Source organism: Salvelinus namaycush, unplaced genomic scaffold, assembly GCF_016432855.1.
Source record: "Salvelinus namaycush isolate Seneca unplaced genomic scaffold, SaNama_1.0 Scaffold363, whole genome shotgun sequence".
Classification (NCBI taxonomy): Eukaryota; Metazoa; Chordata; class Actinopteri; order Salmoniformes; family Salmonidae; genus Salvelinus; species Salvelinus namaycush.
Window position 1 is genome coordinate 4,403 of NW_024060597.1, and position 144,179 is coordinate 148,581.

General features: G+C 40.7%; 3 pseudogenes; all 3 read left to right on the forward strand.

Moving 5' to 3' along the window:
• Positions 1–4,585: 4,585 nt before the first annotated feature.
• LOC120040563 lies at positions 4,586–93,501 on the forward strand (annotated as a pseudogene).
• A 5,965-nt stretch (positions 93,502–99,466) lies between these two features.
• LOC120040564 lies at positions 99,467–110,950 on the forward strand (annotated as a pseudogene).
• Positions 110,951–119,968: 9,018 nt separating this feature from the next.
• The window catches only part of LOC120040565, a 90,164-nt pseudogene continuing 65,953 nt past the window's right edge, over positions 119,969–144,179 (forward strand).

Consider the following 144,179-nt stretch of genomic DNA (forward strand, 5'->3'; position numbering starts at 1 on the left):
TGAAAAAGAAGGGTCAACACTGCAAATATTGACTCTTTGCATCAACTTCATGTCATTGTCAATAAAAGCCTTTGACACTTATGAAATGCTTGTAATTATACTTCAGCATTCCATAGTAACATCTGACAAAAATATCTAAAGACACTGAAGCAGCAAACTTTGTGGAAATTAATATTTGTGTCATTCTCAAAACTTTTGGCCGCGACTGTAGGTCGCATTCTGTATCATAAAACTTTGAAAGTTATATATTTAGAACCTAGAACTGTTTCGTTTTTTGTGTTCTGACTTGTAAAACAGAATGAATAAATAAGTAATGTAAACATCAGTAATTACCAGTAAACTCCACAACATTTGATTTAAAATCACACCAAGATTGTTAAAACTGGCCTTAGGCTATTGAGGGATCTGATTAGGATTTACCCTCGTAGCAAGGCCGTTTTATCATGTGGAGGTTTCATTCGGGTCTCTATTTTAAAAAACACACTGTCTTTGGCAGGAGAAAGACCAGACTCGGAGGAACCAGAGCCACGGACATCCAAACCTGCAAGAAGACACCAGTACAGTACTTTTTATTGATTTTTGAAGACCCCCAGACAATTTAGAGAAAAAAATATGGTTTGACCATTAAGCAAAAACAAGCCTGTTTTGAGGCTGCATATATCTCAACATAGGAAGGTCACAGTCATAGCTCACACATGCTCTGTTCCAGTGTGACTAGACCTATTATTTGAGACCACTTTGGGAAAGTTTTGAGCTTTTTTCGATTTTTAACACCCCCAGACAATTTAGACAAATAGGCCATGATTTGAACATACAGTAAAAACAACCTTGGTTTGAGGCTGAACGTACAGCCAAAACAAGCCAGTTTTGAGGGTGCATAGATCCGTGATCATAGATCAGTGATGTATCACACATGCCCTCTTCCAGTGTGACTAGGTCTCTAATTTGAGACCATTTTTGTAAACATTTGAGCTTTTTTACCGTCCCACATATCCCAGAGAGGTTTTAAGTAATACCTTCATTACATGTACTTATTGTGCATTCACTGTCTTACAGAAAACAAAGAAGGATCCCTATTGTGTGCAGATTTTGCATGAAGAACCAGGAAAACATATCTATACATCTCAGCAGAGTGTGCATGAGGACAGAATCAAAACAAAAGATTGATCAGGAAGTTCGTAATTCCCGCGACTCCATGATAGAGCATCTTTGGCACGGCAGGATTATTGACTACAGAATACTCAGCTGTATTGTGACACAACAGGACGCACTCCAACCTCTGATTAAGAACCGTGAACAAATGGGTCATTTTGTTACGAACAAGCCAGAAGCCAAACAAATAACTGGGTAAGCTACTATTTTGCACTGATAAAATAATATATGTGCAAGTTACATGCTATTGGAACTCATTTGAACTGTTGTCCAATTATGTTTGATTGTAAAATAATATAAATGTTTTTGTTAATCTGTATGATATTTCAGCCAAGTGGAAGTGGCTCAAGTGTTGGCACCAACTACAGATCAAAATATAGATGAAGAATCAGACGTCAACATGGAAGATGACCAGTCGGCGTTGTACCAACCGTAAGTAAATACAAATAGAAATCATTTTCATTAACAAGTACTACGTATAAGTATATAAGCAAACATGGATGTATTTTATTTATTCTAATCTGCATACCAAATATTTTCCAGACCATTGAACCAGGTATGGGACACCAAACTGAGAAAGGGGATGCAAAGCAGTGGTTTATACCAAAAGCACCCTCTGGATTGTGATCTGCTGGCTGGATTTGGGAAATATCTCCGCGACGACAACAACATTCCCAATTTCAAACAGGAGGTATATACAGAGATTTGACTTTAATTTAACTGTTTACATATTTTAATGAGAATTAATAGATTTTAAAGTAGTTACTAACTATGTAATTAATATTATTTTCATGTACAGGTTGCAAATGTGTCAAGGTTTTTGTTTTACATGGACTCAAACAAACCATCGCTGGATTTTGTTAATAACTTGGAAAAAAGCAGATCATTTTTTACCAAGCTTGCAGACATTGGACAGAAGAAGCAAACCATTGCCAACTACATGAAGAATTTGAAGAGATTTATTCGCTACAACATGACACGCCTTATTCAGACAGACAGAGCCGTGTTTGAGCAATGCAAGCATTTCCTCCTATGCTTGAATGAACTGCCGAAGTCCATGAGCAAGCAGGTGTCTCAGGAAACTACTGGGAAAAGGTATATATTTCAAATTGATCCTCACAGAAATGTATTTTTTTTTGAATAAGTGTGTATTATCAACGTTCTTAAAATAATGTATGTATTATTGTTTTTCTGCAGATACACACAGATGGTGTCAGTTGCGAAGACACCAAAAGAATGTTGGGAAATTTTGAGGGTGGCGAAGAACGAATTTCTGTGTATCATTGGGAAGGCCATGAATGAAGAATCCTTGCTGGAAACTGAACAACTGCATGTTCTGTACTACCTTGAGTCTCTGCTCATGCTCAAACATCTCCAAAGGGCTGGAGTGATCAAACATTTGACCGTAAGTTAACTAATGTCATAAATTTGCTATAATGTTGAATTGTATTTGCTTCTTTGGCATGTGTTTTATTAACATGTCACTGTTCCAATTGCAGCTGAGCGAATGGCTCTCGAGGAGCGCGTGCAAGTTGCCAGATGGTGAGAATTGGACTGTCGTCGGTGTTAAGAAGCACGAAACAGCAACTCAGCAAGTTGCAACCATTTTGTTAGATGAGGAGGAACATGCAGTAAGTATATTTACTACAATCTGTTATTGTGAATGTGATTTAATACAAACCTGTTAAACACCTCTACCGACCCCCTCCCGGATCCGGGATCCTCCTCATCAGAAACGCTGACTAGCATAGCCTAGCCTAGCGCCACAGGGAATATCAAATAATATATTTTCATGAACTCACAAGTCCAATACAGCAAATGAAAGATAAACATCTTGCGAATCCAGCCAACATGTCCAATTTTTAAAATGTTTTACAGCGAAAACACAACATATATTTATGTTAGCTCACCACAATAGCCCAAAACACAACGGCAGTTTTTCACCGCAAAGATAGCTTTCACAAAACCCACAAATAGAGATAAAATGAATCACTAACCTTTGAACAACTTCATCAGATGACAGTCTTATGACATCATGTTATACAATACATTTATGTTTTGTTCGAAAATGTGCATATTTATAGCTACAAATCTGGGTTTTACATTGCAGCCATGGTCACAAATGGCACCAAAATGTCCAGAGAAATTTTAGACAGCCACGTAATCTAACAGAAAAACTCATCATAAACTTTGCTGAAAAATACAAGTTGCATATATGTTTAAAGATACACTGGTTCTTAATGCAACCGCTGTGTTAGATAAAAAAAAAAAAAAAAAACTTTAGTACAAAGCACAGCATGCAATAATCTGAGACAGCGCTCAGCCATTCTCCGCCACGTTGGAGTCCAAAGAGTCCACAAAAATACAAAATTACATCATATATATTCCCTTACCTTTGATGATCTTTCCTCAGAATGCAGTGCCAGGAATCCTAGTTCCACAATAAATCGTTGTTTTGTTTTAGAATGTCCATTTCTTCTGTCGAATTAGCAACTTTGGCTAGCATAGTGGAGCTCACGTGTCCATGAAGATTTTACGCATGAACGAAAAATTCAAAAAGTCATAATAATAGTCGAATAAACTGGTCAAACTCAGTTGAGAATCCATCTTTAGGATGTTTTTCAGAAATCAATCCAATAACGTCCCAGACGGAGCATTTCTTCGTGTCTACCTAACGCATTGCAGAAAACGACAAACCGAAGTGCGTAGCCAAGTACTACTAATATGGCTGACCTCTCACTCCAACGAGTCCCATCCGGTCCCAGAAAAGGCTAGAGACTTCATTCCACGTTCTACTGCCTGTTGACATCTAGTGGAAGGCGTATGAAGTGCATACAGATCCATAAATACAAGACAATTGAATAGGCAATGCCTTTCACAGAGACCCATTTCAGAACTTTCACTTCCTGTTTGGAAGTTTGCCTGCCAAATGAGTTCTGTTTTACTCACAGATATAATTCAAACAGTTTTAGAAACTTCAGTGTTTTCTATCCAATAGTAATAATAATATGCATATCATATAATCTAGGACAGAGTACGAGGCCGTTTAAATTGGGCACGATTTTATCCAGAAGTGAAACGGGTGCCCCCTATTTACATGTATTAATGTTGTCTATATTTTCAGTGGTTCGATGTGTACTACCGACATGTTCGACCAGCTTTTCTTAAAAACTCTGATGACATGCAAGAAGATGAGAGATTCTTCATTTCCACAACCGGGAAACCCATCTACAACCCATCCAATGACCTACAAAGGTTTCATGCCAAGTAAGTACACCACTGTTAAGGAGAACACTGTTTAATCATTCCACAATACTTTTTGGACAGTACAGTTTTCTGAAACCAAACTGTTTTTCTTGTTCTTTCATCAGATACAACTTGCCCAACATCACGAGCCAGGTAGCAAGAAAAGTTTTGAGAGACAAATACCAAAGCCAGCTTCACAGACCAAGAGATGTCCCTTGTTGCTGACTACTTGGCCCATACAACTGCTACAACTAAAAAGCATTACCGCTTGAAGACAACAGTCAATGCCTGCATGGAAATGAAGCTGATCTCCAAAGTTGCCATGTCCATTGAATCTGAGTAAGTATTTACACAAATTATATAAATTACACTTTACATTGTCTTGTAAATGCTGCTACATATAGATACAAATGTGTTATGTTCCCTTTTTCAAGTAGTGAGACTGCAGGCCCCTCCTGTGCAAGCACAAGGAGAAAAGGAGCATTGTCCAGCAGCAAAAAGTTGGATGAGGCACAGACCTTGAAACTCTTCTATGAACACTTCCCTGTCACAATTGATGGACAATCAATCAAGACGAAGGACAGACGACTGATTGCAGGAACGTATGAGAGATACTGCTATGACAAGTGGAGAAGCCAGCAAGAGAAAATGAGACGGGATTATGTGATCGGTATGAAGCAGCTAAAATACACTAAACTAAATACAATTTTGTTATATTATATATTACAAAAATGTACTTTATTTAGTCAGTAAATAAAGTACTACTTGATAAGGGCTTCTACTATTGAATAAATGAAATTATTAATAACACTTATTTTTTTGTTACAGCGCACTTCCCCAGAAGACAGCCCACTGCAAGTCAAGTAGAGAGATACATTGAAAGGCAGAACTGGGAGAAGAACAAAGTGAAAGTGGAGAATGTCCTTTGTTACTGGCAACCTTCAATTAACACTGACACACCAAAAGACAACAAGGCAATTAAGAAGCTGGTGAAGTCCCAGAAGTGGAAAGGACTGTACATTGCCACTGACCCTGATAAAGGAAAAAAGGTCATGACGACACGTCCATTTGCTAAAGGGGAAGTTGTCTGTGACTACCACGGTCTCCCACTCTCAGGGAAGCAGGGGAAAGAATTGTTGGAAGCAACAGATAATGACGAGATGGGGTTCCTTTACTTCTACAAGGAATCGTCAGGGAAAACGTACTGTATAGATGCAAAGACTGTGCCCTGCCCTTGCCACCCAGAGATGGACACAATTGGACGTAGGATAAATCACTCCAGAAAGAGAAGCAACATAAAGGGTCAGCTTCAGCAATTAGAAGAGGATGGCAACGTGTGGAACATCATCCTTTTCATTGCCCTACGAGACATTCAGGTGCAACAAGAACTGTTATTTGACTATGGGGTGTCAAGAAAATCTTTTGTTGGAGAAGGAGAAGATTTGGAATGGCTTGACAACTAGGTCCGTCAGCTTGAAATCTGATGGGTCTCAAAACAACCCCCCTTGGGTGGTGCTGTGGCGGAGATAAGAGAGTGACCTTTGGAAGTGATCTTCCCAGCCTGTCAACATTTTGTTTTCTTCTGTTGTTATACATATTGAAAGAGAATGTGCAATATTAAATAATAGATCATCACACACACACAAACATGGCTTCATCGTTGTTCACAGTTTATTCATAGTTTCTCACCATTTTTAATTATCGCATATGATCATAGTTGGCCATAGTTTCTAATCATAGTTTCTAAATGTACTTTCTAATTGTATATTCTAGTCTGAGAAGTTTTGGTACAATAATAAAGTCAAATGCAACCGAACAGGCCAGAAGCAATTGTTTGTCCCTGTAGTTTTGAATGTTTCCCTGTCAGAACATTGTTGAGAGGCTAAGAGAATGACCTTTGGAGGTGAACTTCCCAGGATGTCAACATTTCGTTATCTTCTGTTGCAGAGGGGAGGGGCAGTTCAGTGAGCTGGAGCCTTTGATTGCCCTGCCTCTGGGAGCCTGTCAGATATGTCCAAAATATCAGTAAGATATATCTGTAAAATATTTTGAGCTACAAACATACTTCTTCTATTTGGAGAGTTTTTTTTTTTTTTACCATTCAGGGATCTACTATCAAACAGTCAAGAAATCATTAAAAGATTAATGTTTACACTGCTCCACTGCTGTGACAAGTGGAGAAGCCAGCAAGAGGAAAGGAGATGATTTATGTGATTGGTAAGGTGCACCTAAAATACAGTAAACTGAATACAATTTTGTTGTATTAGGTATTACGAAAATGGGCCATGATTTGAACATACAGTAACATCTCCGCCACTCCGGATTCGGGGATCTGAACCCGACTCCCTTTCGGTTGGCCGGGGGCGACGGAGGCCATCGCCCCTCCCTTCCGAATGCCGTTCGCCCATCTCTTAGGACCGACTGACCCATGTTCAACTGCTGTTCACATGGAACCCTTCTCCACTTCGGCCTTCAAAGCTCTCGTTTGAATATTTGCTACTACCATCAAGATCTGCACCCGTGGCGGCTCCACCCGGGCCCGCACCCTAGTCTTCCGTTCTCACCGCAGCGGCCCTCCTCCTCATACATGTGACATTTAAAAAAAAAAAAAAATACTTTTTATTCTACAATAACCTTTACCCCCTCCTTTTGGGAATGTCTCCTCACTTCCAGTAGAATAGATTTCATAAAGATGTATCCAAAGGAGCAATAGAGTTGGAGAACATGCGCCCGTGTATTTTGTTCTCTTTGAGGTCCATTTTCTCCGAAACCTAAACCTAACCCGCCAGAGCCCTGTTCTCCTATTGAACAAACTGCTATCTTGAAATGTTGAAAAAGTTGTGTTCATAGGAAGCATGGGCTGTTTTCTCTCAAGACAAAAAAGTAGGCCCAAAAATGAGGCCTGACCTAAATTGAAAGTGATTTTGGGTAACAGCGGCCAATCCGTTGAGGCTAGAAACACAATTAAACCACAGGAATGTTTTTGAGGTCCTCCATATATTCTCTGACCATGTGAAATGAACCCTTAACAGTGAATAAATTCCAAAATGTACCTTACTTCTCTCAACTGCTAGGTCCATCTGCTTGAAATCTAATGGGACACAATACTATCCATTAACATGTTTGGTTCTACATATTAGAGTAAGAACTTGACGGACAAATATTCTCAGAACCCAACAAACCTCTCTTTTAAAAATTCAAAAACTGTAATTTCTGTAATATGTTTAGCCATGCAAGTTTGACTGAAAATGTCAGGTCCTCACGGGTGATTTGCCTTGCAAAATCACCTACAATGACAGCTCATCAGGCTTAAGGATTACCTTTACTGATTTAAGCTATGGACCTGGAGCCACAGGAAAGGCTTAAATTGTCCCTGTAATTTGAATGTTTCCCTGTCAGAAAATTGTTGATAGGCTAAGAGAATGACCTTTGGAGGAGATCTTCCCAGGATGTCAACATTTCGTTATCTTCTGTTGCAGAGGGGAGGGGCAGTTCAGTGAGCTGGAGCCTTTGATTGCCTTGCAGAGGGGAGCCTGTCAGATATGGTCAAAATATCTGTAAGATATATCTGTAAGATAATTTGTGATACAAACATACTTCTATTTGGAGAAGGTTTTTTTCCCATTCAGGGATCTACTATCAAACAGTCATGAAATCATAAATAAATGAATGTCTACACTAAAGTATGTGGATTTGATGGTTTCTAACCTTAAAGGGCCAAGAACCAAAGTACAAATGCCAATGAAGTCCCTGCTCAGCCCTGATCCTTTAATTTTTTTCAATTCTGGTTTCTTCTTAAGTTCCGGCCTTTCTAGGGAGTTTTTCCTAGCCACCATGCTTCTACACCTGCATTGCTTGCTGTTTGGGGTTTTAAGCTGGGTTTCTGTACAGCACTTTGAGAAATCAGCTGATGTGAGAAGGGCTTTATAAATAAATTTGATTTGAGTCAATGCCATGTCTGTTGTCTTTTGTCATAGAGAGAGAGAATCTATTTCATAAAGGTATCCATTAAGATAGGGAGAGAGTGTGTACATTCTAGGCCCAGAATGAAGCCTGACCTAAATTTAAGGTGCTTTTGGGTTACAGCAGCCAAACCGTGGAGGCTAGAAACACAATTCAACCACAGGAATGCTTGGGAGGTCCTCCTTATTTACTCAGACCATTTGAAATGAACCCTTAAAACAGTGAATCAATTCCTAAATGTGCCTTAGTTCTCTCCCCTTAGGAATACATTGCCTGCTGCTCGAAATTCAACTGGATGACTAAGTGGGTTAGGGTTACCCTAGAAAACTATCATCAATAACAACTAATCAGGCTACTATAAGGATTACTTGTGTTGTTTTTCAGCTTCCTGGAGCAACCGGAAGTGGTTAAGTAAACCCTAAAAGAGGTATTCAACCCTCTGAAAACAATCAGTTTTTAACATAAAGGCTTTAAACTCAGGATTATGTAAAAGGGTGTCCCAGTGAGGAAATGTGTTTAATTGTAGCTTCCTGTGACAACCGGAAGTGCCTTACATTGAGGTCATAGGTGCTGTTTTGAGGGGTTAAAAAGGTCACATCTTTCCAAAATGTCATATGTGTGATTAGGCAACCCTCATGAACTGATACATACAAGACTGGTAATAGGACTTCACTGCTACTTCCTATCTGGTAATAGGACTTCACTGCTATTTCATGGTTTTGATGTCTTCATATATTATTCTACAATGTATAAAATAGTGAAAATAAAGAAAAACCCTTGAATGAGTAGATGTGTCCAAACTTTTGACTGGTTCTGTATCCTTATGCTACTGTCACATAACATAATATAATGTCAGTGTCAGTATCCTTAGATGCTGTGGGAATATGTTATATTGTGTACATGTTCCCCTTGTAGATATTTCTTAACATCTCAGATACTAGTACATTAGTAGAACATAACAGTGTAATAGCGTAGTACTACAGTACGGACCTGTCTTGACGTTTGAAACTAAAAAGTTTATTGTCAGAACCAGCTTTTTGGACATGTGTAGTATATAAAATATCAGGGACTCCTTGATTCACCAAAGGTTCTTGTTCTCTACAGTTTAACATAAACTGTATTTACCTCCCCTCTAAAAACATACTTTTGGATTATAAACATGTCAATAAAAAAAGATGACTAAAGTATCTTGTCATGTCATATACATCGTAACCCAAGGGTGGTCAAATTGTTGTTCAAATGTTGCATATAAAATCTTTAGTTCCTAGGCATTGTTTTATATGTTATAATGTATAATAAACAACTATATTGTATACATTAACAATATTGTTTTGTCAAAATAAACTGCTACCTGCATCTGTATGCAGACGATACAGTTGTGTACTATATTGCCCACCCTGCTGATCAGTCTCTATCTGAACTACAGTATGCTGTCATTATTTTACAGAAAACCTTTGTTGACCTTACATTATTATTGAATCTGTGTAAAACTAAGTATATGTTGTTTTCTAGAGTGCACAAAAATGATTCTTATGATTGAAGTGTGTCACGTTGTATACAGATCGGAGACAGGCGCAGGAATACAAAATAGTTGTTTTTTTTCTACCCACAGATGCGTACGTCATAAAGATGACGGGGACGAAGCCCAAAGCAAACACGTATATTTTACACGAGGCTGTAACCCAAACAATGAGCGAGGTGTAAACCTCGAATAAATACCCGGGACGAGACCCATAGTAACAATACACGGGACGAGACCCATAATGACAATACACGGGACGAGACCCGTAATGACAATACACGGGACGAGACCCGTTACAACAATACACGGGACGAGACCCGTAATGACAATACACGGGACGAGACCCGTAATGACAATACACGGGACGAGACCCGTAATGACAATACACAGGACGAGACCCATAGTAACAATAAACGGGACGAGACCCGTTACGACAATACACGGGACGAGACCCATAGTAACAATACACGGGACGAGACCCGTAATGACAAAACACGGGACGAGACCCGTAATGACAATACACGGGACGAGACCCGTAGTGACAATACACGGGACGAGACCCGTAGTGACAAAACACGGGACGAGACCCGTTACGACAATACACGGGACGAGACCCATAGTAACAATACACGGGACGAGACCCGTAATGACAATACATGGGACGAGACCCGTTACAACAATACACGGGACGAGACCCGTAATGACAATACACGGGACGAGACCCGTTACAACAAGACCCGGTACAACAATACAAAAAAAACGAAGTATATGTTGTTTTCTAGATTGTACAAAAATAATTCTAATGATTGAAGTGTGTGTACCTTGTATGGTGTATCTGACTTTAACCTGTCTTTTAAAAACCGTATTGATGAGTTAGTTAAGATGCTGAGTTGGTGTTTTAGACTGGGTTTCTGTCTAGATGTTAAGCTGTCTTTAAAAAACCATATTGATGAGTTAGTTCATTAAGATGCTGAGTTGGGGTTTTAGGCTGGGTTTCTGTATAGACATTAAGCTGTCTTTTAAAAACATATTGATGAGTTAGTTAATTAAGATGCTGAGTATGAAAAGGGTCTTCTTCTATAGAAATAGGTCAGGCCTCTTGCTTAATAGTACAAAGCAGATCATTCAATCAATGTTCTTACTGGTCCTAGACTATGGTGACATCATCTATATGAATGCAGCTGCCACTTCATTAAAGCCATTAGATGCATTTGACCATAGTGCACTTTGTTTTATTATGGGTACAGGTTCAGTGCACATCCCTGTATTCTCCATCAGGAAGTAGGCTTGACCCTCTTTGTGGTCACGTAGGTCCATTCATTGCTCTCTTTGCATTTATAAAGCTCTTTGACAGTAACTCCCTCTGTAGCTAACATCTACAATAACCATTAGAGGTAAGAGTTGGTGTTATCATACACAGTTTCAGGGATGGCTAGCTCTGGGAATTCCTTTGGTCTGTACAGAGTTAGGTAAATCTGCTCTTAGCACCTTTCTTGTGGAATAATCTCCAAACTTCTCTAAACGTTTGTTTTGGTGCCTTTAGGTTAATTCAAACTTCTGAATGAGGACCTGTTACAACTTACTTACAAAACCTTTAACGGAGTTCATGAAAGCATTCAGTCATGGATGTATGTAAACATAATTACCAGGTATTGCTTGTTACAGAAGAATACTGTTGTACATTGAATAGCCATTCATCACTGTTACACCTCCTTGATGTGATGGTTTTCTATGTCTGTACATAGTGTGAATAGTGGTTTCCAAAAAGTTTTTTCCACCTAAACCAGAATGTTAAATGACCTTTATGATCTTTTGTACCACTATTACTTTGGGGTTCTAATCCCCCTCTGTTAAAATCCGCACTGTGAACACCACATCTGTAACATTCATGAACCTTCACTATCTTCATCCCTAAACTAGCAACAATAACTATTGTCTATTGTTATTCTCAATGACCTTCCTGGCCATATGAAAGTCTTGCTAAATACACCAGTTTTTGCACCAGTTTTTTATGTCTATGGTTATGCAAACATTTGTTTATTATATTATATTTTATCATTAAGAATAATATTGTTTTAATTCTATATGGGTCACGCCTTGCTTTGGTCAGGTGTTCTCTTATGGGTCAATAATTTTAATTCGAATATAGCAATGATGCTCTCTCCTCAACCACTTCCAGTGCCTTTGGAAAGTATTCAGACCCCTTGACGTTGTCCACATTTTGTTATGATAGTCTTATTCTAAAATGGATTAAATAAAACTATTTCCTCAGAAATCTACACACAATACCCCATAATGATAAAGCGATAAAAGACTTTTAGACATTTTAGAAAATGTATTAAAAACAAAAAACATACATCTTATTTACATAAGTTTTCAGACCCTTTGCTCTGATACTCGGAATTGAGCTCAGATGCATGTTTCCATTGATCATCCTTGAGATATTTCTACAACTTGATTGGAGTCCACCTGTGGTAAATTAAATTATTATTGGGTATTGTGTGTCGATTGATGAGGAAAAATGTTAAGTAATACATTTTAGAATAAGCTGTAATGTAACAAAATGTGGAAAAAGTCAAGGGGTCTGAATACTTTCCGAATACACTGTACAAACATCACATTGAATATTCACCTCACTTTCAAAAATCTCCATGAGGAGGAAAGGATTCCCAGATTATCTTTTAGATGTTCTGTCTTCAGGATGTTCTGGATTGATGGCTGTTGGAGAGGGGAGGGGCAGTTGAGTGAGCCTCTGCCTTTTATTGCCCTGCCTCTGGGAGCCTCTCAGCTTGTGACATGATGAGAGAGAGTGAGAGATGGCCTACCTGTAAGATATTTTGTGCTATAAACGTACTTCTATTTGAAGAGGTTTTTGACCATTCAAGGACCTAATCTTTCATTTATATTCTACGTTTAGTTTTTCAAGGTTTCTGATTGTCGCTGTTTTTCTGTTTTTCGCTTCCAAAATCACACTGTTAATAGAAAAACAACAACATTGGATGTTCTAAATCCACAACAATAATTAAACCACATCAGGAGACCACTTTTGAAGTCTGAGAAAAATATTTGAGATATCTGAGAAGATATTTTAATTTTTTGGGTGTAGATAACGACAACTTGCAGGCAGTAGGTTCAGAATAACTTTGGCAAAAATGAATATAAATTATACCACCAGATGAGCCTTGGTCAATTTAGCTAGGAATATGCCACCCTCTTCAATCTGTCACCTAATCCTGCCTAATGGGCAGGTCAGCCCTGGAGGAAAGTATTGGCTGTAAAGAAGGAGGAGAAAACATAACATCTGGTTATTTTTAAATGACTTCTTATGACATTGCTTGCCAGAATAAACATTGTAATGGGGATTTTTTTCCCAGTCTGCGTTACCCACTCCAGGCAGCAGACGGCGATGTGAGTCTTTCAGTTGATGGTTCTTGTGTGACGTATAATATAGTGGACGGGACGGGAGGCCTCTTCAACAGCGACAAAAGGCTTCTGATTCACCCACCGCGGTGGTTTGTAGCGAACATTAAACCGAACCATTTAAGATCTTTAGACCAATATTGTGTATATTAATCTTAGTGTTTAGAACAGGATTCTGTTTACGTATCTACATGTTCATTTAAACGCAATTTGCTTATTACATTAGCAAATCTGTTACATTGGTACTGCGCTAGGCTAATGTCCCTGAGCATTTTAAATTTGTATTTATTTCACCTTTATTTAACCAAGTAGACTAGTTGAGAACAGGTTCTCATTTACAACTGCGACCTGGCATGAGCTCACTAAACTAGACGGAGAAAGAAGCTCTGATGAAAGGAGAGGAAGAAGCTTTCAGAATGAAAGACGAGGAAGAGGAGGCTATCACATTGAAAGGAGAGAATGATATTACAGTGAAAGAGGAAGATGGGAGAGAGGTTGTCAAAGTGGAAGAGGAGGAGGTAGAAGCTTTCAGAATCAAAAAGGAGGAAGATGCCGTAACAATACAAGAAGAGAATGTAGTGAAAGAAGAGGAAGAACCCTTTAGAGTAAAAGAGGAAGAGGAGGCTATCTCAATAAAAGAGGAGGACGTCGTTTTGAGAGTGAAAAAGGAGGAGGCGACTGAAGATCCGATTACCACCAGTGAGTACTGACTTAAAAACAGGGGCACAAGCTATGCAGTTGTTGAACTAATGTGTGGTTTTAAAGGGACATTCTACTGAAGTTCTACACTTGACTATGTTGTTCAGTACTGTAGGAATTGTTTAAGGTGTAATCTGCCATTGATACATATATTTTTTGGGGACTTTTAAATGAGATGTATTTAATTATCCTTGTTGTCTGTATTAAAGTGCACTTCATCTAAAATAACAGGCTTTTAAAATGCAATATTGATGCATAATTTCCTACTTAAAATGTCAAAGGGACGTAAAAGGCACCCATTTAGTGGAACGACCCTTTTACATTTACAACACAAACAATATTCGACAAAATGATGATGAAAGTGGCCATTTTAGGCCCTTTTTATACATTATACATGCATGCCTCTTGTAAGACTCTGTGATTGTAATAGATGGTCATAAGTTTACAATCTGTTTGATGTTGTCATTCACACAGGAGAGAGACATGACTATTGTGGATCCTCTGGGGAGCCTCAACAACATCCTGATGCTGACGAGGCAGAGAAGAGTCTCTCCAGATCAGAACACCAGATGGTACAGCTTGGTCTGGTCTAGCATACAGCTTGCTCTATCTGGGTCTGGGCTGAGTTTCTGTAAAGCACTTCATGTCAACAGTGACATCAGCATCCATAATGATATGTGTCTGTCCCCTCTTTATGGTTACCAGGACAACGCTAGCCCTTCCTCCCTCCTGGAGTCCCCATGTCGTGCCTCTCCCGGTAGCACCTTACTGCTGGGTATGAAGAGGTTGTCTGTGCTGCTGGTGGACTGCAGGAAAACAACGGGTCTGAGTGGAACTGTGAGAGGAGGAGAAGAGAAGAAAGGATCAGATTTGACACATCAAAGTAAGTGCTGTAGTTTAGTTTGAACAAATACAATAGATCTGCCCACTGGTATCTGTTACCAGGACAACCAGCAGAGTTCTGTTAGTTGACAGGAAGATAGACTGGTGCATATGGATGTTATGAATATCATAACACTGAAAAAGGATTCTGTCAATGAAAAGAGAGAAACCAATAGACCATATTAAACCTTGATGAAAGTTAGCTTTGGAGAGAAAGTTTCAAGATGATCCGATGTAAGGTGCATGTTTTACAAACACTTTTTCTCAAAACATTATGGATGTTAAATTGTCTGTCCCAGTCTTTACAAGACTGTAGAACACACAAACTAAACTCCAGACACTTCAATGTGGTCTGTATTGCTTCATTAACATCTGATCTACACAACAAATATATTGTTTAAAACAAACTCTGTAAAGCCTTTTCTAAAAGCCATGAAATATGTATAAATGAAAAGCATTTTTTGTGAGACTTGGCCTCCGTCTCTGTAATGGCCAAAATTCATTTCATTTTCTACTTTATCAGGTCAAATGACGGCTGAACTCCAACATAGACTTTAAAGAACATTGTTTCATTTGAAATTACTAACTTTTTTGACATCAATGTGCTGCTAACAGTTTAGTTTCCTCCACTGTCCCTGTCCTCATACCGGGCTTAAACTGTTGATACCGCTTGCCATGTGGTACCGCTTTCCGTGTGGTACCGCTTGCCATGTGGTAAAAGAGAGAACAGTCTATGACTAGGGTGGCTGGAGTCTTTTGACAATTTTTGCATCATCTGTGGATCTGTTGAGGCGGTATGCAAATTGGAGTGGGTCTAAGTGTTACTGGGATAATGGTGTTGATGTGAGCCATGACCAGCCTTTCAAAGCACTTCATGGCTACAGACGTGAGTGCTACAGGTCGGTAGTAATTTAGGTAGGTTACCTTAGTGTTCTTGGACACAGGGACTATGGTGGTCTGCTTGAAACATGTTGGTATTACAGACTCGGTCAGGGCATGCTCGGAGTACACATCCGGGTAATCCGTCTGGCCCTGCGGCCTTGGGAATGTTGACCCGGAACAGCTGATGCTCTCATGCATGCTTCAGTGTTACTTGCCTCGAAGCGAGCATACAAGTAATTTAGCTCATCTGGTAGGTGTCACGGGGCAGCTCGCGGCTGTGCTTCTCTTTATAGTGTGTGATAGTTTGCCCTGCAAATATCCGACGAACCTCGGAGCCGGTGTAGTATGATACGATCATAGTCCTGTTTTGACTCTTTGCCTGTTTGATGGTTCGTCGGAGGGCATAGCGGGATTTCTTATAAGCTTCCAGATTAGAGTCCCGCTCTTTGAAACCCTTTAGCTCAGTGGGGATATTGCCTGTAATCCATAACTTCTGGTTGGGGTATGTACTAGAGGTCGACCGATTATGATTTTTCAACGCCGATACGGATTTATTGGAGGAACAAAAATAGCCAATACCGATTAATCGGCACATTTTTAGATATATATTTGTAATAATGACATTTACAACAATACCGAATGAACAATTTTATTTGAACTTAATATAATACATAAATAAAATCTATTTAGTCTCAAATAAATAATGAAACATGTTCAATTTGGTAGAAATATTGCAAATACACAGCGTTGGATTAAGAAAGTAAAAGTACAGTATGTGCCAAGTAAAAAAGCTAACGTCTAAGTTCCTTGCTCAGAACATGAGAACATATGAAAGCTGGTGGTTCCTTTTAACATGAGTCTTCAATATTCCCAGGTAAGAAGTTTGAGTTCGTAGTTATTATAGGAATTATGACGCGTCGACTATGTCCCTCTATACCATTTGTATTTCATATACCTTTGACTATTGGATGTTCTTATAGGCACTTTAGTATTGCCAGCCTAATCTCGGGAGTTGATAGGCTTGAAGTCATAAACAGCGCTGTGCTTCAAGCATTGCTAAGAGCTGCTGGCAATCGCAGGAAAGTGCTGTTTGAATGAATGCTTACGAGCATGCTGCTGCCTACCACTGCTCAGTCAGACTGCTCTGTCAAATATCAAATCATAGACTTAATTATAATAAACACACAGAAATACAAGCCTTAGGTCATTAATATGGTAAAATCCAGAAAGTTTAATTTAGAAAACAAAACGTTTATTCTTTCAGTGAAATACGGAACCGTTCCATATTTTATAAAACGGGTGGCATCCATAAGTCTAAATATTGCTGTTACATTGCACAACCTTCAATGTTATGTCATGATTACAGTTGAAGTCAGAAGTTTACATACACCTCAGCCAAATACATTTAAACTCAGTTTTTCACAATTTCTGACATTTAATCCTTGTTAAAATGCCCTGTCTTAGGTCAGTTAGGATCACCACTTTATTTTAAGAATGTGAAATGTCAGAATAATAGTAGAGAGAATGATATATTTCAGCTTTTATTTCTTTCATCACATTCCCAGTGTGTCAGAAGTTTACGTTTCGGGTAGCCTTCCACAAGCTTCCCACAATAAGTTGGGTGAATTATGGCCCATTCCTACTGACAGAGCAGGTGTAACTGAGTCAGATTTGTAGGCCTCCTTGCTCACACACGCTTTTTCAGTTCTGGCCACACATTTTCTATAGGATTGAGGTCAGGGCTTTGTGATGGCCAATCCAATACCTTGACTTTGTTGTCCTTAAGCCATTTTGACACAACTTTGGAAGTATGCTTGGGGTCATTGTCCATTTGGAAGACCCATTTGCGACCAAGCATTAACTTCCTGACTGATGTCTTGAGATGCTGCTTCAATATATCCACAATTTTCCTGCCTCATGATGCCATCTATTTTGTGAAGTGCACCAGTCCCTCCTGCAGCAAAGCACCCCCACAACATGATGCTGCCACCCCCGTGCTTCACGGTTGGGATGGTGTTCATCGGCTTGCAAGCTTCCCCCCTTTTTCTTCCAAACATAACGATGGTCATTATGGCCAAACAGTTATATTTTTGTTTCATCAGACCAGAGGACATTTCTCCATTTCTCCGACTTAATTATAATAAACACACAGAAATACAAGCCTTAGGTCATTAATATGGTAAAATCCAGAAAGTTTAATTTAGAAAACAAAACGTTTATTCTTTCAGTGAAATACGGAACCGTTCCATATTTTATAAAACGGGTGGCATCCATAAGTCTAAATATTGCTGTTACATTGCACAACCTTCAATGTTATGTCATGATTACAGTTGAAGTCAGAAGTTTACATACACCTCAGCCAAATACATTTAAACTCAGTTTTTCACAATTTCTGACATTTAATCCTTGTTAAAATGCCCTGTCTTAGGTCAGTTAGGATCACCACTTTATTTTAAGAATGTGAAATGTCAGAATAATAGTAGAGAGAATGATATATTTCAGCTTTTATTTCTTTCATCACATTCCCAGTGTGTCAGAAGTTTACGTTTCGGGTAGCCTTCCACAAGCTTCCCACAATAAGTTGGGTGAATTATGGCCCATTCCTACTGACAGAGCAGGTGTAACTGAGTCAGATTTGTAGGCCTCCTTGCTCACACACGCTTTTTCAGTTCTGGCCACACATTTTCTATAGGATTGAGGTCAGGGCTTTGTGATGGCCAATCCAATACCTTGACTTTGTTGTCCTTAAGCCATTTTGACACAACTTTGGAAGTATGCTTGGGGTCATTGTCCATTTGGAAGACCCATTTGCGACCAAGCATTAACTTCCTGACTGATGTCTTGAGATGCTGCTTCAATATATCCACAATTTTCCTGCCTCATGATGCCATCTATTTTGTGAAGTGCACCAGTCCCTCCTGCAGCAAAGCACCCCCACAACATGATGCTGCCACCCCCGTGCTTCACGGTTGGGATGGTGTTCATCGGCTTGCAAGCTTCCCCCCTTTTTCTTCCAAACATAACGATGGTCATTATGGCCAAACAGTTATATTTTTGTTTCATCAGACCAGAGGACATTTCTCCAAAAAGTATGATCTTTGTCCCCATGTGCAGTTGCAACCTGTAGTCTGGCTTTTTATGGCGGTTTTGGAGCAGGGGCTTCTTCCTTGCTGAGCGACCTTTCAGGCTATGTCAATATAGGACTCGTTTTACTGTGGATATAGGTAATTTTGTACCTGTTTCCTCCAGCATCTTCACAAGGTCCTTTGTTGTTCTGGGATTGATTTGAACTTTTCGCACCAAAGTACGTTCATCTCTAGGAGTCAGAACGCGTCTCCTTCCGTAGCTGTATTTATTATTTTTTTATTTTACCAGGTATGTTGACTGAGAACACATTCTCATTTACAGCAACAACCTGGGGAATAGTTACAGGGGAGAAGAGGGGGATGAATGAGCCAATATGACGGCTGCGTGGTCCCATTGTCAGAGCTTCTAGGAGTACTGGGTGGAGGAGTCAAGCGCAGAGAGCAGGTTAGTTCAGGACGTGGATTTTTATTCCTGTCGACAGTAACAACGGTCATGCCCAACACAACGGGCGCATGAAAATCCCAGTCCAAACACACAGGACTAAACTGTCCGGAAAATAGCTTCCACTTAAATACCAACACCAAATAACAGAAAACAAGCCCGCACAAAAGCCGGCGGGCCTACTGCCCTTAAATAGCCTACCCACAAAACTAAACTCAAAACAGGTGCACCCAATCAGCCCAAACTAACAGAAACAAAAAGAAGGGAATCGATGGCAGCTAGTAGGCCGGTGACGACGACCGCCGAGCGCCGCCCGAACAGGAAGAGGCACCATCTTCGGCGGGATTCGTGACACCCATGGTGTTTATACTTGCGTACTATTGTTTGTACAGATGAACGTGGTACCTTCAGGCGTTTGGAAATTGCTCCCAAGGATGAACCAGACTTGTGGAGGTCTACAATTATTTTTCAGAGATCTTGGCTGATTTCTTTTGATTTTCTCATGATGTCAAGCAAAGAGGGCACTGCGTTTGAAGGTAGGCCTTGAAATACATCCACAGGAACACCTCCAATTGACTAAAATTATGTCAATTAGCCTATCAGAAGCTTCTAAAGCCATGACATAATTTTCTGGAATTTTCCAAGCTGTTTAAAGGCACAGTCAACTTAGTGCATGTACATTTCTGACTCACTGGAATTGTGATACAGTGAAATAATCTGTCTATAAACAATTGTTGGAAAAATGACTTGTGTCATGCACAAAGTAGATGTCCTAACCGACTTGCCAAAACTATAGTTTGTGAACAAGAAATTTGTGGAGTGGTTGAAAAACAAGTTTTAATGACTCCAACCTAAGTTAATGTAAACTTCCGACTTCAACTCTGTCAAATTCTGGCAAATTAGTTTCCAGTTCACAACGAGCCCGGCGGCCCTAACTGTTCCATATACCCTGACTCTGCTTGCACTGAACACAAGAGAAGTAACACAATTTCCCTAGTTAATATTGCCTGCTAACATGAATTTCTTAACTAAATATGCAGCTTTAAAAAAATCTACTTCTGTGCATTGATTTTAAGAAAGGCGTTGATGTTTATAGTTGGATACATTTGTGCAAAGATTGTGCTTTTTTCAGCAATGCACTTTTTTTAATCATCACCTATTTGGCGAAGTTGAAGTAGGCTGTGATTCGATGATAAATTAACAGGCACAACATTGATTATATGCAACGCAGGACAAGCTAGTTAACCTAGTAATATCATTAACCATGTGTAGTTAACTAGTGATTATGTGTAGATTGATTGTTTTTATAAGATAAGTTTAATGATAGCTAGCAACTTACCTTGGCTCTGTGCAACACAAGGTCCTTTTGACGCTGCACTCGTGTAACGAAGTCAGCCTGCCACACAGTTTCCTCGTGGATTGCAATGTAATCGGCCATAGTCAGCGTCCAAAAAGGCCGATTACTGATTGTTATGAAAACTTGAAATCGGCCCTAATTAATCGGCCATGCTGATTAATCGGTCGATCTCTAGTATGTACGTACGGTCACTGTGGGGACGACGTCATCAATGCATTTATTGATGAAGCCAGTGACTGATGTGGTGTACTTCTCAAAGCCATCGGAAGAATCCCGGAACATATTCCAGTCTGTGCAAAATAGTCCTGTAGCTTCTGCTTCATCTGACCACTTTATTAGTGACCGAGTCACTGGTGCTTCCTGCTTTAGTTTTTGCTTTTAAGCAGGAATCAGGATAGAATTATGGTCAAATTTGACACAAGGAGGGCGAGGGAGAGCTTTGTATCAAATCAAATTTTATTTGTCACATACACATGGTTAGCAGATGTTAGTGCGAGTGTTGCGAAATGCTTGTGCTTCTAGTTCCGACAATGCAGTAATAACCAACGAGTAATCTAACAATTCCACAACTACTACCTTATACACACAAGTGTAAAGGGATAAAGAATATGTACATAAAGATATATGAATGAGTGATGGTACAGAACGGCATAGGCAAGATGCAGTAGATGGTATAGAGTACAGTATATACATATGAGATGAGTAATGTAGGGTATATAAACATAAAGTGGCATAGTTTAAAGTGGCTAGTGATACATGTATTACATAAAGATGGCAAGATGCAGTAGATGATATAGAGTACAGTATATACATATGAGATGAGTAATGTAGGGTATGTAAACATTATATTAAGTGGCATTGTTTAAAGTGGCTAATGATACATTTTTACATACATTTCCATCAATTCCCATTATTAAAGTGGCTGGAGTTGAGTCAGTATGTTGGCAGCAGCCACTAAATGTTAGTGGTGGCTGTTTAACAGTCTGATGGCCTTGAGATAGAAGCTGTTTTTCAGTCTCTCGGTCCCTGCTTTGATGCACCTGTACTGACCTCGCCTTCTGGATGATAGCGTGGTGAACAGGCAGTGGCCCGGGTGGTTGTTGTCCTCTATGATCTTCATGGCCTTCCTGTGACATCGGGTGGTGTAGGTGTCCTGGAGGGCAGGCAGTTTGACCCCGGTGATGCGTTGTACAGACCTCACTACCCTCTTGAGAGCCTTACGGTTGTGGGCGGAGCAGTTGCCGTACCAGGCGGTGATACAACCCGACAGGATGCTCTCGATTGTGCATCTGTAGAAGTTTGTGAGTGCTTTTGGTGACAAGCCGAATTTCTTCAGCCTCCTGAGGTTGAAGAGGCGCTGCTGTGCCTTCTTCACAACGCCGTCTGTGTGGGTGGACCAATTCAGTTTGTCCGTGAAGTGTACGCCGAGGAACTTAAAACTTACTACCCTCTCCACTACTGTCCCGTCGATGTGGATAGGGGGGTGCTCCCTCTGCTGTTTCCTGAAGTCCACAATCATCTCCTTTGTTTTGTTGACGTTGAGTGTGAGGTTATTTTCCTGACACCACACTCCGAGGGCCCTCACCTCCTCCCTGTAGGCCATCTCGTTGTTGTTGGTAATCAAGCCTACCACTGTAGTGTCGTCCGCAAACTTGGGTCTATGTGTGGAGTAAAGGTGGTCTAGAGTTTTCCTCTGGTTGCACATTTTACGCGCTGGTAGAAGTTAGGTGAAACAGATTTGAGTTTCCCTGCATTAAAGTCCCCGGCCACTAGGAGCGCCACATCTGAGTGTTTTCCTGTTTGCTTATGGCCATATTTTTATTGAACCTTTATTTAACTAGTCAGTTAAGAACAAATTCTATTTTACAATGACGGCCTGCATCAGACGACGCTGGGCCAATTCTGCGTCGCCCTATGGGACTCCCAACAATAGCTGTTTGTGATATGATGACTCGGTGAAACAGTTTTTAATGTCTCGTTGGTAGGATATATACGTAATCGTACTTCGTCTTTTAATATCAATTGATTGTACGTTGGCTAATAGGACCGATGGTAAAGGTAGATTACCCTCTTGGCGACGGATCCTTACAAGGCACCCGGACCTTCGTCCCTGATACCTCCGTTTCTTTCTCATGCGAATGACGAGGATGAGGGCCTTGTCCGGCTTCTGAAGTAAATCCTTCATTGAAGAAAAAGTATTTCTTCAGTACGGGGTGAGTAATCGCTGTCCTGATATCTAGAAGCTATTTTCGGTCATAAGACACAGTGGCAGAAACATTATGTACAAAATATATTACAAATAACACAAAACATACACAATAGCACAATTGGTTACGGGATCGTAAAAATGGCAGCCATCTCCTTCAGTGCCATTCTTCATATGATCTATTACATAATAAAGCACTTTTCAACCCATATGATCTATTACATAATAAAGCACTTTTCAACCCATATGATCTATTACATCATAAAGCACTTTTCAACCCATATGATCTATTACATCATAAAACACTACTCAACCCGTATGATCTATTACATCATAAAACACTACTCAACCCGTATGATCTATTACATCATAAAACACTACTCAACCCATATGATCTATTACATTATAAAACACTACTCAACCCATATGATCTATTACATCATAACACACTTTAACCCATATGATCTATTACATCATAAAACACTTTTCAACCCATATGATCTATTACATCATAAAACACTACTCAACCCATATGATCTATTACATCATAAAACACTTTTCAACCCGTATGATCTATTACATCATAAAACACTTTTCAACCCATATGATCTATTACATCATAAAACACTACTCAACCCGTATGGTCTATTACATCATAAAACACTACTCAACCCGTATGATCTATTACATCATAAAACACTACTCAACCCGTATGGTCTTACATCATAAAACACTACTCAACCCATATGATCTATTACATCATAAAACACTACTCAACCCGTATGATCTATTACATCATAAAACACTAAACCCATATGATCTATTACATCATAAAACACTTTTCAACCCATATGATCTATTACATCATAAAACACTACTCAACCCATATGATCTATTACATCATAAAACACTACTCAACCCGTATGATCTATTACATCATAAAACACTACTCAACCCACATGATCTATTATTTAGATGGTGATTTAGATGCACTATTGTAAAGTGGTTGTTCCACTGGATATCATAAGGTGAATGCACCAATTTGTAAGTCGCTCTGGATAAGAGCGTCTGCTAAATGACTTAAATGTAAATGTAAATGTATTACATCATAAAGCACTTTTCAACCCATATGATCTATTACATAATAAAGCACTTTTCAACCCATATGATCTATTACATAATAAGTCTAATAAAATGTATAGAAATATGATGATGTAAATTCATGACATGAATGAACAAGCCTTTTCATACTGTATAATATGGCTATATATAGACTGAACAAAACATAAACGCAACAATTTCAACGATTTACTGTTCATATATGTCAGTCAATGTCAATACATTCATTAGGCCCTGATCTGCGGACTTCACATGACTGGGCATAGGCCCACCCACTGGGGAGCCAGGCCCAGCCAATCAGAATTTGTTTTCCCCCTCAAAATGGCTTTATTACAGAGAGACGTTCTACTCGGTTCCATCAGCTGTCCAGGTGGCTGGTCTCAGTCTCCCGCAGGTGAAGAAGCCGGATGTGGAGGTCCTGGGCGGGCGTGGTTACACGTGATCTGCATTTGTGAAGCCGGTTGGACGTACTGCCAAATTCTCTAAAATGACGTTGGAGGCGGCTTATGGTAGAGGAATTTACAGTACCAGTCAAAAGTTTGGACATGCCTACTCATTCCAGGGTTTTTCTTTATTTGTACTATGTTCTACATTGTAGAATAATAGTGAAGACATCAACTATGAAATAACACATATGGAATCATGTAGTAAACAAAAAAGTGTTCAACAAATAAATATATTTTATATTTGAGATTCTTCAAATTAGCCACCCTTTGCTTCGATGACAGCTTTGCACACTCTTGGAATTCTCTCAACCAGCTTGATGAGGTAGGCTCGTAGAATGCATTTTAATTAACATGTGTGCCTTCTTAAAAGTTAATTTGTGGAATTTATTTGATTCTAAATGCATTTGTGCCAATCAGTTGTGTTGTGACAAGGTAGGGGTGGTATACAGAAGATAGCACTATTTGGTAAAAGACCAAGTCCATATTATGGAAAGAACAGCTCAATTAAGCAAAGAGAAAAGACAGTCCATCATTACTTGAAGGTCAGTCAATCCGGAAAAGTTCAAGAACTTTTTAAATGTTTCTTCAAGTACAGTCGCAAAAGAGCTATGATGAAACTTGCTCTCATGAGGACCACCACAGGAAAGGAAGACCCAGAGGAAAAGTTAATTACTCAAATTGCAGCCCAAATAACTGCTTCACAGAGTTCAAGTAACAGACACATCTCAACATCAACTGTTCAGAGGAGACTGCGTGAATCAGGCCTTCATTGTCAAATTGCTGCAAAGAAACAACTACTAAAGGACACCAATAATAAGAAGAGACTTGCTTGGGCCAAGAAACACAAGCAATGGACATTAGATCTGTCTTTTGGTCTGATGAGTCCAAATTTAAGATTTTCGGGTCCAACCGGCGTGTCTTTGTGAGACACAGAGTAGGTGAACGGATCATCTCCACATGTGTGGTTCCCACCGTGAAGCATGGAGAAGGTGGAGTGGGGGTACTTTGTTGGTGACACCGTCTGTGATTTATTTAGAATTCAAGGCACACTTAACCAGCATGGCTACCACAGCATTCTGCAGTGATACACCATCCCATCTGGTTTGGGCTTAGTGGGCCTATCATTTGTTTTTCAACAGGACAATGACCCAACACACCTCCAGGCTGTGTAAGGGCTATTTGACCAAGAAGGAGAGTGATGGAGTGCTGCATAAGATGACCTGGCCTCCACAATCACCCGATGCTCAGCATATGTGGGAACTCCTACAAGACTGTTGGAAAAGCATTCCAGGTGAAGCTGGTTGAGAGAATGCCAAGCTGTCATCAAGGCAAAGGGTGGCTACTTTGAAGAATCTAATATATATTTAGATTTGTTTAACACTTTTTTTGGTTACAACATGATTCCATATGTGTTTTTCATAGTATTGATGTCTTCACTATTAATCCACAATGTAGAAAATAGTAAAAATGAAGAAAAACCCTTGAATGAGTAAGTGAGTCCTAACTTTTGACTGGTACTGTACATTAAATTCCCTGGCAACAGCTCCAGTGGACATTCCTGCAGTCAGCCAATTGCCCGCTCCCTCTGAGACATCTGTGGCATCGTGTTGTGTGACAAAACTGCACATTTTAGAGTGGCCTTTTATTGTCCCCGGCACAAGTTGCACCTGTGTAATGATAATGCTGTTTAATCAGCTTCTTGATATGCCACACCTGTCAGGAGGATGGATTATTTTGGCAAAGGAGAAATGTTCACTAACAGGGATGCAAAATTTGTGCCCAATTCAAGAGAAATAAGCATTTTGTACGTATCAGTTTTAGAAACATATGATGTCATAGGTTATTCATCACATGAGAATGAACATGCCTTTTCAAACTCTATGATATGGCTGTATATAGACTTCCTATATATAGTAACTATCAGTTTTAGGAACATCTACCCCAAATATTTCACCTTATTTTTTACTTTACCCAAAATATGACATCAACGATAGTCAACATGTTGAAAACCTGTGAAGGTCTAAATAACAAATTGGTCCATTTAAACATCATGTGTCAAACCCTTTCAACAACGGGGAGATGTTACTGATGTGCTTTGTGCCTTCGACGTAAAAACTAGTTTTGGACTTCCACACAAAATTTCTTATTTACTTATTTTTCGTTTTAAGGGAGTGTGTAGGTCGCATTCTGTATCATACATATATGAAAGTTATATATTTAGAACCACCTGCTCGATTGGAATCCAGCGACGTCTGTGTCTTCAGTGTCCTAGAACTGTTTAGTTTTTTGTGTTCTGACTTGTAAAACAGAATGAATGAAATAAGTAATGTAAACATATTATCAGTAATTACCAGGAAGCTCTACAATATTTATTTTAAAAGCACACCAAGACTGTTAAAACTGGCATCAGGTTATTGAGGGATCTGGTTAGGATTTACCCTCGTAGCAAGGCCGTTTTATCATGTGGAGGTTTCATTCAGGTCTCTATTTAAATGAACACTCTGTCTTTAGCAGGAGAAAGACCAGACTCAGAAGAACCAGAGCCAGGGACGTCCAAACCAGCAAGAAGACACCAGTGTTCCCACTGTGGAAAGAGTTTTAACCAGAAAGGACACCTGAACCAACATGAGAGAATACACACAGGGGAGAAGCCTTACCACTGCTCCCAGTGTGGAAAGGGTTTTAACCAGAAAAGCTACCTGAAAAAACACGAGAGAATACACATAGAGGAGAAGCCTTACCACTGCTCCCAGTGTGGAAAGAGTTTTACCCACTTGTGTAATCTGAAAACACATGAGAGAATACACACGGGAGAAAAGCTGTACCGCTGCTCCCAGTGTGGAAGGAGTTTTACCCACTTACGTAACCTGAAAACACATGAGAGAATACACACAGGGCAGAAGCCTTACCATTGCTCCCAGTGTGGAAAGAATTTTACTGACTTAAATAACCTGAAAACACATGAGCAATTACACACAGGGGAGAAGCCTTACTGCTGCTCCCAGTGTGGAAAACGTTTTAACCAGAAAAGCTACCTGAAAAAACACGAGAGAATACACACTGGAGAAAAGCCTTACCACTGCTCCCAGTGTGGGAAGGGTTGTAACCAGTTAGGTGACCTGAAACGACATGAGAGAATACACACAGGAGAAAAGCTGTACTATTGCTCCCAGTGTGGAAAGGGTTGTAACCACTTAGGTGACCTGAAACGACATGAGAGAATACACACAGGAGAAAATCTGTACTATTGCTCCCAGTGTGGAAAGGGTTGTAACCACTTAGGTGACCTGAAACGACATGAGAGAATACACACAGGAGAAAAGCTGTACCACTGCTCCCAGTGTGGAAAGAGTTTTACCCACTTACGTAACCTGAAAACACATGAGATAATACATACAGGGGAGAAGCCTTACCACTGCTCCCAGTGTGGAAAGAGTTTTATCCACTTATGTAACCTGAAAACACACAAGCAATTACACACAGGGGAGAAGCCTTACCACTACTCCCAATGTGGAAAGAGTTTTAATCAGAAAAGCTACCTTAAAAAACATGAGAGATCACACACAGGAGACAAGCCTTACCACTGCTCCCAGTGTGGTAAGGGTTGTAACCAGTTAGGGGACCTGAAACAACATGAGAGAGTACACACAGGAGAAAAGCTGTACCACTGCTCCCAGTGTGGAAAGGATTTTACCCAGTTAGGGGTCCTGAAACGGCATGAGAGAATACACACAGGAGAGAAGCCTTACCACTGCTCCCAGTGTGGAAAGAGTTTTACCCAGTTAGGGGACCTGAAACGGCATGAGAGAATACACACAGGAGAAAAGCTGTACCACTGCTCCCAGTGTGGAAAGAGTTTTACCCAGTTTTTGAACTTGAAAACACATGAGAGAATACACACACAGGGGAGAAGCCTTACCACTCCTCCCAGTGTGGAAATCGTTTTAATCAGTTAGGTAACATGAGAACACATGAGAATAAACACACAGTAGATAAGGATGTAGGCTACTGAACAGTAGGAAACAGGACAGATTTTAGGCTGCTGAACAGTAGGATAAATATATGCCTCTGAACAGTGGGACATAGGAGAGGTGCAAGCCCTATACGTGGTGGGAGGCTGCAGAGACTCGGGAAATTCGTGTTAGGTATTGACTTTACAGTGTTTGCCCTACTGCATGTATTTTTATGTAAATAAACTGTTATCTCAGAATGATGTTGGGGATAATTAAGTACTGGTGCTATAATGTCTGGCGCCGCCTCCACTGGCCAATAGGGATGTGTGTCATAGTATCATAGGGTATCATAGGGATGGGTATCATAGGGTATCATGAGGATGTGTGTCATAGTATCATAGGGAATCATTGGGATGGGTATCATAGGGAATCATTGGGATGGGTATCATTGGGAATCATAGGGAACCATAGGGCTGTGTATCATAGTAGTGTGCTGAATAACTGATGAATAAGTAGTGGTCCTATAATGTAAACTCCCAACAGGAAATAAATTCTAATGTATAACTTCAAGATAATTTTCACTCTGGTTTCAATTACATTTTCATCCAAACTAACAAGCAAATACTTTATGAATTTATTGTTACAAATCAACTTGCAAGGTTCCACAGATCAAAAGATCAAAGCCTTGCAGATTGATGGCTGGGGTTCATCTGATGATAAGAGTCTGGGAAGATCAAAGCCTTGCAGATTGATGGCTGGGGTCCGTCTGATGATAAGAGTCTGGGAAGATCAAAGCCTTGCAGATTGATGGCCGGGGTCCATCCGATGATAAGAGTCTGGGAAGATCAAAGCCTTGCAGATTGATGGCTGGGGTCCATCCGATGATAAGAGTCTGGGAAGATCAAAGCCTTGCAGATTGATGGCTGGGGTCCATCCGATGATAAGAGTCTGGGAAGATCAAAGCCTTGCAGATTGATGGCTGGGGTCCATCCGATGATAAGAGTCTGGGAAGATCAAAGCCTTGCAGATTGATGGCTGGGGTCCATCCGATGATAAGAGTCTGGGAAGATCAAAGCCTTGCAGATTGATGGCTGGGGTCCATCCGATGATAAGAGTCTGGGAAAATCAAAGCCTTGCAGATTGATGGCTGGGGTCCATCTGATGATAAGAGTCTGGGAAGATCAAAGCCTTGCAGATTGGTGGCTGGGGTCCATCTGATGATAAGAGTCTGGGAAGATCAAAGCCTTGCAGATTGATGGCTGGGGTCCATCTGATGATAAGAGTCTGGGAAGATCAAAACCTTGCAGATTGATGGCTGGGGTCCGTCTGATGATAAGAGTCTGGGAAGATCAAAACCTTGCAGATTGATGGCTGGGGTCCGTCTGATGATAAGAGTCTTGGAAGATCCAATAGCCGTATTTGCCAAATTTGTTAGAAGTAGTGTAAGATAGTAGTTAATAGCGTAAGAATTTGAGTTGTGTAATTTTGCCAAATCAAAATGTATTGGGGGTATGTGAGACAATGAAGATGTACCATAGTTGTTTATTATATTGTGATTGTCTTGTATATACATATATATATTAGGGTTTGATTGTTTATATATTAAGGGTATGTGAGACAAGGAAGACGCACCATAGTTGTTTATTAGGAAAGGAAATTGTATTAATTATCGGATGTTGTGAAACAAACAACAATTGTGTCTGTCATTGTCTGTTGTCATTACAATCGCCGCCTAACCCTGTTGTATTCCCCCTCCCCCTGTTGAAAAGGACCACCATGTAAATATCTGTTAAGCATTATTGTGTTATCCTTCATGATTTTCTTAAATTGTATGTGGAGGCGTTACTAGCTGGAGCGCCCTTATTGTATGTATTTTATAAACTGTCAAATAAATTCAATCAATATACATGTTCATATTACGCTTATACTTCTGTGTACAGGAAAGTATTATTTGTAAGATGGAAGAGAAAATATATCAGTTTATTGTTAAATTATTATGACGTTCTTTCCAATACAAAAGTGTAGTAACTGTTGTTTCCAAACTGCGTTACCCACTCCAGCCAGCAGATGGCGATATGCGTCTTTCAGCTGACTCTTCTTGCGTGACGTATAATGGACTGGACGGGACGCTTCTTCAGGAACAACAACACGGCTACTCTTTCAACCACCTCGGTAGCTTGCTAGCTAATTTAAATGCGAAACATTGACGCTTTAGACCATGTTTATGTACATTAACTAATCTCAGTGTTTTAAACACAATTCTGTTGACGTTTCTACTGGTTAACTTTAAGCTAATTTGGTTGTTCAATTTGCAAACTTGTTCAACATTGATACTGAGGTTAGCACTAGGCTAGTCGCTAATGTTAACTAGCTAGCTAACATCCCGGACCATGAGCTCACTAAACTACTTGCCCCTTGCTAAAGAAGAGGAGGTCTACTGGACGGAGAAAGAAGCTCTGGGGCTTAACATTGTCGTGAAAGAAGAAGAAGAAGAGGGTGTTACAGTGAAAGAAGAGACGTCTCCGTTTGGAGAGGAAGAGGGGATGGAGGCTCTCACAGTGGAAGAGGAGGAGGAAGAAGCTTTCAGAATGAAAAAGGAGGAAGAGGAGAATATCACACTGAAAGATGAGGGTATTACAGTGAAATATGAGAAAGAACATATTGTAGTGAAAGAGGAAGAGGGGATAGAGGCTGTCACAGTGGAAGAGGAGGAGGTAGACACTTTCAGAATGAAAGAGGAAGAGGGGATAGAGGCTGTCACAGTGGAAGAGGAGGAGGTAGACATTTTCAGAATGAAAGAGGAGGCAGAGGAGGCTGTTAAAGTGAAAGAAGAAGAAGAGGATGTTGCTGTGAAAAAAGATAAAGAACCTTTAGGAGTGGGAGAGGGGATAGAGGCAGGCAGAGTGGAAGAGGAGGTAGAAGCTTTCAGAATGAAAGAGGAGGATGTTATAGGGGGAAAAGAGGAAGAACCTTTAGGAGTGGGAGAGGGGATAGAGGCAGGCAGAGTGGAAGAGGAAGATGTTATAGTGGAAAAAGAGGAAGAACCTTTTAGAGAGGAAGAGGAGGCTGTCTCAATAAAGGTGAAGAAGGAGGTCGTTTTGGGAGTGAAAGAGGAGGAGACAGAAGATCAGATTAACACCAGTGAGTACTGTCTTAAACAGGGGCACAAACTCTGCCATTGTTGAACTAATGTGTGGTTTTAAAATTCAATATTGGTGCATAATTTATACTTAAAAGGAATGCAAAACTCACCCAATTCGTGGAACGACCCTTTTACATTTGCATCACAAAAAGATATTTAATAAAATCATGATGGAAGTGGCCATTTTAGGCCCTTTTTAGACATATTCATGCCTCTTGTTAGACCCTATGATTGTAATAGAAGATCATAAGTTTACAATCTGTTTGATGTTCTCGTTCACACAGGAGAGAGACATGACTATTGTGGATCCTCTGGGGAGCCTCAACAACATCATGATGCTGACGAGGCAGAGGAGAGTCTCTCCAGATCAGAACACCAGATGGTACAGCTTGGTTTGGTCTAGCATACAGCTTGCTCTATCAGGGTCTGGGCTGGGTTTCTGTAAAGCACTTCATGACAGCGGTGACATCAGCATCCATAATGGTCTGTGTCCCCTCTTTAGGGTTACCAGGACAACGCTAGCCCTTCCGTCCTCCCGGAGTCCCCGTGTTGTGCCTCTTCTGGTAGCGCCTTACTGCTGGGTATGAAGAGGTTGTCTGTGCTGCTGGTGGACTGCAGGAAAACATCGGGGCTGAGTGGAACTGTGAGAGGAGGAGGAGAGAAGAAAGGATCAGATTTGACTCATCAAAGTAAGTGCTGTAGTTTAGTTTGAACAAATAAAATAGATCTGCCCTCTGGTATCTGTTACCAGGACAACCAGTCTTGAAGGAGTTCCCACATATGCTAAGCACATGTTGGCTACTTTTCCTTCACTCTGCGGTCCAACTCATCCCAAACCATCTCAATTGGGTTGAGGTCGGTTGATTGTGGAGGCCAGGTCAACTGCTGGAGCACCACATCACTCTCCTAATTGATCAAATAGCTCTGGGTGGCGGGTGCTCAGACGATGTGGAAGTCCTGGCCTGGCGTTGTTATACATGGTCTGCGGTTGTGAGACCGGTCGGATGTACTGCCAAATTCTCTAAAACAACGTTGGAGGCGGCTTATGGTAGAGAAATTAACATTACATTCTCTGGTAACAGCTCCGGTGGATATTCCTGCAGTCAGCATGCCAATTGCACGCTCCCTCAAAACTTGAGACATCTGTGGCATTGTGTTGTGTGACAAAACTGAACATTTTAGTGGCCTTTTATTGTCCCCAGCACAAGGTGCACCTGTGTAATGATCATGCTGTTTGATCAGCTTCTTGATATGCCACACCTGTCAGGTGAATGGATTATCTTGGCAAAGGAGAAATGTTCACTGACAGGGATGTTATCAAATTTGTGAACCAGATTTGAGAGAAATAATCTTTCATGCGTGTGTAAAAATTCTGGGATGTTTTATTTCAGCTCATGAAACATGGGACCAACACTTTACATATTTATATTTTTGGAACATCTACCCAAAATATTTCATTCTTTTTTTTTACTTTACTCAAAATATCATGACATTAATGATAGTCAAAATGTTTAAAAAATGTGTGAACTTCGAAATAAATAAAAATTGCCTTTTTTTCCCACCTTTATTTATCCAAGTTCTCATTTCCAACTGCGACCTGCCAAGATACAGCAAAGCAGTGCTACAAAAACAACACAGAGTTACACATAAACAAACGTACAGTCAACAACACAAAAGAAAAGGTCTATGTACAGCGTGTTAAAATGTAGTGAGATTAGGGAGGTAAGGCAATAAATAGGCCATAGGCCAATTTAGCATTAACACTGGAGTGATAGATGTGCAGATGATGATGTGCAAGTCGAGATACTGTGGTGCAAAAAAATCAAAATAACAATATGGGGATGAGGTAGTTGGGTGTGCTATTTACAGATGGGCTGTGTACAGGTAAGCTGCTCTGACAACTGATGCTTAAAGTTAGAGAGGGAGATACAAGTCTTGCTGCAAGTCTTGCTGCTTGTCTTGCTGCTTTTTGTTCTATGTTGCTCTGTCTGTATGCTACGTCTTGCTTGTCCTATGTTGCTCTGTCTGTATGCTATGTCTTGCTTGTCCTATGTTGCTATGTCTTGCTTGTTCTATGTTGCTATTGTCTATATTGTAATTGTTTTTAATAACCTGCCCAGGGACTGCGGTTGAAAATTAGCCGGCTGGCTAAAACCGGCACTTTTACTGAAACGTTGATTAATGTGCACTGTCCCTGTAAAAATAAAAATAAACTCAAACTCAAGTCTCCAGCTTCAGTGATTTTTGCAATTCGTTCCAGTCATTGGCAGCAGAGAACTGGAAGGACAGGCGGCCAAAGTAGGTGTTGGCTTTGGGTGTGACCAGTGAAATATACCTGCTGGAGTGCGTGCTACTGGTGGGTGAGCTGATGGTGACCAGTGAGCTGAGATAAGGCGGGGCTTTACCTAGCAAAGACTTATAGATGACCTGGAGCCAGTGAGTTTGGCGACGAATATGTAGAGAGGGCCAGGCAACGAGAGCATACAGGTCGCAGTGGTGGGTAGTATATGGGGCTTTGGTGACAAAACGGATGGCACTGTGATAGACTACATCCAATTTGCTGAGTAGAGTGTTGGAGGCTATTTTGTAAATGACTTCGCCGATGTCAAGGATTGTTAGGATAGTCAGTTTTACGAGCGTATGTTTGGCAGCATGAGTGAAGGAGGTTTTGTTGCGAAATAGGAAGCCGATTCTAGATTTATTTTTGGATTAGAGATGCTTAATGTGAGTCTGGAAGGAGAGTTTACAGTCTAACCAGACACCTAGGTATTTGTAGTTGTCCACATATTCTTAGTCAGAACCGCCCAGAGTAGTGATGCTAGTCGGGCAGGTGCGGGCAGCAATTGGTTGAAGAGCATGCATTTAGTTTTACTAGCATTTAAAAGCAGTTGGAGGCCACGGAAGGAGTGTTGTATGGCATTGAAGCTCATTTGGAGGTTTGTTAACACAGTGTCCAAAGAAGGGCCAGATGTATACAGAATGGTGTCATCTGAGTAGAGGTGGATCAGAGAATCCCCAGCAGCAAGAGCGACATCATTGATACAGTTGAAGTCAGAAGTTTACATGCACTTATGTTGGAGTCATTAAAACTCGTTTTTCAACCACTCCACAAATTTCTTGTTCACAAACTATAGTTTTGGCAAGTCGTTTAGGATATCTACTTTGTGCATAACACAAGTCATTTTTCCAACAATTGTTTACAGACAGATTATTTCACGTTTAATTCACTGTATCACAATTCCAGTGCCTTTACACAGCTTGGAAAATTCCAGAAAATGATGACATGGCTTTAGACGCCTCTGGTAGGCTAATTGACCTCATTTGAGTCAATTGGAGGTGTACCTGTGGATGTTTTTCAAGGCCTACCTTCAAACTCAGTGCCTCTTTGCTTGACATCATGGGAAAATCAAAAGAAATCAGCCAAGACCTCAGAAAAAAAATTGTAGACCTCCACAAGTCTGGTTCATTGTTGGGAGTAATTTCCAAATGCCTGAAGGTACTACGTTCATCTGTATAAACAATAGTACGCAAGTATAAACACCATGGGACCACGCAGCCGTCATATTGGCTCATTCATCCCCCTCTTCTCCCCTGTAACTATTCCCCAGGTTGTTGCTGTAAATGAGAATGTGTTCTCAGTCAACATACCTGGTAAAATAAAACATTTATAAATACAGCTACGGAAGGAGACGCGTTCAGTCTCCTAGAGATGAAGGTACTTTGGTGCGAAAAGTGCAAATCAATCCCAGAACAACAACAAAGGACCTTGTGAAGATGCTGGAGGAAACAGGTACAAAAGTATCTATATCCACAGTAAAACAAGTCCTATATCGACATAACCTGAAAGGTCGCTCAGCAAGGAAGAAGCCACTGCTCCAAAACTGCCATAAAAAAGCCAGACTCCGGTTTGCAACTGCACATGGGGACAAAGATCATACTTTTGGTCTGATGAAACAAAAATAGAACTGTATGGCCATCGTTATGTTTGGAGGAAAAAGGGAGAGGCTTACAAGTCGAAGAACACCATCCCAACCATGAAACACGGGGGTGGGAGCATCATGTTGTGGGGGTGCTTTGCTGCAGGAGGGATTGGTGCACTTCACAAAATAGATGGCATCATGAGGAAAGAAAATTATGTGGATATATTGAAGCAGTATCTCAAGACATCAGTCAGGAAGTTAATGCTTGGTCCCAAATGGGTTTTCCAAATGGACAATGACCCCAAGCATACTTCCAAATTTGTGGTAAAATGGCTTAAGGACAACAAAGTCAAGGTATTGGAGTGGCCATCACAAAGCCCTGACCTCAATCCCATAGAATATTTGTTGGCAGAACTGAATAAGCATGTGCGAGCAAGGAGGCCTACTTACCTGTCTCAATTACAATTTTGGCCCTGTCAGGAAGGAATGGGCCAAAATTCACCTAACTTATTGTGGGAAGCTTGTGGAAGGCTACCCGAAACTTTGACCCAAGTTAAACAATTTAAAGCCAATCCTACCTAATACCAATTTAGTGTATGTAAACTTCTGATCCACTGGGAATGTGTTCAAAGAAATAAAAGCTGAAATAAATCATTCTCTCTACTATTATTCTGACATTTCACACCTAAAATAAAGTGGTGATCCTAACTGACATAAGACAGGGAATTTTTACTGGGATTAAATGTATTTGGCTAAGGTGTATGTAAACTTCCGACTTCAACTGTATATACAGAGAAATTGAACCCTGTGTCACCCCCATAGAGACTGTCAAAGATTTTAGAAAGGCAGGGCAGGATGGGAATAGGTCTATAACAGTTTGGGTCTAGAGTGTCTCCCCCTTTGAAGAGGGGGATGACCGCAGTAGCTTTTCAAATCTTTGGGGATCTCAGACAATACGAAAGACAAGTTGACCAGGTTAGTAATAGTTAGGGTTAGGGTGGGGTTTGCAACAATTTTGGGAAAGAGAGGTTCCAGATTGTCTAGCCCAGCTGATTTGTAGGGATCCAGATTTTGCAGCTCTTTCAGAACATCAGCTGTCTTGATTTGCATTGGGGGGTGCTTGGGCAAATTGCTGCAGGTGGTGCAGAGCTTTTGGCCGGGGTAGGGGTAGCCAGGTGGAAAGCATGGCCAGCCGTATAAAAATGCTTATTGAAATGATCGATTATTGTAGATTTATCGGTGGTGACAGTGTTTCCTAGCTTCAGTGCAGGGGGCAGCTGGGAGGAGGTGCTCTTATTCTCCATGGACTTTAGTGTACCAAAACGTTTTGGAATTAGTGCTACAGGACGCAAATTTCTATTTGAAAAAGCTAGCCTGAGCTTTCCTAACTGGCTGTTGTGGTGGCATATTTCTACTTTACCAAATGAGGAGAGTTACAAACTTCACACACCAGTCAGAGTTATAGTTAAACTACATCTTTAATAATAAGAGCTTTGCAATAGCATTTTACTTTCAATGATGCGCTATCTCTAATGAACCATTGAAAGTGTCAACAGAAAAGTACAAAGATCTTTTATAGCCAAAATACACCCCTCTCAACTTACATGACGAACCACATATCTTAAGAAAAGTTCACAAAGAAAGACTTTTACTTGAGAGAGAGGAGTATCCCATAGCCAGATAGCATTCGCTATAAATTATCGTTCAGTTTGGTCCCTAAAATGAGGTTCTAATCTCGTTCCTGGTACTTCAAAGCACAAAAACATTACCTCATGTTATCTGGAATGCTCTTTAGGTTTTATCACCCAAAGACATCCGTAAATCTCTTCTGTCAGTGCTGTCTCATAGAGGCCCATCCTCAGTGGAACACACAATAGTTAACAGAACACTCTATTCTGTCGAATAAAACAACCATTATAATATATTATATAATATAATAATAATAATATATTATAATATAACGCAATACAAGCATTATAACATAATCAATGAGGCAGTGATCGCTAAGATCCTGGTTGAAGACGGCAGAGGTGTGGTAGCGGTCCCATGTGGCTCAGTTGGTAGAGCATGGCGCTTGCAACGCCAGGCTTGTGGGTTCGATTCCCACGGGGGGCCAGTACAAAAAAGTATGAATGTATGTACTTGTAAGTACTTGTAAGTCGCTCTGGATAAGAGCGTCTGCTAAATGACTTAAATGTAATGTAAATGTGTATTTAGAGGGCAAGTTAGTCAGGATGATATCTAAGAGGGTGCCCATGGTTACAGATTTAGGGTTGTACCTGGTAGGTTCCTTGATAATTTATGTGAGATTGAGGGCATCTAGCTTAGATTGTAGGACGGCCGGGGTGTTAAGCATATCCCAGTTTAGGTCACCTAACTGTACGAACTCTGAAGATAGATTGGGGGGAAATCAATTCACATATGGTGTCCAGGGCACAGCTGGGGGCTGAGGGGAATCTATAACAAGCGTGAGAGACTTGTTTCTGTCACTTTAACCATACCTACATGTACATACTACCTCAATAAGCCTGACTAACCGGTGTCTGTATATAGCCTTGCTACTGTTATTTTCAAATGTCTTTTTACTGGTATTTTATTTCTTTACTTACCTACACACACATACTTTTTTTTTTTCGCACTATTGGTTAGAGCCTGTAAGTAAGCATTTCACTCTAAGGTCTACACCTGTTGTATTCGACGCACGTGACAAATAAACTTTGATTTGATTCTGGAAAGGTGGATTTTTAAAAGTAGAAGCTCTAATTGTTTTTGGCACAGACCTGGATAGTATGACAGAACTCGGCAGTAACTCTGCCCCCTTTGGAAGTACTATCTTGTCAGAAAATGTTGTAGTTGGGGATGGAAATGTCAGGATTTTTGGTGGCCTTCCTAAACCAGGATTCAGACACGGCTAGGACATCAGGGTTGGCGGAGTGTGCTAAAGCAGTGAATAAAACAAACTTAGGGGGGAGGCTTCTGATGTTAACATGCATGAAACCAAGGCTATTACAGTTACAGAAGTCAACAAATGAGAGTGCCTGGGGAATGGGAGTGGTGCTGGGGGCTGCAGTGCCTGGGTTAGCCTCTACATCACAAGAGGAGGAGTAGGATAAGTGTATGACTAAAGGCTATAAGAACTGGTCATCTAGTGCGTTCAGAACAGAGAGTAAAAGGAGCAGATTTCTGGGCACGGTAGAATAGATTCAAGGCATAATGTACAGACAAGGGTATGGTAGGATGTGAGTACAGTGGAGGTAAACCTGGGCATTGAGTGATAATGAGAGAGGTTTTGTCTCTAGAGACACCAGTTAACCCAGGTGAGGTCACTGCATGTGTGGGGGGTGGGACAAAAGGGCTATCTAAGGCATGTTGGGCGGGGCTGGGGGCTCTACAGTGAAATAAAACAATAATAACTAACCTAAACAGCAATAGACAAGGCATATTGACATTAGGGAGAGGCATGTGTAGCCGAGTGATCATAGGGTCCAATGAGCAGCAATAGGTGAGTCAGGGAGCCGTTCGGTAGTCGCTACTACGCTAGGCGAGCTGGAGACACGGTGATTCAGACAGCTAGCGGGCAGGGGCTAGCAGATGGGTCTTCGGCGATGTCGGGCGATTACGTCGGCAGACCAGTCGTGATGGATCGGCGGGGCTCCGTGTCGGCAGTAATGGGTCCAGGCCAATTGGCAAAAGAGGTATTGTAGGCCAAGAATTAGCTGGTGGATCACTTTGGCAAGCTGGGAGATGGGCCTAGTTCGAGGCTAGTTCAAGTCTAAGTGGTGCTTGCTTCGGGACAGAGACGTTTGCCAGGAGTAGCTACTCGGATTGCAGCTAGCTAGCTGCGATGTGTAAAGGTTCAAAGCTTGCGGTAGGAATCCGGTGATGTGGTAGAGAAAAAGCAGTCCGGTATGCTCTGGGTTGATATCGCGCTGTCCAGACTGGCAGGTATTGACCGAGCTGAAGCTGGCTGGTGTCCGAGTTAACGGTGAAGACCGCTAGTAGTGGCTAACTGACTACTAGCTAGCAGCTAGTTAGCTGGCTAGCTTCTGGTGGGGGTTCCGGTTCTAAAGTATAAAAATAGCAGATCTGTACCACATTGGGTGAGGCGGGTTGCAGGAAAGTTAATTCAGTCCGTAAATGGAAAGTGAGATTACAATATATACGAAATGAAAACAATATATAAAAATATTTACATGGGACAGGACGGGACAAGACAAAACACACGTCCGACTGCTACGCCATCTTGGAATGTGTCGACCCTATCGACAACGGGGAGATGTTACTGATGTGCTTTGTGTCTGTCTCCAATGTAAAAATGAAACTTCCACACAAAATTACTTCTTTACTTAATTTAGGTTCAAGGAAGTGTGTAGGTCACATTCTGTATCATACAGCTATGAAGGTTATATATTTAGAACCACCTGCTGATTGGAATCCAGTCTGTGTCTTCAGTGTTCTAGAACTGTTTAGTGTTTTGTGATCTGACTTATATAACAGAAAGAATAATAAGTAATGTAAACATTATCAGTAATTACCAGGAAGCTCTACATCATTTGTTTTAAATTATGAAATGTTTGAAAACTGGCATCAGGATATTGAGCGATGTGATTTGGATTAAACCTCAGCAAGGCAGTTTTATCATGTGGAGATTTCATTCTGGCATCTCTTAAAATTAACACTGTCTTTTGCAGGAGGAAAACCAACCTTGGAGGAACCAAAGACGTCCAAACCAGCAAGACGACACCTCTGCTCCCATTGTGGATTTTTTTTTAACCAGTTAGTTAGCTTGAAAAGACAGGAGAGGGTACACATAAGAACGAAGCTTTCCAGTGTGGAAAGAGTTTTAAGCGGTTAGACACCCTCAAAGCTCATGAGCGAATACACACAGGGGAGAAGCCATGCCATTGCGCCCAGTGTGGAAAGAGTTTTACCCAATTAGGAAGCCTGAAAGAACACATGAGACTGCACACAGGGGAGAGGCCTTACCACTGCTCCCAGTGTGGAAAGAGTTTTAACCAGTCAGGAAGCCTGAAAGCTCATGAGCGAATACACACAGGGGAGAAGCCGTACCACTGCTCCCATTGTGCAAAGCGTTTTATCCAATTAGGAAGCCTGAAAGAACACACGAGAGTGCACACATGGGAGAAGCCTTTTCCACTGCTCCCAGTGTGCCAAGCGTTTTACCCATTTAGGAAACCTGAAAGAACACAAGAGACTGCACACAGGGGAGAAGCCTTACCACTGCTCCCGGTGTTCAAAGCGTTTTACCCATTTAGGAAACCTGAAAGCTCATGAGCGAATACACACAGGGGAGAAGCCTTACCATTGCTCCCACTGTGGAAAGCGTTTTAACTATTCAGGAAAGCTGAAAGAACACATGAGACTGCACACAGGGGAGAAGCCTTACAAATGCTCAGACTGGGGAGACATATTACTCATCACAGTCACTTAAACATCATGTGCGAATCCACACAGGAGAGAATAATTACTTCTCCTTGTGTGTAAATTTATATTTCACATCACATTAACTTAAAATTCATCAGAGAACATACACAGTGCTCCCAGTGTCTTATATTGTTGCCTGATAATGTGTTTACCTGTTTGTACCATATTAAATTAAATGGTTCAAAGTATACTCAAATGTATGTTTTTGTAATAAAACATGAATTGAATATGGAGTATGCCAGTTTGAATATAAAATTGATCAGATTCCATGGTCCTTTTTTAAACTCTGTGTGTGATTATCTGCATGGCATTCCTCCAGCACTACAGATAATCAACTGATATTTGGATGTGATGCATTTGTTCCATTGTTTAAATTTGCATTGTTGGCCCACTGATGATTTAATGACATGAAAAGGTTCACAGACTCTATAATGGAACATTTTAATCGTATGTGTCCACATATCTGAGTATGTTACTAACCTTGTGAAACTGACCTATTATAATCTCCTGTTCCTGGGAGTATCATCCTGTGTTGCAAACCAGCTGCACCTGTGCCCTTGTATGAATAAAGTCCCTCCCAGGAACAGGAAACTATAAAGATATGTGCTCATCACCCAATGCTTCAGGAATTCAGACTGTCTACACTGCGCTGTGTAACTCTGTTATTCTCTCTGAGCTCAGAAATAAAGAATCTTGGTTTGACTTGGACTCCAGCAGATCCTTATTTTATAATATCCACCACAACTCTCCCACGGATTGCTGTTTATCATTGTCTCAATGAAGAGTTCCTCGTTCCACTTTCCTGGGGGCATTTACAAGCCTCCCACTGGTTGAATAAACGTTGTTTCCACGTCATTTCAACAAAACAAATCCATGTGATGTTAGATCAATGCAGAAAACTGATTGGATTTGTAAAAAGCCGTCAACATCAGGAATCTTTATTTATTTTTCACCCAACTTGTAAGCTAAATCCAATGACAGGTGACATTTTGTGCTGATTTCATGTTGAATTCACTTTAGTTGACGACTCAAAGAAATGTAAATAGAAACTAGATGTTGAACTGACGTCTGTGCTCAGTGGGCTGGTTTGAATAAGTGGCAGGTGTTGGATCAATATCCACCTTTGTAGCTAAGTTTCCGTGCAATTTTCGACAGATTTTCATGTGAATATTCTTAAATATGTACAAAGCATTTTCCCACCAGAAATGTTTCTTTCAAACAGACTAATTGCAGACATAAGGCTTTGTGTGACAAATAAAAACATTTTTGCTGTTAAAATCCCATATACCGTATGAAAAATACAAGTTAAATGGGTTTCCGTCACATTTTCAACTACTGAGGGTTTAAAAAGCTGTTGTATTATATAGCAAACGTGCTCTTGTCCCGTGTACTGTAGCCTGCAGCTCACATATACAGTGTTGGTAGGCTACCTACATGATGAGATTATTATGGATGAGAGAGATATTATTTTATTTGTCAAATGGCAACCAAGCATCAATCATCATGTCACCAGAATAAGACCATCAAAATGTATTGGAAAGGAGCATCAAGCTCATCACATGCAGTTTCACCACCCCGTGAAGTTCATAACTTACTTAATCTGTAGCCTAATAAACTACATGGTTTCCCAAGTCGTAGAGGGAGGACCACACAACATATCATCACGTGACTCCAAGTTAACTGAGATGTGATGGTTATTATATAAATATTTGCACATAAAAGGAGTTTCCATCGCCATTTCTCATTCATACATTTTTACTGACACAAAAAGACCCCACCATGTAAAACAAACTAACAAATTGTCTGTCTGCATTAATAAAATTGTACAGGCATATCCTGTTTCCATCAGCCCGGTGATTACTTTTGAAATGGTTGGATCAATATCCACCTTCATGATATGGATGAAGCCTGATTTGGAATGTCTGAGTAGTTCTATCTGATGTCATAATACACTCCTCTGATGATCAAGTGATATTTGGTATGTCTGAGTAGTTCTATCTGATGTCATAATACACCCCTCTGATAATCAAGTGATATTTGGAATGTCTGAGTAGTTCTATCTGATGTCATTATACACCCATCTGATAATCATGTGATATTTGGAATGTCTGAGTAGTTCTATCTGATGTCATAATACACTCTGATAGTGATCCATTTGCTCCATTGTTTCCATGTCAGTTGGTTTCCCACTCTGATGATTTATATCTCACAGAGGGGCTTTAAAGGAATAGTATGGTGACATCTTAGTGTGGCTTGAAATAAATAGTATGGTCATATTTACAGGTTGTGGCTCAGTATTCTTAGTATGATGTGAAAAAAGAACAATCAACTATTTATTGATAATGTATATTCCTATTCAGCTTCTACATCTGCATAGAGGCAAACAGTATCTTAAAACTTCTTAGGGATAGGGGGCGACATTTTCACTTTTGGATGAATTGGTGCCCAAATTAAACGGCCTCGTACTCTGTCCTAGATCATATGATATGCATATTATTATTACTATTGGATAGAAAACACTCTGAAGTTTCTAAAACTGTTTGAATTATATCTGTGAGTAAAACAGAACTCATATGGCAGGCAAACTTCCAAACAGGAAGTGAAAATTCTGAAATGGGTCGCTGTGAAAGGCATCGCCTATTCAATTCTCCTATATTTATGGATATGCACTTCATATGCCTTCCAGTAGTCAACAGGCAGTAGAACGTGGAATGAAGCGTATAGCTTGATGTGGGACCGAATGAGAGCCATTGGAGGGAGAGGTCAGGCATATTGCATACATTTATATATATTCTTGGCCACGCACACTACGCATGTGATGTCCTTCCTTGCTATCGGTTATATAGATATGAAGAAATGCTCCGTCTGGGACATTATTGGATATATATGAGAAAAACATCCTGAAGATTGATTCTCAACTGAGTTTGACCAGTTTATTCGATTTGTAATATCACTTTTTGAAGTTTTCGTTCATTAGCGTAAAGTTCTATGGACACGTGAACTACACATGCTAGCCAAAGTTGCTAATTCGACAGAAGTAATGGACATTATAAAACAAAAAAACGATTTATTGTGGAACTAGGATTCCTGGCACTGCATTCTGATGAAAGATCATCAAAGGTAAGGGAATATTTATGATGTAATTTCGTATTTCTGTTGACTCCAACATGGCGGAGAATGGCTGAGCGCCGTCTCAGATTATTGCATGCTGTGCTTTTTACTAAAATTATTTTTTAAATCTAACAGCGGTTGCATTAAGAACCAGTGTATCTTTAATTATATGTTAAACATGTATCTTTCATCAAAGTTTTTATGATGAGTATTTCTGTATTTCACGTGGCTATCTGTAAATACTCTCGCCATTTCTGAACATGGCGCCAATGTAAAACCACAATTTGTGGCTATAAATATGCACATAATCGAACAAAACATAAATGTATTGTATAACATGATGTCATATGACTGTCATCTGATGAAGTTGTTCAAAGGTTAGTGATTAATTTTATCTCTATTTGTGGGTTTTGTGAAAGCTATCTTTGCTGTGAAAAAATGGCGGTGTGTTTTTGGATATTGTGGTGAGCTAACATAAATATATGTTGTGTTTTCGCTGTAAAACATTTTAAAAATCGGACATGTTGGCTGGATTCACAATATGTTTATCTTTCATTTGCTGTATTGGACTTGTGATTTCATGAAATTATATTATGTTTGATTAAATATATATATATATATATAAATTGTACATTTCTATTTTCACAATTTGAATTATTATTCATCAAAAACTATACCAACAATACACTGCAGCTTTGACTTCAAGAAGAGAATGGGCTGATGGGTGGTGGTGCTACTCTACAGGTAAGGCTGTCCAATATGAATGTTCAATATCAATCAATCAAGTTTATTTTATATAGCCCTTCGTACATCAGCTAATATCTCGAAGTGCTGTACAGAAACCCAGCCTAAAACCCCAAACAGCAAGCAATGCAGGTGTAGAAGCACGGTGGCTAGGAAAAACTCCCTAGAAAGGCCAAAACCTAGGAAGAAACCTAGAGAGGAACCAGGCTATGAGGGGTGGCCAGTCCTCTTCTGGCTGTGCCGGGTGGAGATTATAACAGAACATGGCCAAGATGTTCAAAATGTTCATAAATGACAAGCATGGTCAAATAATAATCAGGAATAAATGTCAGTTGGCTTTTCATAGCCGATAATTAAGAGTTGAAAACAGCAGGTCTGGGACAGGTAGGGGTTCCATAACCGCAGGCAGAACAGTTGAAACTGGGACAGCAGCAAGGCCAGGTGGACTGGGGACAGCAAGGAGTCATCATGCCCGGTAGTCCTGACGTATGGTCCTAGGGCTCAGGTCCTCCGAGAGAGAGAAAGAAAGAGAGAAGGAGAGAATTAGAGAGAGCCAAGATGTTCAAAATGTTCATAAGTGACAAGCATGGTCAAATAATAATCAGGAATAAATGTCAGTTGGCTTTTCATAGCCGATCATTAAGAGTTGAAAACAGCAGGTCTGGGACAGGTAGGGGTTCCATAACTGCAGGCAGAACAGTTGAAACTGGAACAGCAGCAAGGCCAGGTGGACTGGGGACAGCAAGGAGTCATCATGCCCAGTAGTCCTGACGTATGGTCCTAGGGCTCAGGTCCTCCGAGAGAGAGAAAGAAAGAGAGAAGGAGAGAATTAGAGAGAGCATAGTTAAATTCACACAGGACACTGGATAAGACAGGAGAAGTACTCCAGATATAACCAACTGGCCCTAGCCCCCCGACACAAACTACTGCAGCATAAATACTGGAGGCTGAGACAGGAGGGGTCAGGAGACACTGTGGCCCCATCCGATGATACCCCCGGACAGGGCCAAACAGGAAGGATATACACACAATAGGTTGATCAGTAGCCAGTTAGCTAGCTGCTACAGTCCAATATGAATGTTCAATACAAACAATAGGTTGATCAGTAGCCAGTTAGCTAGCTGCTACAGTCCAATGTGAATGTTCAATACACACAATAGGTTGATCGGTAGCCAGTTAGCTGTGCTGCTACAGTCCAATGTGAATGTTCAATACACACAATAGGTTGATCGGTAGCCAGTTAGCTGTGCTGCTACAGTCCAATATGAATATTCAATACACACAATAGGTTGATCGGTAGCCAGTTAGCTAGCTGCTACAGTCCAATATGAATATTCAATACACACAATAGGTTGATCGGTAGCCAGTTAGCTGTGCTGCTACAGTCCAATATGAATGTTCAATACACACAATAGGTTGATCAGTAGCCAGTTAGCTAGCTGCTACAGTCCAATATGAATGTTCAATACACACAATAGGTTGATCAGTAGCCAGATAGCTAGCTGCTACAGTCTAATATGAATGTTCAATACACACAATAGGTTGATCAGTAGCCAGTTAGCTAGCTGCTACAGTCCAATATGAATGTTCAATACACACAATATGTTGACTGTTGACCAATATGAATGTTCATAATGATGGAAAAATAAAGGTGGGCTCTCCTGTCAACATGGGGCTCCTGCTGCAGGTAGCCTAGCGGTTACTAGTGTTGGGCCAGTAACCGAAAGATCTCTGGTTTGAATCCCAAAGACAACTAGGTGAAAAATCTGTCAATTTGCCCTTGAGGACAGCAGGAGCCTCATGTTTCTCCCATTCTTCTCTGCAGATCCTCTCAAACTCTGTCAGGTTGGATGGGGAGTGTCACTACAAAGCTATTTTCAGGTCTCTCCAGAGATGTTAAATCGGGTTCAAATCCGGGCTCTGGCTGGGCCCCTCAAGGACATTCAGAGACATCTCCCAAAGCCACTCCTGCGTTGTCTTGGCTTTGTGCGTAGGGTCGTTGTCCTATTGGAAGGTTAACCTTTGCCTTGGTCTGAGGTCCTGAGTGCTCTGGAGCAAGTTTTCAAAAATTCTCTCTCTGTATTTTGCTCCGTTCATCTTTCCCTCGATCCTGACGAGTCTCCCAGTCCATGCCGCTGAAAAACATCCCCACAGCATGATGCTGCCAACCCCATGCTTCACCGTAGGAATGGTGCCAGGTTTCCTCCAGACGTAACCCTTGGCATTCATCAGACCAGAGAATTTTGTTACTCATGGTCTGATAGTCCTTTAGGTGCCTTTTGGCAAACTCCAAGCTGGCTTTCATGTGCCTTTTACTGAGGAGTGGCTTCCGTCTGGCAACTCTACCATAACGTCCTGCTTGGTGGAGTGATGCAGAGATGGTTGTCCTTCTGGAAGGTTCTCCCATCTCCACAGAGGAGCTCTGTCAGAGTGACCATTTGGTTCTTGGTTACCTTCCTGACCAAGGCCCTTCTCCCCCGATTGTTCAGTTTGGCCGGGCAGCCAGCAGTAGGAAGGGTCTTGGTGGTTTCAAACTTCTTCCTTTTAAGATGATGGGGACCTTCAATGCTGCAGAAATGTTTTGGTACACTTCCCCAGATCTGTGACACAATCCTGTCTCGAAAGGAGTATATCACATCAAATACAGGCTACTTAAAGTTCTTGAGAGAACACACATATGCTCGTACTCTTGTCTCATTTAAAAAAATAATAATAATTGTGCTTTTGGTCATGCAATATTTTCTTCATATATATATACACTGATCATACTAAACATTTGGAGAGAAATAAACGTCTTAATATGGACTAGGAACCTCCTCCTTTTTCCCAATACAAAACCTAGGAGGGTTATGGTTCTCAAGGCTTCCATAGACTTAAACAGTAATTATGACAACTTCCGGTGGACATCCTCCAACCTATCAGAGCTCTTTCAGCATGAACCTTCTCCGCTGTGCAATATGGTTTCCGAGCTGGTCATGGGTGCACCTCAACCCCGCTCAAGGTACTAAACAATATCATAACCGCCATCGAGAAGAGACAATACTGTGCAGCCGTATTCATGGGTTGCCACCCCCCATTGGGTTGTGCCATGGCGAAGATCTTTGTGGGCTATACTCGGCCTTGTCTCAGGATGGTAAGTTGGTGGTTGAAGTTTTCCCTGTAGTAGTGTGGGGGCTGTGCTTTGGCAAAGTGGGTGGGGTTATATCCTGCCTGTTTGGCCCTGTCCGGCGGTATCATCGGATGGGGCCACAGTGTCTCCTGACCCCTCCTGTCTCAGCCTCCAGTATTTATGCTGCAGTAGTTTATGTGTCAGGGGGCTGGGTCCGTCTGTTATATCTGGAGTATTTCTCCTGTCTTATCCGGTGTCCTGTGTGAATTTAAGTATGCTCTCTCTAATTCTCTCTTTCTCTCTTTCTTTCTCTCTCTCGAGGACCTGAGCCTTAGGACCATGCCTCAGGACTACCTGAAATGATGACTCCTTACTGTCCCCAATCCAGCTGGCCGTGCTGCTGCTCCAGTTTCAACTGTTCTGCCTGCGGCTATGGAACCCTGGCCTGTTCACCGGACGTGCTACCTGTCCCAAACCTGCTGTTTTCAACTCTCTAGAGACAAATGTTTCTTAGACAGAAAAAAACGGGATAAACATACCTGAATTTGTCAAATAAAATCAAACTTTATTTGTCAAATGCGCCGAATACAACAAGTGTAGACCTTACAGTGAATTGCTTACAAGCCCTTAACTAACAGTACAGTTCAGGAAGAGTTAAGAAAATGAGCAAATGACCAAAGTAAATAATTATAAAAAGTAACGCAATAAAATAACAATAACAAGTCTATATACAGGGGGTACTGGTACCGAGTCAATGTGCAGGGGTACAGGTTAGTCGAGGTAATTTATACATGTAGGTCGGGATGAAGTGACATTTCATAGATAATAAACAGCAAGTAGCAGCAGAGTACAAAACAAATGGAGGGTCAATGTAAATTGTCCAGGTGGCCATTTGATTAATTGTTCAGCAGTCTTATGGCTTGGGGGTAGAAGCTGTTAAGGAGCCTTTTGGTTCTAGACTTGGTGCTCCGGTACCGCTTGACGTGCGGGAGCAGAGAAAACAGTCTATGACTTGGGTGACTGGAGCATCTGACAATTTTTTGGGCTTTCTTTATAATTGTCCTGGATGGCAGGAAGCTTGGCCCCAGTGATGTTCACTACCCTCTGTAGTGCATTACGGTCAGATGCCGAGCAGTTGCCATACCAGGCGGTGATGCAACCGGTCAGGATGCTCTCGATGGTGCAGCTGTAGGTCTTTTTGAGGATCTGGAGACCCATGCCAAATCTTTTCAGTCTCCTGAGGTGGAAAAGCTGTTGTCGTGACCTCTTCACGACTGTCTCGGTGTGTTTGGACCATGATAATTAGTTGGTGATGTCTTCAAGACTGTCTCTCACCTAAAAAACCTATCTCGACCTGTGTGCATCTACATTCTAAACTTTCAGTCATAGGCTAGGTTGTAGCAATCTCATGATGGGTATAGGGAAAATGTTAGTATCATGTAGTAGCCTAAACCTATTGCTGTTACATTGAACAGGGTGAATGGAATATGAATGACAGTCATCCAATATGCTGTAATAGATTTAAGGCCATGCTCATGAAAAAACAAATCGTTCTGCCTCATCTTAAACACCACTGTTTGGGTGGTGGATGATTCTTGGTACACATGGGAAACCGTTGAGCTGGAAAACCCCAGCAGCGTTGCAGTTCTTGACACAAACCGGCGCCTGGGACCTACTACCATCCCCCGTTCAAAGACACTTAAATATTTTGTCTTCCCCATTCACCGTCTGAATGGCACACATACACAAGCCATGTCTCATTTGTCTCAAGGCCTAAAATGCCTTATTTAACCTGTCTCCTCCCCTTCATCTACACTGATTGAAGGGGATTTAACTAGTGACATCAATAAGGGATCATAGCTTCCAGCCCCAGCTAACACACCAGACTCCAATAATCACCTAATCATAATCTTCAGTTTAGGATGCAGTTTGATTAATCAGCTGTGTTTGCTAGCGATGGAGAAAAAGTGTGACACCAATCAGGCCCCCGAGGACTGGAGTTGCCCACCCCTGGTTTACAGGATGATTGGTATCTTAAAGAGCGTAGCTTTAATGGAATAGTACCGTCACATCTAGATAGAAACGAATGTGAAAAATGAACAGAGCAAATGTTTATTAAAACACTACCTATTCATAGAAGTATGTATTCATCATTTACAATATATCAGCTTATTGTTAAATTATTCTGACGTTTTTGCCAATACAAAAGTGTAGTAACTGTTGTTTCCAAACTGCGTTACCAACTCCAGTCAGCAGATGGCGATATGCGTCTTTCAGGTGTTGATTCTTGCGTGACGTATAATTTACTGGACCGGACGCTTCTTCAGGAACAACAACACGGCTACTCTTTCAACCACCTTGGTAGCTTGCTAGCCAACATAAAACTGAAAGATTGACGCTTTCGACCATGTTAATGTACATTAGCTAATCTCAGTGTTGTAAACGCAGTTCAGTTGACGTATCAACTGGTTAACTTTAACCTAATTTGCTTGTTCAATTTGCAAAGTTGTTAAACATTGATACTGAGCCTAGCGTTAGGCTAGTCGCTAATTCTAACATCCCAGATCATGAGCTCACTAAACTACTCCTCCTCCGTTAAAGAAGAAGAGGTCTGCTGTATGCAGAAAGAAGCTCTGAGGCTGAACATTGTCGTGAAAGAAGAAGAGGATGTTATAGAGGAAACAGGGGAAGAACCTTTCAGAGAGGAAGAGGATGCTATCTCAATAAAGGTGGAGGAAGACGAATTGGGAGTGAAAGAGGAGGAGACAGAATATCAGATTAACACCAGTGAGTACTGTCTTAAAAACAGAGTCACACACTATGCCGTTGTTGAACTAATGTGGGGGTTTTAAGGGGCATTCTACTGAAGTTCTACACTTGAATATGTTGTTCAGTACTGTAGGAATTGTTAAAGGGGCCATCTGCCTTTGTTAGTTTTAATCTGCCATTGGTACATATATTTTGGGGACTTTTAAATTAGATTTATTAAATTATCCATGTGGTCTACATTAAAGTGCATCTCATCTAGTATAACAGGCTTTTAAAATGCAATGTTGGAGCATAATTTATACTTAAAATATCAAAGGGATGCAAAAGGACCCATTTAGTGGAACGACCCTTTAACATTTGCATTTTAGGCCCTGTTTAGAGAGATTAATGCCTCTTGTAAGACCCTATGATTATAATAGACGGTCGTAAGTTCACTATCTGTTTGATGTTCTCATTCACACAGGAGAGAGACATGACTATTGTGGATCCTCTGGGGAGCATCAACAACATCCTGCTGACGAGGAAGAGAAGAGTCTCTCCAGATCAAAACACCAGATGGTACAGCTTGGTCTGGTCTAACATACAGCTTGCTTTATCAGGGTCTGGGCTGGGTTTCTGTAAAGCACTTCATGACAGCGGTGACATAAGCATCCATAATGATATGTGTCTGTGTCCCCTCTTTATGGTTACCAGGACAACGCTAGCCCTTCCTCCCTCCTGGAGTCCCCGTGTCATGCCTCTCCCGGTAGCACCTTACTGCTGGGTATGAAGAGGTTGTCTGTGCTGCTGGTGGACTGCAGGAAAACAACGGGGCTGAGTGGAACTGTGAGAGGAGGAGAAGAGAAGAAAGGATCAGATTTGACTCATCAAAGTAAGTGCTGTAGTTTAGTTTGAACAAATACAATAGATCTGCCCACTGGTATCTGTTACCAGGACAACCAGCAGAGTTCTGTTAGTTGACAGGAAGATAGACTGGTGGATATGGATGTTATGAATATAACACTGGAAAAGGATTCTGCCAATGAAAAGAGAGAAACCAATAGACCATATAAAACCTTGATGGAAGTTAGCTTTAGAGAGAAAGTTTCAAGATGATCTGATGTAAGGTGCATGTTTTACAAAACCTTTTCCTTAAAACATGATGGATGTTACATTGTCTGTCCCAGTCAACCGCCCCTATCTTTACAAGACTGTAGAACACACAAACTAAACTCCAGACACTTCAATATGGTCTGTATTGCTTCATTAACATCTGATCTACACAACTTGTTAAAGATGGCAAATATATATTTTAAAACAAGCTCCTTTTTTTGTCTTGACCTTCGTCTCTGTAATGGACAAAGTTCATTTCATTTCCTACTTTAACAGGTCAAGTAAAGCCTGAACTCCAACATATAGACCTTAAAGAACATGGTTTCATTTGGAAATGACTAACTTTATTAATAAAATGTGTAACTGATGCTAACAGTTGAAATTCCTCCACTGTCCCTGTCCCCATACCAGGCTCAAACCAGTGATCCTCTGCTTCTCAACACACGCGACCGCTCTCCTTGAGAATAAACTATATTCAGAGTTCTAGAGCCACACACTCACTATAGCACAATAATTACTATAGCACAGTGTATTTAACAGATGGTGAGATCAGAAACAAATCAGTCCCTTTGTTGCTCTGTTTCAGAGCTACTCTGCCTTCTGACGAAGGAAAACCTTTTCAACTATAAATGTATATTTGGCTGCCATTTAGGCTGCAACAACTATACAGTGGAACACCCCCTGATCTGTTGTTTTATGAAGGGTCACCTACGCCCAGTACCCAAACAGCTAGTCCCATCCTGGGATTTTTATGTTTTGCTTGAGGCCATTTCCGCTGTTGGAGCCGCTGGAAAGAATAGAAATTAGATTTATCTTGTTTAAAACTGCTTTACTTTAGCCATTATATCCGTATAATGAGTTACACCCCCATACCTTCATGGGGTTCTATAGTAGCAAGGATCTGACACCTCCGGAGGTCTTGATGGCTCAATCCACCAGAGGTATGGCTACAACATAGGCATTGTTCAAAGGCATCTCTGTTCAAGAGATCTGTAATGCAGCATGTTGTGGTGATGTACCTTCATGAGGTTCTACTGACTGGACATCACTACACATACGGTGAGTAGAGTGGGGACCTCTGAGGGATGATCCTGTCTAGACTTGGCATCAGAGAGTATATGAGCTCTGTGGTAGTTGACTATATCCCCAAAGTGAGAGACTAACGAGTCACTGAAATAGAACTGAAGGTTCCCTAACAGAACCCTGATTCTATGATATTCACCAGGTTACCTAACAGAACCCTGATTCAATGATATTCACCAGGTTACCTAACAGAACCCTGATTCTATGATATTCACCAGGTTACCTAACAGAACCCTGATTCTATGATATTCACCAGGTTACCTAACAGAACCCTGATTCTATGATATTCACCAGGTTACCTAACAGAACCCTGATTCTATGATATTCACCAGGTTACCTAACAGAACCCTGATTCTATGATATTCACCAGGTTACCTAACAGAACCCTGATTCTATGATATTCACCAGGTTACCTAACAGAACCCTGATTCTATGATATTCACCAGGTTACCTAACAGAACCCTGATTCTATGATATTCACCAGGTTACCTAACAGAACCCTGATTCTATGATATTCACCAGGTTACCTAACAGAACCCTGATTCTATGATATTCACCAGGTTACCTAACAGAACCCTGACTCTATGATATTCACCAGGTTACCTAACAGAACCCTGATTCTATGATATTCACCAGGTTACCTAACAGAACCCTGATTCTATGATATTCACCAGGTTATCTAACAGAACCCTGATTCTATGATATTCACCAGGTTACCTAACAGAACCCTGATTCTATGATATTCACCAGGTTACCTAACAGAACCCTGATTCTATGATATTCATCCAGGTTACCTTTCACACATGGAAGAAATGGAAGACGGGAGCGACTATGTCCCTGATATAGGAAGTGGTCTGCTATTGGCCGTTGCTATCGGAGTGTACAGTGCCTCCTGAAAGTATTCAGACCCCTTGACTTTTTCCACATTTTGTTACATTACAGCCTTTTTCTAAAAACACAATACCAAACATTTTTGTTTGATAATTTTGCTAATTGATCAAAAAATACAAAACTGAAATATTACATTTACTTAAGTATTCAGACCCTATACTCAGAACTCTGTTCAAGCAGCAGGTTCTGCTCTGGAGCAGGTTTTCATCAAAGATCTATCTTAAAGGAGGACTGTAGCATCTAATGATGAAACATTATGGAGTCTTAAAGGAGGACTGTAGCATCTAATGATGAAACATTATGGAGTCTTAAAGGAGGACTGGGATGGGAAAGGAAAGGGGATATCTAGTCAGTCACAACTGAATCCATTCACCCTAAATGTGTCTTCCGCATTGAACCCAACCCCTCTGAATCAGAGTGGTGCGGGGGCTGCCTTAATCGACGTCCACGTTATCGGTGCCCGGGGAGCAGTTGTTGCAGGTTAACTGCCTTGCTCAAGGCAGCTTTTTTCTACAATAGAGATAGTGACCTGCGTCATAAGTCTTTGTATGGTGGATAGGCTTTCAATGGAAAAACAGGCATTTCAAAATAAAAGCATTTCCTGGGTGGATTTTCCTCAGGTTTTCACCTGCCATTTCAGTTCTGTTATACTCACAGACATTATTTTAACAGTTTTAGAAACTTCAGAGTGGTTTCTATCCAAATCTACTAATTGCATATCCTAGCTTCTGGGCCTGAGTAGCAGGCAGATTACTTTGGGCACGCTTTTCATCCAAAATTCCGAATGCTGCCCCCTACCCTAGTGAGGTTAAAGGAGAAGTTTACCCAAAATCCAGAAACTCTGAAGTGATTCCATACATTGAAACTAGTCCAGTGGAGTTTTCTCTCTCCCTGTAGTGCTGTACTGAAACAGCTGCAAAACGTGACTTGTGACGTTGCTGGATGCGGGCCTCACTCTGCTGCTTTGCCAGTTTGTTATTTTATTACAGCTATGGCCTTTGGCTTTCACCTGGAATTGTTTATTTATGTCTGAGAAAAAAAACACTTTTCAACCCATAAAATGTATATAAATATGATGATGTCATAGTGAATTCATGACATGTGACTGAACAAGCCTTTTCATACTTCATAACATGGCTACATACAGTGCCTTCGGAAAGTATTCAGACCCCTTGACTTTTCCATATTTTGTTACGTTACAGCCTGATTCAATCTACAAACAAATACCCCTTAAACCTGTCTAGCGGAACCCCTCGACAACATTCTGCGGGAAATCCAAAAATATTTTTTTGAAATATGTTTCACACATTAACAAGTCCAATACAGCAAATGAAAGATAAACATCTTGTTAATCAATTTTAGAACAATGCTGAAATGTAACAAAATTTGGAAAAGGTGAAGGGGTCTGAATACTTAACGAATGCACTTTATGTGTGTGTGTGTATACTGAACCAAAATATAAACAACAATTTCAATGATTTACAGTTCATATAAGTCAGTCATTGTAAATAAATAAATAAATTAGGCCCTAATCTATGGACTTTACATGACTGGGCAGGGGCGCAGCCATTGGTGGGCCCTGGAGGGCATACGCCCACCCATTGCAGTCAGAATGCCAATTGCTCGCTCCCTCAACTTGAGACATCTGTGGCATTGTGTTGTGTGACAAAACTGCACATTTTAGAGTGGCCTTTTATTCTCCCCAGCACAAGGTACACCTGTGTAATAATCAAGCTGTTCGATCAGCTTCTTGATATGCCACACCTGTCAGGTGGATGGATTATCTTGGCAAAGAATAAATGTTAACTAACAGGGATGTAAAAAATTCTGCAATCTTTTTTTTCAGATCATTAAACATCCAAACCTTTACATGTTGCATTTATATTTTTATTTATTGTAGTTACTCTGAGTTTTAGGAACATCTTGCCAAATATTTCACTTTATTTTTTACTTTACCCAAAATATCACATCAGCGATAGTCAAAATGTTGAATATCTGTGAACGTCTAAATAAGAAATTGGGCCATTTAAACAGCATGTGTCGAACCCTTTCGTCAACGGGGAGATTTTACTGATGTGCTTTGTGTCTTCGACGTAAAAACAAGTTTTGGACTTCCACTTAAAATTACTTATTTACTTATTTTATGTTTAAGGAAGTGTGTAAAGTTCTGGCCAAACGTTTTGAGAATGACACAAATATGAATTTTCACAGTCTGCTGCCTCAGTTTGTATGATGGCAATTTGCATATACTCCAGAATGTTATGAAGAGTGATCAGATGAGTTGTAATTAATTACAAAGTCCCTCTTTGCCATGCAAATGAACTGAATCCCCCCCAAAACTGGAAGCTTCAAAAGGAGGGTGGTGCTTGGAATCATTGTTCTTCCTCTGTCACCCATGGTTACCTGCAAGGAAACACGTGCCGTCATCATTGCTTTGCACAAAAAAGGCTTCACAGGCAAGGATATTGCTGCCAGTAAGATTGCACCTAAATCAACCATTTATCAGATCATCAAGAACTTCAAGGAGAGCGGTTCAATTGTTGTGAAGAAGGCTTCAGAGCGGTTTAATTGTTGTGAAGAAGGCTTCAGGGAACCCAAGAAAGTCCAGCAAGCGCCAGGACCGTCTCCTAAAGTTGATTCAGCAGCGGGATCAGGGCACCACCAGTACAGAGCTTGCTCAGGAATGGCAGCAGGCAGGTGTGAGTGCATCTGCACACAGACTGATATTCTGCAAAGGGTACAGGGATTGGACTGCTGAGGACTGGGGTAAAGTCATTTTCTCTGATGAATCCCCTTTTCGATTGTTTGGGGCATCTGGAAAAAAGCTTGTCCGGAGAAGACAAGGTGAGCGCTTCCATCAGTCCTGTATCATGCCAACGGTAAAGCATCCTGAGACCATTCATGTGTGGGGTTGCTTTCAGCCAAGGGTGTGGGCTCACTCACAATGTTGCCTAAGAACACAGCCATGAATAAGGAATGCCACCAACAAATCCTCCGAGAGCAACTTCTCCCAACCATCCAGTAACAGTTCGGTGACGAACAATGTCTTTTCCAGCATGATGGAGCACCTTGCCATAAGGCAAATGTGATAAGTGGCTCGGGGAACAAAACATCAATATTTTGGGTCCATGGCCAGGAATCTCCCCAGACCTTAATCCCATTGAGAACTTGTGGTCAATCCTCAAGAGGCGGGTGGACAAACAAAAACCCACAAATTCTGACAAACTCCAAGCATTGATTATGCAAGAATGGGCTGCCATCAGTCAGGATGTTTTAGCCCAGAAGTTAATTGACACCAGGGTGGATTGCAGAGGTCTTGAAAAAGAAGGGTCAACACTGCAAATATTGACTCTTTGCATCAACTTCATGTCATTGCCAATAAAAGCCTTTGACACTTATGAAATGCTTGTAATTATACTTCAGTATTTCATAGTAACATCTGACAAAAATATCTGAAGACATTGAAGCAGCAAACTTTGTGGAAATTAATATTTGTGTCATTCTCAAAACTTTTGGCCACGACTGTAGGTCGCATTCTGTATCATACAGCTATGAAAGTTATATATTTAGAACCACCTGCTGATAGGAATCCAGCGATGTTAGTGTCATAGAACTGTCTAGTTTTTTGTGTTCTGACTTGTAAAACAGGATGAATAAAATAAGTAATGTAAACATATCAGTAATTACCAGGATGCTCTACAACATTTGTTTTAAAATCACACCAAGATTGTTAAAACTGGCCTTAGCTTATTGAGCGATCTGATTTAGGATTTACCCTCGTAGCAAGGCCTATTTATCATGTGGAGGTTTCATTCAGATCTCTTTTTTTAAAAACACTCTGTCTTTGGCAGGAGAAAGACCAGACTCAGAGGAACCAGAGCCAGGGACGTCCAAACCAACAAGAAGACACCAGTGTTCCCTCTGTGGAAAGTGTTTTAACCAGTTAAGGGACCTGTACCGACATGAGAGAATACACACAGGGGAGAAATCTTACCACTGCTCGCAGTTTGGAAAGAGTTTTAACTGGTCAGGGGATCTGAAAAAACATGAGAAAATACACACAGGGGAGAAGCCTTACCAATGCTTGCAGTGTGGCAAGTGTTTTAAACAGTTAGGGGATCTGAAAAAACATGAGATAATACACTCAGTGGAGAAGCCTTACCACTGCTCCCAGTGTGGAAAGTGTTTCAACCGGTCATGTCATCTGAAAGAACATGAGATAATACACACAGGGGAGAAGCCTTACCACTGCTCCCAGTGTGGCAAGTGTTTTAACAGGTCAGGGAACCTGAAAGAACACGAGAGAATACACACAGGGGAGAAGCCTTACCACTGCTCCCAATGTGGAAAGAGTTATAACCATTTAAGGACCCTGAAAGTTCATGAGATAATACACACAGGGGAGAAGCCTTACCACTGCTCCCAGTGTGGCAAGTGTTTTAACAAGTTAGGGAACCTGAAACAACACAAGAGAATACACACAGGTGAGAAGCCTTACCAATGCTCCCAGTGTGGAAAGTTTTTCAGCCAGTCAGGGGATCTGAAAAAACATGAGATAATACACACAGGGGAGAAGCCTTACCACTGCTCCCAGTGTGGAAAGTGTTTCAACCGGTCAGGGCACCTGAAAGAACATGAGATAATACACACAGGGGAGAAGCATTACCACTGCTCCTAGTGTGGCAAGTGTTTTAACAGGTCAGGGAACCTGAAAAAACACGAGAGAATACACACAGTGGAGAAGCCTTACCACTGCTCCCAGTGTGGAAAGTGTTTTAACAGGTCAGGGAACCTGAAAAAACACGAGAGAATACACACAGTGGAGAAGCCTTACCACTGCTCCCAGTGTGGAAAGAGTGAGCGTGTGGAAAGAGTTTTAACCAATTAAGCAGAACAAGAACACATGAGACTGCACATAGAGGAGAAGGCTTACAAAAGCTCAGACTGTGGGAAAACCATATGAAATTGCTTCTTCCAATTATTGATAAACATGTACCTGTTAAGAAACTGACTGTTAGATCTGTTAAGGCTCCATGGGTTGATGAGGAATTTAAAAACTGCATGTTTGAAAGAGTTGGGGCAAAAGGAGTGGCTAATAAGTCTGGCTGCACATCTGGCTGGCTTATGTACTGCAATTGGAGAAACTTTTTATCCCCTACTGAGGATCACCCCGCCCAGAGTGATGTCCCTTAACTTTAATACCACATAAGCTCATAATTAATAGTTGCTAATACAAAGACACCTCGCGGCACAACGCCTCTCCTCTATTTCACATAGATAGTTTGTGTGTATGCATTGATATGTAGTCTACGTGTGCCTTTTACAAAATGTATGTAGTTCTGTCCTTGAGCTGTTCTTGTCTATTGATGTGCTGTATTATGTGTCATGTTTTGTGTGGACCCCAGGAAGAGTAGCTGCTGCTTTTGCAACAGCTAATGGGGATCCTAATAAAATACCAAACTCTGTTATTCTCTCTGAGCTCAGAAATAAAGAATCTTGGTTTGACTTGGACTCCAGCAGATCCTTATTTTGTAATATCCACCACAACTCGCCCACAGATTGCTGTTTCATCATTGTCTCAATGAAGACTTCCTCATTCCACTTTCCTGAGGGCATTTACAAACCTCCCACTGGTTGAATAAACATTGTTTCCACGTCAAATTAAAATTAATCTTTAACATTGATGAACCTTCACCTTCTTCATCCCTAAACTAGTAACATTAACTATTGTATATTGTTATTCTCAGTGACCTTCCTGGCCTTATGAAATCCTAGCTAAATATAATGTTCCCACCAGTTTTCATGTCTTTCGTTATGCAAACATTTGTTTATTCAATTCTAATACTCATTAAAAACCTCTTTGGGCTAGGGGCCGGTATTTTGACGTGCGGATGAAAAGCGTGTCCAAAGTAAACTGCCTGCTACTCAGGTCCAGAAGCTATGTATTTGCATATAATTAGTAGGTTTGGATAGAAACCACTCCAAAGTTTCTAAAACTGTTAAAATAATGTCTGTGAGTATAACAGAACTGAAATGGCAGGCGAAACCCCTAGGACAACCCCCCCCCCCTCCCCCCAAAAAATGCTACCACTGATTTCAATGGCTTGCAGTATTATAATAAGGCAAAATCCTCCCCAATTGCAGTTCCTAGGTTTTTTTTCTTTTTCTCCGGTAAAGACAATAACGTTTCTCCGTCTTAAATTGTATTGTTTATTTACGTATTAGGGTACCTAAGGTTTGATTATAAACGTTGTTTGACTTGTTTGGAAAAGTTCATTAGTAACGTTTGGGATTCATTTTGTATGCATTTTGATGGAGGGAAACAGATTGGATTATTGACTGAAGCGCGCCAGCTAAACTGAGTTTTTATGGATATAAAGAAGGACTTTATCGAACAAAAGGACCATTTGTGACGTAACTGGGACCTTTTCGAGTGCCAACAGAAGAAGATCTTCAAAGGTAAGGCATATATTATATCGCTATTTCTGACTTTCGTGTCGCAACTCCCTGGTTGAAAATGATTTGTTATGTATTTGTATGCGGGGCGCTGTCCTCAGATAATCGCATGGTTTGCTTTCGCCGTAAAGACTTTTTGAAATCTGACACCTTGGCTGGATTAACAAGAATTTAATCTTTATTTTGATGTATAACATATATTTTCAAGAATGTTAAATATTTGAATTTGGTATTTTTTAATTGCGCGTTCTGCAATTTCACCGGATGTTGGCCAGATGGGACGCTAGCTTCCCAACTACCCCAAAGAGGTTTTAAGATGAATGTTGTTTTAATTCTATATGGGTCATGCATTGCTTTGGTCTGGTGTTCTCTTATGGGTCAATGTTTTTAATTAGAATATAGCAATGAGGCTCTCTCCTCAATCACTGACAGTTTCTTTGGAAAGTATTCAGAACCCTTGACTTTTTTCACATTTTGTTACGTTACAGCCTTATTCAAAAATGGATTAAATAAAATTATTTTCTCAGCAATCTACACATAATAGCCCATAATGACAAAGTGGAAACAAGTTTTTTATACATTTTTGCAAATGTTTTAAACACACACAAATTATTTACATAAGTATTCAGACCCTTTGCTATATGAGACTCATAATTGAGCTCAGGTGCATCCTGTTTCCATTGATCATCCTTGAGATGTTTCTACAACTAGATTGGAGTCCACCTGTGGTAAATTCAATTGATTGGACATGATTTGGAAAGGCACACACCTGTCTATATAAGGTTCCACAGTTGAAAGTGCAGATCAGAGCAAAAACCTAGCCATGAGGTTGAAGGAATTGTCCGTAGAGCTCCGAGACAGGATTGTGTTGAGGCACAGATCTGGGGAAGGGTACCATAACATTTCTGCAGCATTTAAGGCCCCTGATTTAGCCCCCTGCAGTAAAAGGTTATTCATGGAGTAAAATGATCTGTTTAAGTCATTAGTAAAGGGCACATCGTTAAGAATACAGTTATCTTTTATTTTGTGGTCTATATCCTGTCAATCATTTATTCCTTCATAAACAGAAAACATATGTCTGCCTAAACACAACATGTATTCAAGGGCCCCTCTAGGTTCACAACCTCTTGACCATTACATCTGGATAGCTGACAACTATTTTTAAAAGGGTAAAAGTGATCTGTTTAGGTCGTCAGTAAAGGAAGCATAGTTAAAGAGTACAATTAACCTTTCAAAGAGGATGGTGTGAGGCCTCTGGGGCTTATTTTGGTGGGGTTGACTGAGACATCCCTCGGACACTCTTTTATGGGGGGTAAAATGTATCTGTTTAGGTCATCAGTAAAGGGGACATCTTAAAGATTACAATGACCCTTTCAAGACAGACATCCCCCGGACATCCCCCCATAACTATTTTTAAAAGGGTAAAAATTATCTGTTTAGGTCGTTAGTAAAACATATGTTTTGAAAGACACCTGGGGGTCCAGGTTGTTAGTTATTTTGTGTACATGTAACCGATGTGAAATGGCTAGCTAGTTAGCGGTGGTGCGCGCTAGCAGCCTTTCAGTCGTTGACGTCACTTGCTCTGAGACATTGAAGTAGTGGTTCCCCTTGCTCTGCAAGGGCCGCGGCTTTTGTGGAGCGATGGGTAACGATGGGTGACTGTTGTTGATGTGTGCAGAGGGTCCCTGGTTCGCGCCTGGGTATGGGCGAGGGGACGGACGTAAAGTTATACTGTTACATACATATAGTTCCCCTGTGTGCAAGGGCCCCCCTAGATTCACAACTTCTTGACCCTTAACATTCCCAGCCAAGGGGAGAGATAGAGGGAGAGAAAGAGAGAGAGATATATTTCATTGAAGGTAAATGACATTTTCTTTCAAACCTTTTATTTTATTCAAAAACTTTAGTACAGTCATTTAAACATACATATTACAATTATTAAAGTTTACTATGTAATATTAAATACTAAATTATGTCACTAATGTTTTTTTACTAAAGAACTTTATATAAATCATACATGTTATTATTACATGTAGCAACACAACATGACAACAACATGGTTGCAACCCCACATAACAACAACATGGTAGCAACACAACATGGTAGCAACGCAACATGGTAACAACACCACATAACAACAACATGGTAGCAACACAACATGGTAGCAACACCACATAACAACAACATGGTAGCAACCCAACATAACAACAACATGGTAGCAACACCACATAACAACAACATGGTAGCAACACCACATGACAACAACAAGGTAGCAACACAACATGGTAGCAACAACATATAACAACAACATGGTAGCAACACAACATGGTAGCAACACTACATGGTAGCAACACAATATAACAACAATATGGTAGCAACACAACATGGTAGCAGCACCACATAACAACAACATGGTAGCAACACCACATAACAACAACATGTTAGCAACACCACATAACAACAACCTGGTAGCAACACCACATGGCAGCAACACAACATGGTTGCAACACCACATGACAACAACATGGTAGCAACACAACATGACAACAACATGGTAGCAACACCACATGGTTGCAACACCACATGACAACAACATGGTAGTAACACAACATGGTAGCAACACAACATGGTTGCAACACCACATGACAACAACATGGTAGTAACACAACATGACAACAACATGGTAGCAACACCACATGGTTGCAACACCACATGACAACAACATGGTAGCAACACAACATGACAACATGGTAGCAACACCACATGACAACAACATGGTAGCAACACTACATGACAACATGGTACAAACATTATTGGGCACAGACAAGAGCACAAAGGCAAGAAGGTAGAGACAACAATACATCACGTGAAGCAGCCACAACTGTCAGTAAGAGTGTCCATGATTGAGTCTTTGAATGAAGAGATGGAGATAAAACTGTCCAGTTTAAGTGTTTCTTGCAGCTTGTTCCCATCGCTAGCTGCAGCGAACTGAAAAGAGGAGCGACCCAGGGATGTGTGTGCTTTGGGGACCTTTAACAGAATGTGACTGGCAGAATGGGTGTTGTATGTGGAGGATGAGGGCTGCAGTAGATATCTTAGATAGGGGTGAGTGAGGCCTAAGAGCGTTTTATAAATAAGCATTAAACCAGTGGGTCTTGCGACTGGTATACAGAGATAACCAGTTTACAGAGGAGTATAGAGTGCAGTGAGGTGTCCTATAAGGAGCATTGGTGGCAAATCTGATGGCCGAATGGTAAAGAACATCTTGCCGCCCAATGTATCCTACCATGACTATATCCAACTCTACTCCATGTGTTGCCACTATCATGTATCCTACCATGACTATATCCAACCCAACTCCATGTGTTGCCACTATCATGTATCCTACCATGACTATATCCAACCCAACTCCATGTGTTGCCACTATCATGTATCCTACCATGACTATATCCAACCCAACTCCATGTGTTGCCACTATCATGTATCCTACCATGACTATATCCAACCCAGCTCCATGTGTTGCCACTATCATGTATCCTACCATGACTATATCCAACCCTACTCCATGTGTTGTCACTATCATGTATCCTACCATGACTATATCCAACCCAACTCCATGTGTTGCCACTATCATGTATCCTACCATGACTATATCCAACCCAACTCCATGTGTTGCCACTATCATGTATCCTACTTGGCTGAAGCTTTGATCCAGAGGAAGAGGTATTGAGGAGCAGGGAGGTTAAAGGTCACTTCAGGATACAGCTGTTACTCTACACTATCTTTAGATAATCCAGTAATGAGAGAAACTGAATAGAATATTTAGGGCCCTATCAAATCCGTTTTCTTTTCTTTTTTTAACCTAATTACATTTTCTCAGTTTAGTTTTTCCAGGTTTCTGATTTGTCCCTGTTTTTCTGTTTTTCTCTCTAAATCACACTGTTAATAGAAAAACAACAACAATGGATGTTCTAAGTCCACAACAATACTTAAACCACATCAGGAGACCACTTTTGAAGTCTGAGAAAAATCTAAGAAATGTTCATTTTTGTGTGTAGATACCCTTTAATGTTAGTGGCACCAGCAAGAGCCTTGCTTGGTTTGTGGTGTCTCTGTAGCACACATGTGATTGCAGAGTCTGCTGAACAAATCACAACAGGATTGATGCAAATAATCATGATATCATTCTGTCAGGTAGGCATAGACTACTTTGTAGTTAACATTTAATTGACAAGGTTTGTGGGAAAGCTTTTCTATCAACCAGAAGATGGTTGTCATTAGCATAATCGCCCAACAGCTAAACATAATGGTAGACAAATGCACTCAGACAGGGGCATTTCAGGGCTGTTTCCTCTTCAGGAAGTTGAAGGAAAATACAAATCACTTAGGCTAATTTAGACGACTTGCAGGCAGTGGGTTCAGAATAACTATGACATAAAATTTAAAACTCTTTAATCTGTCACCTAATCCTACCTAATGGGCAGGTCAGCCCTGGAGTAAAGTATTGGCTGTAAGAGAAAACATAACATCTGTTTTTTTTATTTTTATTAGCTCTCATGACATTGCTTGCAAGAATAAACATTGTAATTAATATTTTTCCAATCTGCGTTACCCACCCCAGTCAGCAGATGGCGATTTGAGTCTTTCAGGTGATGCTGCTTGTGTGACGTATAATCTAGTGGACCGAACTGGAGGCTTCTTCAACAGCGACAAAAGGCTTCTGATTCAACCAACGTGGTGATTTGCTAGCGAACCTAAAACCGAAACATTGAAGCGCTTTAGACCAATCTTGTGTATTTTACTCTTAGTGTTTTGAATATAATTCTGTTTACTTGTCTACTAGTTCATTTAAACGTAATTTGCTTGTTAAATTTGCAAATGTGGTAAACTGATAATGCACTAGGCTAATCGACCGGAGCATGAGTTCACTAAGCTCGGCGGAGAAAGAAGCTCTGATGAAAGGAGAGGAAGAAGCTTTCAGGATGAATAAGGAGGAAGAGGAAGCTATCACATTGAAAGAAGAAGAGGATGATATTACAGTGAAAGAGGAAGATGGGGAAGAGGTTGTCAAAGAACATGGCCAAGATGTTCAAATGTTCATAAATGACCAGCATGGTCAAATAATAATAATCACAGTAGTTGTCGAGGGTGCAGCACCTCAGGAGTAAATGTCAGTTGGCTTTTCATAGCCGATCATTAAGAGTATCTCTACCGCTCCTGCGGTCTCTAGAGAGTTGAAAACAGCAGGTCTGGGACAGGTAGCACGTCCGGTGAACAGGTCAGGGTTCCATAGCCGCAGGCAGAACAGTTGAAACTGGAGCAGCAGCACGGCCAGGTGGACTGGGGACAGCAAGGAGTCATCATGTCAGGTCGTCCTGAGGCATGGTCCTAGGGCTCAGGTCCTCCGAGAGAGAAAGAGAGAATTAGAGAGAGCATATTTAAATTCACACAGGACACCGGATAAGACAGAAGTACTCCAGATATAACAAACTGACCCTAGCCCCCCGACACATAAACTAATGCAGCGTAAATACTGGAGACTGAGACAGGAGGGGTCAGGAGACACTGTGGCCCCCTCCGATGATACCCCGGACAGGGCCAAACAGGAAGGATATAACCCCACCCACTTTGCCAAGGCACAGCCCCCACACCACTAGAGGGATATCTTCAACCACCAACTTACCATCCTGAGACAAGGCCGAGTATAGCCCACAAAGATCTCAGCCACGGCACAACCCAGACAGGAAGATCACGTCAGTGACTCAACCCACTCAAGTGACGCACCCCTCCTAGGGACGGCATGAAAGAGCACCAGTAAGCCAGTGACTCAGCCCCTGTAATAGGGTTAGAGGCAGAGTATCCCAGTGGAGAGAATTGGAATTGACCCTATACATTTGCAACACAAACAATATTTGACAAAATCATGATGACAAAGGCCATTTTAGACATATTCATGCCTCTTGATTGTAATAGATGGTCCTAAGTTTACGTCTGTTTGCTGTTCTCGTTCACACGGGAGAGAGACGTGACTATCGTGGATCCTCTGGGGAGCCTCAACAACATCCTGATGCTGATGGGGCAGAGAAGAATCTCTCCAGATCAGAACACCAGATGGTACAGCTTGGTTTGTTCTAGAATACAGCTTGCTCTATCGGGGTCTGGGCTGCGTTTCTGTAAAGCACTTCATGACAACAGTGACATCAGCATCCATAATGATATATGTCTGTGTCCCCTCTTTATGGTTACCAGGACAACGCTAGCCCTTTCACCCTCCCGGAGTCCCCGTGTCGTGCCTCTCCCGTTAGCGCCTTACTGCTGGGTATGAAGAGGTTGTCTGTGCTGCTGGTGGACTGCAGGAAAACAACGGGGATGAGTGGAACTGTGAGAGGAGGAGAAGAGAAGAAAGGATCAGATTTGACTCATCAAAGTAAGTGCTGTAGTTTAGTTTGAACAAATACAATAGATCTGCCCACTTGTATCTGTTACCAGGACAACCAGCAGAGTTCTGTTAGTTGACAGGAAGATAGACTGGTGGATATGGATGTTATGAATATCATAACACTGAAAAAGGATTCTGCCAATGGAAAGAGAGAAACCAATAGACCATATAAAACCTTGATGAAAGTTAGCTTTAGAGAGAAAGTTTCAAGATGATCCAATGTAAGCTGCTTGTTTTACAAAAACTTTTCCTTAAAACATTATGGATGTTGCATTGCCTGTCCCAGTCAACCCCCCCTATCTTTACAAGACTGTAGAACAGGCAAACTAAACTCCAGACACTGGTAATTAATGAACTAATACTGGAGGAAAGCTGTGATCAGGCTGCCCACTCAAGAGAAAGCTTCAAACTGTAACCAGTGCCTACAACCTTGTTCAGGTTATCAGTCAACCTACCAGGGTAGTTACAAACAGTAGAGGAATGAAATCATCAACATGTTTTGATCATATCTTTACTAATGCTGCAGAAATGTGTTTTAAAGCAGTTTCCAGATCCATCAGATGTAGTGATCACAATATAGTAGCCATGTCTAGGAAAGCCACAGTTCCAAAGGCTGGGCCTAATATTGTGTAAAAGAGGTCATACAATACGTTTTGTAGTGATTCCTATGTTTTTAATGTAAATAATATTTGTTGGTCCGTGGTGTGTAATGATGAGCAACCAGACGCTGCCCTTGACACATTAGAAAATGCTTATCCCAGTTACTAATAAGCATGCACCCGATAAGAAAATGACTGCAAAAACTGTTAAATCCACGTGGATTGATGAGGAATCAAAAAATGGTATGATGAAGAGGGAGGCAAAAGAGATGGCAAATAGGTCTGGCTGTATAACTGATTGGCAAACGTATTGCAAATTGAGAAATCATGTGACTAAACTGAATAAAAAGAAGAAGAAACTACACTATGAAACAAAGATAAATGACATGAAGAATGATAGTAAAAAGCTTTGGAGCATCTTAAATGACATTTTGGGCAAAAAAATCAACAATGACATGTCACTGGTGTCTGACAACGTGGATGGAAAATTGAGGATAATAGCGGCCGATATTGCCACTCCTATTTGCCTTGTCTTTAATTTAAGCCTACTATAAAGTGTGTGCCCTCAGGCCTGGAGGGAAGCTAAAGTCATTCCACTAACCAAGAATAGTAAAGCTCCCTTTACTGGCTTAAATAGCCGACCAATCAGCCTATTACCAACCCTTACATTTTTGGGAAAAAATAGTTTGGCCAGATACAATGCTATTTTACAGTAAACAAATTGAGACTTTCAGCTTATAGGGAAGGACATTCAATAAGCACAGCACTTACAAATGACTGATTGGTTGAGAGAAATTGATGATGATAAAAATATTGTTTGGGCTGTTTTGTTAGACTTCAGTGCGGCTTTTGACAATATCGATCATAGTCTGCTGCTGACAAAAACGTATGGCCTTACACCCCCTGCTATATTGTGGATAAAGAGTTCAAAAAAAGCTCACCTTTCTTTAACTAGGCAAGTTGGTTAAGTACAAATTCGTATTTTCAATGACGGCCTAGGACTGCCTTGTTCAGGGGCAGAACGACAGAGTTTTACCTTGTCAGCTCGGGGATAAGATCCAGCGACCTTTTGGTTACTGGCCTAACGCTCTAACCACTAGGCTACCTGCCGCCCCAGAGCCACCTGTCTAACAGAACACAGAGAGTGTTCTTTAATGGAAGCCTGTACAACAAAATCAAGGTAGAATCAGGAATTCCCCAGGGCAGCTGTTTGGCACCTGCTTGTTTCAATCTTTACCAACAACATGCCAATGACATTTGAGTAAAGCCTGTGTGTCTGTATGCGGATGACTCAACACTGTACACGTCAGCTACCACGGCAACTGAAATGACAGCAACACTTAACAAAGAGCTGCAGTTAGTTTCAGAATGGGTTTCAAGGAATAGTTAGTTAGTCCTAAATATTTCAGATTACCTTAAATTACATGGGCTACTATGCTAATTCTGTAGCGGTATTGTTAGAGGGTGGTAAAGATAAAGTTTTGTTGGGGCGCCAGGCAGGTATTAACCCTAGTTATTAAAGGTAGTTAATACCTATTATAACATTATTATTATTTAAACCGAAAGGATGAAAGTAGAATAGATAGTGTAGCGCTTCCAGACACATTCTAAACATGATGGAGTCTTAAAGGAGGACTGTAGCATCTAATGATGAAACATGATGGAGTCTTAAAGGAGGACTGAAGCATCTAATGCTGAAACATGATGGAGTCTTAAAGGAGGACTGAAGCATCTAATGATGAAACATTGTGGAGTGTTACAGGAGGACTGTAGCATCTAATGATGAAACATTATGGAGTCTTACAGGAGGACTGTAGCATCTAATGATGAAACATTATGGAGTCTTAAAGGAGGACTGTAGCATCTAATGATGAAACATAATGGCGTCTTAAAGGAGGACTGTAGCATCATGAGGTAGTCACCTGGAATGCATTTCAATTAACATGTGTACCTTTTTAGAAGTTAAGGTGTGGAATTTCTTTCCTTAAAACCTGTTTGGGATAGGGGGCAGCATTTTCACATCCAGGTTGAAAGTGTGCCCAAAGTAAACTGCCTGCTACTCAGGCCCAGAAGCTAGGATATGCATATAATTGGTAGATTTGGATAGAAAACACTCAAAAGTTTCTAAAACTGTTAAAATAATGTCTGTGAGTATAACAGAACTTATTTGGCAGGTGAAACCCCGAGGACAAACCATCCAGGAGGAATTTTCTTTTTGTTGAGTTGACTATGTTTTCAATTGTTTTTTTGTGGCACTTTTCTTTGGCACTTGGTTGCAGTTCCTATTGCTTCCAGTAGATGTCAACAGTCTTTAGAAATTGGTTGATGTTTTTCTTAAGAGAAATGAAGAAGTACGGCTATTCAGAACGAGGGTCCAGCCTAGTGCTCTCTAATGTTTTGATGCGCGCTCCAGGTCACATGCTTCACGTTGTTTTTATCCGGTATTGAACACAGTTTATCCCATCTTAAATTTTATCGATTATTTACATTTTAAAATACCTGAAGTGTGATTAGGAAAGTTGTTTGAAATGTTTGGACAGCGTTTACAGGTAACTTATTAGATATTTTGTAGTCATGTTGGGCGAGTTGGAACCGGTGTTCCAAATAAATGGACATTTTGGAGATATAACGACGGAATTAATCGAACAAAAGGACCATTTGTGATGTTTATGGGACATATTGGAGTTCCAACAGAAGAAGCTCTTCAAAAGTAAGGCATGAATTATATCGTTATTTCTGAGTTTTGTTTCGCGCCTGGCGGGTTGATATATGATTGTCATGTGTTTGTTTGATGGGGTGCTGTCCTCAGATAATCGCATGGTTTGCTTTTGCCGTAAAGCCTTTTTGAAATCTGACACAAGTTAAACTTGAATTTGGTGAATTGCACTTGTGAATGCATGAAAGTTAAATATTTCTAATAAAAAATATATATATTTCGCGCTCTGCAATTTCACCGGATGTTGTCGAAACGTTCCGCTAGTGGAACCCCTAGCCATAACAGGTTTTAATGTGTTTGAGCCAATCAGTTGTGTTGTGACAAGGTAGGGGTGGTATACAGAAAATAGCCCTGTTGGGTAAAAGACGAAGTCCATATTATGTCAAGAACAGCTCAAATAAGCAAAGAGAAACAACAGTCCATCATTACTTTTAGGACCATCACAGGAATGGGAGACCCAGAGTTACTTCTGATGCATAAGTTCATTAGAGTTACCAGCCTTAGAAATTGCAGCCCAAATAAACGCTTCACAAAGTTCAAGCAACAGACATCTCAACATCATCGGTTCACAGGAGACTTCGTGAATCAGGCCTTCATGGTCGAATTGCTGCCAAGGAACCACTACTAAAGGACACCAATAAGAAGAGACATGCTTGTGCCAAGAAACACGAGCAATGGACATTAGACCGGTGGATATCTGTCCTTGGGTCTGATGAGTCCAAATTTGAGATTTTTGGTTCCGAGCGTCATGTCTTTGTGAGATGTGAGGGAGGTGAACGGATGATCTCCGCATGTGTGGTTCCCACCGTGAAGCATGGAGGAGGAGATGTGATGGTGTGCGGGTGCTTTGCCGTTGACAATATCAGTGATTTATTTATTCAAGTCACACTTAATCAGCATGGCTACCACATCATTGACCTTGGTCAACACACTTCCAGGCTGTGTAAGAGCTATTTGACCAAGAAGGAGAGTGATGGAGTGCTGCATCAGATGACCTGGCCTACTCAATCCCCCGACCTCAACCAAATTGAGATGGTTTGGGATGAGTTGGATTGCAGAGTGAAGGGAAAGCAGCATACAAGTTCTCAGCATATGTGGGAACTCCTTCACAACTATTGGAAAAGCATTCCAGGTGAAGCTGGTTGAGAGAAAGCCAAGAGTGTGCAAAGCTATAAAGGCAAAGGGTGGCTACTTTTAAAGAATCTAATATATATTTTGATTTGTTTAACACTTGTGGTTACTACATGATTCCATGTGTTTTTTAATAATTTTGATGTCTTCTCTATTATTCTACAATGTAGAAAATATTAAAAATAAAGAAAAACCCTTGAATGAGTAGGTGAGTCCTAACTTTTGACTGGTACTGTACATTAAATTCCCTGGCAACAGTTCCAGTGGACATTCCTGCAGTCAGCATGCCAATTGCCCGCTCCCTCAGAGATCTGTGGCATTGTTGTGTGACAAAACTGCACATTTTCGAGTGGCCTTTTATTATCCTCAGCACAAGGTGCACCTGTGTAATAATCAAGCTGTTCAATCAGCTTCTTGATATGCCACACCTGTCAGGAGGATGGATTATCTTGGCAAAGAATAAATGTTAACTAACAGGGATGTAAAAAATTCTGCAATCTTTTTTTATCAGCTCATTAAACATCCAACACTTTACATGTTGAGTTTATATTTTTGTTAATTGTATTAACTGTCAGTTTTAGGAACATCTACCCAAAATATTTCACCTTATTTTTTACTTTACCCAAAATATGACATCGGCGATAGTCAAAATTTTGAAAATCTGTGAACGTCTAAATAAGAAATTGGGCCATTTAAACATCATGTGTTGAACCCTTTCAACAACGGGGAGATGTTACTGATGTGCTTTGTGTCTTCGACGTAAAAACAAGTTTTGGATTATCACACAAAATTACCTATTTAGTTATTTTATGTTTAAGGAAGTTTGTAGGTCACATTCTGTATCATACAACTATGAAGGTTATATATTTAGAACCACCTGCTGATAGGAATCCAGCGATGTCTGTGTTAGTGTCATAGAACTGTCTAGTTTTTTGTGTTCTGACTTGTAAAACAGGATGAATAAAATAAGTAATGTAAACATATCAGTAATTACCAGGATGCTCTACAACATTTGTTTTAAAATCACACAAAGATTGTTAAAACTGGCCTCAGGTTATTGAGAGATCTGATTCAGGATTTACCCTCGTAGCATGTTTGTTTTATCATGTGGAGGTTTCATTCAGGTCTCTATTTTTTTTTTAACACTGTCTTTGGCAGGAGAAAGACCAGACTCAGAGGAACCAGAGCCAGGGACGTCCAAACCAGCAAGACGACACCAGTGCTCCCACTGTAGAAAGGGTTGTGACCGGTTATGGGACCTGAAACAACATGAGAGAATCCACACAGGGGAGAAGCCTTACCACTGCTCCCAGTGTGGAAGGAGTTTTAGCCATAAAGGAAACCTGAACCAACACGAGAGAACACACACCGGGGAGAAGCCTTACAGAGAAGCCTTATCACTGCTCCCAGTGCGGAAAGAGTTTCAACCTGCCGGGGGAGCTGAAATGGCATGAGAGAATACACACAGAGGAGAAGCCTTACCACTGCTCCCAGTGCAGAAAGAGTTTTAACGATTTAGGGAACCTGAAAAAACATGAGAGAACACACACAGGGGAGAAGCCTTACCACTGCTCCCAGTGTGGAAAGGGTTTCAGCCAGCCGGCGAAGCTGAAACGGCATGAGAGAATACACACAGGGGAGAAGCCTTACCACTGCTCCCAGTGTGGAAAGGGTTTCAGCCAGCCGTGGGAGCTGAAATGGCATGAGAGAATATACACAGGGGAGAAGCCTTACCACTGCTCCCAGTGTGGAAAGTGTTTCAACCAGCCTGCGGATCTGAAACGGCATGAGAGAATACACACAGGGGAGAAGCCTTATCACTGCTCCCAGTGTGGAAAGAGTTTTAACGATTTAGGGAACCTGAAAAAACATGAGAGAATACACAGGGGAGAAGCCTAACCACTGCTCCCAATGTGGAAAGTGTTTCAACCAGCCGGGGGAGCTGAAATGGCATGAGAGAATACACACAGGGGACTTGCTGTCTTATATTGTTGAATAATAATGATTACCTGTTTTTACCATATGAACTTGAATTGTACAAAGTATACTAAAACATATATTTGTATGTTTTTATTAGAAAACATGAATTGAATATGGAGTATGTCAGTTTGAATAGAGTAGGTCAGATTCCATGTGTTTAAATTGTCCTTTTTTAAACTCTGTGTTTGTGTTTATCTGGGTGTCTTTCCTCCAGCACTACAGATAATCAAGTGATATTTGGATGTGATGCATTTGTTCCGTCGTTTACATTTGCAATGTTGGCCCACTGATGATTTAATGAAATGAAAATGTTCACAGACTCTGTAATGCAAAATGTTAATTGTATGTGTCCACATATCTGAGTATGTGACTTGTGGTGGATGAATCAGAATTAGTTGGGTAACATAGATAATTAAGATGTCTTATCTGCATAATATGCTCATGTGATATACTTGTTATTAGAATGTATCCCTTCGGACTCTGGTGTTGGCAGTTGCACTTCTTCCCTCAGCTGGGGCTCAGTCACCTGGGTCCCAGAGAGGGGAGAGGTCAGGCTTGTCTTTCACATTTCCCTGGTGCTATGCAGAATATCAGGAAGGGAAGAGGACAGGAGGGAACATTGTCTTCATATGTGAATGTATCTGTTAAACTATGTGAAGGGATGGTGTGATTAATGGGGAACCAATTACTGGTTTCCACAATGTCTGTGCGCAAGTCACTCCCTCCTTTGGCATTGGGGGGAGGTGTATGGCAGTGTCTGGAACCATTGTATGTCCTCTCTGATGTTGCACTTATCCTGGGATAGTGTATGACCTAGAGCAGGGGTGTCAAACTCATTCCACGGAGGGCCGAGTGTCTGCGGGTTTTCGCTCCTCCCTTGTACTTGATTGATGAATTAACATCACTAATTAGTTAGGAACTCCCCACACCTGGTTGTCTAGGGCTTTATTGAAAGGAAAAACCAAAAACCTGCAGACACTCGGCCCTCCGTGGAATGAGTTTGACACCCCTGAGCTAGAGGCTCACTCCATTCAGTGAGTGTGTCCAGGAGTGGGGTCAAGAAGGGGTTTTACTTGAGATGGGAGTATCTAGAGTTGACAGTTGAGTTATGCCATTGGATGAGTTGGTGTTTTTGTGCTATGAAGTACCAGGAACGAGATTAGAACCTTGTTTTAGGGACCAAACTGAATGATAAATTATAGCGAATGCTATCTGGCTACGGGATACTCTTTTCTCATTATAAAGTCTCACTTTGTAAACTGTTCCTAATATCTGTGGTTTATGTCGACTAGGGGGTGGATCTTTGCCATAAAAGATCTCAGTAGCCATTGTGTTGCCACTCTCAACGGTTCATTAGAAATAGTGAATTGTTGAAAGTCATTGCAAAGATCTTATTATTAAAGATGTAGTTTAAGTATAACTCTGATTGGTGTGTGAAGTTTGTCTCTCCTCATTTGGTAATACAGAAATTAACCACCACAGACTAACCTTGTGAAACTGACCTATTATAATCTCCTGTTCCTGGGAGTATCATCCTGTGTTGCAAACCAGCTGCACCTGCGTCCTTGTATGAATAATATCCCACCCAGGAACAGGAAACTAAAAAGATATGTGCTCATCACCCAATGCTTCAGGAATTCAGACTGTCTACACTGTGCTGTGTAACTGTTATTCTCTCTGAGCTCAGAAATAAAGAATCTTGGTTTGACTTGGACTCCAGCAGATCCTTATTTTATAATATCCACCACAACTCTCCCACGGATTGCTGTTTATCATTGTCTCAATGAAGAGTTCTTTGTTTGACTTTCCTGGGGTCATTTACAAGTCTCCCACTGGTTGAATAAACGTTGTTTCCACGTCATTTCAACAAAACAAATACATGTGATGATGTTTGATTAATGTGAAAAACTGATTGGATTTGTAAAAAGCCATGAACATCAGGTATTTTTTTATTTTTCACCGAACTGGCAACCTAAATCCAATGACAGGTGACATTTTGTGTTGATTTCATGTTGAATTCACTTTAGTTGACGACTCAAAGAAATGTAAAGAGAAACTAGATATTGAACTGACGTCTGTGCCCAGTGGGCTGGTTTGAATACGCGGCAAGTGTTGAATCAATATCCACCTTAGTAGCTAAGTTTCCATGTAATTTGCGACAGATTTCCATGTGAATATTCTAAAATCTGCATGAAACAATAAACATATTTTCCCACCAGAAATGTTTGCATCAAACAGACTTATTGCGGATAAAAGGCTTTGCGTTATGACGTAGTGCACAAGAAGAATAACGTTTGCTGTTAAATTCCCATGTACCGAATGAAAAATACAAGTTAAATTGGTTTCCATCACATTTTCAACTCCACTGATGGTTTTAAAAACTTGCGTAAAATAGAAAACGTGCTCTTTTCCCGTGCACTGTAGCCAGCAGCTCACAGATACAGTGTTGGTAGGCTACCTATATGATGAGATTATTATGGATGAGAGCGATATTATTTTATTTGTGAAATGGTAACCAAGCATCGATCATCATGTCACCAGAAGAAGACCATCAAAATGTATTGGAAAGGAGCATCAAGCTCATCACATGCAGTTTCACCACCCTGTGAAGTTCATAACTTTTTTCATCTGTAGCCTAATAAACTACATGGGTTCCCAAGTCGTAGACGGAGGACCACACAACATATCGCGTGACTCCAAGTTAACTAAGATATGATCGTTATTAAATCAATATTTGCGCATAAAGGATTAATGCTGCCATTTCTCTTTTATACATTTTCACTGACACAAAAAGACCCCACCATGTCAAACGAAATAACAAATTGTCTGTCGGCATTTATAAAAGTGTACAGGCATATCCTGTTTCCATCAGCCCCGTCATTACTTTTGAAATGGTTGGATCAATATCCACCTTCATGATATGGATGAAGCCTGATTTGGAATGTCTAAGTAGTTCTGATGTCATAATACACCCCTCTGATAATCAAGTGATATTTGGAATGTCTGTGTAGTTCTATCTGATGTCATAATACATCCCTCTGACAATCAAGTGATATTTAGAATGTCTGAGTAGTTCTATCTGATGTCATAATACATCCCTCTGATAATCAAGTGATATTCACATGTGATGCATTTGCTCCATTGTTTACATTTAAGTTGGAGGCCCACTCTGATGATTTATGTCTTACATAGTGGGGCTTTAAAAGAATAGTATGGTGACATCTTAGTGTGGCTTGAAATGAATAGGATTATTAATGGGCTGATGGTTGGTGGTGCTACTATATAGGTAAGGTTGTCCAATATGAATGTTCAATACACACAATAGGTTGATCGGTAGCCAGTTAGCTAGCTGCTACAGTCCAATATGAATATTCAATACACACAATAGGTTGATCAGTAGCCAGTTAGCTAGCTGCTACAGTCCAATATGAATGTTTAATACACACACTAGGTTGATCAGTAGCCAGTTAGCTAGCTGCTACAGTCCAATATGAATGTTCAATACACAATAGGTTGATCGGTAGCCAGTTAGCTAGCTGCTACAGTCCAATATGAATGTTCAATACACAATAGGTTGATCAGTAGCCAGTAAGCTAGCTGCTACGTCTTTAGCCACGCAGCTAGCTAACACAACTCGCTATCAACAAAGTCAAAATGGACTCCAGGCCTGGTGGTGGCAGCAGTGCACTACAACCACTGCCACTACAAATGCAAATTAATTACTTAAAAATCATACAATGTGATTTTCTGGATTTTTGTTTTAGATTCCGTCTCTCACAGTTGAAGTGTACCTATGATAAAAAATGACAGACCTCTACATGCTTTGTAAGTAGGAAAACCTGCAAAATCGGCAGTGTATCAAATACTTGTTCTCCCCACTGTATATATATATATATTTAAATCAAATATTGAATTTGGGCTTTACTAATATTGCCCATAGAAATGCATTGATAAACACGTTTTAACTGGGAAAAAATACATATATATATATTTTAAGTAATAAGGTTTTGAAGTGTCTGTCCTATATCTAGGCGATATAAGAAAGCTCAGGTAATATTTTATATATTGTTTTACATATATTTAACCCCTTATTTTTGGGGCACAAAACTACCTCCGTACTTCCATGTGTGTGTATAGGTTACCTTCAAACGAGTTCCGATGAGCAACATAGAGAACACCGTTATGTTGGTGAGTCTCCCCTTTTCCATTTGATTTTGTAGCTCAAACGGTTTGGATGCTACAGACATTTTTTAGTGAGAAGACCTGATATTTGGGATGTCTTATGGTCTGACAAAAACCGCTGTAGCGACCACCTTCCACCTCACAGGCGGAAGGCCGACATTTGCAGATGTGATGGATTGAGACGCAGCCCATGCAACAAAACAGGTCTTTATCTTAAACTGATGGATTTGGATGGGGATTTTTTTTTTTACTATGTTACTTAGATTGACACAAAAGTGCTTCAATAGACTCTTAAGGATTAACATCACCAGTAGGCTAAGGCTATCACATCCTTATGATATACAGTATCTATTTTCATAAGAGTAACGTGACTGCATTAACATCACCAGTAGGCTAAGGCTATCACATCCTTATGATATACAGTATCTATTTTCATAAGAGTAACGTGACTGCAAGAGACAGGTCGGGAATGTCAGACTGTTTTACGGGACAAATCAACCTTTTTTTGTAAATTAGTGGCGTTTGAATTTGTTGATAAAATGCAGGACATGATTGTTTGGTTGTGCGGGGACTGTCCGGGACATGTGGTCACCCTAATTACCCGCCTCACTGACTCTCCCTTGGCCAGGTGAAACGACCTCTCTCTCAGAAGCACTTCTCTCCCTGCCTCTCGCTTCAGTAACTCAGCCACTCTTTTACCATCAGATGGTCCGTCAATCTGTAAGTCTCTGCTTTCTTCGCTTTTGATGTGCTGGTTTAGTTTTAGTTGTGTTCTGTGGGCTCCTGCCTGTGCTACTTGGTCTCGAGTTGTTAACAATGTTGGGCTCTCGCTTGCTACTTACTACTTACTGTGGTGGTTGGCTAGCTAGGCTAGCTAGGCTAGTTAGCTGGCTAGGCTAGCAGGTTTAAATAGCTAATGTTAGCTGGCTGGCTAACATAACTGCATGTAACATGATTTGATAACTGGTTAGGTGGCATTGTGTATTTACAAAACTTTGGTTTACTTTAATGTGGCTCAATTTGCTATTAAAGCTGTAAATTAGCGCTAGCTAGGTGTTGATAGCCACTGGCTGACTCATGCAGTGCTGAAGTAGGTAGGTCTGGTAGGGCTAACATTAGCAGGCTAGTTGCCTAGCAACCTTGCAAGCTTATCTGTAACCGTCAATTCATAAAGTATTTGCTTGTAAGTTGGCTGAAGATGTTATTGAAACCCCTAGTCATGAGTGCACACGATTTGGTTTAATTTGAAGTGATCTATTTGAAGATGTTTCTGTCAGAGTTTACATTAGGGAATAGGCTGGCTAGCCGGGTCCTCCATATTACTTCACAGCCTGTAAAAAAACATTCTGACATGACTTCGGCATTCTTTGGAATTCTGATCGGTTTTATGTACTCTAAAAATAGAAAAGAGAGGTGTAACTTTGCATTGGGACTTGTGATGCTATACTAATGCAGATCCATATGTTACATGTGGTTACATTTAGCTACCTCCACTTTAAGGGAGTTGTATGGCCACATTTAGATGTGAATAAATAACAGACAGAGAAAACAATTTATATTCTAACAGTATTTGGATCTTTCTTGAGCTCTGGTAATATTTCAGTCCCACTGACTGATTTTGATTATAAATTGAAATGTCCAGTATAATAAATTGAAATAAATATAAAATGAATTTAAACTTTATTATTACAAAATCATATTTTTTTAACTGACACCAAGAATTGTTTCATGTCCCCCAGGTGTTTCAATACATTTTTACTTGGGAAATTAATATTAAAATGTGCACATAATTTAATGCGAACATAAATTTGTGTTATTTTGTTGAGAAAGTATCTTTATCAAATAAATGCATGATTATTGATTAAATTTACACAATTTAGCTCTGTCCCTCAGTCTACATGTAACGGGTTGTAAATCTGTGACAGGGTTGAGTTATTTACTTTATTTATGAATATTGCATCTAAACAAATTAATAATTTAATATATTATACATTATATATTGTTTATATTCACTTATGAAACATGCTGTAACGTGTTCCATGTGAACAGAAAATATATTTTATGGCAGGTAGCCTGGTGGTAGGAGAGTTGGGCAAGGCTCTTCAGTTGTTCCTTTAAGTTGCTCTGGATCCTAAATTACTCAATGAGTATAGTGTATACATGTATATATTCTAAGAATCTTTGATTTAACGTTATTCCATTGAAACATCTAGGGAATGATGGCACCCACATCAGCAGCAGAACGACAAAGGCAGTGTCTAGCACGTCACAGTGCTGACCCAGTAAAAAGGGAACAGTACTTTGAGAGGGAGAGATGGAAAAGGAATGTTGATTCAGGGGAAAAAAGAAAAGATAATTGATTTATTAAGTGAGACAGACCAGCATCAGAAGCGTAAACAGTGGAGAACAGCATGCAAAAGAAGCAAGGAGAGGAAAGGAGCACTGAGGAACTTGACCACTAAGTCCACATCATGAACGTTGAAGAGAACGGCGGACAGGTTGGTGGCTAAGGGCCGTGATGTCAGCGATGCACAGGAGCTTTACAAGGCCTCCATCAGACAAACACGTCAGTGAAGCTGTTCTGTGTGAAGAGTGCCGATGTTGAACGTGCGATGGAGATGATGCCAAGACCCATAAAAGCAGTGCCCTCCACCATGAGAATACACCAGGTCATCACCATGGCTCCTGGTGAGCTGATGTTTGGGGATGTCAGTTGCCTTTGTTCAACAAAGAAGGACCTAAACTGTACATGCTTTAATAACACACAGCACTTCAGTTTCAGGCAGAAGGTCCTGGCTGCTCCAGAACAACCAGCCAATGAGGAAAATCCTTTTTTATCCAGGCATCATCCTCGGCACGGATGAAGTTAGTGTATAAGTGAAATATATACATCGCGAAGGACCAAACAGATTTTTCTGGAATTCTCGAGACGACTTCCACTAGTGTCAGTTTGATGAAGTCCTTGAGATGATTCCAGTCCTTGAGATGACCTCCCTACTCTACTACATTTGCACACACTGTACATAGATATTTCTATTGTGTTATTGACTGCACATTTGTTTATGTGTAACTCTGTGTTGTTGTTTTTGTCGCACTGCTTTGCTTTATATTGGCCAGGTCACAGTTGTAAATGAGAACTTGTTCTCAACTGGCCTACCTGGTTAAATAAAGGTGAAATAAAAAATACCTTCATGAGGTTCTATAGTAGCAAGGATCTGACACCTCCGGAGGGCTTGATGGCTCAATCCACCAGAGGTATGGCTACAACATAGGCATTGTTCAAAGGCATCTCTGTTCAAGAGATCTGTAATGCAGCATGTTGTGGTGATATACCTTCATGAGGTTCTTCATGAGATTTCTCTGTATTAAATTGCCCATAACTTTAACACTAGCAGAGATCCTGGAACTAATATACCCTTATTTAATGTATATGTTCAACAATATATATAAAAAAATCGAAACATTTATATTTTCTATATTTATATTTTCTATATTAATAAATTCATGTAAGAAATGTATGAATGAAATCAAAATACAAATCAAATCAAATTTTAAGTGACGACCTTACAGTGGAATGTTTACTTACAAGCCCTTAACCAACAATGCAGTTTTAAGAAAAATAAGTGTTAAGTATAAAATACAAATAAATAATATTAAAGAGCAGCAGTAAAATAACAGTAGCGAGGCTGTATACAGGTATTACTGGTACAGAGTCAATGTGGAGGCTATACACAGGGGGTACCGGTACAGAGTCAATGTGGAGGCTATATACAGGTATTACCGGGACAGAGTCAATGTGGAGGCTGTATACAGGATTACCGGTACAGTGTCAATGTGGAGGCTGTATACAGGAAGTACCGGGTGAGTCAAGGAAAAATACTACTCCTATTACAGAGCAAGTGGTAAAGCTTCATATGACACCCATTGTTGGAGGACTGTAGGATCTAATGATGAAACATGTAGCATCTCCACAGAGGAGCTCTGTCATGATTGTAGCAGGTTTACTAACGCGTTATATTAGCTGTGTTGACTATGACGTTACTTTAGCTAATATGGTGACAACGATGCTGTGTGTAGCAGTTATGAAATGGTTTGGTTTGGAAAGGTTTTTTCTCCTGGTCACCTACAGCTGATGTGTTGTGCACTGACGTCCACAAGCGAAGGGAAAAGGTGAGCGTATTGATGTGAGAGGAAATACAACGTGGCAGTTGTGAAAGTGAACTGTGTTTACGCGTCATCAGGGGTTAATTCATTCAGCCGATTCTGTTGACAAACGTTTCTTTAACGGAACAAAACTGGGATTAACATACCTGAATTTGTCTAATAGAATCTCTATTTCAGCTAGATGCAGGCAGGAGTGTGCAAGGCAGTATTGAATGTGTCTGTCCATGTGTCACTGTCTGTCACCTCAAATGTTTCTCTTGACCTGTGTGCACCTACATTCTAAACTTTCATTCATAGGCTAGGTTGTAGCAACCTTATGATGGGTATAGGGGAAATGTTAGTATCATGTAGTAGCCTAAACCTATTGCTGTTACATTGAACAGGGTGAATGGAATATGAATGACAGTCATCTAATATGCTGTAATAGAAATAAGGCCATGAATAAACAAATCGTCCTGCCTCATCTTAAACGGCACTGACCGCCACTGTTTGGATGGTGGAAAACCCAGCAACTTTGCAGTTCTTGACACAAACCGATGAGCCTGGCACGTACTACCATCCCCCGTTCAAAGACACTTAAATATGTTGTCTTCCCCATTCACCCTCTGAATGGCACACATGCACAATCCATGTCCCATGTCTCAAGGCTTAAAAATCCTTATTTGACCTGACTCCTCCCCTTCACCTACATTGATTGAAGTGGATTTAACTAGTGACATCAATAAGGGATCATAGCTTTAGCCTGGATTCACCTGGTCAGTCTAAGTCATGGAAGGAGCAGGTGTTCTTAATGTTTTGTAGACTCAGTGCATGGCACTACAGATATTCAAGTGCAATTTGCATGTGATGCATTTGCTCTATTGTTTACAGTATGATTTGTATCTTATAGAGCGTGACTTTAAGGGAAAAGTATGGTCACATCTAGATAAAAACGAATGTGATAAATGAACAGAGTATTAACACAAATGTGTATTAACACACTACCTATTCATATAAGTATTTATTCATCATCTACATATTCATATTTTAAGCTTCTACGTCTGTGTACAGGAACGTATTATTTGTAAGACGTAAGAGAAAATATATCAGTTTATTGTTAAATTATTATGACGTTCTTTCCAATACAAAAGTGTAGTAACTATTGTTTCCAAACTGCGTTACCCACTCCAGCCAGCAGATGGCGATATGCGTATTTCAGGTGATGCTTCTTGCGTGACGTATAATGGACTGGACGGGACGCTTCTTCAGGAACAACAACACGGCTACTCTTTCAACCACCTCGGTAGCTTGCTAGCCAACATAAAACAAGAAAGATTGACGCTTTAGACCATGTTATTGTACATTAGCTAATCTCAGTGTTTTAAACAAATTTCGGTTGACGTATCTACTGGTTAACTTTAACATAATGTGCTTGTTCAATTTGCAAACTTGTTAAAGATTGATACTGAGCCTAGCACTAGGCTAGTCGCTAATGCTATCAAACTAGCTAGCTAGCTAACGTCCCTGACCATGAGTTCACTAAACTACTCCTCCCTTGCTAATGAAGAGGAGGTCTGCTGTATGGAGAAAGAATCTTTCAGAATGAAAAAGGAGGAAGTGGAGGCTGTTATAGTGAAAGAAGAGAAAGAACCTTTTAGAGAGGAAGAGGATGCTATCTCAATAAAGGTGAAGGAGGAAGACGTTTTGGGAGTGAAAAAGGAGGAGACAGAAGATCCGATTTACACCAGTGAGTATTGTCTTAACAGGGACACAAACTATGCAGTTGTTGAACTAATGTGGGGTTTTTAAGGGGCATTCTACTGAAGTTCTACACTTGAATATGTTGTTCAGTACTGTAGGAATTGTAAAGGGTCGATCTGCCATTGGTTCATATATTTTTAGGACTTTTCAATTAGATGTATTGAATTCTCCATGTGGTCTATATTAAAGTTCCCCTCATCTAGTATAACAGTCTTTTAAAATTCAATATTGGTGCATATGTTCTACTTAAAATATCAAAGGGATGCAAAAGGAACCCATTTTGAGGAACGACCCTTTTACATTTGCATCACAAATATTTTTTTAGGAAATCAAGATGAAAGTGGTCATTTTAGGCCCTTTTTAGACATATTCATGCCTCTTGTAAGACTCTGTGATTGCAATAGAAGATCAATAGTTTACCATTTGTTTGATGTTCTCGTTCACACAGGAGAGAGACATGACTATTGTGGATCCTCTGGGGAGCCTCAACAACATCCTGATGCTGACGAGGCAGAGAAGAGTCTCTCCAGATCAGAACACCAGATGGTACAGCTTGGTCTGGTCTAGCATACAGCTTGCTCTATCTGGATCTGGGCTGGATTTCTGTAAATCACTTTATGACAACCGTTACATAAGCATCCATAATGATATGTGTCTGTGTCCCCTCTTTATGGATACCAGGACAACGCTAGCCCTTTCACCCTCCCGGAGTCCCCGTGTCGTACCTCTCCCGGTAGCTCCTTACTGATGGGTATGAAGAGGTTGTCTGTGTTGCTGGTGGACTGCAGGAAAACAACAGGGCTGAGTGGAACTGTGAGAGGAGGAGGAGAGAAGAAAGGATCAGATTTGACACATCAAAGTAAGTGCTGTAGTTTAGTTTGAACAAGTACAATAGATCTGCCCACTGGTATCTGTTACCAGGACAACCAGCAGAGTTCTGTTAGTTGACAGCAAGATAGACTGGTGGATATGGATGTTATGAATATCATAACACTGAAAAAGGATTCTGCCAATGAAAAGAGAGAAACCAATAGACCATATTAAACCTTGATGAAAGTTAGCTTTAGAGAGAAAGTTTCAAGATGATCTGATGTAAGGTGCTTGTTTTACAAAACCTTTTCCTAAAAACATTATGGATGTTACATTGCCTGTCCCAGTCAACCCCCCTATCTTTACAAGACTCTAGAACAGGCAAACTAAACTCCAGACACTTCAATGTGGTCTGTATTGCTTCATTAACATCTGATCTACACAACTTGTTAAAAAAAGGAAATACCTAGATTCTTCAAATATTATAGTCTTAAAGGAGGCCTGTAACATCTAATGATGAAACATTATGGAGTCTTAAAGGAGGACTGCAGCATCTAATGATGAAACATTATGGAGTCTTAAAGGAGGCCTGTAGCATCTAATGATGAAACATTATGGAGTCTTAAAGGAGACCTGTAGCACGTACAGATGAAACATTATGGAGTCTTAAAGGAGGACTGTAACACGTACAGATGAAACATTATGGAGTCTTAACTTCTCTAGGATCGTTCGGGACGTGAACGTCCCACCATGCCAACAGCCAGTGAAATTGCAGGGCGCGAAATTCAAAACAACAGAAATCTCAGAAAATTAAAATTCCTCAAACATACAAGTATTATACACCATTTTGAAGATACACTTCTCGTTAATCCAACCACAGTGTCCAATTTCAAAAAGGCTTTACGGCTAAAGCACAACATATCATTATGTTAGGACAGAGCCTAGTCACAGAAAGCATTCAGCCATTTTCCAACCAAAGAGAGGTGTCACAAAAAGCAGAAATAGAGATAAAATTAATCACTAACCTTTGACGATCTTCATCAGATGACACTCCCAGGACTCAATGTTACACAATACATGTATGTTTTGTTCGATAAAGTTCATATTTATATCCAAAAACCTCAGTTTACATTGGCGCCATGTTCAGAAATGCCTCCAAAACATCCAGAGAAATTGCAAAGCCACAAACAGAAATACTCATCATAAACTTTGATGAAAGATACATGTTTTACATAGAATTAAAGATAAACTTGTTCTTAATGCAACCGCTGTGTCAGATTTCAAAAAAGCTTTATGGCAAAAGCACAATATTCAATAATCTGAGTACAGCGTTCAGCCACCAAAGCAAGCCATACAGTTACCCTCCAAGTTGTGGAGTCAACAAAAGTCAGAAATAGCATTATAAATCTTCACTTCCCTTTGCTGATCTTTGTCGGAATGGACTCCCACTTCCACAAGAAATGTTTGTTTTGTTCTATTACGTCCATATTTATGTCCAAATACCTCCGTTTTGTTCACGCGTTTAGTTCACTATTCCAAAGGCACAATGCGCGAGCGCAAAATCCAGACAAAAAGTCAAAAGAGTTCCATTACAGTTCGTAGAAATATGTCAAACGATGTTTACAATCAATCCTTAGGGTCTTTTTATCTTAAATCTTCAATAGTATTCCAACCGGACAATAGCGTATTCATTACAGAGGAAAAAGAAGGAACGTCGCGCCCGCGTGACCGCGCAGTAAACGGCTCATTGGCCTCAGCCTAGTCCACTTCTAGAAACAGCTCTTATTCGACCCCCTTCCACAATATAAGCCTCAAACAACTTTCTAAAGACTGTTGACATCGACTGGAAGCCTTGGGAAGTGCAATCTGGCCCCATAGACACTGTGTATTTGATAGGCAATCAATTAAATGATATTACAAACCTCAGATTTCCCACTTCCTGATTTGTCTCAGGTTTTCGCCTGCCATATGAGTTCTGTTATACTCACAGACATTATTTTAACAGTTTTGGAAACTTTAGAGTGTTTTCTATCCAAATCTACTACTTATATGCATATCCTAGTTTCTGGTCCTGAGTAGCAGGGAGTTTAATTTGGGCACGCTTTTCATCCAAAATTCCGAATGCTGCCCCCTAACCTAGTGAAGTTAATACGTTTGAGCCAATCAGTTGTTTTGTGACAAGGTAGGGGTGGTATACAGAAGATATCCCTATTTGGTAAAAGACCAAGTCCATATTATGTCAAGAACAGCTCAAATAAGCAAAGAGAAACAACAGTCCATCATTACCTTAAGGACCACCACAGGAATGACCCAGAGTTACTTCTGATGAAGAGGATAAGTTCATGACAGTTACCAGCCTCAGAAATAGCAGCCCAAATACAGTTGAAGTCAGAAGTTTACATACACCTTAGCCAATTACATTTAAGCTCTGTTTTTCACAATTCCTGACATTTAATCCTAGTAAAAATTCCCTTTCTTAGGTCAGTTCAGATCACCACTTTATTTTAAGAATGTGAAATGTCAGAATAATAGTTGAGAGAATGATTGATTTCAGCTTTTATTTCTTTCATCACATCCCAGTGGGTCAGAAGTTTATACACTCAATTAGGAGGCCCATTCCTCCTGACAGAGCTGGTGTAACTGAGTCAGGTTTGTAGGCCTCCTTGCTCTCACATGCTTTTTCAGTTCTGCCCACACATTTTCTATAGGATTGAGGTCATGGCTTTGTGATGGCCACTCCAATACCTTGACTTTGTTGTCCTTAAGCCATTTTGCCCCAACTTTGGAAGTATGCTTGGGGTCATTGTCCATTTGGAAGATCCATTTGCGACCAAGCTTTAACTTCCTGACTGATGTCTTGAGATGTTGCTTCAATATATTCACATACTTTTAATTCCTCATAATGCCATCTTTTTTGTGATTTGCACCAGTCCCTCCTGCAGCAAAGCACCCCCACAACATGATGCTGCCACCTCGATGCTTCACGGTTGGGATGGTGTTCTTTGGCTTTCAATTCTCCCCCTTTTTACTCCAAACATAACGATGATCATTATGGACAAACAGTTCTATTTTTGTTTCATCAGACCAGAGGACATTTCTCCAAAAAGTACAGTCTTTGTCCCCATGTGCAGTTGCAAACCGTAGTCTAGCTTTTTTATGGCGGTTTTGGAGCTGTGGCTTCTTCCTTCCTTGCTGAGCGGCCTTTCAGATTATGTTGATATAGGACTCGTTTTACTGTGGATATAGATACTTTTGTACCTGTTTCCTCCAGCATCTTCACAAGGTCCTTTGCTGTTGTTCTGGGATTGATTTTCACTTTTCGCACCAAAGTACGTTCATCTCTAGGAGACATAACGCGTCTCCTTCCTGAGCGGTATGACGGCTGCGTGGTCCCATGGTGTTTATACTTGCGTACTATTGTTTGTACAGATGAACGTGGTATCTTCAAGCATTTGGAAATTGCTCCCAAGGATGAGCCAGACTTATGGAGGTCTACAATTTTCTGAGGTCTTGGCTGATTTCTTTTGATTTTCCCATGATGTCAAGCAAAGAGGCACTGAGTTTGAAGGTAGGCCTTGAAATACATCCACAGGTACACCTCCAATTGACTCAAATTATATCAATTAGCCCATCTGAAGCTTAGCCCATCTGAAGACATGACATCATTTTCTGGAATTTTCCAAGCTGTGTAAAGGCACAGTCAACTTAGTGTATGTAAACTTCTGACCCACTAGAATTGTGATAGTGAAATAATCTGTCTGTAAACAATTGTTGGGAAAATTACTTGTGTCATGCACAAAGTAGATGTCCTAACCGACTTGCCTAAACTATAGTTTTGATATGAGAATTTTGTTATCAATGTTCATAAACTTCAATTAATCTACTCGGTCTGCAACCCAGCGTTTGTAAGGTTCTGGTTTAAGTGAAACAGACAGAATTCCCAGCTTACAATAGTCAAATGTTTATTCACTAGAGCACTCTGCCGTTGAATTATACAAAGACATCCATTTTATACCATGCTCCTTACTTACGCACACACATGCACACAAACATTAGGTGAGTTATCTTCTTCTCCAGAGTTCTCACCACTGTATATCACTACCCAGCCGACAGTTCCATTCCCCCGAGTTTAGGGAAACCTTGAGAGGTACTCCCTGTCCTATTATACATTTCTCAGAGTTGTAGCCGGGTCGAGTCAAACACAGTTTAATTGTGCTCAGTATTTTCTTAGGCACACACATTTCTCCCCCTTCCAGGCCTCCTTTGATCCCTGTTGGATTTACGTTTAATACTTTAATTATTCCTCATACCTGCTACATAAACTATAATCCCTAATAGTTAGGTTTTTGGGTAGAATTATTTAACCATTATCTTTAAACATATAAATTATTTTATCAAGTTTGTTAACAAGAAATTTGTGGAGTGGTTGATACACTTAGGTTGGAGTCATTAAAACTAGTTTATGTAAGCTCCGGTATCTGAGAAATATTTGATTCAATATTTCCACGACAATGGTCATAAGTTTACCATCTGTTTGATGTTCTCATTAACACAGGAGAGAGACACGACTATTGTGGATCCTCTGGGGAGCCTCAACAACATCCTGATGCTGACGAGGCAGAGAAGAGTCTCTCCAGATCAGAACACCAGATGGTACAGCTTGGTCTGGTCTAGCATACAGCTTGCTCCGTCTGGGTCTGGGCTGTGTTTCTGTAAAACATTTCATGACAACAGTGGCATCAGCATCCATAATGATATGTGTCTGTGTCCCCTCTTTATGGTTACAAGGACAACGCTAGCCCTTCCTCCCTCCCGGAGTCCCCGTGTCGTGCATCTCCCGGTAGCGCCTTACTGCTGGGTATGAAGAGGTTGTCTGTGCTGCTGGTGGACTGCAGGAAAACAACGGTGCTGAGTGGAACTGTGAGAGGAGGAGGAGAGAAGAAAGGATCAGATTTGACACATCAAAGTAAGTGCTGTAGTTTAGTTTGAACAAATACAATATATCTGCCCACTGGTATCTGTTACCAGGACAACCAGCAGAGTTCTGTTAGTTGACAGGAAGATAGACTGGTGGATATGGATGTTATGAATATCATAACACTGAAAAAGGATTCTGCCAATGAAAAGAGAAACCAATTGACCACATAAAACCTTGATGAAAGTTAGCTTTAGAGAGAACGTTTCAAGATGATCCGATATAACCTGCATGTTTTCCAGAAACCTTCCCTAAATACATTATGGATGTTACATTGCCTGTCCCAGTCAATCCCCTATCTTTACAAGACTCTAGAAGACGCAGACAAAACTCCAGACACTTCAATGTGGTCTGTATTGCGTCATTAACATCTGATCTACAGAACTGTGTTAAACATGCAAATGTACAGTTGTAGTCGGAAGTTTACATACACCTTAGCCAAATACATTTAAACTCATTTTTTCACATTTCCTGACATTTAATCCTAGTAAAAATTCCCTGTCTTAGGTTAGTTAGGATCACCACTTTATTTTAAGAATGTGAAATGACAGAATAATAGAGATTTATTTCAGCTTTTATTTCTTTCATCACATTCCCAGTGGGTCAGGAGTTTACATACACTCAATTCGTATTTGGTAGCATTGCCTTTAAATTGTTTAACCTTTGTCAAACGTTTCAGGAAGCCCCTTCCACAAGCTTCCCACAATAAGTTGGGTAAATTTTGTCCCATTCCTCCTGGCAGAGCTGGTGTAACCTTGCTCGCACACGCTTTTTCAGTTCTGCCCACATATTTTCTATAGGATTGAGGTCAGGGCTTTGTGATGGCCACTCCAATACCTTGACTTTGTTGTCGTTAAGCCATTTTGTCACAACTTTGGAAGCATGCTTGGGGTCATTGTTCATTTGGAAGACCCATTTACGACCAAGCTTTAACTTCCTGACTGATGTCTTGAGATGCTGCTTCAATATATCCACATAATTTTCCTCCCTCATGATGCCATCTATTTTGTGAAGTGCACCAGTCCCTCCTTGTCATGAGAATTTTCAATCCCAATGATAATAACTAATAATCAATAAACTTTGACTAATCCCCGAGGTTTGTAAGACCATAGGTTTAATAATGATTAGGCAAGGACTTGTACAATTTATTCACGAGAACGTTCTGCAGTTCATATACAAAGACATTCCTTTTATACCATTCTTCTCACTTACACATGCACACTAACATTAGGAGAGCTGTCTTCTTCTCCAGAATTCTCACCACAGTTTATCACTACCCAGCTGACAGTAACATTCCCCCCCCAGATAAGGGAAACCTGGAGTGGTAATCCCTGTCCTATCGTACTTTCTCAGAGTTATAGCCGGGTCAGTTCAAACACAGTTTAATTGTCCTTTGTGCTTTCTTTAGGCATACACACACACATTCCTCTCTCTCCCCAATCCAACCTAGTTGGACTTCTGGATAATATTTTTATTATTCCTTATATATCCTAACCTATACTCCCTTATAGTTAAGTTTCCGGGTTTAATTATTTAATCATTATCTTTAACCTTTTAATTCTTTTATCACTCCTGCAGCAAAGCACCCCCACAACATGATGCTGCCACCCCCGTGCTTCACGGTTGGGATGGTGTTCTCCGGCTTTCAATTCTCCCCCTTTTTCCTCCAAACATAACAATGGTCATTATGGCCAAACAGTTCTATTTTTGTTTCATCAGACCAGAGGACATTTCTCCAAAAAGTACGATCTTTGTCCCCATGTGCAGTTGCAAACCGGAATCTGGCTTTTTTATGGCGGTTTTGGAGCAGTGGTTTCTTCCTTGCTGAGCAGCCTTTCAGGTTATGTCGAAATAGGACTTGTTTTACTGTGGATGTAGATACTTTTGTATCTGTTTCCTCCTGCATCTCCACACGGTCCTTTGCTGCTGTTCTGGGATTGATTTGCACTTTTCGCACGTACGCGGCCATCCTGAGCAGTATGACGGCCGCGTGGTCCCATGGTGTTTATTCTTGCATACTATTGTTTGTACAGATGAACGTGGTACCTTCAGGCATTTGGAAATTGCTCCCAAGGATGAACCAGACTTGTGGAGGTCTACAATTTTGTTTCTGATGTCTTGGCTAATTTATTTTGATTTTTCCATGTTGTCAAGCAAAGAGGCACTGAGTTTGCAGGTAGGCCTTTGAAACATACAGTGAATTTTAAGTGAAATAAGAAATTTGTGGAGTGGTTGAAAAACTAGTTTTAAAGACTCCAACATAAGTGTATGTAAACTTCAGACATCAACTGTATGTATATATTTTTAAACAAGCTTTGTAAGCCTTTTCTAAAAGCTGTGAAATTAATTAAATGAAGAAAAACATTTGTGAGACTTGTGCTCCGTCGACAAAATTAATTCCATTTTCTACTTTAACAGGTCAAATGAACTCCAACATATAGACTTTACAGAACATTGTTTCATTTGGAAATGACTCAGTTTTTTTGTTCATGTAGCTGACATCAGTGTGCTGCTTACAGTTTAGCTTCCTCCTCTGACCCCATGCTTGGCTCAAACTAGTGATCCTCTGCTTCTCAACACATGTGACCGCTCTACTTGACAATGAACCTATTGAGCTATACAAAAGGTACCAGTTGGATAGCTCCATCTGTGACGTTTCAAGCTAGCTGTGGAGTGAGTTTACGGCACGTTCTCACCTCCGTCACACATGTTCAGGTTGACTTTCCCACGGAATCGACCACATACACTACCAGTCAAAAGTCAGGACACAACTACTCATTCAAGGGTTTTTCTTTATTTTTACTATTTTCTACATTGTAGAATAATAGTGAAGACATCCAAACTATGAAATAACACTTATGGAATCATAGAGTAACCAAAAAAGTGTTAAACAATATCCCACACCGGTCAGGTAAATGGATTATCTTTGCAAAGGAGAATTTTTTGCTTTTTTACTTATTTATACTTATTTTATGTTTAAGGAAGTGTGTAGGTCGCATTCTGTATCATACAACTATGAAGGTTATATACACTGCTCAAAAAAATAAAGGGAACACTTAAACAACACAATGTAACTCCAAGTCAATCACACTTCTGTGAAATCAAACTGTCCACTTAGGAAACAACACTGATTGACAATACATTTCACATGCTGTTGTGCAAATGGAATAGACAAAAGGTGGAAATTATAGGCAATTAGCAAGACACCCCCAATAAAGGAGTGGTTCTGCAGGTGGTGACCACAGACCACCTTTTTTACTTATTTACTTATTTCAGGTTTTAAGGAAGTGTGTAGGTCGCATTCTGTATCATACAACTATGAAGGTTACATATTTACAACCACCTGCTCGATAGGAATCCAGCGATGTCTGTCTTGAGTGTCATAGAACTGTCTAGTGTTTTGTGTTCTAACTTATAAAACAGAAATAAACATAAGTAATGTAAACATATCAGTAATTACCAGGATGCTCTACAACATTTGTTTTGAAATCACACAAAGATTGTTTTAAATTATGAAACGTTTGAAAGCTGGCCTCAGGTTATTGAGGGATCTGATTTGGTTTAATCCTCATAGCAAGGCAGTTTTATCATGTGGAGATTTCATTCTGGTCTGTCTTAAAATAAACACTGTCTTTGGCAGGAGGAAAACCAAACTTGGATGACCCAAAGACGTCCAAACCAGCAAGTCGACACCTCTGCTCCCAGTGTGGCAAGTGTTTTAACCGGTTAGGGGCCCTGAAACGACATGAGAGAATACACACAGGGGAGAAGCCTTACCACTGCTCCCAATGTGGAAAGAGTTTTAGTCACTTTGGAAACATGAAAGTTCACGAGCGAATACACACAGGGGAGAAGCCTTACCACTGCTCCCAGTGTGGCAAGAGTTTTAGTCACTTTGATACCATGAAACGACATGAGAGAATACACACAGGGGAGAAGCCTTACCACTGCTCCCAATGTGGAAATAGTTTTAGTCACTTTGGAAACATGAAAGTTCACGAGCGAATACACACAGGGGAGAAGCCTTACCACTGCTCCCAGTGTGGCAAGAGTTTTAGTCACTTTGAAACCATGAAAGCTCACGAGCGAATACACACAGGGGAGAAGCCTTACCACTGCTACCGGTGTGGGAAGTGTTTTAACTGTTTAGGGGCCCTGAAACAACATGAGATAATACACACAGGGGAGAAGCTTTACCACTGCTCCCAGTGTGAAAAAAGTTTTAGACGGAAAAGCTACTTGGAAACACATGAGAGAATACACACAGGGGAGAAGCCTTACAAATGCTCAGACTGTGGGAAGACATATTACTCATCACAGTCACTTAAAAGACATGTGAGAATCCACACATGAGAGAATACTTACTTCTAGTGTGAATATTGATATTTTACATCAAATTGACTTACAATTCATCAGAGAACATACACATTGCTCTAATTGTCTTTTGTTGTTGATTGAGAATGTGTTTACTTGTTTGTACCATATGAAATTAAATGGTACAAAGTATACTCAAACATATATTTTTATGTTATTATTAGAAAACATGAGGTGAATATATATAGTAGATCAGATTCCATGTGTTTAAATTGTCCTTTTTAAAACTCTGTGTGTGTGTTTATCTGGGTGTGTCATTCCTCCAGTACTACAGATAATACAGTGATATTTGGATGTGATGCATTTGTTCCATTGTTTACATTTGCATTGTTGGTCCACTGATGATTTAATGAAATTAAAATGTTCACAGACTCTGTAATGCAAAATGTTAATTGTATGTGTCCACATATCTGAGTATGTGACTAACCTTGTGAAACTGTTCTATTATAATCTCCTGTTCCTGGGAGTATCATCCTGTGTTGCAAACCAGCTGCACCTGTGTCCTTGAATAAATACCAGCTGCACCTGTGTATGAATAAAGTCCCGCCCAGGAACAGGAAACTAAAAAGGTTTGTGCTCATCACCCAATGCTTCAGGAATTCAGACTGTCTACACTGCGCTGTGTAACTGTTATTCTCTCTGAGCTCAGAAATAAAGAATCTGGTTTGACTTGGACTCCAGCAGATCCTTATTTTGTAATATCCACCACAACTCTCCCACGGATTGCTGTTTATCATTGTCTCAATGAAGAGTTCTTCGTTTTACTTTCCTGGGGTCATTTACAAGCCTCCCACTGGTTGAATAAACTTTGTTTCCACGTCATTTCAACAAAACAAATCTATGTGATGATGTTTGATTAATGTGGAAAACTGATTCGATATGTAAAAAGCCATGAACATCAGGTATTTTTTATTTTTCACCGAACTGGCAACCTAAATCCAATGACTGGTGACATTTTGTGTTGATTTCATGTTGAATTCACTTTAGTTGACGACTCAGAGAAATGTAAAGAGAAACTAGACGTTCAACACGTCTGTGCCCAGTGGGCTGGTTTGAATACGTGGTGTTGGATCAATATCCACCTTAGTAGCTAAGTTTCCATGCAATTTGCGCCAGATTTCCATGTGAATATTCTCAAATCTGCATAAAACTATATACACATTTTCCCACCAGAAATGTTTGCATCAAACAGACTTATTGTGGATAAAAGGCTTTGAGTTATGACGTAGTGCACAAGAAGAATAACGTTTCCTGTTAAATTCCCATGTATCGAATGAAAAATACAAGTTAAATTGGTTTCCATCACATTTTCAACTCCACTGATGGTTTTAAAAACTTGCGTAAAATAGAAAACGTGTTCTTGTACCGTGCACTGTAGCCTGCAGCACACAGATACAGTGTTGGTAGGCTACCTACATGATGAGATTATTATGGATAAGAGAGATATTATTTTATTTGTCAAATGGTAACCAAGCATCGATCATCATGTCACCAGAGTAAGACCATCAAAATGTATTGGAAAGGAGCATCAAGCTCATCACATGCAGTTTCACCACCCTGTGAAGTTCATAACTTATTTCATCTGTAGCCTAATAAACTGCATGGGTTCCCAAGTCGTAGAGGGAGGACCACATGTAACGGATGTGAAATGGCTAGCTAGTTAGCGGGTACGCGCTACTAGCATTTCAATCAGTTACGTCACTTGCTCTGAAACCTAGAAGTAGTGTTGCCCCTTGCTCTGCAAAGGCCGCGGCTTTTGTGGAGCGATGGGTAACGACGCTTCGTGGGTGACTGTTGTTGATGTGTGCAGAAGGTCCCTGGTCCGCGCCCGTGTCGGGGCGAGGGGACGGTTTAAAGTTATACTGTTACACATACAACATATCGCGTTGACTCCAAGTTAACTAAGATATGATCGTTATTAAATCAATATTTGCGCATAAAGGATTAATGCTGCCATTTCTCGTTTATACATTTTCACTGACACAAAAAGACCCCACCATGTCAAACGAACTAACAAATCGTCTGTCGGCATTTATAAAAGTGTACAGGCATATCCTGTTTCCATCAGCCCGGTCATTACTTTTGAAATGGTTGGATCAATATCCACCTTCATGATATGGATGAAGCCTGATTTGGAATGTCAGAGTAGTTCTGATGTCATAATACATCCCTCTGATAATCAAGTGATATTCACATGTGATGCATGTGCTCCATTGTTTACATTTAAGTTGGAGGCCCACTCTGATTATTTATGTCTTACATAGTGGGGCTTCAAAAGAATAGTATGGTGACATCTTAGTGTGGCTTGAAATTAATAGGAATATTAATGGGCTGATGGTTGGTGGTGCTACTATATAGGTAAGGTTGTCCAATATGAATGTTCAATACACACACTAGGTTGATCGGTAGCCAGTTAGCTAGCTGCTACGTCTTTAGCCGCACAGCTAGCTAACACAGCTCGCTATCAACAAAGTCAAAATGGACTCCAGGCCTGGTGGTGGCAGCAGTGCACTACAACCACTGTTTACCGGAGCTTCCAGAATGAATTTTTTTTGGGCTATATAAAGAGGGCACGACAAAACCTATTCCCCCTCAGGAGACTGAAAAGGTTTGGCATGGGTCCTCAGATCACAACGCAGGGCCAGACGGATTACCAGGACGTGTACTCCGAGCATGCGCTGACCAACTGGCAAGTGTCTTCACTAACATGTTCAACTTCTCCCTGTCTGAGTCTGTAATACCAACATGTTTCAAGCAGACCACCATAGTCCCTGTGCCCAAAGAACATCAAGGTAACCTACCTAAATGACTACCGACCCATAGCACTCACGTATGTAGCCACGAAGTGCTTTGAAAGGCTGGTCATCTCTGTGGAGATGGGAGAACCTTCCAGAAGGACAACCACCTCTGCAGCACTCTGCCAGTCTGGCCTTTATGGTAGAGTGGCCAGACAGAAGCCACTCCTTAGGAAAAGGCATCATGACAGTCCACTTAGAGTTTGCCAAAAGGCAACCAAAAGATTCTCAGACCATGAGAAACAAGATTCTCTGGTCTGATGAAATCAAGATTGAACAATGGCCTGAATGCCAAGCGTGACGTCTGGAGGAAACCTGGCACCCTCCCTACGGTGAAGCATGGTGGTTGCAGAATCATGCTGTGAGGATGTTTTTCAGTGGCAGGGACTGGGAGGCTAGTCACAATTGAGGCAAAGATGAACAGAGAAAAGTACAGAGAGATCCTTGATGAAAACCTGCTCCAGAGATCTCAGGACCTCAGACTGGAGTGGTATAAAAAATATATGTGTTTAAAAATATACAGTACCAGTCAAAAGTTTGGACACACCTACTCATTCCAGAGATTTTCATTAGTTTTACTATTTTCTGCGTTGTAGAATAATAGTGAAGACATCAAAACTATGAAATAACATATATGGAATCATGTAGTAACCAAAAAAGTGTTAAACACATCTAAATATATTTTATGTTTGAGATTCTTCAAAGTAGCCACCCTTTGCCTTGATGACAGCTTTGCACACTCTTGGCAATGTAGAAAAAAGTTAAAATAAAGAAAAACCCTGCAATGAGTAGGTGTGTCCAAACTTTTGACTGGTGCTATATATATAAACATATATATATATATATATATATATATATATATATATATTTAAATCAAATATTGAATTTGGGCTTTACTAATATTGCCCATAGAAATGCATTGATAAACACGTTTTAACTGGGAAAAAATACATATATATATATTTTAAGTAATAAGGTTTTGAAGTGTCTGTCCTGTATCTAGGCGATATAAGAAAGCTCAGGTAATATTTTATATATTGTTTTACATATATTTAACCCCTTATTTTGGGGGGCACAAAACTACCTCCGTACTTCCATGTGTGTGTATAGGTTACCTTCAAACGAGTTCCGATGAGCAACATAGAGAACACCGTTATGTTGGTGAGTCTCCCCTTTTCCATTTTATTTTGTAGCTCAAACGGTTTGGATGCTGCAGACATTTTTTCGTGAGAAGACCCGATATTTGGGATGTCTTATGGTCTGACAAAAACCGCTGTAGCGACCACCTTCCACCTCACAGGCGGAAGGCCGACATTTGGGATGTCTTATGGTCTGACAAAAACCGCTGTAGCGACCACCTTCCACCTCACAGGCGGAAGGCCGACATTTGCAGATGTGATGGATTGAGACGCAGCCCATGCAACAAAACACATCTTTATCTTAAACTGATGGATTTGGATGGGGATTTTTTTTTTATTATGTTACTTAGATTGACGCACAGGTGCTTCAATAGACTCTTAAGGATTAACATCACCAGTAGGCTAAGGCTATCACATCCTTATGATATACAGTATCTATTTTCATAAGAGTAACGTGACTGCATTAACATCACCAGTAGCCTAAGGCTATCACATCCTTATGATATACAGTGTCTATTTTCATAAGTGCAACGTGACTGCAAGAGACAGGTCGGAAATGTCAGACTGTTTTACGGGACAAATCAACCTTTTTTTCTAAATTAGTAGTGTTTGAATTTGTTGATAAAATGCAGGACATGATTGTTTGATTGTGCGGGACTGTCCGGGACATGTGGTCACCCTAATTACCCGCCTCACTGACTCTCCCTTGGCCAGGTGAAACGACATCTCTCTCAGAAGCACTTCTCTCCCTGCCTCTCGCTTCAGTAACTCAGCCACTCTTTTACCATCAGATGGTCCGTCAATCTGTAAGTCTCTGCTTTCTTCGCTTTTGATGTGCTGGTTTAGTTTTAGTTGTGTTCTGTGGGCTCCTGCCTGTGCTACTTGGTCTCGAGTTGTTAACAATGTTGGGCTCTGGCTTGCTACTTACTACTTACTGTGGTGGTTGGCTAGCTAGGCTAGTTAGCTGGCTCGGCTATCAGGTTAAAATAGCTAATGTTAGCTGGCTGGCTAACATAACTGCATGTAACATGATTTGATAACTGGTTAGATGGTATTGTGTATTTACAAAACTTTGGTTTACTTTAATGTGGCTCAATTGGCTATTAAAGCTGTAAATTAGAGCTAGCTAGGTGTTGATAGCCACTGGCTGACTCATGCAGAGCTGAAGTAGGTAGGTCTGGTAGGGCTAACATTAGCAGGCTAGTTGCCTAACAACCTTGCAAGCTTGTCTGTAACCCGTCAATTCATAAAGTATTTGCTTGTAAGTTGGCTGAAGATGTTATTGAAACCACTAGTCATGAGTGCACACGATTTGGTTTAATTTGAAGTGATCTATTTGAAGATATTTCGGTCAGAGTTTACATTGTAGGGAATAGGCTGGCTAGCCGGGTCCTCCATATTACATCACAGCCTGTAAAAAAACTTTCTGACATGACTTCGGCATTCTTTGGAATTCTGATCGGTTTGATGTACTCTAAAAATAGAAAAGAGAGGTGTAACTTTGTATTGGGACTTGTGATGCTATACTAATGCAGATCCATATGTTACATGTGGTTACATTTAGCTACCTTCACTTTAAGGGAGTTGTATGGCCACATTTAGATGTGAAAAAATAACAGACAGAGAAAACAATTATATTCTAACAGTATTTGGGTCATTCTTGAGCTCTGGTAATATTTCAGTCCCACTGACTAATTTTGTTTATAAAATGAAATGTCCAGTATAATGAATTGAAATAAATATAGCGTTAATTTAAACTTTCTTATTACAAAATCATATTTTTTTAACTGACACCAAGAATTGTTTCATGTCCCCCAGGCGTTTCAATACATTTTTACCTGGGAAATTAATATTAAAATGTGCACATCATTTAATGCAAACATAAATTTGTGTTATTTTGTTGAGAAAGTATTTTTATCAAATAAATGCATGATTATTGATTAAAATCACACAATTTAGCTCTGTCCCTCAGTCTACAGTCTGGTGGTAGGAGAGTTGGGCAAGATTCAGGGGGAAAAAGAAAATATAATTGATTTATTAAGTGAGACAGACCAGCATCAGAAGCGTAAACAGTGGAGAACAGCATACAAAAGAAGCAAGGAGAGGAAAGGAGCACTGAGGAACTTGACCACTAAGTCCACATCGTGAATGTTGAAGAGAACGGCAGACAGGTTGGTGGCTAAGGGCCGTGATGTCAGCGATGCACAGGAGCTTTACAAGGCCTCCATCAGACAAACACGTCAGTGAAGCTGTTCTGTGTGAAGAGTGCCGATGTTGAACGTGCGATGGAGATGATGCCAAGACCCATAAAAGCGTTGCCCTCCACCATGAGAATACACCAGGTCATCACCATGGCTCCTGGTGAGCTGATGTCTGGGGATGTCAGTTGTCTTTGTTCAACAAAGAAGGACATAAACTGTACATGCTTTAACACACAGCACTTCAGTTTCAGGCAGAAGGTCCTGGCTGCTCCAGAACAACCAGCCAATGAGGAAAATCCTTTTTTATCCAGGCATCATCCTCGGCACGGATGAAGTTAGTGTATAAGTGAAATATATACATCGCGTAGGACCAAACAGATTTTTCTGGAATTCTCGAGACGACTTCCACTAGTGTCAGTCTGATGAAGTCCTTGAGATGATTCCAGTCCTTGAGTCCTTGAGATGACCTCCCTACTCTTCTACATTTGCACACACTGTACATAGATTTTTCTATTGTGTTATTGACTGCACATTTGTTTATGTGTAACTCTGTGTTGTTGTTTTTGTCGCAGTGCTTTGCTTTATCTTGGCCAGGTCACAGTTGTAAATGAGAACTTGTTCTCAATTGGCCTACCTGGTTAAATAAAGGTGAAATAAATACAAATTAAAAAATACCATCATGAGGTTCTATAGTAGCAAGGATCTGACACCTCCGGAGGGCTTGATGGCTCAATCCACCAGAGGTATGGCTACAACATAGGCATGGTTCAAAGGCATCTCTGTTCAAGAGATCTGTAATGCAGCATGTTGTGGTGATGTACCTTCATGAGGTTCTACTGACTGGACATCACTACACATACGGTGAGTAGAGTGGGGACCTCTGAGGGATGATCCTGTCTAGACTTGGCATCGGAGAGTATATGAGCTCTATGGTAGTTGGAAGTTGACTAGGTTACCTTTCACACATGGAAGACAAACGTACTTAGATGTGAAGACGGGAGAGACTATGGCCCTTATATAGGAAGTGAAGTCATCTGCTAGTAGCTGTTGCTTGACAGATGTTGTTTGATTGGATCTCCCTAGACTCCGCCCCTAACGAGGCTTATAATATCATAGAACCGGGGTTGTGTTAGGTAACCTTAAGTTACAGGTCCTACTATGCTAATTTCTCTGTATTAAATGGCCCATAACTTTAACACTAGCAGAGATCCTGGAACTAATATACCCTTAAAGTATATTATGTTAAACAATATATATAAAAAATCGAAACATTTATATTTTCAATATTTATATTTTGTATATTAATAAATTCATGTAAGAAATGTATGAATGAAATCAAAATACAAATCAAATCAAATTTTAAGTGTCGACCTTACAGTGGAATGCTTACTTACAAGCCCTTAACCAACAATGCAGTTTTAAGAAAAATAAGTGTTATGTATAAAATACAAATAATTAATATTAAAGAGCAGCAGCAAAATAACAGTAGCGAAGCTGTATACAGGTATTACCGGTACAGAGTCAATGTGGAGGCTATATACAGGAGGCACTGGTACAGAGTCAATGTGCGGGGACACAGGTGAGTCGAGGAAAAATACTACTCCTATTACAGAGCAAGTGGTAAAGCTTCATATGACACCCATTGTTGGAGGACTGTAGCATCTAATGATGAAGCATGTAGCATCTCCACAGAGGAGCTCTGTCATGATTGTAGCAGGTTTACTAACGCGTTATATTAGCTGTGTTGACTATGACGTTACTTTAGCTAATATGGCGACAATGATGTAGGCTGTGTGTAGCAGTTATGAAATGGTTTGGTTTGGAAAGGTTTTTTCTCCTGGTCACCTACAGCTGATGTGTTGTGCATTGACATCCACAAGCGAAGGGAAAAGGTGAGCGAATTGATGTGAGAGGAAATACAACGTGGCAGTTGTGAAAGTGAACTGTGTTTACGCGTCATCAGCGGTGAATTCATTCAGCCGATTCTGTTGACAAACGTTTCTTAAATGGAACAAAACCGGGATAAACATACCTGAATTTGTCCAATAGAATCCTATTTCAGCTAGATGCAGGCGAGAGTGTGCAAGGCAGTATTGAATGTGTCACTGTCTGTCCATGTGTCACTGTCTGTCACCTCAAGTGTTTCTCTCGACCAGTGTGCACCTATATTCTAAACTTTCATTCATAGACTAGGTTGTAGCAACCTTATGATTGGTATAGGGGAAATGTTAGTATCATGTAGTAGCCTAAACCTATCGCTGTTACATTGAACAGGGTGAATGGAATATGATTGGCAGTCATCTAACATGCTGTAATAGAAATAAGGCCATGAATAAACAAATCGTCCTGCCTCATCTTAAATGGCACTGACCGCCACTGTTTGGATGGTGGGCCATTCTTGGGAAACTGTTGAGCTGGAAAAACCCAGCAACTTTGCTGTTCTTGACACAAACCGATGAGCCTGGAACCTACTACCATACCCCGTTCAAAGACACTTAAATATGTTGTCTTCCCCATTCACCCTCTGAATGGCACACATGCACAATCCATGTCTCATGTCTCAAGGCTTAAAATTCCTTATTTAACCTGACTCCCCCCTTCATCTACACTGATTAAAGTGGATTTAACTAGTGACATTAATAAAGGATCATAGCTTTAGCCTGGATTCACCTGGTCAGTCTAAGTCATGGAAGGAGCAGGTGTTCTTAATGTTTTGTAGACTCAGTGTAAAGCACCACAGATAATCAAGTGCTATTTACATGTGATGCATTTGCTCTATTGTTTACAGTATGATTTGTATCTTATAGAGAGTGGCTTTAAGGTAAAAGTACCGTCACATCTAGATAAAAACGAATGTGAAAATAAACAGAGCAAATCTGTATTAAAACACTACCTATTCATAGATGTATTTATTCATCATCTACATATTCATATTAAGCTTCTACGTCTGTGTACAGGAGCGTATTATTTGTAAGACGTAAGAGAAAATATATCAGCTTATTGATAAATTATTATGACGTTCTTTCCAATACAAAAGTGTAGTAACTGTTGTTTCCAAACTGCGTTACCCACTCCAGTCAGCAGATGGCGATATGCGTCTTTCAGGTGATGCTTCTTGCGTGACGTATAATGGACTGGACGGGACGCTTCTTCAGGAACAACAACACGGCTACTCTTTCAACCACCTCGGTAGCTCGCTAGCCAACATAAAACTGAAAGATTGACGCGTTACACCGTGTTTGTGTACATTAGCTAATCTCAGTGTTTTAAACACATTTCTGTTGATTTATCAACTGATGACCTTTAGCCTAATTTGCTTGTTCAATTTGCAAACTTGTTTAAGATTGATACTGAGCCTAGCACTAGGCTAGTCGCTAATGCTAACTAACTAGCTAACATCCCCGACCATGAGCTCACTAAACTACTCCTCCCCTGCTAAAGAAGAGGGGGTCTGCTGTATGGAGAAAGAAGCTCTGGGACTGAACAATGTCGTGGAAGATGAGGGTGTTACAGTGAAAGAAGAGGAGGCTGTTATAGTGAAAGAAGAGGAGGCTGTTATAGTGAAAGAAGAGGAGGCTGTTACAGTGAAAGAAGAGGAGGCTGTTATAGTGAAAGAAGAGGAGGCTGTTACAGTGAAAGAAGATGAGGCTGTTACAGTGAAAGAAGAGGAGGCTGTTACAGTGAAAGAAGATGAGGCTGTTACAGTGAAAGCAGAGGAGGCTGTTACAGTGAAAGAAGAGGAGGCTGTTATAGTGAAAGAAGAGGAGGCTGTTATAGTGAAAGAAGAGGAGGCTGTTACAGTGAAAGAAGAGGAGGCTGTTATAGTGGAAGAAGAGGAGGCTGTTATAGTGGAAGAAGAGGAGGCTGTTACAGTGAAAGAAGAGATAGCATCCTCTTCCTCTCTAAAAGTTTCTATCTCAATAAAGGTGAAGGAGGAAGACGTTTTGGGAGTGAAAGAGGAGGAGACAGAATATCAGATTAACACCAGTGAGTACTGTCTTAAATAGGGGCACAAACTGTTGTTGAACTAATGTGTGGTTTTAAAGGGGCATTCTACTGAAGTTCTACACTTGAATATGTTGTTCTGTACTGTAGGAATTGTTTCAGGGGCCATCTGCTGTTGGTACATATATTTTTGGGACTTTTAAATTAGATTAATCGAATTCTCCATGTGGTCGACATTAAAGTGCACCTCATCTAATATAGCAGGCTTTTCAAATTCAATATTGTTGCATATTTTGTACATTAAATATCAAAGGGACACAAAAGGCACCCATTTCGTGAAACTACCCTTTCACATTTGCAACACAAACATTATTTTATAAAATCATGATGAAGTGGCCATTTTAGGCCCTTTTTAGACATATTCATGCCTCTTGTAAGACTCTGTGATTGCAATAGAAGATCATAAGTTTACAATCGGTTTGATGTTCTCGTTAACACAGGAGAGAGACATGACTATTGTTAGTTGACAGGAAGATGGACTGGTATCTGTTACCAGGACAACCAGCAGAGTTCTGTTAGTTGACAGGAATATAGACTGGTGGATATGGATGTTATGAATATCATAACACTGAAAAAGGATACTGCCAATTAAAAGAGAGAAACCAATAGACCATATAAAACCTTGATGAAAGTTAGCTTTAGAGAGAAAGTTCTAAGATGATCCTATGTAAGGTGCTCGTTTTTCAAAAACATTTTCTCAAAATATTATGGATGTTACATTGCCTGTCCCAGTCAACCCCCCTATCTTTACAAGACTGTAGAACAGGAAAACTAAACTCCAGACACTGGTCATTAATTAACTAATACTGGAGGAAAGCTGTGATCAGGCTGCCCACTCAAGAGAAAGCTTCAAACTGTAACCAGTGCCGTCAACCTTGTTCAGGTTATCAGTCAACCTACCAGGGTAGTTACAAACAGTAGAGGAATGTAATCATCAACATGTTTTGATCATATCTTTACTAATGCTGCAGAAATGTGTTTGAAAGCAGTATCCAGATCCATCAGTAGTAGTGATCACAATATAGTAGCCATGTCTAGGAAAACCACAGTTCCAAAGGCTGGGCCTAATATTGTGTAAAAGAGGTCATACAATCTTTTGTAGTGATTCCTATGTTGTCGATGTAAATAATATTTTTTTATGAAACAAAGATAAATGACATGAAGAATGATTGTAAAAATCTTTGGAGCACCTTCAATTCATTTTTGGTTAAAAAAAAATCAACAATGACATGTCACCGGTGTTTGATTTCTATTTTACCTTTATTTAACTAGGAAAGTCAGTTAAGAGCAAATTCTTATTTTCAATGACGGCCTAGGAACAGTGGGTTAACTGCCTTGTTCAGGGGCAGAACAACAGAGTTTTACCTTGTCAGCTCGAGGATTCGATCCAGCAACCTTTTGGTTACTGGCCTAACGCTCTAACCACTAGGCTACCTGCCGCCCCAGAGCTACCTGTCTAACAGAACACAGAGAGTGTTCTTTAATGGAAGCCTGTACAACAAAATCAAGGTAGAATCAGGAATTCCCCAGGGCAGCTGTTTGGCACCTGCTTGTTTCAATCTTTACCAACAACATGCCAACGACATTTGAGTAAAGCCAGTGTGTCTGTATGCGGATGACTCAACACTGTACACGTTAGCTACCACAGCAACTGAAATGACAGCAACACTTAACATAGAGCTAAAGTTAGTTTCAGAATGGGTGTCAAGGAATAAATTAGTCCTAAATATTTCAGATAACCTTAAATTACATGGCCTACTATGCTAATTCTGTAGCGGTATTGTTAGAGGGGGGTAAAGATAAAGATTTTGTTGGGGCGCCAGGCAGGTATTAACCCTAGTTATTAAAGTTAGTTATTACCTATTATAACATTATTATTATTATTATTAAATATTATGGAAACCGAAAGGATAAGAGTAGAATAGATAGAGTAGCGCTTCCAGACACATTCTAAACATGATGGAGTCTTAAAGGAGGACTGTAGCATCTAATGATGAAACATTATGGAGTCTTAAAGGAGGACTGTAGCAGCTAATGATGAAACATTATGGAGTCTTAAAGGAGGACTGTAGCATCAAATGATGAAACATTATGGAGTCTTAAAGGAGGACTGTAGCATGGTGTCTTAAAGGAGAACTGTAGCATCATGAGGTAGTCACCTGGAATGCATTTCAATTAACATGTGCCTTTTTAGAAGTTAAGTTATGGAATTTCTTTCCTTAATTGGGATAGGGGGCAGTATTTTCACGTCCGGATGAAAAGCGGCCCAAAGTAAACTGCCTGCTACTCAGGCCCAGAAGCTAGGATATGCATATAATTGGTAGATTTGGATAGAAAACACTCTAAAGTTTCTAAAACTGTTAAAATAATGTCTGTGAGTATAACATAACTTATTTGGCAGGCAAAACCCAGAGGACAAACCATCCAGGAGGATTATTTTGTTGTTGACTCTGTTTTCAATTGTTTTTCTATGGGAACATAGATTTCTGTGGCACTTTGTTGCAGTTCCTATTGCTTCCACTAGATGTCAACAGTCTTTAGAAATTGGTTGATGTTTTTCTTTAGAGAAATGAAGAAGTACGGCTATTCAGAACGAGGGTCCAGTCTAGTGCTCTCTAATGTTTTGATGCGCGCTCCAGGTCCCGCGCCTCACGTTGTTTTTATCCGGTATTGAACACAGTTTATCCCGTCTTAAATTTGATTGATTATTTACGTTTTAAAATACCTAAAGTTGGATTAGGAAAGTTGTTTGAAATGTTTGGACAGAGTTTACAGGTAACTTATTAGATATTTTGTAGTCATGCTGGGCGAGTTGGAACCGGTGTTTTTCTGAATCAAATGCTCCAAATAAATGGAGATTTTGGAGATATAACGACAGAATTAATTGAACAAAAGGACCATTTGTGATGTTTATGGGACATATTGGAGTGCCAACAGAAGAAGCTCGTCAAAGATAAGGCACGAATTATATCGTTATTTCTGAGTTTTGTGTCGCGCCTGGCGGGTTGAAATATGATTGTCATGTGTTTGTTTGATGGGGTGCTGTCCTCAGATAATCGCATGGTTTGCTTTTGCCATAAAGCCTTTTTGAAATCTGACACGATGGGTAGATTAACAAGAAGTTAAACTTTAATTTGGTGTATTGCACTTGTGAATGCATGAAAGTTAAATATTTCTAATAAAAATATATATATTTCGCGCTCTGCAATTTCACCGGATGTTGTCAAAACATTCCGCTAGTGGAACCCCTAGCCATAACAGGTTTTAATGTGTTTGAGCCAATCAGTTGTGTTGTGACAAGGTAGGGGTGGTATACAGAAGATAGCCCTGTTGGGTAAAAGACGAAGTCCATATTATGTCAAGAACGGCTCAAATAAGCAAAGAGAGACAACAGTCCATCATTACTTTAAGGACCACCACAGGAATGGAAGGCCCAGAGTTACTTCTGATGCATAAGTTCATTAGAGTTACCAGCCTTAGAAATTGCAGCCCAAATAAATGCTTCACAGAGTTCAAGCAACAGACACATCTCAACATCATCAGTTCAGAGGAGACTGTGTGAATCAGGCCTTCATGGTCGAATTGCTGCAAAGAAACCACTACTAAAGGACACCAATAAGAAGAAGAGACTTGCTTGGGCCAAGAAACACGAGCCATGGACATTAGACCGGTGGATATCTGTCCTTGGGTCTGATGAGACCAAATTGGACATTTTTGGTTCCGAGCGTCATGTCTTTGTGAGATGTGAGGGAGGTGAACGGATGATCTCCGCATGTGTGGTTCCCACCGTGAAGCATGGAGGAGGAGATGTGATGGTGTGCGGGTGCTTTGCTGTTGACAATGTCAGTGATTTATTTAGAATTCAAGTCACACTTAACCAGCATGGCTACCACAGCATTCTGCAGCGATATGCCATCCCATCTGGTTTGGGCTTAGTCCTACTATCATTTGTTTTTTAACAGGACAATGACCAACACACCTCCAGGCTGTGTAAGAGCTATTTGACCAAGAAGGAGAGTGATGGAGTGCTGCATCAGATGACCTGGCCTACTCAATCCCCCGACCTCAACCAAATTGAGATGGTTTAGGATGAGTTGGATCGCAGAGTGAAGGGAAAGCAGCCAACAAGTTCTCAGCATATTTGGGAACTCCTACAAGTCTGTTGTTGGAAAAGCATTCCAGGTGAAGCTGGTTGAGAGAATGCCAAGAGTGTGCAAAGCTGTCATCAATGCAAAGTGTGGCTACTTTGAAGAATCTAATATATATTTTGATTTGTTTAACACTTGTGGTTACTACATGATTCCGTTTGTGTTTTTTAATAGTTTTGATGTCTTCACTATTATTCTACAATGTAGAAAATAGTAAAAATTAACCTGTTATGGCTGCAGGGGGCGTATTGGAAAAACTGGAAAATATATGCCAATTTTCAAACGGCCTCTTAATCAATTTTTGCTCTTACAATATGCATATTATTAATACTATTGGATAGAAAACAGTCTCTAGTTTCTAAAACCGTTTAAATTTTTTCTCTGAGTGGAACAGAAGTCATTTGGCAGCACTTTCCCTGACCAGGAAGTAGAATGTCAGAAATCTCTGCTCTCTTCAACGTTATGCCTATACATGGTCATTTGACGTAGGACCCTACGGACACTTCAGACGCCTTCCTCTGGGTGTCAAGAGGGTGTGAGAGAAGGAATTTTGTGTTCATCTTGTTTAGAGGTTGAATAATAGCTATTTCTTTGGCGTGACCGACCAATTCCGGAAGTCTGAAACGCGCGACTTGGGAGTGACATTGGGTTGTGTTTTGCTGCCGTTTTGGACGGGAACAATCTCCGGCTCGGTTTTTAGTTGATAAATGAGACCATATCATCGTAATGTATGTTTTTTCAATATAGTTTAATCAGATTATTTGAATTTTTTCGGGAGTTTTGCCGTGTTCCGTTCTCTGAATTTATTTATGTTGGACAGATCCGTGCCAGTGGACCGGTACCCATGCTAAATTAAGGTGGAAAGTTGCCATTATGAATCCAAACAACGACTCATCTGGACAAAGGACACATTGATCAACATTCTGATGAAAGATCAGCAAAAGTAAGACCCAATTTATAATGTTATTTCATATATCTGTCATGCATGTCAACTGGTCGTGCGCGCCCAAGTGTGTCTGGCTAATGTGGCTATGCTAATATAGCGCTACATTTTGTTTTCGCTGTAAAACATTTAATAAATCGGAGATATTGTCTGGAATCACAAGAATCCTGTTTTTCAATTGCTGCACAGTATGTATTTCTCAGATATGTTTTATGAGGAGTAATTAGGTATTTGATGTTGGTGTCTGTAAATGTTATGGCTGCTTTCGGTGCAATTTCTGATTGTAGCTGAAATGTAATTTATGATTTATACCATAAATATGCACATTTTTCAAAAAAAACATATGCTATACAATAAATATGTTATCAGACTGTCATCTTATGAAGTTGTTTCTTGGTTAGTGGCTATATATATCTTTATTTGGTCGAATTAGTGATAGCTGGTGATGGAGGTAAAAACTGATGGTGTTAGAAAGTGGTGTCTTTTGCTAACGTGGTTAGCTAATAGATTTACATATTTTGTCTTCCCTGTAAAACATTTTAAAAATCGGACATGTTGGCTTGATTCACAAGATGTCTACCTTTCATATGCTGTATTGGACTTGTTAATGTGTGAAAGTTAAATATTTTTAAAAAATAGCTTTTGAATTGCGCGCCCTGCACTTGAGCTGGATGTTGTCATAAGTGTACCGGTGTCGGGCTGCACCCCAAACAGGTTAAGAAAAACGCTTGAATGAGTAGGTGAGTCTGCCAATTGCACGCTCCCTCTGAGACATCTGTGGCATTGTTGTGTGACAGAACTGCACATTTTAGAGTGGCCTTTTATTATCCCCAGCACAAGGTGTACCTGTGTAATAATCAAGCTGTTCAATCAGCTTCTTGATATGCCACACCTGTCAGGTGGATTGATTATCTTGGCAAAGAATAAATGTTCACTAACTGGGATGTTAAAAATTCTGCAATCTTTTTTTTCAGCTCACGAAACATCCAACACTTGTTGTGTTTATATTTTTGTTCATTGTAGTAACTATCAGTTTTAGGAACATTTACCCAAATATTTCACCTTATTTTTTTACTTTACCCAAAATATGACATCAGCGATACTCAAAATTTTGAAAATCTGTGAACGTATAAATAAGAAATTGGGCAATTCAAACAGCATGTGTCGAACCCTTTCCACAACGGGGAGATTTTACTGATGTGCTTTGTGTCTTCGACGTAAAAACAAGTTTTGGACTTCCACTTAAAATTACTTATTTACTTATTTTATGTTTAAGGAAGTGTGTAGGTCGCATTCTGTATCATACAGCTATGGAAGTTATATATTTAGAACCACCTGCTCAATTGGAATCTAGTGACGTCTGTGTCTTCAGTGTCCTAGAACTGTTTAGTTTTTTGTGTTCTGACTTGTAAAACAGAATTAATAAAATAAGTAATGTAAACATATTATCAGTAATTACCAGGAAGCTCTACAACATTTGTTTTAAAATCACACCAAGATTGTTAAAACTGGCCTCAGGTTATTGAGGGATCTGATTAGGATTTACCCTCGTAGCAAGGCCGTTTTATCATGTGGAGGTTTCATTCGGGTCTCTATTTTTTTTAAAAACACTGTCTTTGGCAGGAGAAAGAACAGACTCAGAGGAACCAGAGCCAGGGAGGTCCAAACCAGCAAGACGACACCAGTGTTCCAACTGTGGAAAGTGTTTTAACCAGTTTGGGGACCTGAAACGACATGAGAGAATACACACAGGGGAGAAGCCTTACCACTGCTCCCAGTGTGGAAAGGGTTGTTACGTCTTATGGGAGCTTAAACAACATGAGAGAATACACACTGGGGAGAAGCCTTACCATTGCTCCCAGCGTGGAAAGAGTTTCCAAAGGAAAGGACACCTAAACCAACACGAGAAAATACACACAAGGGAGAAGCCTTTTCACTGCTCCCAGTGTGGAAAGTGTTTTTGCCAGTTAGGGGACCTAAAACGACATGAGAGAATACACACAGGGGAGAAGCCTTATCACTGCTCCCAGTGTGGAAAGTGTTTTAACCAGTTAGGGGAACTAAAACGACATGAGAGAATACACACAGGGGAGAAACCTTACCAATGCTCACAGTGTGGAAAGAGTTTTAACCAGAAAAGCTACCTGAAAATACATGAGAGAATACACATTGGGGAGAAGCCTTATCACTGCTCCCAGTGTGGCAAGTGTTTTAACCAGTTAGGGGACCTAAAACGACATGAGAGAATACACACAGGGGAGAAACCTTACCAATGCTCACAGTGTGGAAAGAGTTTTAACCAGAAAAGCTACCTGAAAATACATGAGAGAACACACACGGGAGAATCCTTACCACTGCTCACAGTGTGGAAAGAGTTTTAACCTGTCAGGGGACCTGAAACGACATGAGCAAATACACACAGTGGAGAAGCCTTACCACTGCTCCCAGTGTAGAAAGGTTTTGCAAGCCTGAAAGAACACATGAGACAGCACACAGAGGAGAAGGCTTACAAAAGCTCAGACTGTGGGAAAACATATTACTCATCACAGTCACTTAAAGGTCATTAGAGAATCCACACAGGAGAGATAAATTACTTCTCTTAGCGTGTATATTGATATTTCACGTCACATTGACTTTAAATTCATCAGAGAACATACACAGTGCTCCCATTGTCTTATATTGTTGACTGCTAATGATTACCTTTTTTTACCATATTGAATTGTACAAAGTATACTTAAACATATATTTGTATGTTTTTATTAGAAAACATGAATTGAATATGGAGTTGGTCAGTTTGAATATAGAGTAGGTCAGATTCCTTCTGTTTTAAATGGTCCTTTTTTTAACTCTGACACTGTGTGTGTGTTTATCTGGGTGTCATTCCTACAGCACTACAGATAATCAAGTGATATTTGGATGTGATGCATTTGTTCCGTCGTTTACATTTGCAATGTTGGCCCACTGATGATTTAATGAAATGAAAATGTTCACAGACTCTGTAATGCAAAATGTTAATTGTATGTGTCCACATATCTGAGTATGTGACTTGTGGTGGATGAATCAGAATTAGTTGGGTAACATAGATAATTAAGATGTCTTATCTGCATAATATGCTGATGTGATATACTTGTTATTAGAATGTATCCCTTCGGACTCTGGTGTTGGTAGTTGCACTTCTTCCCTCAGCTGGGGCTCAGTCACCTGGGGCCCAGAGAGGGGAGAGGTCAGGCTTGTCTTTCACATGTCCCTGGTGCTATGCAGAATATCAGGAAGGGAAGAGGATAGGAGGGAACATTGTCTTCATATGTGAATGTATCTGTTAAACTATGTGAAGGGATGGTGTGATTAATGGGGAACCAATTACTGGTTTCCACAATGTCTGTGGACAATGTCTCCCTCCTTTGGCTTTGGGGGGAGGTGTATGGCAGTGTCTGGAAGCATTGTATGTCCTCTCTGATGTTGCACTTATCCTGGGATAGTGTATGACCTAGAGGCTCACTCCCCTCAGTGAGCTTGTCCAGGAGTGGGGTCAAGAAGGGGTTTTACTTGAGATGGGAGTATCTAGAGTTGACATTTGAGTTATGCCATTGGATGAGTTGGTGTTTTTGTGCTATGAAGTACCAGGAACGAGATTAGAACCTCGTCTTAGGGACCAAACTGAATGATAATTTATAGCGAATGCTATCTGGCTACGAGATACTCCTTTCTCATTATAAAGTCTCACTTTGTAAACTGTTCCTAATATCTGTGGTTTGTTATGTCGACTAGGGGGTGGATCTTTGCTATAAAAGATCTCAGTAGCCATTGTGTTGCCACTCTCAACGGTTCATTAGAAATAGTGAATTGTTGAAAGTCATTGCAAAGATCTTATTATTAAAGATGTCGTTTAAGTATAACTCTGATTGGTGTGTGAAGTTTTTAAGTATAACTCTGACTGGTGTGTGAAGTTTGTCTCTCCTCATTTGGTAATACAGAAATTAACCACCACATACTAACCTTGTGAAACTGACCTATTATAATCTCCTGTTCCTGGGAGTATCATCCTGCGTTGCAAACCAGCTGCACCTGCGTCCTTGTATGAATAAAGTCCCGCCCAGGAACAGGAAACTATAAAGATATGTGCTCATCACCCAATGCTTCGGAATTCAGACCGTCTACATTGCGCTGTGTAACTCTGTTATTCTCTCTGAGCTCAGAAATAAAGAATCTTGGTTTGACTTGGACTCCAGCAGATCCTTATTTTATAATATCCACCACAACTCTCCCATGGATTGCTGTTTCATCATTGTCTCAATGAAGAGTTCCTCGTTCCACTTTCCTGGGGTCATTTACAAGCAACCCACTGGTTGAATAAACTTTGTTTCCACGTCATTTCAACAAAACAAATCCATGTGATGATGTTTGATTAATGTGGAAAACTGATTGGATTTTGAAAAAGCCATGAATATCAGGTATTTTAAATTTTTCACGAACTGGCAACCTAAATCCAATGGCAGGTGACATTTTGTGTTGATTTCATGTTGAATTCACTTTAGTTGACGAATCAAAGAAATGTAAATAGAAACTAGATGTTGAACTGACGTCTGTGCCCAGTGGGCTGGTTTGAATACGTGGCAGGTGTTGGATCAATATCCACTTTCGTTGCTAAATCCATGCAATTTGCGCCAGATTTCCATGTGAATATTCTCAAATCTGCAGAAAACGGTATACACATTTTCCCATCAGAAATGTTTGCATCAAACAGACTTATTGCGGATAAAAGGCTTTGCGTTATGACGTAGTGCACAAGAAGAATAACGTTTGCTGTTAAATTCCCATGTACCGAATGAAAAATACAAGTTAAATTGGTTTCCATCACATTTTCAACTCCCCTGATGGTTTTAAAACTTGTGTAAAATAGAAAACGTGCTCTTGTCCCGTGCACTGTAGTCAGCAGCTCACATATACAGTGCTGGTAGGCTACCTACATGATGAGATTATTATGGATGAGAGAGATATTATTTTATTTGTCAAATGGCAGCCAAGCATCAATCATCATGTCACCAGAATAAGACCCTCAAAATGTATTGGAAAGGAGCATCAAGCTCATCACATGCAGTTTCACCACCCTGTGAAGTTCATAACTTATTTTGTCTGTAGCCTAATAAACTGCATGGTTTCCCAAGTCGTAGAAGGAGGACCACACAACATATCATCACGTGACTCCAAGTTAAAACAGATGTGATGCTTAGTATATAAATATTTGTGGATAAATGAGTTTCCACCGCCATTTCTTGGTCATACATTTTTACTGACACAAAAAGACCCCACCATGTCAAACAAACTAACAAATTGTCTATCTGCATTAATAAAAGTGTACAGGTATATCCTGTTTCCGTCAGCCCGGTCATTACTTTTGAAATGGTTGGATCAATGTCCACCTTCATGATATGGATGAAGCCTGATTTGGAAAGTCTGAGTAGTTCTATCTGATGTCATAATACACCCCTCTGATAGTCAAGTGATATTTGGAATGTCTGAGTAGTTCTATATGATGTCATAATACACCCCTCTGATAATCAAGTGATATTTAGAATGTCTGAGTAGTTCTATCTGATGTCATAATACACTCTGATAGTGATCCATTTGCTCCATTGTTTCCATGTCAGTTGGTTTCCCACTCTGATGATTTATATCTGACAGAGGGGCTTTAAAGGAATAGTATGGTGACATCTTAATGTGGCTTGAAATAAATAGTATGGTCACATTTACAGGTTGTGGCTCAGTATTCTTAGTATGATGTGAAAAAAGAACAATCAACTATTTATTGATAATGTATATTCCTATTCAGCTTCTACATCTGCATAGAGGCAAACAGTATCTTAAAGTTGATTAAATATATATATATATATAAATTGTACACTTCTATTTTCACAATTTGAATTATTATTCATCAAAAACTATACCAACAATACACTGCAGCTTTGACGTCAAGAAGAGATTGGGCTGATGGGTGTTGGTGCTACTATACAGGTAAGGCTGTCCAATATGAATGTTCAATACACACAATAGGTTGATCAGTAGCCAGTTAGCTAGCTGCTACAGTCCAATATGAATGTTCAATACACACAATAGGTTGATCGGTAGCCAGATAGCTAGCTGCTTCAGTCCAATATGAATGTTCAATACACACAATAGGTTGATCGGTAGCCAGATAGCTAGCTGCTTCAGTCCAATATGAATGTTCAATACACACAATAGGTTGATCAGTAGCCAGTTAGCTAGCTGCTACAGTCCAATATGAATGTTCAATACACACAATAGGTTGACTGTTGACCAATATGAATGTTCATAATGAGGGAAAAATAAAGGTGGGCTCTCCTGTCAACATGGGGCTCCTGCTGCAGGTAGTCTAGCGGTTACTAGTGTTGGGCCAGTAACCGAAAGATCTCTGGTTTGAATCCCAAAGACAACTAGGTGAAAAATCTGTCAATTTGCCCTTGAGGACACCAGCAGCAGGATCCTCATGTTTCTCCCATTCTTCTCTGCAGATCCTCTCAAACTCTGTCAGGTTGAATGGGGAGTGTCACTACAAAGCTATTTTCAGGTCTCTCCAGGGTTCAAATCCGGGCTCTGGCTGGGCCACTCAAGGACATTCAGAGACATCTCCCAAAGCCACTCCTGCATTGTCTTGGCTTTGTGCGTAGGGTCGTTGTCCTATTGGAAGGTTAACCTTTGCCCCAGTCTGAGGTCCTGAGTGCTCTGGAGCAAGTTTTCTAAAATTATCTCTCTGTATTTTGCTCCGTTCATCTTTCCCTCGATCCTGACGAGTCTCCCAGTCCCTGCCGCTGAAAAACATCCCCACAGCATGATGCTGCCAAACCCATGCTTCACCGTAGGAATGGTGCCAGGTTTCCTCCCTTGGCATTCATCAGACCAGAGAATTTTGTTACTCATGGTCTGATAGTCCTTTAGGTGCCTTTTGGCAAACTCCAAGCTGGCTTTCATGTGCCTTTTACTGAGGAGTGGCTTCCGTCTGGCAACTCTACCATAACGTCCTGCTTGGTGGAGTGATGCAGAGATGGTTGTCCTTCTGGAAGGTTCTCCCATCTCCACAGAGGAGCTCTGTCAGAGTGACCATTGGGTTCTTGGTCACCTCCCTGACCAAGGCCCTTCTCCCCCGATTGTTCAGTTTGGCCGGGCAGCCAGCAGTAGGAAGGGTTTTGGTGGTTTCAAACTTCTTCCTTTTAAGACGATGGGGACCTTCAATGCTGCAGAAATGTTTTGGTACACTTCCCCAGATCTGTGCCGTGACACAATCCTGTCTCGAAAGGAGTATATCACATCAAATACAGGCTACTTAAAGTTCATGAGAGAACACACATATGCTCGTACTCGTCTCATTTTTACAAAAATAGAATTGTGCTTTTGGTCATGCAATATTTTCTTTATATATATATACACTGATCATACCAAACATTTGGAGCGACATAAACGTCCTAATATGGACTAGGAACCTCTTCCTTTTCCCTCAGAAGAGCCTCAATGAACTCTTCAAAGTGTCCAAAGCCTTCCACAGGGATGCTGACTCCATGTTGACTCCAATGCTTCCCACAATTGTGTCATGTTGGCTGGATGTCCTTTGGGTGCAGTGGAGGCTGCTCAGAGAAGGATGGTCTTCCCCTTCCTCCTCTGAGAAGCCTCCACTGCACCCAAAGGACATCGAGCCAACTTTACATAATTGTGGGAAGGGATTTTCAGTGAGTTTCAGAAGAAAATAAATTGGTAAAACATTCAAATAAAATCATTTTTGGATAAAACTATACTAAATATAATCACATCACCAAATAATTGAATAAAACATACTATTTTGCATCCTCCTCTGGGTCATTGACTTCAATACAAACCTAGGAGGCTCATGGTTCTCAAGGCTTCCATAGACTTAAACAGTAATTATGACAACTTCCGGAGGACATCCTCCAACCTATCAGAGCTCTTTCAGCATGAACCTTCTCCGCTGTGCAATGTGGTTTTCCGAGCTGGTCATGGGTGCACCTCAACCCCGCTCAAGGTACTAAACGATATCATAACCGTCATCGAGAAGAGACAATACTGTGCAGCCGTATTCATGGGTTGGCACCCCCCATTGGGATGTGCCATGGCGAAGATCTTTGTGGGCTATACTCGGCCTTGTCTCAGGATGGTAAGTTGGTGGTTGAAGATATCCCTCTAGTGGTGTGGGGGCTGTGCTTTGGCAAAGTGGGTGGGGTTATATCCTTCCTGTTTGGCCCTGTCCGGGGGTATCATCGGATGGGGCCACAGTGTCTCCTGACCCATACTGTCTCAGCCTTCAGTATTTATGCTGCAGTAGTTTATGTGTCGGGGGGCTGGGGTCAGTCTGTTATATCTGGAGTATTTCTCCTGTCTTATCCGGTGTCCTGTGTGAATTTAAGTATGCTCTCTCTTTCTCTCTTTCTTTCTTTCTTTCTCTCTCTCGGAGGACCTGAGCCCTAGGACCATGCCTCAGGACTACCTGGCATGATGACTCCTTGCTGTCCCCAGTCCAGCTGGCCGTGCTGCTGCTCCAGTTTCAACTGTTCTGCCTGCGGCTATGGAACCCTGACCTGTTCACCGGAGGTGCTACCTGTCCCAGACCTGCTGTTTTCAACTCTCTAGAGACAAACGTTTCTTAAACAGAAAAAAACGGGATAAACATACCTGAATTTGTCAAATAAAATCAAACTTTATTTGTCAAATGCGCCGAATACAACAAGTGTAGACCTTACAGTGAATTGCTTACTTACAAGCCCTTAACTAACAGTACAGTTCAAGAAGAGTTAAGAAAATGAGCAAATGACCAAAAGTAAAAAATAATAAAAAGTAACACAATAAAATAACAATAACAAGGCTATATACAGGGGGTACTGGTACCGAGTCAATGTGCGGGGGTACAGGTTAGTCGAGGTAATTTGTACATGTAGGTAGGGGTGAAGTGACATTTCATAGATAATAAACAGCAAGTAGCAGCAGTGTACAAAACAAATGGAGGTGGGGTCAATGTAAATAGTCCGGTTGGCCATTTGATTAATTGTTTAGCAGTCTTATGGCTTGGGGGTAGAAGCTGTTAAGAAGCCTTTTGGTTCTAGACTTGGTGCTCCGGTACCGCTTGACGTGTGGGAGCAGAGAAAACAGTCTATGACTTGGGTGACTGACAATTTTTGGGTTTGCATTACGGTCAGATGCCGAGCAGTTGCCATACCAGGCGGTGATGCAACCGGTCAGGATGCTCTCGATGGTGCAGCTGTAGAACTTTTTGAGGATCTGGGGACCCATGCCAAATCTTTTCAGTCTCCCGAGGTGGAAAACTTGTTGTCGTGCCCTCTTCACGACTGTCTTGGTGTGTTTGGACCATGATAATTAGTTAGTGATGTCTTCACGACTGTCTGTCCATGTGTTACTGTCTGTCACCTAAAAAACGTATCTCCACCTGTGTGCACCTACATTCTAAACTTTCATTCATAGGCTAGGTTGTAGCAATCTCATGATGGGTATAGGGAAAATTCTAGTATCATGTAGTAGCCGAAACCTATTGCTGTTACATTGAACAGGGTGAACGGAATATGAATGACAGTCATCCAATATGCTGTCATAGAAATAAGGCCAAGCTCATGAAAAAACAAATAGTTCTGCCTCATCTTAAACGGCACTGTTTGGGTGTTGGATGATTCTTGGTACACATGGGAAACCGTTGAGCTGGAAAACCCCAGCAGCGTTGCAGTACTTGACACAAACCGGTGCCTGGGACCTACTACCATACCCTGTTCAAAGGCTCTTAACTATTTTGTCTTCCACATTCACCCTCTGAATGGCATACATACACAATCCATGTCTCATTTGTCTCAAGGCCTAAAATGCCTTACAGGATGATTTGTGTAGCTTTAAGGAAGAGCGTAGCTTTAAGGAAATAGTACCGTCACATCTAGATAAAAACGAATGTGAAAAATTAACAGAGCAAATGTTTATTAAAACACTACCTATTCATAGAAGTATGTATTCATCATTTACAATATATCAGCTCATTGTTAAATTATTATGACGTTTTTTTCCAATACAGAAAGTGTAGTAACTATTGTTTCCAAACTGCGTTACCCACTCCAGCCAGCAGATGGCGATATGCGTCTTTCAGGTGATGCTTCTTGCGTGACGTGTAATTTACTGGACCGGACACTTCTTCAGGAACAACAACACGGCTACTCTTTCTACCGCCTTGGTAGCTTGCTAGCCAACATAACACTGAAAGATTGACGCTTTAGACCATATTAATGTACATTAGCTAATCTCAGTGTTGTAAACACTTTTCTGTTGACGTATCAACTGGTTAACTTTAACCTAATTTGCTTGTTCAATTTGCAAAGTTGTTAAACATTGATACTGAGCCTAGCGCTAGGCTAGTCGCTAATTTTAACATCCCAGACCATGAGCTCACTAAACTACTCATCCCCCGTTAAAGAAGAGGTCTGCTGTATGCAGAAAGAAGCTCTGAGGCTGAACATTGTCGTGAAAGAAGAAGAGGATGTTATAGAGGAAACAGAGGAAGAACCTTTTAGAGAGGAAGAACCTTTTAGAGGTGAAGAGGATGCTATCTCAGTAGAGGTGAAGAAGGAAGACGTCTTGGGAGTGAAAGAGGAGGAGACAGAATATCAGATTAACACCAGTGAGTACTGTCTTAAACAGAGTCACACACTATGCAGTTGTTGAACTAATGTGTGGTTTTAAAGGGCATTCTACTGAAGTTCTACACTTGAATATGTTGTTCAGTACTGTAGGAATTGTTAAAGGGTCAATCTGCCTTTGGTACATATATTTTGGGGTCTTTTAAATTAGATGTATTAAATTATCCATGTGGTCTACATTAAAAATGCATCTAATCTAGTATAACAGGCTTTTAAAATGCAATATTGGAGCATAATTTGTACTTAAAATATCAAAGGGATGCAACAGGCACCCATTTAGTGGAACGACCCTTTAACATTTGCATTTTAGGCTGTTTAGAGAGATTAATGCCTCTTGTAAGACCCTTTGTGATTGTAATAGACGGTCGTAAGTTCACTATCTGTTTGATGTTCTCATTCACACAGGAGAGAGACATGACTATTTTGGATCCTCTGGGGAGCATCAACAACATCCTGATGCTGACGAGGCAGAGAAGAGTCTCTCCAGATCAGAACACCAGATGGTACAGCTTGGTCTGGTCTAGCATACATCTTGCTCTATCAGGGTCTGGGCTGGGTTTCTGTAAAGCACTTCATGACAGCGGTGACATAAGCATCCATAATGATATGTGTCTGTGTCCCCTCTTTATGGTTACCAGGACAACGCTAGCCCTTCCTCCCTCCCGGAGTCCCCGTTTCGTGCCTCTACCGGTAGCACCTTACTGCTGGGTATGAAGAGGTTGTCTGTGCTGCTGGTGGACTGCAGGAAAACAACGGGGCTGAGTGGAACTATGAGAGGAGGAGAAGAGAAGAAAGGATCAGATTTGACTCATCAAAGTAAGTGCTGTAGTTTAGTTTGAACAAATACAATAGATCTGCCCACTGGTATCTGTTACCAGGACAACCAGCAGAGTTCTGTTAGTTGACAGGAAGATAGACTGGTGGATATGGATGTTATGAATATCATAACACTGAAAAAGGATTCTGCCAATGAAAAGAGAGAAACCAATAGACCATATAAAACCTTGATGGAAGTTAGCTTTAGAGAGAAAGTTTCAAGATGATCTGATGTCAGGTGCATGTTTTACAAAAACATTTTTTCAAATCATTATGGATGTTACATTGTCTGTCCCAGTCAACCCCCCCTTTCTTTACAAGACTCTAGAACACACAAACTAAACTCCAGACACTTCAATGTGGTCTGTATTGCTTCATTAACATCTGATCAACACAACTTGTTAAACATGGCCAATATATATTTTAAAACAAGCTCCTGTTTTTGTCTTGACTTCCGTCTCTGTGATGGACAAAGTTCATTTCATTTCCTACTTTAACAGGTCAAGTAAAGCCTGAACTCCAACATATTGACCTTAAAGAACATGGTTCATTTGGAAATGACTAACTTTATTCATTTCATGTTTAACTGATGCCAGTGTGCTGCTAACAGTTGCAATTCCTCCACTGTCCCCATACCAGGCTCAAACCAGTGATCCTCTGCTTCTCAACACACGTGACCGCTCTCCTTGAGAATAAACTCTATTCAGAGTGCTAGAGCCACACACTCACTATAGCACAATAAGGGGTGTGTATTTAACAGATGGTGAGATCAGAAACAAATCAGTCAAATCAAATCAAATGTATTTATATAGCCCTTCGTACATCAGCTGATATCTCAAAGTGCTGTACAGAAACCCAGCCTAAAACCCCAAACAGCAAGCAATGCAGGTGTAGAAGCACGGTGGCTAGGAAAAACTCCCTAGAAAGGCCAAAACCTAGGAAGAAACCTAGAGAGGAACCAGGCTATGAGGGGTGGCCAGTCCTCTTCTGGCTGTGCCGGGTGGAGATTATAACAGAACAGGCCCTTTGTTTGCTCTGTTTCAGAGCTACTCTGCTTTCTGACGAAGGAAAACCTTTTCAACTATAAATGTATATTTGGCTGCCATTTAGGCTGCAACAACTATACAGTGGAACACCCCCTGATCTGTTGTTTTATGAAGGGTCACCTACGCCCAGTATCCAAACAGCTAGTCCCATCCTGGGATTTTTATGTTTTGCTTGAGGTTATTGCCGCTGTTGGAGCCACTGGAAAGAGTAGAAATTAGATTTATTTAAAACTGCTTTACTTTAGCCATTATATCCGTATAATGAGTTACACCCCCATACCTTCATGGGGTTCTATAGTAGCAAGGATCTGACTCCTCCGGAGGGCTTGATGGCTCAATCCACCAGAGGTATGGCTACAACATAGGCATGGTTCAAAGGCATCTCTGTTCAAGAGATCTGTAATGCAGCATGTTGTGGTGATGTACCTTCATGAGGTTCTACTGACTGGACATCACTACACATACGGTGAGTAGAGTGGGGACCTCTGAGGGATGATCCTGTCTAGACTTGGCATCAGAGAGTATATGAGCTCTGTAGTAGTTGACTATATCCCCAAAGTGAGAGACTAACGAGTCACTGAAATAGAACTGAAGGTTCCCTTACGGAACCCTGATTCTATGATATTCACCAGGTTACCTAACAGAACCCTGATTCTATGATATTCACCAGGTTACCTAACAGAACCCTGATTCTATGATATTCACCAGGTTACCTAACAGAACCCTGATTCTATGATATTCACCAGGTTACCTAACAGAACCCTGATTCTATGATATTCACCAGGTTACCTAACAGAACCCTGATTCTATGATATTCACCAGGTTACCTAACAGAACCCTGATTCTATGATATTCACCAGGTTACCTAACAGAACCCTGATTCTATGATATTCACCAGGTTACCTAACAGAACCCTGATTCTCTGATATTCACCAGGTTACCTAACAGAACCCTGATTCTATGATATTCACCAGGTTACCTAACAGAACCCTGATTCTATGATATTCACCAGGTTACCTTTCACACATGGAAGACGGGAGCGACTATGTCCCTGATATAGGAAGTGGTCTGCTATTGGCCGTTGCTATCGGAGAGTACAGTGCCTCCTGAAAGTATTCAGACCCCTTGACTTTTTCCACATTTTGTTACATTACAGCCTTTTTCTAAAAACACAATACCAAACATTTTTGTTTGATAATTTTGCTAATTTATCAAAAAATACAAAACTGAAATATTACATTTACTTAAGTATTCAGACCCTATACTCAGAACTCTGTTCAAGCAGCAGGTTCTGCTCTGGAGCAGGTTTTCATCAAAGATCTATCTTAAAGGAGGACTGTAGCATCTAATGATGAAACATTATGGAGTCTTAAAGGAGGACTGTAGCATCTAATGATGAAACATTATGGAGTCTTAAAGGAGGACTGGGATGGGAAAGGAAAGGGGATATCTAGTCAGTCACAACTGAATCCATTCACCCTAAATGTGTCTTCCGCATTGAACCCAACCCCTCTGAATCAGAGTGGCCTTAATCGACGTCCACGTTATCGGTGCCCGGGGAGCAGTTGTTGCAGGTTAACTGCCTTGCTCACGGCAGCTTTTTTCTACAATAGAGATAGTGACCTGCGTCATAAGTCTTTGTATGGTGGATAGGCTTTCAATGGAAAAACAGGCATTTCAAAATAAAAGCATTTCCTGGGTGGATTTTTCTCAGGTTTTCACCTGCCATTTCAGTTCTGTTATACTCACAGACATTATTTTAACAGTTTTAGAAACTTCAGAGTGGTTTCTATCCAAATCTACTAATTTGCATATCCTAGCTTCTGGGCCTGAGTAGCAGGCAGATTACTTTGGGCACGCTTTTCATCCAAAATTCCGAATGCTGCCCCCTACCCTAGTGAGGTTAAAGGAGAAGTTTACCCAAAATCCAGAAACTCTGAAGTGATTCCATACATTGAAACTAGTCCAGTGGAGTTTTCTCTCTCCCTGTAGTGCTGTACTGAAACAGCTGCAAAACGTGACTTATGACGTTGCTGGATGTGGGCCTCGCTCTGCTGCTTTGCCAGTTAATTTGTTATTTTATTACAACTATGGCCTTTGGCTTTCACCTGGAATTGTTTATTTATGTCTGAGAAAAAAAACAACTTTTAAACCCATAAAATATATATAAATATGATGATGTCATAGTGAATTCATGACATGTGACTGAACAAGCCTTTTCATACTTCATAACATGGCTATATACAGTGCCTTTGGAAAGTATTCAGACTCCTTGACTTTTCCATATTTTGTTACGTTACAGCCTGATTCAATCTACACACAAATACCCCTTAAACCTGTCTATGACATGCGTTCCGCTAGCGGAACCCCTCGACAACATTCCGCGGGAAATTCAAAAATATTTTTTAGAAATATGTAACTTTCACACATTAACAAGTCCAATACAGCAAATGAAAGATAAACATCTTGTTAATCTACCCATCGTGTCTGATTTCAAAAATGCTTTACAGCGAAAGCACAACATATGATTATGTTAGATCACCACCAAGTCAAAAAAACACAGCCATTTTTCCAGCCAAAGACAGGAGTCACAAAAAGCAGAAATATAGATAAAATTAATCACTAACCTTTGATGATCTACATCAGATGACACTCATAGGACATCATGTTACACAATACATGTATGTTTTGTTCGATAATGTGCATATTTATATCCAAAAATCTCAGTTTACATTGGCGCCATGTTCAGAAATGCCTCCAAAATATCCAGAGAAATTGCAGAGCCACATCAAATAACAGAAATACTCATCATAAACTTTGTTGAAAGATACATGTTTTACATAGAATTAAAGATACACTTGTTCTTAATGCAAACGCTGTGTCAGATTTCAAAAAAACTTTACGGAAAAAGCACACCATGCAATAATCTGAGACGGCGCTCAGAAAAAAAAATTCTCTGCCATGTTGGAGTCAACAGAAATCAGAAATTACACTATAAATATTCCCTTACCTTTGATGATCTTCATCAGAATGCACTCCCAGGAATCCTAGTTCCACAATAAATTGTTGTTTTGTTCGATAATGTCCATTATTTATGTCCAAGTAGCTACTTTTGTTAGCACGTTTAGTACACATATCCAAACGCTCGTGCAGGTCCAGGCAAACGTCGGACGAAAACTTCAAAAAGTTATATTACAGGCCGAAGAAACTTGTCAAACTAAGTATAGAATCAATCTTTAGGATGTTGTTATCATAAATATTCAATAACGTTCCAACCGGAGAATTCCTTTCTGTGTAGAGAAGCACAGGTCGCTATCATGTGAAATGCGCATGACCAGGAAATGGCTCTCTACCAGTAACCTGACTCATTCCCCTCTTATTCAGCCCCACAACACAGTAGAAGCCCCATTCAAGTTTCTAAAGAGGGATGACATCTAGTGGAAGCCGGAGGAAGTGCAAACAGATCCATATCCTACTGTGCATTCAATAGGGACTGAGTTGAAAATCGACCTCAGATATCCCACTTCCGGGTTGGATTTTTCTCAGATTCCAGAAAATGATGTCATGGCTTTAGAAGCTTCTGATAGGCTAATTGACATAATTTGTGTCAATTGGAGGTGTACCTGTGGATGTATTTCAAGACCTACCTTCAAACTTGACACCAGGAGAAAATCAAAAGAAATCAGCCAAGTCTGGTTCATCCTTGGGAGCAATTTCCAAACGCCTGAAGGTACCACGTTTATCTGTACAAATAATAGTACGCAAGTATAAACACCATGGGACCACGCAGCTGTCATATTGCTCTGGAAGGAGAAGCGTTTTCAGTCTCCTAGAGATGAACGTACTTTGGTGCGAAAAGTGAAAATCATTCCCAGAACAACAGCAAAGGACCTTGTGAAGATGCTGGAGGAAACGGGTACAAAAGTATCTATATCCACAGTAAAACAAGTCCTATATCGACATAACCTGAAAGGCCGCTCCGCAAGGAACAAAACCGCCATAAAAAAGACAGACTACGGTTTGCAACTGCACGTAGGGACCAAGATTGTACTTTTTGGAGAAAAGGACAACAAAGTCAAGGTATTGGAGTAGCCATCACAAAGCCCTGACCTCAATCCCATAGAAAATTTGTGGGCAGAACTGAAAAAGCATGTGCGAGCAAGGAGGCTTACAAACCTGACTCAGTTACACCAGCTCTGTCAGGAGGAATGGGCCAAAATTCACCTGAGTTGGGTGAGAACATTTCGTTGAGGTGATGTGACAAAGTCTCACTTCTCATGAGAACGTCGCCCACATAGATTATCGTCCCCCTAGAGGCTGCGTCTGGCATTACCTTGTGCAGAAAGATGTTGAACTCTGAGGGGGAGTTCACATACCCGAGCGGGCAACGATTTAACGTGAAGAGCTTGTTCGAGAAAGAGAAAGCCAACTTGTGTTGGTCACGAGGGTTGACAGTCATGGTCCAGAAACCGTTTGCCACGTCTACGGTGGAGAAGTTCTTGGCATTTGCCACCTTTGGCAACTCTTGGTTGAGCTGTGTCATTGGCCAACGAGACAACGGAACCAGTTTGTTGAGTTGTCTATAGTCAACGGTAAGACACCATTTACCGGTTGGTTTTAGAACAGATGTCAGAATCGACATCCAGCCTGAACGTTGATGTGTTGTCAAGTGGCAATATGGGGGTTACTGCGAATGCCTTTGACAGACAAGTAAACAGCGTACCTCCCTCGCCATCTAGGTCTAGGGAGGATGGAAGAGGCCCAATCATGGGAACAACCAGTTCAAAATCATGGAAGGAGTAATCGATCAATGTTCCTAGCTGAGTGTGCCGAGGAATGGAAATATCCGCTTGAGTCAGATTTTGTACCGGGGGTAAGTGGATCTAGTGGTCAGTTCCAACAGCGGGTTGCCATTGATAGTTAGCCCCAAGTCGAATAGTTGCGGAGAGGGTTGGAAGAACGCAGTGGTGCCTTCCACCCGGTATCCGGGCGCCAGGTTCAGTCTTACAGAAACCTCTGTGGTTCTTGCCGGAATCATCATGGCGGACTCAGTTATCACCTTGCAAGCTTCAGGAATAGTCTGCCCGGATGCCATTCACACCGGGTCGAAAGACAAGGCATGTTGGTTTGGCTGCGCCAAAGACCAAAGAACTTGGTGTATGGTATCGAGTTTAACACCCAATCTTACCAAAATGTCCGCTCCCACATAGACTGTGTGTGGGAGGTCTGCGACAACCAGTAGGTAGTGAGATACTTCCTTGGTTACAATGCGGATCGATAGCGCACACACCCCTATTGCGGTGAGCGTCGTCTGGGGAGTCGTTCCCAGTGGAAATCTAAACGTTTTCGGCACAAGGGGATGGCAGTTAGCCATTTTCGAAATTTCGTTGAACATTTCCAAACTGATTGCAGATTTTTCTGACCAGGTTGCCAGTCTGGCATCCTCAACCATAGTGCCGTTTAGGCACACGCCCCCTATCAGAGGAGGTCGGTATGTGGCTGGTGAATCACCCAAGCCACACAGGAAAACCTCATGTTCGGTTAAGTTCCAAGTTGAACTCACCTTGTCATCTGTCACCAATGGCGGACTCATGACCAAGTTCACCGGGTTTGCGGCAGATGCTGACGTCGAACAAACGCCGTTGCACAATGTATGACAGGTAGCCTTGGAAGAATGCGGTGAAGTCAACGGAGTTGGCATACATATTTGTGACCAGATTTGGTTGGTTTTCCAATCCATTAGTGGTACCAAGCGATGGTAACCAAGGCGTCCTCTATGTCTGCTAAGAATATCTCAGTGTTGTTTGGCTTTCCTGGAACGGGGTCAAAGAGGCGGAAGTTTTTGATGATTTTGTCAAGGCGATCCCCGCCGAGTGCGCGGGGAGCATCTGGACCCTCCCGTTGGTAATTGTGGGTCGAAAGGCCAAGAGGAAAAGTCAAGCTGTGGTTGTGTTTGCGAGGAGGCCCCATGTCACTGTGGGCCGAATGGCTAAGAGAAAGAGGCTGAAATCTCCTGTCGTCTACATTCCCTCGTTCTCTGAGCTCCGGATGTGAGCCAGGTTGCTTGGTTTGGTTGTCCCGCAATAGTGCGTGACTGTTCTGGAGTTCCTACAGATGATACCTAAAGGTGGTGTTCTGTTTCATCGCAGATTCCATCTGGGAGTTGAGGGTGTTTATTTTAGACATGTAGGTGTCGCCCTTGCTCCGCTCGGCCTCATACTTATCTGTCATGGTTTGCAGGGAGGGGTCTCAAGTGTGGAGTGAAAGATCCAGTGATGCGATGTCCTTTTGTTTAGAGGTCACATTTTCCAACTTTCTCACCTGGTTTTTCTCATCCTTCATTAAATCAGCGACTTCAATGAGTTCTGCTGTTTTGTCCTCCAACTTGGTCATTGTGTTCATTAACTGATCGTCTTTGGTCTGCAGCTTTTGGAATAGAACATTATTGCTTTGAGGGGTTTCATTCACAACCGTTTGCAGGGCATCAAGTTGCTCGCCCCGGTTTCTAGCTAGCTCGTCAGATTCATCTAGTTTTGCGTGGACTTCATCGTATTTAGTTTTGGCTAAAACGAGTTGTTCCTTTCGGATACGGACTTGGTCAAGAGTTTGTTTGCGTTCTTTGAGTGTTAGCCAGATCTTCCAATTTATCTGTTCTCACACACAGTTCCTCGGCTAGCAGTAGCTTATCTTTTTCGGCTTTCGATGCCAGCTCCCTGGTTCTCTCCACCTGTGCCTTGAACTCCCCAGCTTCCTGCTCGTGCCTCTGTTGGGCACTGAGGTACTGGTGCACTGTCCATCTCTGCTGGTGGGCACTGAGGTATTGGTGCACTGTTCATCTCTGCTGGTGGGCACTGTGGTACTGGTGCACTGTCCATCTCTGTTGGGTACTGGTGCACTGTTCATCTCTGTTGGGCACTGAGGTACTGGTGCACTGTCCATCTCTGTTGGGCACTGAGGTACTGGTGCACTGTCCATCTCTGCTGGTGGGCACTGAGGTACTGGTGCACTGTCCATCTCTGCTGCTGGGCACTGAGGTACTGGTGCACTGTCCATCTCTGCTGCTGGGCACTGAGGTACTGGTGCACTGTCCATCTCTGCTGCTGGGCACTGAGGTACTGGTGCACTGTCCATCTCTGCTGCTGGGCACTGAGGTACTGGTGCACTGTCCATCTCTGCTGCTGGGCACTGAGGTACTGGTGCACTGTCCATCTCTGCTGGGCACTGAGGTACTGGTGCACTGTCCATCTCTGCTGGTGGGCACTGAGGTACTGGTGCACTGTCCATCTCTGCTGCTGGGCACTGAGGTACTGGTGCACTATCCATCTCTGCTGGTGGGCACTGAGGTACTGGTGCACTGTCCATCTCTGCTGGTGGGCACTGAGGTACTGGTGCACTGTCTATCTCTGCTGGTGGGCACTGAGGTACTGGTGCACTGTCCATCTCTGTTGGGTACTGAGGTACTGGTGCACTGTCCTTCTCTGGTGGGCACTGAGGTACTGGTGCACTGTCCATCTCTGCTGCTGGGCACTGAGGTACTGGTGCACTGTCCATCTCTGCTGGTGGCCATAGTTGAGGGCTAAACTGGAGAGAACCTTCACAAGGCCTCCGCCTGATGGTCTATTTTGGAGAGCGTCTGTCACAATGTCTGCATTTTTCTCGCTTATCTAACATTTTCAGCCCCTCGGCATAGTTAGGATTTGCATCGTTGCTGAGGTCAGTGATCAATCTTTCCGTGGGTGAAGGTCCACTGATTAGAGGGGGAATGGGTGGAAACACATCTGATGGATTGCTCGTTTTATGATGATCAGTTATTTCACTTTACGTAATATTTGGGTTTTTGAGTTGGAGGCTGCAAACACGATTTAACTCAGTTTGTAAATGTCAATGAATCATCAAGACTGAGTCAGTAATGCGAGTTGGTTATTACTGAACTTGCCAAAACAGATTTGATTGATTAAATCGGTTTTAATGATAAATCTAACCTGTATAGGCTATTTGGGAATTTTAACTTTAATTCACCTGAAAGAGTTGCTATCGCTAAGTTAACGTTGAAAAGTTTAACTATGTCTCATTGGTTAGAAGACATTAGTTTGTGTATTATTCCAATAACCAACCTGGAAAGGTAGTGTAGCAATTTAATGTATGTATTAAATTGAATGAGACAATGATATCCAATCAGTTGAGACTGGTTTGATATCATACAGCGTAACCTGAATTATTTTAAAGTAATTATTGCCGATTCTTCACCACCGGAGGTCTCTATTAACACAAGCTAAAATCGCCAAGGTATCAGTGAAGGTGGAATTTCACAATGCTGTTAAAAGGTCTCCTTAAACACCATTGAACTGGTAAAACGGATTTAATCTATTAATCAATTTGAATGATTTGTCAACCCTGTATATGCTAAAGGTATTAGCTTTAATTAACCTGAAATAGTTGTTATATCTAAGTTAATGTGGAAAAGTTTAACCATCTCATTGGTTAGAAGACATTAGTGTGTGTATTATTCCAATAACCAACCTGGAAAGGTAGTGTAGCAATTTAATGTATGTATTAAATTGAATGAGACAATGATATCCAATCAGTTGAGACTGGTTTGATATCCTACAGCGTGACCTGAATTATTTCATGAAAAATGACTGGCGATTCTTCGCCAGAGGTTACTGATAGCGCAAGCTGAGATCTCACATGATTCCCGCCCGGCGCGGGAATTCACTATGAACAAAGGGGAAAACAAAAATGGCTGATCTGGCGCAATGCTTAGCTTTCCTTCCACTTCGCCGCGCAAGGGAAGTTCCCCCCAACAAGGGAACGGGTTTACTAGGTGACGTCTCACGTTCAACCCTTAAACTCTTCACGTTACCAAATGCGAGAGGTAGAAAGATAATGGCTTCGGTCAAACGAATATATCTACTCAAATTTCCGTAATGGCTGGCTCATATGTCCTCTGCTCTAGGAATTGCTTATGACCGAGTCAGATCACTCCTGAAAGCGACCTACTAGTTGGTCCACTAGTATTATTCTCAGAATGTCTACATCGGCTGGTACATATGCCCTAGCACGTAGCATTCAGTAGACCCTCCGACACACTGACATTCGTCAGATGTACCACAGGGGTGGTTCTCTCCCGACCAGTATCTGGGTGAAATGGAACGACACACACACGCTTCTCCCACACCAGTCCTGCCTATAGCTATTAATGGTATATATGTATCTTGCTACACAATTGGTATGGAATTAACCCAAAAGTGCGGCCATAGTTTTATCTTCAATGCCTCCCACGGGGTGCCAATATGTTGTGACGTTGTATTAGTTAATGTGACGACTGCTGCTCATCGAATGATTAACGGTTTATAATTGCGTAATTAAATGAATCAGACAATTATTAACTCATTAACCTGGGCACCATGGGAAAATTAGTTTTATTGAGTTTCTATTTCCCAAATTACCTCAAAGAATATCAGAATATCGATTTGACAACAGTCGCTAATTAATCAATTTCCTCTACAGTCTCATTGTGAACGTCGCATAATCCAGGAATCTGCACAAACCCGAGTCCCACCAATGAGTTCGTACCACACCAATTTTATTTATTTATTTATTTATTTATTTATTTACTAGAAAGCTAAAATGATAATAGAAGATACGCATAAACAAAAACACAGTCTAGGCTGTTGATTAGAACTTAGTACAACGGGCCAACACACTCTGACGCGTGTTACCCCAAAATGGGGATTTAAAAGAGAGAAAAAGAAAAGGTACACGAGAGAAATATCCCTTTGGGTGCATTTGACAGCTATGCTTATTTGAACCCTAACCTTGCCCCGAACTGCCGCACTTATGGGTCAGAATATAATGATGTACTTACGTGTTGAAGGTCTCCGCTGTGGGTCTCTCCGCGTGGGCCGTTTAGGCTTCAAGAAATGACGCACTTCTCGGGTGCAACTCTCTGGTTGTCCTCACGATGTCAGTGTCCTTTTTGCTTAGTGGTCTGATTCCTCACCCTTGTTCTGAAAGTATTCTTCTGAGGACAGCCAGCCCTGTAGCTCAGGGCTCACGGCGTAGGAATGAAAACAGTGTAGATACCACGATTCGATGGGGGGTGGAGACCGGGTGGTCCGGCTTGAATTCACCCGCTTAGACGCAGCTATTCATCCATAGCATGAGAAGAAAAGGATTCCTTTGTCTTCAACCTCGTGTTGTGTTTTGGGTTCGTTGACTACTCAGACCTTTGCTGCAGCTCGGGTCACTTAGTCTGATATGTTAATTCTTAACTCACATGTCTTATACCCTCGGGTCAGATGTGGGCGTAACCACCTTTAGGGCAATTCTCTGGGCCTACCAAGTTATGAGGCAAGGTCTAGATTTTACTCAAATCCAATTTTAGACAACTAACTTCACATTTCATCTTTACCAAAACATTCTCTTTGATTTGAACATTTTCCACACAACGTACAATGTATAAACATCAAGCATATACTAGGAAAACTCTTAAAGTTACAATGTTTTCATAATGACGTCGTCCTTTAACCTTTAATAACAAAACAAAAATGACATACATTTTCATATTCCATCTATCGTCATTACCACCATTGTGGCTGACGGAAACCATTGTTCCAAAGTCCATTTATTCCATGTTTAATGTTCTGAGGCCGGTTCTCCATAGTGAGAGGACAAAAGAATTTTGTCTGTTGCCTAAGATTTACAATGGGTGTGAGGGGTCAAAAACCCCCCACATCTTCATACCCCTAGATCTCTCCTAAGTTGGGGGTGAGAGATAATCGGTACGGTCATGACACCTCATACAAGGCAGCATTATCATGAAGAGGTTTCATTCAGGTCTCTCTTTAAATAAACACTGTCTTTGGCAGGAGGAAAACCAAACTTCGAGGAACCAAAGATGTCCAAACCAGCAAGACGACACCTCTGCTCCCAATGTGGAAAGAGTTTTAACCAGTTAGGAAGCCTGAAAGCTCATGAGCGAATACACACAGGGGAGTTGCCTTACCACTGCTCCCAGTGTGGAACTAGGTTTACCAAATTAGGAAGCCTGAAAAGACATGAGAGGATACACACAGGAGCGAAGCCACACCATTGCGCCCAGTGTGGAAAGAGTTTTAACAAGTTAGGAAACATGAAATCTCATGAGCGAATACACACAGGGGAGAAGCCTTACCACTGCTCCCATTGTGGAAAGCGTTTTAACCATTCAGAAAAGCTGAAAGAACACATGAGACTGCACACAGGGGAGAACCCTTGCAAATGCTCAGACTGTGGGAAGACATATTACTCATCACGGTCACTTAAACGTCATGTGAGAATCCACACGGGAGAATAATTACTTCTCCTCGTGTGTAAATTCATGTTTCACATCACATTGACTTAAAATTCATTAGAGAACATACACAGTGCTCCAATTTATATTGTTGACTGAGAATGTGTTTACTTGTTTTTACCATATTGAATTGTACAAAGTAGTCTTAAACATATATTTGTATGTTTTTACGAGAAAACATGAAGTGAATATGGAGTCTGTCAGTTTGAATATAGAGTAGATCAGATTCCATGTGTTTAAATGGTCCTTTTTTAAACTCTGACTGTGTGTGTGTTTATCTGGGTGTGTCATTCCTCCAGCACTACAGATAGTACAGTGATATTTGGATGTGATGCATTTGCTCCATTGTTTACATTGGGGGGGAAAACAATTGAATCAATTTTAGAATAATGCTGAAATATAACAACATTTGGAAAAGGTGAAGGGGTCTGAATACTTAACGAATGCACGTGTGTGTATACTGAACCAAAATATAAACAACAATTTCAACGATTTACAGTTCATATAAGTCAGTCATTGTAAATAAATAAATTAGGCACTAATCTATGGACTTTACATGACTGGGCAGGGGCGCAGCCATTGGTGGGCCCTGGAGGGCATACGCCCACCCATTGCGGAGCCAGGCCCAGCCAATCAGAATGAGGTTTTCCCCACAAAAGGGCTTCATTACAAAGAGAAATACAAGTCGGGTGGCTGGTCTCAGACAATGTGGAGGTCCTTGGCTGGCGGCGTTATATGTGGTCTGTGGTTGTGAGGCCAGTTGGATGTACTGCCAAATTCTCTAAAACGACGTTGGAGGCGGCTTCTGGTAGAGAATTTAACATTCAATTATCTGGTAACAGCTCCAGTGGATATTCCTGCAGTCAGCATACCAATTGCACACTCCCTCAAAACTTGAGACATCTGTGGCATTGTGTTGTGATAAAACTGCACATTTTAGTGGCCTTTTATTGTCCCCAGCACAAGGTGCACCTGTGTAATGATCATGCTGTTCAGTCAGCTTCTTGATATGCCACACCTGTCAGGTGGATGAATTATCTTGGCAAAGAATAAATGTTAACCAACAGGGATGTAAAAAATTCTGCAATCTTTTTTTTTAGCTCATGAAACATCCAACACTTTACATGTTGCAATTATATTTTTGTTTATTGTAGTAACTATCAGTTTTAGGAAAAATATTTCAACTTATTTTTTACTTTACTCAATATATGACTTCAGCGATAGTCAACATGTTGAAAACCTGTGAATGTCTAAATAAGAAATTGGGCCATTTAAACAGCAGGTGTCGAACACTTTAGACAACGGGGAGAATTTTTTGATGTGCTTTGTGTCTTCGACGTAAAAACAAGTTTTAGACTTCCACACAAAATTACTTATTTACTTATTTTATGTTTAACCTGTTGAGGATAGAGGGCGCTATTTACACTTTGGGGAAAAGTCGTGCCCAATTTAAACGGCCTCGTACTCTATTCTTGCTCGTACAATATGCATATTATTATTACTATTGGATAGAAAACACTCAAGTTTCTAAAACCGTTTGAATTATATCTGTGAGTAAAACAGAACTCATTTTGCAGCAAACTTCCTGTCAGAAAGTGAAAAATCTCAAATCGAGGCTCTGTTCTAGGGCTTGCCTATAAATGTGCTTGATATATATTAGTATACATGCACTTCATACGCCTTCCACTAGATGTCAACAGGCAGTGAGAGAAGAAATGGAGTGTATAACTTGATCTGAGGTCGAATAAAAGCTCTTGGCATGACGTGACACCAGTTTCCTGTTTTCTGGAGCGCGCGAGAAGGGACCTGGTATTGCCTTCTGAAAAGCTGTCGTTATAGACGACTAATATCTCCGGCTTTGATTTTATTTGATAAATGTGACAATATCATCGTAAAGTATGTTTTTTCAATATAGTTTTATTAGATTATTGAAAATTTTTCGGGACGTTAGGCGTGTTGCTTTGTCTGCGTTTGTTCACGAAGGAGAGCTTCGCGCCACTTTGCTAGCTTTCCGTGCTAATTGACTGCAGAAGAGGACATTCTAAAACCAAACAACGATTGTTCCCGACAAAGGACCCATTGTACAACATTCTGATGGAAGATCATCAAAAGTAGGACCCATTTTATGATGCTATTTCATATATCTGTCGTACATGTGTACTATTAGTTTGCGCCCAGATTTTGGGCACTCTCGCCATAACGTAAGCTGGATGTCGTAATGAAGTTATTTTTAGAATTCTAACACGGCGATTGCATTAAGAACTAGTGTATCTATAATTTCCTATACAACATGTATTTTTTAGTAACGTTTATGAATAGTTATTTGGTCAGAATAGGTGAGTGTCCTAAAAATATCCGGACTTTCTGGGAAAAAGATGCTACGTTAGCACAATGTATAACCACTGATTTCAGCTCTAAATATGCACATTTTCGAACAAAACATAAGTATGTATAACCTGATGTTATAGGACTGTCATCTGATGAAGCTTGTCGAGGTTAGTCAAAAATTATATATCTTTTGCTGGTTTGTTACGATCGCTAGCTTTTGCTGCTGGTAAATGTCTTGTGTTTCTGGCTATTGTGGTAAGCTAATATAATGCTATATTGTGTTTTCGCTGTAAAACACTTAAAGAATCGGAAATATTGGCTGGATTCACAAGATGTTTGTCTTTAATTTGCTGTACACCATGTATTTTTCATAAATGTTTTATGATGAGTATTTAGGTATTTCAATTTGGTCTCTGAAAAATGTCTGTGCTTTTATATTTGTATTTGGTGGTGAGCTAACATAAATATACGTGGTGTTTTCGCTGTAAAACATTTTAAAAATCGGACATGTTGGCTGGATTCACAAGATGTTTATCTTTCATTAGCTGTATTGGACTTGTTAATGTGTGAAAGTTAAATATTAAAAAAATATATTTTTTGAATTTCGCGCTCTGCCTTTTCAGTGGAATGTGGGAGGAGTGGCGCTAGAGGAACCCCTGTCCTAGACAGGTTAAGGAAGTGTGTAGGTCGCATTCTGTATCATACAGCTATGAAAGTTATATATTTAGAACAGCTATGAAAGTTATATATTTAGAACCACCTGCTCAATTGGAATCCAGCGACGTCTGTGTCCTAGAACTGTTTAGTTTTTTGTGTTCGGACTGGTAAAACAGGATGAGTAAAATAAGTAATGTAAACATATCAGTAATTACCAGGAAGCTCTACATTTATTTTAAAATCACACTAAGATTGTTAAAACTGGCCTCAGGTTATTGAGGGATCTGATTAGGATTTGCCCTCATAGCAAGGTTGGTTTATCATGTGGAGGTTTCATTCAGGTCTCTATTTTTTAAAAACACACTGTCTTTGGCAGGAGAAAGACCAGACTCAGAGGAACCAGAGCCAGGGATGTCCAAACCAGCAAGACGACACCAGTGCTCCCACTGTGGAAAGGGATGGAACCGATTATGGGACCTGAAACAACACAAGAGAATACACACAGGGGAGAAGCCTTACCACTGCTCCCAGTGTGGAAAGCGGTTTAACCAGAAAGGTAATCTGAATGAACATGAGAGAATACACAGAGGGGAGAAGCCTTACCACTGCTCCCAGTGTGGAAAGTGTTTTAAACAGTCAGGGGAGCTGAAACGGCATGAGAGAATACACACAGGGGAGAAGCCTTACCACTGCTCCCAGTGTGGAAAGAGTTTTAACGATTTAGGGAACCTGAATCGACACGAGAGAATACACACAGGGGAGAAGCCTTACCACTGCTCCCAGTGTGGAAAGCGGTTTAACCGGAAAGGTTATCTGAATGAACATGAGAGAATACACAGAGGGGAGAAGCCTTACCACTGCTCCCAGTGTGGAAAGCGGTTTAACCGGAAAGGTCATCTGAATGAACATGAGAGAATACACAGAGGGGAGAAGCCTTACCACTGCTCCCAGTGTGGAAAGTGTTTTAAACAGTCAGGGGAGCTGAAACGGCATGAGAGAATACACAGAGGGGAGAAGCCTTACCACTGCTCCCAGTGTGGAAAGAGTTTTAACGATTTAGTGAACCTGAATCGACACGAGAGAATACACACAGGGGAGAAGCCTTACCACTGCTCCCAGTGTGGAAAGTGTTTTAAACGGTCAGAGGACCTGGAACGACACGAGAGAATACACACAGGGGAGAAGCCTTACCACTGCTCCCAGTGTGGAAAGCGGTTTAACCAGAAAGGTCATCTGAATGAACATGAGAGAATACACAGAGGGGAGAAGCCTTACCACTGCTCCCAGTGTGGAAAGAGTTTTAACGATTTAGGGAACCTGAATCGACACGAGAGAATACACACAGGGGAGAAGCCTTACCACTGCTCCCAGTGTGGAAAGTGTTTTAAACGGTCAGAGGACCTGGAACGACACGAGAGAATACACACAGGGGAGAAGCCTTACCACTGCTCCCAGTGTGGAAAGAGTTTTAACGATTTAGGGAACCTGAATCGACACGAGAGAATACACACAGGGGAGAAGGCTTACCACGAGAGAATACACACAGGGGAGAAGGCTTACTACTGCTCCCAGTGTGGAAAGGGTTTTGACGAGCCGGGGGAGCTGAAATGGCATGAGAGAATACACACAGGGGACTTGCTGTCTTATATTGTTGACTGATAATGATTACCTGTTTTTACCATATGAACTTGAATTGTACAAAGTATACTAAAACATATATTTGTATGTTTTTATTAGAAAACATGAATTGAATATGGAGTTTGAATATAGAGTAGGTCAGATTCCTTCTGTTTTAAATGGTCCTTTTTTAAACTCTGACACTGTGTGTGTGTTTATCTGTGTGTCATTCCTCCAGCACTGCAGATAATCAAGTGATATTTGGATGTGATGCATTTGTTCCGTTGTTTACATTTGCAATGTTGGCCCACTGATGATTTAATGAAATGAAAATGTTCACAGACTCTGTAATGCAAAATGTTAATTGTATGTGTCCACATATCTGAGTATGTGACTAACCTTGTGAAACTGTCCTATTATAATCTGGTGGATGAATCAGAATTAGTTGGGTAACATAGATAATTAAGATCTCTTATCTGCATAATATGCTGATGTGATATACTTGTTATTAGAATGTATCCCTTCGGACTCTGGTGATGGCAGTTGCACTTCTTCCCTCAGCTGGGGCTCAGTCACCTGGGGCCCAGAGAGGGGAGAGGTCAGGCTTGTCTTTCACATGTCCCTGGTGCTATGCAGAATATCAGGAAGGGAAGAGGACAGGAGGGAACATTGTCTTCATATGTGAATGTATCTGTTAAACTATGTGAAGGGATGGTGTGATTAATGGGGAACCACTTACTGGTTTCCACAATGTCTGTGCGCAAGTCACTCCCTCCTTTGGCATTGGGGGGAGGTGTATGGCAGTGTCTGGAACCATTGTATGTCCTCTCTGATGTTGCACTTATCCTGGGATAGTGTATGACCTAGAGGCTCACTCCCCTCAGTGAGCGTGTCCAGGAGTGGGGTCAAGAAGGGGTTTTACTTGAGATGGGGGTATCTAGAGTTGACAATTGAGTTATGCCATTGGATGAGTTGGTGTTTTTGTGCTATGAAGTACCAGGAACGAGATTAGAACCTCGTCTTAGGGACCAAACTGAATGATAAATTATAGCGAATGCTATCTGGCTACGGGATACTCCTTTCTCATTATAAAGTCTCACTTTGTAAACTGTTCCTAATATCTGTGGTTTGTTATGTCGACTAGGGGGGTGGATCTTTGCTATAAAAGATCTCAGTAGCCATTGTGTTGCCACTCTCAACGGTTCATTAGAAATAGTGAATTGTTGAAAGTCATTGCAAAGATCTTATTATTAAAGATGTAGTTTAAGTATAACTCTGATTGGTGTGTGAACTTTGTCTCTCCACATTTGGTAATACAGAAATTAACCACCACAGACTAACCTTGTGAAACTGACCTATTATAATCTCCTGCTCCTGGGAGTATCATCCTGCGTTGCAAACCAGCTGCACCTGCATCCTTGTATGAATAAAGTTCCTCCCAGGAACAGGAAACTATAAAGATATGTGCTCATCACCCAATGCTTCAGGAATTCAAACTGTCTACACTGCGCTGTGTAACTGTTATTCTCTCTGAGCTCAGAAATAAAGAATCTTGGTTTGACTTGGACTCCAGCAGATCCTTATTTGTCAAATGGCAACCAAGCATCAATCATCATGTCACCAGAATAAGACCATCCAAATGTATTGGAAAGGAGCATCAAGCTCATCACATGCAGTTTCACCACCCTGTGAAGTTCATTACTTATTTCATCTGTAGCCTAATAAACTACATGGTTTCCCAAGTCGTAGAGGGAGGACCACACAACATATCATCACTTGACTCCAAGTTAACTAAGATGTGATGTTTATTATATACATATTTGCTCATAAAGGAGTTTCCACCTCCATTTCTCACTTATACATTTTTACTGACACAAAAAGACCCCACCATGTCAAACGAACTAACATCTGTCTGCATTTATAAAAGTGTACAGGCATATCCTGTTTCCATCAGCCCCGTCATTACTTTAGAAATGGTTGGATCAATATCCACCTTCATGATATGGATGAAGCCTGATTTGGAATGTCTGAGTAGTTCTGATGTCATAATACACTCCTGTGATAATCAAGTGATATTTGGAATGTCTGAGTAGTTCTATCTGATGTCATAATACACCCCTCTGATAATCAAGTGATATTTAGAATGTCTGAGTAGTTCTTGCTGGCTTCATAGTTTACTCCTCTGATAATCAAGTGATATTTACATGTGATACATTTGCTCCATTGTTTCCATTTGACGTCAGGAAGAGAATGGGCTGATCGTGGTGGTACTATTCTATAGGTAAGGCTGTCCAATATGAATGTTCAATACACACAATAGGTTTGATCGGTAGCCAGTTAGCTAGCTGCTACGTCTTTGTCCACACAGCAGCTAGCTATCAACAAAGTAAAAATGCCCTCCAGGACTGGTGGTGGCAGCAGTGTACTACAACCACTGTTTACCGGAGCTTCCTGAGGGGGAAAAAATTAGGCTGTATTTTGCTTGATTAACCTTTCATTGCTACCAAACCCGGATCCGGGAGCACCCCCATTACAAAAGCTGACTAGCATAGCCTAGCCTACAGCTACAGGGATATCATATAATAAAATGTTCATGAAATCACAAGTCCAAGACACCAGATGAAAGATACAGATCTTGTGAATCCAGCCATCATTTCTGATTTTTAAAATGTTTTACAGGGAAGACACAATATGTAAATCTATTAGCTAACCACCATAGCAAAAGACACAACTTTTTTTTACTCCACCAGTTTTTTACTCCATCAGTAGCTATCACTAATTCGACTAAATAAAGATATATATAGCCACTAACCAAGAAACAACTTCATAAGATGACAGTCTGATAACATATTTATGGTATAGCATATGTTTTTTTAGAAAAATGTGCATTTTTCAGGTATAAATCACAGTTCTACATTGCAGCTGCAATCTGAAATAGCGTTGGAAGCAGCCGGAATAATTACAGAGACCGACGTCAATTACCAAAATACTCATCCTAAAACATTTCTTAAAAATACACAGCGTACAGTATTTGAAAGACACAGATCTTGTGAATCCAGGCAATATTTCAGATTTTCTAAGTGTTTTACAGCGAAAACACAATAAATCGTTATATTAGCATACCACATGTGCAAACATTACCCCAGCATTGAATCATGGCAAAAAGACCGATAACTTTATCGCCACCAAAATATATTAATTTTTTCACTAACCTTCTCAGAATTCTTCCGATGACACTCCTGTAACATCATATTACAACATACATATAGAGTTTGTTCGAAAATGTGCATATTTAGCCACAAAAATCGTGGTTATACAATGAGAAAAGTAGCTAAACTGGGCAGAAAATGTCGGGCGCCATCTTGGAGAGTGACTTAGTCTAATCATTAAATAATCATAAACTTGACTAAAAAATACAGCGTGGACAGCATTTGAAAGACAAATTAGTTCTTAATGCAATCGCTGAATTACATTTTTAAAATTAACCTTACTGCGCAATACAAGTTGCGCCAAAGCGAAGCTACCCCAAAAAAAATGCCAGCTTATGCGTTTAACATTTTTCAACAGAACAACGATTTATCAGCATAAATAGTTCTTACTGTTAGCTGAGCTTCCATCAGAATCTTGGGCAATGTGTCCTTTCTCCGGTCTAATCGTCTTTTGGTCGAAAGATGTCCTCTTGTCCGGTCGAAATGCCCACTAACGTTCGGCATGTACAGGCAAAGTGTCCAACTCTTGAAAGTGCGTCAGAAAGAAATGCCAGAAAATCGCAATAAACTGATATAAACTGAAATAATTCGGTTCAAAATAACAAGATTATGATGTCTTCAAAGCTTATATCGAATAAAAACATGACCGGAATTATCTAAGGAGCTAAAACCAGAGCTTCCACAACGATAGGCAAAGCTCCTCTTTGCGCCAGAGCGAAGATCCAAAAGAATGGCCACCGTGATTCCAATCACTTTACAACCTTTGGGAATGACGCAGAAAGTCCATTTCAAGTCTCCCTATTCGCTGACACCCAGGGGAAGGCGTATGCAGTGCATCTCAACCAATAGAGGACAGGCAAATTAAAATACAGATCTCAGAACAGCCAGTACAATTCTGAATTCTGACATACACATAGGAAAATTGCTCTAAGTCGAGTTCTGTTTCACCCACAGACATAATTCAAACGGTTTTAGAAACTAGAGAGTGTTTTCTATCCAATAGTAATAATAATATGCATATTGTACGAGCAAGAATTGAGTACGAGGCAGTTTAATTTGGAGACGAATTTGGACTATGTCGAAATGGCACCCCCCTAGTGGCAAGAAGTTAACCATCCAAAATGTTATGTGAGTAAAGTCATACCTTATAAAAAAAACTCACAACAGGTGTGATGGAAACAGGTTCTCAGAAGACTGAGGTGGGTTTTCCTCAAACTTTTTACCTGGGCTTTGCTCCTTTCATATTTATTTTGATCCTGACAAACTCCCCAGTCCCTGCTGGTGACAAGCATACCCATAACATGATGCTGCCACCACAATGCTTATTGTGTGGTTAATGTGTGGTCTATCTCCAGGTCATCAGACTGATAAATAGTCACCTCTAGCCAGCCTCCGCACAGTATCCTGCCCTGAACTTTAGTCACTGTTACACTGCCGTCTACCACCCAGTACTCCACCCTGTATTCTAGTCAAGGCTCATCCTATATAACTACTACTGTACACACCTTTTCTATTCATATACAGTCCATAATGTCTATGCACACCATCATATACATTGTAAACTAACTGTATATATATTTATATTCCAGACTCTGACATTGCTCGTTCTACTATTTCTATATTTCTTCATCCTTGAAATAAATTGTGGGGATTTGCATGTATTGATTTGTATTGTTAGATATTACAGCACTGTTTCAATACAACAGGGATGACATCAGAGAAATATGTGTATGAGACCAATAACATTTGATTTGATCTGGTCAGAGGTGTGCAGACAACAGATGGTGTTTATGGTGCAGAGGACTGTGGACTCAGTGGAGGACATCCCAGCCACTTGGCAGTGTTGACACTGTTACTTCCTACCTGACTGGTAGTAGGACTTCACTGCTACTTCCTATCTGACTGGTAATAGGACTTCACTGCTACTTCCTATCTGACTGGTAATAGGACTTCACTGCTACTTCCTATCTGACTGGTAATAGGACTTCACTGCTACTTCCTATCTGACTGGTAATAGTACTTCGCTGCTACTTCCTACCTGACTGAAGGCTGTAGGAATGAAGATATACGATAGCATAACTTCCTGTAGGCAGTGTAGCATAACTTCCTGTAGGCAGTGTAGCATAACTTCCTGTAGGCAGTGTAGCATAGCTTCCTTTAGGCAGTGTAGCATAACTTCCTGTGGGCAGTGTAGCAGAACTTCCTGTAGGCAGTGTAGCATAACTTTCTGTAGGCAGTGTAGCAGAACTTCCTGTGACAGTAGTGAAATGAATGACATTGAATGAAAAGGTGTGGCATTTACTTCTGTGTATGTCCAATGTATATTGTGTGATCAAAATCTACTATAGAAATGATAGTTTTCTTAGTTGACCATACTTCAATCAACTTTCCCAGCATGAACAGCAGCCTCAGAACAATTTCGTATTTATAATGACAGCATGGCAAAATGCCTCCTATGGGGCAGTAAACACAGATCTGGTTACTTTGAAATTCTGCCCCTGAACAAGGCAGTTAACTTCTCTTGGGTAGGGGGAAGCATTCGGAATTTTGGATGAAAAGCATGCCCAAATTAAACTGCCAGCTACTCATCCCCAGAAGATATGCATATTATTAGTAGATTTGGATAGAAAAAAACTCTGAAGTTTCTAAAACTGTTTGAATCATGTCTGTGAGTATAACAGAACTTATTTAGCAGGTGAAACCCTGAGGACAAACCATTCAGATTTATTTTTTTGAGGTCACTCTCTTTTCAATGAGATTTCATTGGGACACCAGATTTCGAAGGGACCTTCTTGCAGTTCATACCGCTTCCACTGGATGTCAACAGTCTTTAGAAATTGGTTGAGGTTATTCCTTTGTGTAATGAAGAAGTACGGCCATCTTGAAGGAGGGTCACTCGAAGTGTCCTGTTTGTTAGAAGCGCGTGACCAGAAAGCTAGCTACAGTTGGTTTTAATCCTGTATTGAACACAGATCATCCCGTCTTCAATTTTATCGATTATTTACGTTAAAAAATACCAAAAGGTGTATTACAAAAGTAGTTTGACATTTTTTGCCAAAGTTTACAGGTAACCTTTGAGATATTTTGTAGTCACGTTTCACAAATTGGAACCGGTATTTTTCTGGATCAAACGCGCCAAATAAATTGACATTTTGGATATATATCGATGGAATTAATCGAAAAAAAGGACCATTTGTGATGTTTATGGGACATATTGGAGTGCCAACAACAGAAGCTCGTCAAAGGTAACATGAATTATATTTTTATTTCTGCGTTTTGTGTCGCGCCTACAGGGTTGAATTATGCTTCTCTTTCTTTGTTTACAATGGTGCTATCCTCAGACAATAGCATTGTTTGCTTTCGCCGAAAAGCCTATTTGAATTCTGACATGTTGGCTGGATTCACAACCAGTGTAGCTTTAATTTGGTATCTTTCATGTGTGATTTAATGATAGTTAGATTTTTATAGTAATTCGCTCTGCATTTTCTCTGGCTTTGGCCAAGTGAGACAGTAGCGTCCCGCCTAAACTCAGATTTTTGGATATAAATATGAACTTTACCGAACAAAACATACATGTATTGTGTAACATTAAGTCCTATGAGTGTCATCTGATGAAGATCATCAAAGGTTAGAGATTAAAACCTCTAAGAACTACCCCCCCCCCCCTTCTTTCAATTTCCACCTGAAGACATACCCAAATCTAACTGTCTCTAGCTCAGGCCCAGGAGCAAGGATATGCATATTCTTGGTACCATTTGAAAGAAAACACTCTGAAGTTTGTGTAAATGTGAATTAAATGTAGGAGAATATAACACAATAGATCTGGTTTAGATAATACAATGAAAAAAACAATACGTTTTTTCTTTTTAATTGTTGTATCATCATCTTTAAAATGAACAAGATGTTTTCCACTGAAATTGTCCCCATATTCATAAGGCAACAGTACTTGTGCAAAGTTTCAGAATGATAACTTCCAAAATG